The following is a 144,179-nucleotide window of genomic DNA, read 5'->3' as shown; positions in this document are numbered from 1 at the left end:
TGTCATACTCTCATGACAAGTTACCTTAGATGGCTCCCTTTCCTCTTGTTCACTGACTGTACAAGGAGGAAAATCGGTTTTAGAAGCACCTGAATAGCCAGTAATCTTTTCCCTCTTTCTTTCTTCTTTCTTGAACTATATAATGGGTTATCAGCAATACTTTGGTATGTCTAAAAAAATCTTTCAGCCTCTGACTAAACATCCACACCTCAAGATTACTATTTTTTGTTTTATTATAAAACAGATATGTTAATCAGTCTTGACAAAACAATATTTAGATAAGAACAAAGTTAAATGAAACTGAGGATTTTTTTTTTTTGTTTTTGTTTTTGTTTACGGATTGGATAGGTTTGTTGTTTGTGGGTAATCTTAATATTACAGTGCCAGTCTATATTTTATCTGTTCATCAAGGGGACATAAAAACACAGGAACTTCCAGAGCATATGAAACCAGTGGTCCTTCCAGTTCACTCTTCCCTTGAAAACAGCTGCTTTAGAAATCAAGTAAATTGCAAAGATTCATATACAGGACTGCAGTAGAAGTCTTGTTTACTCTGTCAGTCTGGATAAATACATTTTCACCTTCCACTTCAGTGATGTTGACTACTTAACTTACCACTTTCAAGAATGATGTAGAATAATAATTTCCAACAACCAAAAGACAAACAAACACACAAACAAAACAAAATAGAACTCCTCCACACTTCTGTCCTGAAAGAGACTGATCAGAGACTTGTGTCCAGAGGACATGTAATGTAAAATAAGGGCTAGCAGTTCAGCACAAGACACAGCACTGTGAGAAATAGAGAGAAATTCAGGTCTAAATAAAAGCGTCTAGAGCCATTTTTGAGGCCTTATGTTGCTTGACAGAGATATGACACAGGAGCTAATTGGAGACCTATATATTTTTGGAACATCTTTTGGAGACTAAGCAGGACATCCTGGGGCACCAACGAAATGTCTTCTGTTAACTACACTTAGGTAGCTGTATGTCTCTTTTATTGTCAGAAGCACATTACTGGCTGAGATGAGTTAGTATTCTTGTTCTTATACTAAATGTCATTTGGATTAGGCACCAATGACTCCACACCTCATTCCAGCACAAATATGCTTTTGTTCTTGTAAACTAGCTATAGTTTTGGCACTACAAGGGCATTCAGTCCCCTCTCTAGCACAGAGCTTAAGCATTTGCTTAATCATAAACACAAAGTGTTACAAACATGTAAATCTCAGGTTTACAGACTGTAATTAAGCCTGATTTTAAGAAACTGCTGAAGTGCTCTGCTGAATTATTATGATAATGTCTTTGATTTTATATGTTCAAGTCTACTATCTATCTGCAAAAAATGATCTTTTTTAGAATGGTAGACACATATTTCCTACATTTCAGTTTTATACATGAGTCTCTAGAGATTATAATTTAGTTATGAGAAAATATTCCAAGAGAAGATTACAGTCAATGTAAATTTTTATGCTGAGAGCATTAAACATTTGTGTTTTCAATGGAAAAACAGTGAAACCCAGTAGTTATGCCTTGATCTTGGGTTTTGAGGTCAATCCTGGTCACAAGCAATTTTTTAGTGGTCTTGGGGTCAAATGAAGGTCAGTTTAACATTCCTGTCAAATTGAACCTCACAAAAACAAAACTTTCAGAGGGAAGGGTGTAAATCCACAAAAAATGAAACCAAGGAAAATGTTTGCAATAACCTTTGCAGGAGTGAAACTGTCCAGCTTTGGGAACAGTTCTGCATATTTTGCTATCATCACAGCAAGTCAGCAGAAAAATAAATGGCTGAAGTACTGATTTTCATGTACTTTTTGTACAGAGTTATAGATTTACATGTTTTTAAAGGTTCATCCTATTTTATTGACAGCAGGCTAAATCATTTTGGAGCTAAAGAAACTATTTTTCAGTTGTTCTAGTGGGTTTTATCTTTGAGAATGCCCCTTGAACTAAACATCTGACAATTTTCTCATTGTCAAGGTAACATTCCCATTATCAAATGAACATATACTTGAGTCAACAAAAGAACAAACAAGGAGGAGTTTGGAAAGTGTGAAAACTGAGAGTAGCTAATGGAATCCACTGGGCAAAAGGACCAGTCTTCCTGAGAGGACTGTTTATCATTTGGCTTTGGATTAAACAGATGCCCCAGGAAGTGTTTTTGCAATGAAGTATGAAGTTCATGTTACTCCATCATATTTGTATATCAGGATAACGACCGTCTGCGTTTGAATTTATGTAAATTAACCTGGTCTGACCTTACTGTCTTGCAAATAAAGTCACTTTCAGCAGGTATATAATAAAGCAAAGCAACTTTATTGCTCTCTACAAGTACCTGAAAGGAAGTTGTTGGGAGCTGGGGGTCGGCCTCTTCTCGCAGATAACTAGCAATAGGACTAGAGGGAATGGCCTCAAGTTGCACCAGGGGATGTTTAGGTTGGAAATTAGGAGACATTTCTTCTCAGAAGAGTAGTCAGGTATTGGAATGGGTTGCCCAGGGAGGTGGTGGAGTCACCGCCCTTGAGGGTGTTTAAGGAAAGGTTGGATCTGGCACTTAGAAACATGGTTTAGTGGGTGACATTGGCCAGATGTCTTGAAGATCTTTTCTAACTTTAATGATTCTATGATTCTTTTTTTCATCTTTACTTAAACAAACCTTGTCAGGAAAGGATTGATAGCAAATAACATGCATATGTGTGAATGCTTAAAAGTTAATGGAAAATGAATTTAAGAGTCCCTCTGTAACACTACTAATGCAATGGAGAATTTAAGAGCAAAATTTTAATTTTAAAGACATGGATCCAATGCTTGTATGAACTGATTTATATGACATAATTGTATCCATATATATGTATAGGGGAAACAATCTACAACATATGTAGATACACAAACTATGATTTTATTTTTATGTGTTTAAATACATGGTCACAGTATTGCATCCAATTTTTCCATTTGCAAACTCCAAAAAAATACAGAACAAAGCAAACTGTGGTGTTTGATTGCATATATCAATAATCATTCGATATGTCATAAGATATCCAAACAGCTCATTATTTAAAATCTAAATATCCACAGTGGCTGGAAAGGCATTCATTCTTACTGAGAGCTAAGCCCCTACAATTTCAAAAATCAAGCATTTCCTAAGTAATTTGAGTACCTCACAAAGCATTTAAAACATATCTTAATACCATATTTTCATTCTGGAATAATTAAAAGCAGTCAAATTGGCACTTACCAAATTTATGCCGCAAAAAACATCTCTCTTTACATACAGAGAAGTATGAAAAATGTCAATCTCAGGAATAACTTTTGGGGGCAGAAATAACTTAAGTACAACAAGAATGAGAGGATTAGATCATAGTCCCAGCTTTATGTTAAAACAAGCAGACAAAACACACTATTGAACAAATTTGAGGACCATGGATGTATTATGGAGTGCAAGTGATGTAAGTGTATTAATTATTTCAGAAGCTTTGGAGAATAAACTATATGCTATAAAATTTTACCTAAGGTCCCAAGTCTCATCCTTTTCAATCATTTTTCACACCTTCTGTGACTCTGATATCATGGTAGCAGCTGATATTATCCTGAATACAGTAGGTAAGAGGAAGTATACTATTCATGAAAGAAAAATTCTGAGCTCAGCTCTGCAAAAGATTAAAGTTTGAGTTCAACAAGGATTTTTATACAAAGATAAAGACTTACCCATGAATACTTAAATTGTTGGATGAGAGCCTGTGTTCTTAGTTCTTAACATTAAGATTTCCCTGTGACTTTGAGATGTGTACAAGGTTATTCACAGAGTCTGTGCTTGTTATTATTATTTTTTACTCTAATGGTACTTCAATGGCTTTGCAAAACTTAAAGGAAACTCTCCTAGATGAACATGATTATTTACAGCCTGGTGACACTCTTAATCCTCTTTTTGTCTCTGAAAATTTAACATTTCCCATGGCAAGCTGGTAATTATATTTATTACTTTACATATCAAAATAAGATTAACCATTCTTATGTTTGAATTGTGAAGGGTTTCTCCTCCCTCTTTGTCCTTGTTATGTTCTTGGCAAGAAAAAAACAAAACAAAACAAAACCAACAACAACCACTCCCTTTGACCTTGTAGAACTTTTAAATCTCTCTTAACACTTACTTGCTAGATTATTGTATCTCAAGCTTTCAAGTACCTTTTATTTAAAAATAATAATTAAAAAAAAAAAGAGAAAGATTCTGTTTACCTTAAACACAGTGGACAAATTCTTCCTTTTCTACCTCATTTTACCCCAACTAAGTTATGCTGTGGAATATGTCTGCCTTATAAAGGAATATGTATTAAGTCAGATTACATTCAGTACATCTCCTTAACCACAGAAGAACTACATAGAATGATATGGCATCTTTTACTAACAAAAACTTTACCTGCATTCTATGCAAAATATCTAGGTTAAGTTTTTTCCCCTACTAGGGAGCTCAAAAGTGATGGGATCAAAGTCATGAACCTAACTGAGAAAACAGAATCCAACATAAAAGCCTCAGAAAGACTAATTAAAACTTCCATGCTCTCCTAGAGTGAGCAAGGACATGACCCAAATGCTGCTAAAGCATGTGGGATTTTTTTTTCCGTGATATGAATGCTGGCTAGATCACATCTAAATCCAAGCTCTACAGAACATATAATTTTCCAGGCACTAATTCTGTACTGTATGTCCAAATTGTTATGATAAGCTATCAGATATATGAAACGGACTGTTCCATCCTTACATTTGCAAAAGCCTAACAGAAATTTAAATTTATGAGTGTGATGCCTTTTTTTTTTTTTATAGTTTTCAGGAGTTTAAAATTGGACACCTATGAAGTTTTCAAAGCAGGAACACGCACGCACAACAATCATAAACAGTAGTACAGTAGTATCATCATGAAAATGTCTCCCATTTAAAATCTCTAAAACCCATTTTTAGGCTCAGAACCTGTTCTGAAATATGCAATCCACAATTTGTGTTATCTTTCTTTCTTTTCTTTTCTTTTTTTCTTTTTTCTTTCCTTTCCTTTCCTTTCCTTTCCTTTCCTTTCCTTTCCTTTCCTTTCCTTTCCTTTCCTTTCCTTTCCTTTCCTTTCCTTTCCTTTTCATTGCATGCATATCTGCAAGGGTAGAAGCTGTATTGTAACTACGTTGTCTTAACATAGAAATTGGGAACAGATGATGTAGAACAACATAAATCATACTTAATGTAGACATAATAAACATATTTGGTCCAAATATCTTTTATGTTTAGAGTCTCAATTTCCAAATGGCGGAACCTTCTAGAGCTTGCTAGATCTTCTAATGTCCCCAAAATTTTTATATCTTTATATGTGTGTGTGTTTGTGAGTGTGTATAAGGATTAAAATATGTCCTGTCATATGCCTAAACAAAGAATTGTTTTTGACATTCTCAGACGTGTTGCTTTGTAAATGGTTGTCACCATAAGATGATAGGGGTAATAATAATTTTTCTTTTCACCTTGGCATCAACAAAAGTTGGATTTTTCTCACAGTGTATTTCTTTGGATGGTTTAAGAAGATGTTGTTTCATTGAAAAGCCTTTCTGCTAAGCAGATATGAGAAAAATGTAAGTGCTGCTGTTCAGCAGCACAATGGCTTTTGCCAGCTGTGCAGTTGTGTACCCACAGAAGGAGCCTGGGAACACCCAGGAGATTGAAGTGGGCAGGACATGGAGGGCTTCTTTTCCAGTCAATTCTTTGTACTCCTGAATTTGGGCAGTGTCTAAGGGAATAAAGAGCTGAAAGATTTATATGTCTTCTTGAAGAACCAGAGGACTGGCACATCTACTTAATGTGAACAAAAGCAGTAACATGAACCCTGCTCTCTTCCCTACTCTTATGTTATTAGATTTTTAAATTATATTTTCATTAAAAGTATGTCTATATCATAAAGAACTGAGACAACCAAATCCAGCAATGGGCTAAACTGAAAATTAACAGTTTCAAGAAATATCCCATGAAAAATACACCACTCTCCAAAGTAAAATCTGCAGTCAAGGGAATGGTTGAAAATTTTCTTGGAGGTCTTCCGTGAAGAATTAGGAGTGTGTTGAGAGCACGGACCCTAAGTCATCTGATCCCTCGCATACCATAATCCCATAGTGAAAACAAACTCAGGACCACATGATAGGATTTAGCATGAAGAAAAGCTCAAAGCTATTGAAAATCCTTGAGGAAGTTCCTAGAAACAGGTCAGTATCATTAAGAGGTTTTGAACTTTCAATAAAGTTTTGGTACCAGATATTAAGGACCCTGTCACTCTTGGAATCTGCAAGTGATTAGCCAAGACCTGTGAACAAAACAATGAAAGTTTATTTTTGCATTTCATTTGTAATTTAGCTGCTTTGTTTTGGAAAAAAAAAATAAAATTTCTCTTAAAATTAGTTAATAGTGGAAAAACTATCGTTCTCAGCTTCTTACAGAGTGAAAGGGAGGAAGACGAGTGAAATCTGCAGAATTAGGTAACAGTAGGAAGACAAAAGGAAATGGAAGACCTTGGTATCAGAGAGGAACTGTTAAAGCCAGGAAAGTGGAGCAGTAAAGACATGATACATAGCTGGACTTCTGTCAATTGAGCTAGAGATGCCCAGAAATCTTCCAACAAATTATCACATCATTTTCTATGGAGACACATATGTAGTTTTGGTGAGGATGGGTTTTCTGTTCAGAGACAGATGTCTGAGAAGGTCTAATATACAGCTATTAAGGTGTTCACTGAGATATAACAAATGGAAGTCAAGATTTTAGTAGGGGTGGATTTGGAGCAAAGATTTGGCTCTCAGTCACTCACACCAAATGTTCTCAAGTGTCTGTGCTGGGTGGGCTCTTTCACTGACCCCTCCTGTAGTTATTCTGCTTTACATACTGGAACAGCATCAGCCTTGCACGCCCTAATGAGGGCTATCATCTGTTGCTGGGCTTTTGCACGTTGGCTAAGTAAATATTGGATGAATGAGCAACTTTGACGCTGTGGCTTGCTAACAACAGCAATTTTCATTCCCTCTAATAATGAATGATCAATTATATATACAGGTTGGGAGAAATCAGAAAGACATTGCAGGCTTCTTCCCTCTCCCCTCCTCTGAAATACCTATCTGAGATATTGGTACATTTATTTTCCTGAAGCAAGCTGAATAAAGAGTTTGTCTGTGGTATTTCAGCTAAGTGTCCTAAGGATATTTGGGTTACTACTACTACTACTACTACTACTACTACTACTACTAGGAAAATCTTGGGTTTGTTTTGAGAAAGAATGTGAAAAAAATTCTTGACTCTTGAGAATTTTGGTAGGACAAGTAAACTAGTTCTCTGGCCAGGTCTATTCAATTCTGTGGTTTGATCTGTCCGTTTAAATAACTGAACTCCATGAGCAAACACAAGAGTCAATTAAAAACAGAAAATACAAAAAATGCTCTGTGAAGAAATATCTTGCCATTTGCCATGCACTTAAGAATATTAGGCATCTGCACACATAATAACTGTCATGACTGTTCAAAATTCCACTGTGCTCTACTTTGAAAATCTGTTCTTAAACATGTGCTTAACAAACATATCAGAAGGTTGATGCCCTGGAAAAAAGGTTTCTCAAGCACTTTTTAAAACTCACTTGAAATAACCAAGTCTGTGAAATGAAGCTGGCAGTCTCACAAGATTGGACTTTTTGGTTTGAAATCTCCTCTTTTGTCTGCTTAGGCAGGCAGTAAAAGACAGACCATCAAACCATTTAGCAGTAGTAACTTGCTTAACCTGATAGCTATCAGCTATTTTTCATCTTGAAGGGAAAATTAATTGGCTGGACGTGATAGTTTATTGGGTTTCCCTGTATCCAAGCCTTTATTCCAGACTGAAGATAACCTGTGCAAAAAAGATAAATTCCCCAATTTTTTCCATTAGGGAAGGACCAAGTATGAGAACCATGATATGGTTGTCATTGAAGTCAAGTTTTAGAGTTGACAGGGAACTCTTCTAATGTCTTTAGCAAGGTCCATGGAGGAATGTAGCGTAGCAGAATATCTCATCTTCTCACAGAAGCACATGAACTCATTTTGTTGTTGAATTCATTTTTTCAGAGTTTAGTAGATGCTTAGTGCAGAAAATAATTTGGCAGTAGGTACCACTCCATAATCAACTGGAACTGGAAGTCAAGCTATGAAAAAGTAACTCCAGTACACCAGCTAAAGAAGTACTAATCAGAAGATATGAGTATAATGTTTTCTGCCTTGTATCTCTAGAGAGGAATTAGGCCCTAAAGATAGCCACGCTTGTTCTAGAGATAGTTATTTTTTTCTTTATATCATTATACCTGTAAGAATTGCATAGCTGATAAAACAACAGTTACAGTTGCTGACACAGCTTTGCTCATGTACTCAAGTGTTGCTTATTTTTCATCTTCACATCTGATCTTTTGCTAACCTTATTAATCATCAGCTAACATTTGTTGAACAAAATCTCTCTTAATCAGATATAAAGGAAAGGTCTTGGTAATGTGTTGAGTGTTCCTGGAAAGTGGATGTTGCTGCCTAAAGTTATTATACAAACAGTTCTTGGATCGATGGAGGTTTTTCATCCCTCCCTTCAAAAGTAAACATGCAAAAGGTTCCGGTCATATTTCCATTTCTCTTTCTACCCAGTAGGAGTGTAAGAAAGCAGTATTTCTATGTGGGATGCTTGACTTAAGCCAAGTATTCAAGTTGGCTTGAGAGGAGATCACATAACACATGCCAGAGGGACGCCTCAAGTTAAACACATCATCTGGTTGGATACAGAGTCAGTTTCACACAGGCTGGGGTCTAAACTAGTACTGGGGTCTTGCTTTTATCATCTCCCTTATACACTTTCTCTAAGGGAGAGGAGAATGCAAGTTACCTTTCAGGGCAAATTGCACAAATAATGTAACAGCTTGTCAGGAGAGGTTGAGAGCCCTGCAAAAGGTAGTGTCAGGCCTGGTTTGGACTAGCAGAAGTTCGTCTTACTGTTTTCCGTACCACAGCACCAGGATGGCTCCAGATCCCCTCCCCACTCAGCTATCCCCCCACTGCAGTTCAAACCCTCTTCTCCGCCTTTACAGATCTAGCACTAACTTGTTATACAAGAGCTCTTTGTTTTACTCCAACTTCCAACACCAACATGCAGAATCTTGCTTTTATTAAAAATGTGCTTTTATTTCTATTTTCTGTACAAAACAAGCTTTTTGGCATGAAGAGCAAAATCTGTCTCATCAAAGGAGAGCAGAGTATAATACAATCCATTCTCATAACAATGAGGGGAGGCAGAAGGTGGTGTTTAGATATGCTTATAACTTATTTGCTTTGTGTGCCACAAATTCCTGTGGTTGATGGGATGCCAGCAGTAGAAATAATACTTACTACCTATGAAATGAGGGGCTGCCTTTCATCTGGAGATCAGAAAAGTAGGGCTTTTGCACTCTAGGCAGTTTTCAAAAGGCTTTTATTTTGTGCATGAAGTGCAATCATATACCAGTTCTACCATGGTGATAAGAAACTTCTGACCAATATGGGAAAGGACTGGGACTTAAGAAAGAATTTGTAGGAATACATGAAGAACTACTTGAATGTGTTCCAGAAGAACATTTTTTTTCCACCAAAAATATCTATCTGTCAAAACCTGTTCAATATGGGAAGTAACATTGATTTTAACAAGTTATTTCATAAGTAAAGATGAAAAACAGTTTTATAATAAGGTTGAAATGCTGATTTAGGACTTATTGGAATAGAGATTTTTTATTTATTTATTTATTTATTTATTTATTTTCAGATTTCAACCTGCTTATTCCACCACTAAAATATACAATTAAACATACAGAAACCACAGTCCATACTTTTCATTTGCAGAAAGTTTCCTATTTATTTAAATTTATTTAAGCCACTGCCAGACTTTCCCCAAAATGTTAACTTGGACTTCTCCTAAATTCTTATAACAAGTAAGGTCCAGTCTATAAATGTCTGACATTAGTTTAATGATCTCAAAGTAAAGGCTCCTTCTGGTATGTGTGGTATTTTGACCATGCACAATCATAAAATGGGATAGTCCATCTATTGTCTCCTGATAAACCCAAGTGATGGAAATCTGATATCAACTAGGAATGTATTTCTGTATCAAACGTAAGGAAAGCTATGTAAGAGAATATGATGAGAACTGGTAGATGATGATAGGAAGCTGGTTTAAGTAGAACTTCTAAATCCAGGTATATCTATTTAAAATTATTTTCAAAGATTCATGTTTCAGAAATGTCAAAAAGCTCTGGAAATAGGACTACCATGATGAACATAGCTATCTCAACAATAGGTTTTGCATAGCCCTTATTAGGCACGTAAATTGTATCAGTTGTGGATAAAAAAATATATTTATTTATTTTTTTTAAAAAGGGAAGACTGAAGTGAGAGGTATTAACTTGGAAATCTCCAGCATCTTAGAAAATAGCTTGAACTCTCTATTTCAAGGAGTTATCACAGTTTCCTGTAGGACAGGAAGCACATGGCTGAACTCTGAATAATTGTAAGGGGAAATTATTTGCTGAACAGAAATAATTGCAGAGTGGAAACAAGCAGGTGCACAGACATTACTTTGTCATTCTCTGATCCACTGAACACAAGGTGATGGTAGGATAAAGCAGGAGGCTTCTTTGTGCAGATATCTTGATCAGGCCACAGACTCTTATATTCTGGTCTATAAATGAAGGAGAGAGGAAAAGGAGGACACATTCTTAGACTGCTTTTGTACTCAGTAAAGAGTAAAAAAGGTCCCTCTTAAAGGAAATCAAGTAGAAGCCCTGGATTTCACTCCAGAGGAGTCTGTCATTTTCCACTGAGACACTTTACCTGGACTATACTCCTTGTGCAAAAACTGAACTTTGGGACTGGTTGCTAACTAATCAGTAAAGTAAACTCTTTTAGTACTAGCCAGCTACTAGCTCTAATACATCGCTCTATTTTTAAACTATTAATCTGAAGATATTCCTTCTTTTTCTACATTTAAAATTTGTCAGCAGTTTAACAGAAAATATTCTGGATATTCTCACAGGCACATCATACATTTTTTCCTACATTTTTCCCCAAGTACCCAGGCCATTCAGTTTAAATTTAGTGCTCTAAATTATAGCAGTAGCGTGTATCTATGGCATGGGCTCTGTTGAAGGCTTTGATAATGCGGATCTTAAGCCCACCCTTTTGAAACCATCTTTGGTAGTGATCAAAGGCATTTTGACATAATATTAACTCAAATGCCTTGGATCTTTGTCTTCAGTAAACATAAAACCATCCAAAAGTTAGTGTTATCAGTATATACAGCACCAGTGAATTTTCTTACTCCCTGACTAAATGCCAAGGAAGGAATCACAACTCAATGGAGTTTGCAGAATTCGGAATGGTTTTATTTGACACAAGAGAAAAAGTGGGCTCATAGAGGATAGAGTGGTTCCTTGCTCTTCTACCTTGAAAATTCATGCAACATGTCTCCTTGTTTTCTTTAGCTCAAGACTACAGTTTCACAGCTCATCTTCTATAAACCAGATTCATGATGTTATTTGGAGAAGGAAGTTGTTTTTCTCATATACTGTCTCACACAGTGTGCTAACATCTGACTATGGCAATCAGGATCTTTCTTTTTAATTTCCGGTGGGAACTGCAAGACAAATGAAATATTGTTGACATCAGCAAGAAAAGGTGTATGGTATTTCAATGTACTGTTTTCTGAACAATTATGGGAAAATACTTGGTGGAAAATGTTTCTGCCCTCCTGAGAGTTCAAAGATGGGACTTGAAGTTCCTGAAATCTGTATTGAGAAATTATATTAATTACCATTTTAGATTTGGTACAAATGACTTAGAACAGTTTTCATTCAGTTTGTGTATTGTCTACTATTTATGGTAAGAAGTTGAACAGAAACTACTACTAAGAATACAAGATGTTGGCCAGAGGTATAACATCTTGTGAAAAAGTTTGATTATGGGTGGAAATGGATTTTGGATGGATAAAACACTACATATATTCATTTTTATCTAATATTTTTATCAAGTGTTCTTGGAAACAGCATTTTTTTAATTCTTTTTTTCTGGTGTTTCACCAGTTTATGTCACTGTGAAGTCCTTGCCAGATGACACCTTCATCTTTGCAGGAAATGCATCATGCAGATGACTAATAGGTTCCAGAACCACTTACAACTGAGTATCAGGCACACTGCAAGACATGTAGCTGTGCAATCACTCATGAGAGTAAAAAAAAAAAAAAAAAAAGGAATTCTAATTCTAAAGATGAAAAAAGCATCCTTATTTCCTTATTTTTACTATTTCAGTTGTTTTAAATCTGTAATTTCCACATGTAGATTGGTACATTTTAATATATTCTATTATAAAATACTTCACTGTAAATCATAGATCAGCAAGACTAAGATAGTAGTCTGCAAAGTCTTTTATTTAAATAAAATACAACATTTATGCTAAATGCAACTATAATGAAGAACGGCAATCAACAAGTAATATGAATTAATTTGGTAATATTATGCAAAGGTTTGCATGGAGACTACTGCAGTCAATAAGCAATTGGACGAGACAAAAAGAGTCACTGCAACCTATTTCTTTAATTGACTATTTATATGGAAAACTCTATTTTAAATTTTGCTTTATAACTAAAGCTTTTCATATGGATAAACTTTTTCTTATCCAGGAATGCTGTTCTTACACATGGAACATTAATGTTCTTATATGAAGGGTGGTTGTTTTATGCTTTTTGTATTCATAAGATAGTGAGTATTGTATAAAACCATCCAAGCTGGAGTTTATCCGAAACACCTTCTTGGGAGGAACGATGATGTTTCCATACCATTCCCCCCCAGAATTCAAACTTGTTCAGAGACAGATTTTGCATCATTAAGTGGTGATTCCTCATGTGTTGAGTTCATGATTGATTGCCAGGCACATACATGGGAGATTTGCTCAGTTAGGAGACATATCATTTGATCCTGGCTCCTTCAGATTTTTTTTTTTAAGGCTATGAAAGACTCATTTACTTTCGCCTTGGTTCTTAAAGAAGTTACATTTCTTTGGCTCAGGTTATCTTTGGAAGGAAACCATTGTCATAGCTGTTAATCACCAGTCTGCCAGATATTAAGGCTGTAATACATTGACATATTTTTAAAGTATTAATCTGAAGATATTCCATCATTTTCTACATTTAAAATTTGTCAGCAGTTTAACAGAAAATATTCTGGATACTCTCACAGGCACATCATACATTTTTTCCTACATTTTTCCCCAAGTACCCAGGCCATCCAGTTTAAATTTCCCAAACTCTTCCTTTTCCGTTTGTGATTCTCCAACAGAACTCCAATTCAACATTCAGATTATGCTTTTTGTGGTTCAAAAAAGTCTAGTGATGAAACAGTCTGATTTCAGACTAATAACTCTTCTCTCCCAGGAACCTTTGTATTGCTCTCTAGAGTTATCATTTCATTAATATCTAGCTCACAGCAGGTGAAAACAAAGAACAATAAATAATGCAACGGTTGGAATATGTGCATACACTGTTGAGATGTGTGTAAAAGAACAAAAGTTAAGGGAAGAAATTGCATTTTATAGTGTTTTTTTTTTTCTATCTTCTAGTATTCTCTGTTCAACATCTGTGTAATTTTCTCTCTGTAAATTCTTTTTCTTCTTCTGTATTGGTATTCAAAAGTATGTCGCTTGGCCCTCCAAAAGCTGGCAAATTGGGTTCAGAAAAGCATGTGAAAGTTCAAAGCTATTCTCTATATATTCTCATCTCTCTGCTCTGATATTTCTGTAAGTACAAGCTTTCCCAGAGACCTTACTTTCCTTCCTGGGAGCTGCCTGGAAAATATGGTGAGAATCCCCTTCTGCACTTTATTTCTAAGCTTTCACTTCTAGTTCTGTCTTGAATTAGTAAGTGAAAATATGTGTGAAAAAAAATGTATCTGTGAGCATTTGTGAATGTTTTTTAGAGATTGGAAAATATTTTCCTTTCAATTTATTTAATTTTTCTCCTATGAAGAAAAGCTGAGAGAGCTGGGGCTGTTCAATCTGAAGAAAAGGCTCCGGGGTGATCTTATTACCATTTTCAATACTTAAAGGGGGCTTATAAAATAGCTGGAGCAAAAACTTTTTGCTCAATCAGATAATGACAGGACAACAGGGAATGGTTTTAAACTAAAAGAGGGTAGGCTTAGATTAGAGGTTAGGAAGAAAGCCTTCGCTCAGAGGGTGGTGAGGCACTGGAACAGGTTGCCCAGAGAACTAGTGGATGCCCCATCCCTGGAGGTGTTCAAGACCACATTGGATGAGGTCCGGGGCAACCACATGTAGTGGGTGGCTTCTCTGCCCATGGCAGAGTGGTTGGAACTAGACGATCTTTAAGGTCCCTTCCAACCTGAGCCATTCTATGATTCTATGGTTCTATGATTTTTCACTTGCACTCAATCCATGCTTACAATCATTCCTATTTTCCAAACTATTTTGTTAGATATCTGAACAACTCTCCTCCTTTTCTCCTGCAACATCTAAATTCCCAGCAGTTTCCCAGTCCTTTTTTCTGCCTCCGTTTTTTACCTTCCATCTCTCTCCTTGTTCATAAAATTCCTTCTTCTCCTCTTTCCTTGTCTTGCCTCAGTGCTAGATCCCTTTCTGATAGAGTTTCAATTAGTGTTTTTTGGCACCTCTTTATCCCCTTCTTTTATGTTTTGCTTGTATGCATGCCGGACCATGCACAGATTTACCCATACAGAAAGTTTAAAAAGTTTGTTCCCATACCTCCTTGTTCAGATAACAGACACAAGGCAGGATACACATGCCTTATCATGTAGTGGAGCAGCCTCTGTGCTGTACATCCTGCAGTTGCCCAGAGAACCAATACATCAAGAGTGCTACTTGTAAACCAGAATGAAATACATATTTTTTTTTTTTTTTTACTTATCCCTCATCTTATGTAGCTTCTAATACAATTTTTGCTCCCAAGTTACACGGGTAAAACAATGACTGCTTTCATCAAAGACAGACCTGTACAACAAACACAATTTTTTCATACAGACCCTAGTAAGAAACCAGCCAGGTGTTCTATATCACAAAATCACAGATCTGTAACCTCTGTGTTGTAGCTCTAGGCATTAAAAAGTAGCACAAGGAAATCCAGGCAAAGAGAGAGAGAGGCTAAGGTGAAAATGGAGAAAAGCACAAGACAAGTAGAGAAACAATGAGATTAATGAGGGAATACTGCTTTTGCAATTAAGGTGCCTGTGTGGGACTCAAGCTTTGGAATAAAATTACCAGATAATCTATAGACTATGTAAATAGGATGAGGCTATTCGCTCATTAGCCACAGAGATTTGACACTGCAGAGACTATGTGCTTCTATTATACATCAGCTGATGCAGAAAGCACTCCAGGCCCTGTGGCAGAGAGATTCTCTACTTTTCTGTACAGCCCTTTCTCCTCTTCCCTCTCTACTTCTTCCTTGACACTGTAGTCAATTCTGGCCTCAATCACCAGCCTATGTGAAAGAATAGAATAATGTTTACTTGCTATATTGTAAACCCTTTGGGGCAGAGATCTGGAAATGTCTGATGGCTAATTTGCTAACCTGTTGTTTGCTACTTATATCTCTTCTTATATATAGTATAGAAATTCTATAGAACATTAATATGTAGAGTAGATATAATAACATATAGTAATAGTATATATAATGTAGCCTTTGGTACACCTTAGACTGGAGAAAAAAAAAGTGTTGTATAGTATGTAGCATATTACAGTAACACGTAGCATCTGGTTGGTTAGTGATGATATGTTGATATATTTTGCATGGTAATAATCAGAGGAATGCTACACTGATGAGTTTGTTTTCCCCAGCTCTTCGGAAGATATGGAATTCCAGACACTTTTGCAGAAATAACCTCCTCCTCTGAAAATTTTCCCTTCAATTCTTTATTGCTACTTACCATTCTTTAACACTTGAACTCAGCATCAGCTAAAGCCCATGTTCCTATTTGTTAACTCCATTTCCTCTTACTTTCATTAATTTCAAACAATTATGATGTTTGTTTAATCACATAGCACTGCAAATTATGCTAATCAATTGAGTTTGCACCCAGCTGGGATTCCTCATGCTGTGTGGATATCTGTGGTTGCTGAAATGAAGAGAGGCAGGTATGATGAATTTAATTAAATAATTTATCATCCTATAAGCATGCCCAGACCCAAACTTCTTCTGCAGACTCCTTTCAAACCTGAAAAGCTTGGATCTGAGAGCTCATCTGAAACCCTTCCCCTAGAGAGGCTTCTGAACTATTGAAAAGGTCTCTAGAGGGGCTGAGTTCTTTAGAAATAGTTGATTAGTTGATGGTTTATGTTTCTATTTCCCTTTAGGTGCTCTGAAAACTGAGTTGTTCTGGTAGTTAGTGGACAGTTATATAACCACACACAGTTCACTTCTGCTGAAAAAAAAAAAAAAAAAAGAGTTACAGTAGTGGGAAAGGTAAGATCCGCAGAAAAACAAATAGGAGAAAGATGTTTCTGTATCATGCTACCCCGTCCTTCAGCTCTCTACTTCTATTGTCCATGAACTCTCTGCATGAGGATCTACCTGTTTGTTTTCTACCATCCCTAGACATTGTTGTTAATCCTTCTGGAGACTCTTTGAAGCATACAGTAGGCTACAATCCAATATATAGCAACATAAAAAACACATTTCCAAACAGTCTTTAGTGATTACCAAAATATTATTGGTTCCTTATGTAAGTAAAAAAAATTCTGATCTTTGTATGTTAAAGTAATTTCTGTGGATTGACAGAAAGAATTGTGAATTCAACACTGCCTCTTAGCTGGGGTCTGATAAAAACACACAAATTAAAATTTGTGCTTAAGTGATATATGGAGCAATTCACACTGGAATCTCACTCTGGAAAGGTATTTCATTTAACATTTTTCATATTGTGATTCACCTGACAATTGCATTTACTCCCAGATCCTTCCATACCATTACAATAGGTGAAGCAACATCATTGCATATGCAATTTCCAATGCAAACTTGAAACATTTTCAAAATCTGAAGAGAGGGAGGACACTTTTTAAAATATACTATGCATACATATAATTATTTTGAGATACAGGCTATTCCAAAAGAGCAAAAATGAAGCAACTGTTTTCAGGCACTTATTTTTCTTATGAACATTTTTCTGTTTGTCAGAAAAACATACCAGTAATTTCCAGACATGCTCACATATTTGTAATATTGGCAAAAGTACAGTATTGCCAAGGGGGCATATTTGGAGGTAAATTGATTTCACTCTTCTAATGGAAAGAATGCATGGCATTCCAGAGTCTTTTGAAAAACATCAAAGTGAAGCAGCATCCTTTTACATATGCATTGGAGTCATTCCTAGCTGCATAAAGATGCTTAGGTGATTTTTAGTCAGACCAAAAAGTTATATCCAGATGCGAATAAATGGTTAGGTGGACTGCTTTTCTATTTGAAAAATGATCTATGTACCACAAAATAATAAATAACACATAGCAGACTAGTCTCCTGGTGTCATCTTTGTGATGAATGAACATTATGGGGGATGAGGAAACTTGCCTTCTTCCTATTTTTCCTTCCATACTTTTAGATTTATATTGAGATGAAAAATGAGGATGGTGCATTTGCTGTTAAGTTAGCTTTTGAGAGATGCAGCCTATTTGCTAGCACTGCTCACAGAAATCTGCAGCTTATGGAAGGGGCTTGTGATGACATCTAGCCAGCAACTGATGGAGATAGAAGGAAGGATGGGGCTGTCTTACCTGCCTACCTTCCTGTTGTACACCTGTTCTGCAGACAGCCAAGAGAGTATCAGTATAAAGGAGTGTGCTTAAATGTGCAGAGGCCTGGGTGTTCCAGGGAGTACTACCCAGACTGCCCATGCAGGACAACTGTCTGCATGTTTGCTTGGAAATTTGACTTTGAGGGCATCTATAAAGCCAAGAGTAGTCAGCCTGGGCATGTGAGAAGCTTCACAGCAGCTAAGAAAGCTCCATTTTCTCTCCAGCTTCTTTAAAATCTTTACAAATACCTTCCAAAAACATCTTCATTTAAAAGACAGAGAGGTAGGTCAACCAAAGCAAATGGAAATCCTTAAAAGCAAGACAATGTTGTCTTACTTTATTCAAATGCCTGTGCAGGAAATCTCCACTGAACTGGCTGACATACTGTTACAATTTATTTTTTTTTCCCCATTGCCCATCTTATTTCATGTTCTTAAGAAGTCCCTTTTACCAGCATGTACAAAGGAAAAATTCTACAGCACTGCTACAGTCATCCAATTAATCTCTGACTCCTTAACTTCAAACTCAGCAATGATAACGGTTCTTCTGACCCAGACAAGTGTGGATGGGGATGTGTGTTTTTCACTTTCCTTGTCATTAACATATCAGAAAAGGGGGCCAATATTACCCTAAGAATATACTTTTCTCTATGTGCATCGCAACTGATGTAAGACACTTTTTTACATACCTTTAAACAGAATAGTGATGTTTCTAAGGGGGAATAAACAGCCATCAAACCAGAGGAAAAGACCATAGCTTTTTTCTTCTCTCTACTATCTTGATAGTCAAGACATGATACACCTGATTTTGTTTTAAAAAGAAAACTATGCATCTGGATATAAGACATCATGTTTGTGAGACCAAATTAAGTCAGAAGAAAAAAAAAAGGGACTGACTGAATGAGGAAAACTGATGTAGGACTTATTCCATTTCAGTTCCTACAGGTAAAAAAAAACTTGTAGCTAAAAACATCCTTCATCATTTGAATCTGAGAAATATTTGTGACTTGTGCTGATGTAACCAGGGCACCCTTAAAAAAGGACAACATCAGCAAAGCGTTACAAGTGCATTTACAAACTCTAACCTCTAACTGAATACTACAGAGAGAACTTCACAGGCCTTTGGCTTCCAGATAATGCAGATGATTTTGTTTCCTTTCTGGCAGTCTCAAAAAAGACAGGAGAGGAAGTGCTACAATGTCGGCTGAGCTGAACATGTCCATCTGCACAGGAGTCTCTGGTGAGAAAATATCATGAAATAGCCAAAGCGAGGATTTCCTTTTTCTTACCCCTCCCCTTCCCCCCAAAACATAATATTATGGTAGACTTTGAATACTGCTTTGTTTGTTTGTTTGTTTGTTTAATGGGTGTCCTTAAAACCCTTACAAATTACAGATCTGAAAGAAAACGTATGCAACTCCCTGCAGCAGGTATATTTAGTACACCTCCCACACTTAATCTCTAGAAGATTCCAGATCTTCCAAATATTTTGGGGAATAATCTCAAGCAACTCCAAGAATAGCAAGCCAATGACAGGATAGAAAACAGATGCCTGGACTCTGAAGGCACTTTCAGAATGATAACTGGTCCTGTCAGCTATCTCAACATTTACCAAAGTGGGAAGGAGATCATTTTGGCTGTCATTGAAAATAAGAATCATTTGATGAAAAAAAAGTATTTTAAATCAGCACTTCAACACAGCTCCCTTATTCCCAGCACTAAAATAATTGGTGTGATACATTTATCACACACACAAGACCTGAGAAAGACTCCCCTAACTTAATTTTCCCTGTAGCTTTGGTGTATACCAGTTACATAGCATTCTTTCTCTTAACAGGTCTAGCTGAAGAAGACCTGTGGGCCAGACTAGTAATCAAAACCCTTTGGTGGATTGCCCAGTTCACCTCACTCAGCCAAGATGTACTCCTTTACATCCAAGGTATCAGGCCAAGGTCATTTTCTAGTGTATTTAGTGGCTGATATCAACAGCATTACTGAGACACCTTGTGGGAGAGATTGGGGTCCCTGGAGTTCACCAAAAATTTCAGTAGGCAAAAGCCCAAAGAAGGTGTTTTCCCCATTTGGGGAAAGGAAGTGAAGAATCTCATAGAACCACTTTCTTTTGCTCCTGACCCAAATCAGAAAGTGCTCCTGCAGCCTGAAGTGCCCTGTAAATGACCTGAAGCAAGTCATTTAATCCATCTGTGCTTTGCTTCCACATCTGTAAAATGGAGATAATCCTTCTCTGCTTCTCCAGGCAGTTTGGAAGACAAATTCATTAATTCTTGGGAGTTGCTCAGTGCTTTGACAAATTGGGTTCTATGCATGCAAACACACACCAAAAAAAAAAAAAAAAAAAAAAAATCCTACTCCTGAAGCAACCCCTCTTCTCTCTGACAGCAGAAAGTTATAGGTTTGAACATACTAATCCACTGGGCCTTAAGACTCTAATCCTCCAAAGTTACCCTCATGATTATTTTGCCTGGTTGAGCATCAGAACTGAACAAACAAATGCTGAAAGGTCAGCCTTGCAAAAGATTTAATTTCGGACATTTTGGTTTTGTTGAGGTTCCTTACCTCAAGCTCTCTGAAGTAAAAGAAAACAAGCTGATTGAATATTGAGACAGCTGCCAGACTTGGGTTTTGCCACAAAGACCATGGAATAGCAGCCATGGAACACAAAACCCAAATGTCTCACTGTGGCTGGGGAGGCAGGATAATGACCAAGAACAAAGAGAAGGAATGAAGAACATTTAAGGACAGAGAAAACTGTGATAAATTTTGTCCTGGTGGGCCTTGATCAGGTCCATTGAAGTTTTGTGCATCTTCACAGGCAGCAAGCTCTAGGGCAAAGGCTGGCACGTGGGTAGCATTAAAGTGTTGCCACTGTGGACATACGATACTACTGTGCAACACAGTAGTCACCAGAACTCTTCACTTGCTTTAAACTTGGAAGTATCACTTCTACGATCAATACTAACTTAGAATTTGTGGATAGATCTAAGATTTACAAGTTTGGTGTGATTCTAATCAGCAGCATACTGTTCAAGCACTATTTATGAGAACATGTTGATATGGAAAACGGGGCTGGAAATTTTGTAGAAACATTTTCAGTCTGGTATGGAAACAACTTCCAAGAAGCTATTTTTGAGCAATTTCCACTTCTTGTCTTGTCCTTAAACAGGAAGCAGTAAGAATCATAACAATAACTATGTTTATGTTCCAAAACCTTGCAAACAAGTTAAAGTCACCGGTATAAGTACTGGGAAGTTTTTATTAAATTCAGATAAATTTTACCCTACTCATTTTATGCTTTCCTGACCAAGAATGCCTGTAAATGCAAAGGTATTTTAATCAGAAATGCTTTTTGAAAACCAAAGACTATGTCCCTGTCTGTGGCAATCCTTTGACAACAAAGAACTTCTACAAGTTTTTCTCAGTTGGAGAACTAGGCTGAGAGGTCCTTGCCTAATGGTTTCTTCAACATATAACTACATGAATCATTATGTTTTCCATTATCCTGAAGCTGCAAATAAATGCTTAGCAAATTAATCTCCTCATTTTTAAGTGCTCAGGAGTCTACTTCAGAATTTGATGGATGTTTATTCAGATTAATAGAAAGGTCTCTTCATAGTGCTTCAAACATACAGTTAGTCCAAGTGAGTGCCAGTAACACTGTGGGTGTAATGTGTTTGTCCTAGCTGTCCTCAGCTGCTAGTAAAGGAACTGACAACTAGTGAGCAGAATAGTTGTTACAGGGGAAAAAAAAATTAAAAAATTATCTTACACCTGAAATTACTGCTAGCAGGGAGAAAAATAAAAAGTAAGAAAAGGCACTTGTTTCATATCTATATATCTCCATTCACTCAGCACGTTCTACTTGTTTTACTGGAGAAATCATTTTGTCAGCTAATTGTGTTTGTAACAATCCTCTTCCCTACAGAGAGGATTTCTGTCAGTGACCTTCATGTTGAGCTATTTTTGTTGGTGGGGTTAACTTAGAATGTAAACCAGAAAGGAACTTGTTACCATGAGGAAGGAAAAACACCACATAACCTTTGTGGAAGTTTTATCTGTGGTCCATATCTCAAAGTCATAAAAACACTTTGAGTTATCTGACTGGTACCTGTGAGAATTGAACTAGGATCTTAAAACAACTTTTAAGATTTAGAGCAAACCACCTACTCTCTGTTTTTTGTCCTTTCTTTTTCTTCTCTTGCAAGTTAATTCAGTATTTATATTTCCTCTGAGTTCCTCTAAATTTCTTCTCCTTACTCCCCTCTTACTTAGTTGGAGCAGATTTGTGTTTTATTTAGGATATAATATTTTATTTAGGTGATGGACTTCATCAGAAAAGAAAAAAAAATCTAACAATCTTTTTAAAACTTCAAGGAATTATTAAGAAACACTGTACAAAATATGATTGTATGATAACTCAATGAGTTAAGATGTTCAATGCCTGCATAGATTTACAAAAGGAGAAACTTAATAAAGATATCTTGTTGAAAAGGATCTCAGAAAAGTTGGCTGAGAAAGGAGCTGAGGAATTGAAGTAAATGCTTGTTTCCTTTCTCTGTTTTTAAATCTTTATCCTGAGACACTGTGGGTAGAATACAGTGGTGAAACAATATATGCCTCACAGCGCCATTACTTCAGTTAACTGAAGAACATGCAAGGATGGAAAGTAACGCGTACTGTTTTCTGTTTGCTACAAGAAACATACACAGACACACACATATGTATATATATGTGTGTATATACATACATGGAATTTTTTTTTTTTTGATGTTAAAACAAGATGTTTTAATCCTCCAGGAAAGGACACTTCCTCCAGATGTGCGCCCTTTTCCAGACAGAAGTCTAGATGGTGGTGCAGAGCAGGAATAGGAGGAATGCTGTTTGGCACCTGCTTTCTGTTCAGATGAATGACAGGATTTCTGAATGCCATGGCATTGTAGCACACTGCAGAAACAGTGAAAATCTTCAATGATGATATTTCTGCTGGAATTTGAGAACTTCTCACAGACATGTGACAAGACTTTGGGCAATCTGGGACTGAAATAAGCCTTTAATTAGAGTTTTTCAGAACCTCTGTTCCAGTTTAAAATTAGTCCTGCTGAGATGAATGCAAATGGAAAACTGTCTCCTCACTATTTTAAAGTGATCTGATCTGTATGTTTCATAACATCTCTGTCACACTAGCAGCCCTCTCTTAAGGAAAACCAGCAATGAGGAATCTGCCACGTCTCCAATAAACTGGCTTAAAACAAACGGTGCCTGGTTAACCTGACAAAAATGTTATGCTGTTACTGAGTTTCGTTTTGTGTTTTCCCACTGTTTAATCTTCCTCATTGTTTTTCAGTGAATCTGAGGAAGTCATATTTTATTCTGGATAAATTAAAAGGAAAAAACAAACAAACAAAAACAATAAAACCAAACCAAAACAACAACAAAAATCTTACATAATTCTATTTGTTTCCCAGTAATATAAGCATCCCTATTTTGCTTGTTTGTTTGTTTTGTTTTTCATTTTGAGTTTCCTTTTTGAAGTAAGGGTAAGTAAATTTTACTGTTTTTGTGTAAGGGTGAAACAGATCACAATAGTGATCTCATTAATACCTTTTTAAGAGACAGTATTACTGGTTACTTTTTCAATGTATTCATTTGTTTATACATCCAAGACTGATGTTTAATCTCTAAGTGTTTCTGTCTCTGTAGGAGTTCATGTCTAATATTACCTACCAAGGAACATGAAATCCATCTCAGCATCACTGCTTCCCAGGATGTAATCCCTCTTCTTATAAATATGGCTATACATGTTATTCCTGGATGAATGATCGTGCATTTTGCTGTGCTAAACTGCTTGTTGTACAACTGCACCTAATTTATCAAGTTAGTTTGATTGCTAAGTACCACTGATATGATGAAATGTGAACTCTCCAAAGTCATTCAGGGTAGAATTCATCTTGTCAAACTTAGCCTATTTAAAAACTGGCCATCCAGGCTGCAGTAGCCATCTAGGCTAAAAAGATAGAGTATCTCTTGAGAGATAACAATAAATTCATATTTATAATGAACAGAATGAACCACAATCTGCAAATGCCTGGTTTTCCTCCATTGTACGTGAAGGCAGATGTGATTTGGTTGGACTTCACTCCTAACTTATAAAGGGATGAAACACATCAGATGATCCCCAGTTTAAAAGTTCTACCCTTGTCCATTACAATACTATTGACAGTTTGTCCTTCTGAACCATGCCAAGAACTTCTTCTGTCTCTCTCCTCTCCTGCAGGTAATAATACTGAAGGAGTAGTAATTTTTGATATTTTAACAAGATCAGTAATACTGTATTGCACTGCCAAGACCAATATTCACGCGGAGATATGTTTTCTCTTCTGGTATCATGCTCACTGGGTTTCTCTTTGTGGTTTCTCAGAATATGTTTTTTTTTCCTGTATTTTTATAAAACGTAAAGTGAAGTTTATGTTTATGAAGAGAGTTTTGGAAACCTGAAATATCTCAGAAGTCCAGTAAGGGTACCAAGAGGTCAAGTGTGCATTGTTCTGAGTGTAACCCTGAAGGCTCACGCACTCTGGAAAGAGTGGGCAGTTCTGAGCTTTGCAGTGGTTGACCTCGAGGTGGCTCACATGCAAGGTACAGCTCAGAGTTTTCTCCACCTGGAATTCAGCTGACACTGTGTTTCTCTCTCATAAATTTCAACAGATATCGGAAGATATAAATGATTTTTAATCAGTGGTAACCTGGGCCAAATTTGAAGCCATGACCAAAAGTAGAGAGGCTTCCTTTCCCACAGGATATGTTTTTTGGATCCTGAAGGTTTCAACCAAAAAAATCAGATTACACACAAAAAAACAAAATCTAGGCCAAAATCTTCCCACGTACATCTATGCAAACCTCATGGATTTCCTGGCCAAAGCCTGATGTTGTGAGACCCAAACCCTAAGACTCTAGCAGCAAAGAAAATAGAAATGTCGTGTATTTATCCACAGACCACTGATTTCCTAATTTTATGCTCATTATCCTAGATTATGAGACATCAGCAATGCTGTCCAATCTTCTTTGGTTGTGAATGTATTATCAACTTCATTGCACACATATACTTTAGATCTGTCATAGGGAAAAAACATCTTTTAAAATTGCCTAAATTACACGCTGAGAAAGTTTCTGTAGATTTAGAAATGAAGTGAGTCTTAATTTGATCAAGATTGGGGATTTTTTTTCAAGGAAAAGCAATACTGTGATTAAAGCACTGGACTGGTATTCTCTCACAAAATTCCTACTTTCTTCTAACAGTGCTTTCTGAAGAAGCATTGAATTGCAAAGGTAAGCCTTTAATAAAGGGAGGTAGGGCACAGTAACAATACAGCAAAACTTAAAATGCAGACTCTCAGCTCCAGGAATAGTATCAATTATGCTGAAAAAGATCTCTCTGTTAGGTAGCTACGTGACAAATCTTCTTCATTGGAAGGAGTTAGTCTTCTTCACCGGAATGCTCAGCAACCATGTCTGGGAATTGGGACGTTTCAGAGAGCCAGTAGAAAAAAGAACCAAGAGAGATGCAAATTTGAAATTCCCTCTCTTCATTGAGTTGGGTGCATGTTTCAGTACTGTAGTTAAGCAGATTTATAAGGATTTGTCATCCACAGTCTGAAATGACTTTAGTTTATCTGTCTCCACTACAGTTTTCTGTATGGATTTCTTGAGTATTGTACATCAGACTGCTGCTGAAAATATCAAATCTATTCTGCAGAGCAGAATCTCCCTTTCCTCTCTGTATGTTGTCTAAGAAATACTGCTTTTCTGGTTTCACATGGGCCTGACTTCCTTGGAGATACAAGCAGTGATTTCACACAGAAAATCTCATAGCCTTTTACCACAGTCACTGCCTTGGTATCTCATACTGGTGACTCAAACCGCATAAGGATAAGAAGGATTCAGAGGCCAAGGGAGCAGCTACCATCGTGACCACTACCATCTCTGAGTGGAGGTAGCCATCTAGGTAGTCAGTTGCTGATCTTTTCAGTAGGCAGAACATTAGGTAGAGATTTTTCGTCCCTGAAGTTTTCGGTAAGGTTATCCTAAACCTCTTTGCTGGATCTGGGATCTCACAGTAAGGACACTTAGGCACACAAGTCACATGCTGAACCACAGAGTCCTAGTTCTCTGAAGTAGACAGTCTGTGGACACCTAGGTCTCTGGCTGCCCAAGGCAGTGGTGAACTGACCTTAGTAACTGAGCTGGTCCCTTCCAATCCTATGTTCTTAAAATAGCACATGAGCATAGGAACAGGATTTCCTTTCTTCTGTACCTTCTTTGTGGAACCCTCTTACTTTTTTTTTTTTTTTTTCCTCCTCGTCACAGACACTCTTTGCATGTTTGCATCATTTCCTGGTGAGGCTTCAGTCATAGCTGGGGCCTGAGGCATTACCGTAATGTAAATTAAAAAATGATCCTGAAAGTTCCTGGAGATGTCTCCAACACCTAGGTGCACAACTAACACACAATTCACTTCATAGCACATAGTCAGATTCATACACATCTCGACAAGTTCAGTTACTGCAGTGGGACCTGTATCATTGAACAGACCTCCAGACTTCACCCACACATTAGCCAGCCTCTAAGAAACATATTACACACCATTAAAGGCTTAGTGAAAATAACAAACTGTCATGCACCAGACCTTGTCTTGTGGACATCAGCAACTGAAGGCAGAAGTTCCCACCCAGCTTTAGGCAACCTTCTCCATGTGGGAGGATGCGATTGGCAAGATGGGGTCACCAGATCAGCACACACACAGCTACAGGAAAGGAATACAGCAAGTGCCACACTCCTGGCCCAGCCAAGCATGGAAAACACAATCCTTGGATCAAGATACCAGTCAACACTGCCTCCCTTTGATGTCATGCAAGATGGGAGGCATCAGCCACAGGTATGCAAACATGAAACCTGAATGCCATCAATCACAAGGGAGCAGCTGCCTCAGCAAACCAGACAGAGCATGGTTTTCCATTTGGCTAAAACAAATAAAATCCAGGAGAGAAAAGAAATAACTGCAAACATAACTAAGTCACAGCTGAACTCTTCGCTGCCAAATAAAGGACAGAAAACATAGGAAAATGACAGCTTTCAGATGCACATTTTATTAAGATTAGTTATTACAACAAAGGGGTGGGTTAGGAACGGAAGGATATTCGCTTTTCTACTTAGAAAAGAATGTGGACTTCATGCTACACAAACAGTTGCCTTTCTGTGAGTTTCTTTGAGACTTCATTCATCATAGCAAGCAACATGCTTTCTGAAAAGCTCCACACATTTGCTCCACAGATGTAGCTTCCATTTCTTATTATCACTTCAGATCAGTTTGTCTGAATCCCTTTGTTATAAGCATTAAGACCTAGATCACGTCATTCCCCAGAGCTAGCTTTAAGGGAAATGTGGATCCCTCACATTTGATGACTGCCCTGGGACTTCCTGGATCTGCAGTTTAGATGTGGAGGGCTGCACGTGTGCTACAAGAGAGCTCAGGAGTGGATGGAAACCTGCTTGATATTTTCCAGTCCTTCTGTCTCAGCTGGCAGAGCCAGTACTCTGTACTATGCTACACTTTAAATAGAAATGCCACAAAGCCAACACTAGCTTAGCTGACGTCTTTTCTTTTCCCTAGTCAGGACCTGATCCAGGAAAACTCTTCAGTTCAGGCTTACCTTTAATAGCTAAATGGTCCATGGAACTTCTTACAGCTCAGCATGTGCTTCAAAACATCTGTGAGAGGCAATTCCACTGGGCACATGTTTATACAGTTGTGTTTTTCTGACAATGTTCATAGACCGTGGTATAGTTAAGAAGGACAGTGACTTCAATGAGTTGGCAGGTCAGGCCCTGACAGTGAGCCTGTTTGGCTCCTTATTTCAGTGGATGGACTAAGACAAGTCAGAGTGAATAATTAAGATGCCCTGTCCTCTATTTATTTAGTTTCATCTCAGAAGCATAATGTTGTAATTAAAATTTTACTTTAATTCTGAATTATTCTGAGTGGAAAATGCAGTCAGTAAAACAGTAACTGGGATAATAAATATCATTTAGTGATACACAATATATACTTGTAGCACTAAATATCAATACTGTGTTTTCTCAGAAAAAGAACTTTCACAGACAGAAAAATATTTGCTCCATACCAATTTTTATAATCTGCCTTCATGAGAAACCTAAAAATCCCAAGATACACATCAGTGTGGTCAACTGAGGTTTGGACCCCTCCTCCTGTGTTCACTGGTGTCCTGGGATTCCTTCCCTGCTCCGCACAACCTACCTTTGATCTAGGACTGCAGAGAGAAGTCAGCCAGAGACTGAAGCACTCCAATCAAAGACTTCCACAGTACTCAGATCACTTTTGCAGCTGTTTCAAATCACAGCAGCCTGTCTACCCAATGACACAGACCACAGAGAGCACACAAGTCTGCGTTCTTTCTCTTCGCTGGTGCCCCATTGACAAGTGGGTCGAATGCAAGGCTTCGCACTTCCTTTCAAAAGCCCTAAACAGGACTGGCTTAAATTACTGAGTACACTTCATACTGCGTGACTCTCACATCACTTACGCTCTGCTGGAAGGACGGACTTGTCAACTTCAAGCAAATATCGTGGGGCAGGAAACAAAAGCTTCCCAAAGGGCAGCCCATGACCCTGGAGCTCACTCCTCGAAAGTCAGAAGTGACGAGGAACAAGCATACTAGGGCAAAAGACAGAGAGTTTTTCTTTCACTTGCTCTGTCCCATAGCTGCAGCAGGGGATCAAGGAGAGAAGCAGCTGCTCAAGCAACAAATAAACGATGTACTGCAGGGTGGGGAGCTGTATGCTAGAGTGAGCAGTTAATATAGTTTGTCCTTCGTTGATAGCGGCTAGTCACATGCATAAAACAAAAGGCAGGGTTTTGTTGGATCCTGGAAGTGTTCAGCATTTCATAAGACTGCAGAGTTTATGTATTTTCAGTTCATCTGAGGTCAGAAGCACATGCCTGCCTTCACTTTTTGCTTGCCCTGCTCACTTACTCCAGATAATGACTTTTCCTGCTCCTTTAATTCTCAGTAGTAGCATAAAGTAGATGAGATTCAGGTGTTATAATTTAATCATTTTAGTTTGTAAAACAAGTGAATCCCCTTTTAAAATGTACTTTTTAATATTGTGAGTTTTTTTAAAATATTTCTGATTTTTGTGTGTGTGTGTGTGCTTTGTGGTTTTTTTTTTCATTATACTCAGTCTGTTAAGCATGTACTGATGAATTACCCTAATGGAGCATTAATGTTATTTATGTTCTTGAAACTGGTTTGTAGTCCAAAATTCTTTATTTTAGAAAGAAAACAAACTATTATTTAGGATGTTGTAGGCTGTTGTTTTAATACTTCACATTTCATCTGCTGTTGTAAAGAATAAGTCTATTTACATTTTTTTTCTGTGTTTAAGGAAAACAAATCTGTCTTTCAAGCTGTGTGCTTTTAATGATAAAATTCTCTTTTGTGCACACGTAAAAAAAGACCTCAAAACAGAAGAGACTGTTCTGTCTGTAGGATAGCACAGTTCTACAGCTGGTTACATTTTAGGATGAAGTGGAACAAGTACTTTCACAGCTATGCAGACCATTTAACAGTAATCAGTAGAGAAGAGAATGGGTTACTGTGAAAGCTGTCTGGAGAATGATGCCCTCTCCACACAATGCTTGCTAGTGTGAGGGGGACAGTTTTCCTCGGCTTTTGTGACAGACACCTGGGAAAAGCTCATTGTTTGACTTTTTAATTAGGGATTGAAAAAAGTGCTGCTACTACCCATTCTCCAACATTAGTTCATGGTAAACTACATAGTAAATACTATGCCAGAAAATTCTATTTGCAGGGTTTGTTTTTTTTTAGTGAAAACATAAAATATTTCAACACAGAAAAACAAATGTATCCTTTTTTTTTTTTTTTTTTTTTTTTTCTCCTCTTCAAATCATGTCTTCTGGGGCCCCTTTGTTAGTGACACAGTAAATATTACGTATGACACTAAACATCTTTGGAACAGTATTCAAAATATAGCTGTGTTGTACCCAGGTATAGAGAAACTTCACTACGTACTTAACCTTGTTTGCATACTTAAATACTAGACAAAGCTTGGTTGAGAGATCAGTGATACATTGCAACCTAGGTAAGCATCTGCTATCACTGGTGAGCCAAATTCTCTTTATATTTTACTTCTTTTTGGAACACTGGGCTTTTTTTGGTAGAAATATCTGGGACTCATTAATAAAGGTTATACAAGAACACATAAATCCGGCTTCCTTTAACCACACACAGAGGCAAATGGTTTTGTTAAATAGCAATTGTCATTTCAGAATGAATGATGATTTAAGATGCATTATGTCATTTTTTTTCATGTTGTGCCATTTGGTCTCTGATCAGTGAGGAGGCCCAGCACTTTCTATGGAATCAATTAACCCTGAGGACTGGTCATAGTTCTAACCTCATGCTTTAATGGAAACCACTGGACTCCTTCTTTAGCCACCTCTAACGTAATGTGCAACTTGAGCCATATATGTGAGCCAGCTGGCCAGGAGAGCAGGATTCCCTCCATTTCTCCATTTGCATTGCTGTGTGAGATACCTGGGAAGCTGAAGCATTGTTTGTGACAGTAATTAAAATACATAGGAGGTGGCCTGCCGGACAGTTAGGTGATCCTTGGCTTCATTACCTTTAACACAATCTAAGAACAGTATGCAAGGTGCTACAGTGAGAAGAAACAGTGCAGTTCTCCAGCCCAGGGTAAATTGGTAGCTGAAAACACTTGGTGACCATCAAAGCCACCCAGTGAAATTCTAACTAAGGGATTTGGCTAAATACACGGAAAGACATAAACATATGAAGAAATAATTTTGCCAATATATACCTGCATAACATTATTTCCATAGTGTCAGGTAAATGTTTTAACTGTTTTTTTGTGGGTTTCTTTTGTTCCGTTTGTTTGTTTTTGTTTTCTATAGTTCTCTTTGTTCCTCCCTTAAATGTGCAATTTTTTTCTAACGTGGTTATGTTTCCCATCTTGGCAAACAGCATGTAATGTGTAATTGTTATGTGTGTAATTTCTGTCTTTATTTGATTTTATTCAAAATAAGTGTTCCAATAGAGCTTCTTAAGTTTTGGAAAGCATTACATTAAAAAAAAAAAATCCAACCAAAAAATTTCCATAATTTGTTGCAAAACACATTCAAGAAAATAATAATAATAATAATAAAAAGCTAAAAAATCACCATTGCCTCACCACACATCACCCCCTAAAACCAGGGGAAAAGTTAAGAGTTTTGCAATATTCTTGAGAGAGACAGTAAATGTGGTTGCCTTCAGACCAAAGACAAAATACATTCCAAAGATGAGCATCCATACTAGCCAGTGACTTCCCAGCAGCCTGGTATTTCTAAGCTAAGCAGGTTCCAGCCTATGAGCCTCACCTAATTGCTGTGATGACAGATTCACACTGGGAAAAAAAAGAGGTGGTCTCTCCAGTAGATGGTTCCATGCCACTCAGTCAAAGCCAAAAAACCTCCCCCACAAACCAGCAGACCAGTGACTTTTAATCTTATGGTTCAGGGCCATTGTAACTCTATAGCCCTGCTCACATCCAGAGGAAATGAGAGTCTGTTGTGGAGAGGAAAGCACGGTGCTACCTACAGCTCACAGCGTGCTCAGCTGATGAGTCGGCAGCAGCTGGGGACTGTGGCAACCTCATTGCCTCTGTCTGCATGCTCACGGGAAGATCTGCCCTCAGCAGATCTGGGTGTCTACTTCTTGTACCTCACTCACTTTAGCCAAATTTTGAAGCCAAATTATTGTTTATTTGTTTTACTGTTAGGGAGCGGTCTTTCTTACCATTTATTTTGGAGATTTTAAAAATATACATCAGTTTAAATATCATATAAGAATGTTTATCTTCTAGATCTCCTACATGTCTTGTATCCTGGAGTTCATTCTCACAGCCACTGAATGAGGTTAAAGCTGACAATGAGAGCAACGTTTCAGAGGATCAAAATTAGCTGTAATATCATAAATATAAATCAGGGTGAAACAGCAGGAAAAGGATGCCAACATACTCATGAGTAGGTTGAACCAGAGACAGGTCAGTGCAGGTGTGACTTAAATCCTTTCTGTCCTGAACATGTCAGCTGTGTATCACGAAAATGAATTTGACTCTCAGTTCACAAGGAAAGGGAAACTGAAAGTGAGGAATGTAACAAGTGACTGCTTAAAATTACCTACAAGCCTGGAGTCCAGAAGGCCTTTCTAGTAATGTTTGGCACTTATAGGTTTAAGCATAGTTGGAATTAAAAATATATATATATATATATATATACTATAAAAATATATACATAATATATATTTTTGATAAGAAATCATATTTCCATTTAATTTGGATCCCATTATAAATGTTAAATAAATCCTTTGTGTTTCAGTAATCTAAATAATCCTTTTTCCTCTTAACCTAGGCTTTTATTGTTGTTCCTGAAAGTATTTAAATTCAGAATATTTTATGGTTCCAAGATCACTGGTTTTATTGACATTTATTCCCTTTATATGAGAATATTATTTTATTTATAAGTGTTTTATTTGATCAAAACCTTTTTTTTTTTTCTTCCCTAGAAGAAAAAGCTAAATAGAGGCAAAAAGCAGGGAAGAGAATATGTCATAATCCCTCTTTGATGAGGTCTACTTCATGTTAACAACGGTGTCAACAACAGAATGCTATAAGCATACTTCTAAAAGTCACAAGCCAATTCTTTATGGCCTTGTTCTTCTCCTCCAAGATACTGTATGAAATGTGGTCTATACTGGACACAGATAAAAGACACAGTTCTTTTGATTCAAGTATGAAAAAGAAACTACTGAAGAGAGTGCTACCTGACAGCAGGGATGGGATCCAGTTCACCTAACTATAGAACACTATAGAAGTTTCAGGTGAGGTGAACTGTGCTCTAGAATCCTTCCCTAAAAAAAGGAACCTAAATGATCAGGTTAGATCACAAGCATCTGTTTGCTCAGATTAAATTTTACCAAAGATATTTGCACTTAAAAGTCTAGTGACACAATGCAAATCTCTCATAGTTGACTTAAACTGGATGGTTAAGTTATAATACTTTTGGTAGAAAAGTCTTTGTTTGTTTGTTTTTAAACAATATAAATAATTACCATCCAAACAGGTAAACAGGTTAACTCTAGAAGAATAAGTTTCACTAAAATTCTTTGTTTATCTATTTATTTTTATTTTTATTTATTTATTTATTTATTTTCAGTTCTGATGGCTTAAAGATTTTTCTACTTTTGAACAGTTACATTCTCCCACAGGTTTGACATTGAGTCTGGCTGTGGACAGGGCACCAGGTTCTTGAGTTGAAAGCTGAAAGCTTTAAGTGATTTGTATCAGGGAGGAACTAGCCCCAACACTGTCAGGTCTATGTTCTCCTTCAGGCTTTTTTTTTGCCTCTTCGTATCATAATTTTTTTAAAGCAGGAGCAATTTACCTAGCACAGATCTTAGTATTAACCAGCTCCTGCTCTGATGCTACAAGTAATAAAAAGTATATCCACAAAAAGTTTTTCAGCCCTTATTGCTCCACTTTTCCTGCAATCCCCCTGGCCAGCACAATGTATTTGAATACCCATTTTGTTATTGCAGGTTGCATAGAGGCCAGTGGCAGAACAGGAAACAGGGAGTGGGTCTCCTGCTATTAAAGCCGCTCCTCTGTCCACCGTGTTGCATTGTCCGCACAGAAGCTTTTCTGTACTAAAGTAAAAAGAAAGAAGATGGTAACTTCTCATTTGTGTGGTCATAAGACTTTTCCAAATTCCTCCACCCTGTTTTTGTTCTCATGGGACGACATATTCAAACCCAGAGCACATTAATGTCAAGCAAAGCAAGGAAAGAGTTAAACGTTTGTGATAGGAAGAGTCAGAGGCAACTGTTGGTGGAGCCACCTGGTACCCATTAAGGAGTAGTTATGACAGAGGAGTGAGAGATAAAGTAGGAAAGTTTTATAGCGTAGGAGAGAATGTGTAAGAGGCAGTGCTGGGTTAGTTGTAGAGGTAGTAAGCAAAGCCAGGTGTTTGAAGCTATTAAGAGAGAAAAGATTTATAGGCCTCTTCAACAGACAAAAAGCTACTTTCTTCTTCTGCCTGTAGATAATGAAATACTGGTTGGGCCTAAACCAGCTACGTGCTGATGTGGAGAAGATACCAAAGTAGTTAGTGTGAAGGTGACTGGATCTTTGCTTAAGACTGTAACAATGATCCTAAGTCAACCTTCCATGGAGGGGCTTACAGGTGTTCCAGGACATGCCCTTCTCTGTCTTTCTTGTTAACCTTTGAGCATTTAAATTTTACAAGAATCTGAAGAATACCCTTGTCTGACCAGTAAGCTGGTATTTTTTAGGTAATAAAGCTGGCTAAAAAGACTGTCTGCTAACTTCTCCTTTTGCAAGATATGTCTTGCCCTGAAAAAAATGTTTCTCAGTTTCTATTAGAGCAGGTTGGATTTTATTAATCTTTATTCTCAGTTGCTAGGTTGTCTGATACTTCTTTCTTCTGTTTTCCTGTTTGTGAAATCAAAATCTATGGTAAGCAGTACATAAATCATAATGGATAATTAATTCATTAAAAAAAAAAAAAAGACCTTTTGAATTTGGATGTTAATTTTCCCTTCTAAATAAGGTATTTTTAGTTGTGACACATGGCTTAAAATAAGACTGCTGAGTTGTCCTTCAATGATCCTACTGCAGGACATCAATTGTAACAAGTTGGGGTAGCAAAAATGGCTCTGGGTGTCCACTTCTGCCATGCAGTCTCCATGACAGGTAGCAGTGTTGGAGCTTCAAGAGGAAGGACAAACCATTACTTCTTGCCTTGCTCTAACCTGCATACCAGGATCCTCTTCCTTGAGTCAGCCTTGCAGATGTGGTAACAAGTAAGTGGCCAGCTGGGGGAAAATTTGTTTGCCTTAGAGGGTTAAAATGCACAGTGACTGCATTGAATTTAAATAATACAACCTAGATTTACATTTCTTGAGTTCTGATAGGGAAATGTACATGTGCATTGTCTTTGTGGTAAAAATGATCAAAATGCAAACTCCTAAATTTATGTGTTTTCCTCTACTCATTTCTTCTGTGGCATAAGTATTGTTGTCAGAGATGCTGTTTTGTTCAGTGGTCATTTGGCAACTGTGAGTGCTGAAAACACAAAGCACAATAGCAGACGTGCTGGAGCACTTATCTGTTCCCATGATCCTCTGATGAGCTATTAAGCCCATACATCTTAATGCCAGCAGAACTGGAATAATTTTAGGAATAGGTTTTGTAACACGATTTCTGGGGAAGAGGGAGGAGCAGAGCTGAGAAGATTGAATCTGTCCGGGGTGAGTATACTAGCTGTTCTTTGCACAGCCAAAATGCATTGGGCAAGTGACTTTCATTTGTGTGTGTGGACTGCCAGCAGTTTCTAAACAGGTATGCTGGAGCCTTGTAGGGACCCTGTTCCTTCCTCTTCCCTGTGCAGTTTTCCTGCTGTTGGTCAAACTTTTTTATGTTAGGGGCTAGCTGAAATGATTTGGTCTCTAATTAACTAACAGTAAAGTGGTTCAATGAAATACTGGCAGTAGTTCTGCATAATACTGGTTTAACAACTCACTGGTAACTTAGGTGTTTTTCTGAGTGGAAAGTCTGAAGAAAGCCTGCATTTGCTATTAGAGTATCTCTGACATGCCCTGGGTTTCAGAATGTGTAGGGTTTTTTTTTTTTTTTTTTTTTTTTTTTTTTTTCCCTAGTGGTTTAAAAATACAAGTGTGAGAGCTGGCCCGACCGACCAGCAATGACAAGGTTAAACTATGGATGTTTAGGAAATTCGAGCAGGCTGCCTGTGCCATAACAAAGCAATGCTGGCTGTGGCTACCTGTTTCAGCAGACTTCTCCTGTTCTCCACGGGGCTCAGGGACTCAGCTGTGCCCTGCAAAGCTTCCTGTTTACGATCGCGCATCCTCCGAAAACAGCGCACGCTCTGCTTCCCACATCTCTGAAGCCATACAAGGATCCAATAACATCCTGTGACTTGCCGTCACTGCAGTCCTTGTTTTTCTGAGAACTGACGGGAGAAGGCTCTCACAGGATTGTTAACAATTGGTCATCACCTTTTGGATGTGTCAGACTGCTGAGGACTCCAGGCTTAACTGACAAGGAAACAATATCAGCAAAATGTTTGGCCTTTGTTCCTGACATATATTGGTTCACAGTTTATTGCGGCAGTTAGTGCGCTTCCTATGTGGAGGAAACATTTTGATTTGAGGCTGGATGTTACGTAGCCTCCAGAGCACTGGCTGAACTGGGACAGTAGCATGGTTCAGTACTGAATGGTCTTGGCAGTTGCACAGCTTGCCTGTCCTGGTCATCTCCTCATGGTTACAGCCAAGGTATGTGCACCATCTGGATCCTGACAGCACCACAGCCTCCTTGAGGAGAAAAAAAATCTGGTCTCCAGCTCCCTCCAAAGAGGAGCCCGGATTAAAATTTCGTTCCTCCCATTTCTTCCTCTGCTCTCTGCCCTACAAAGCATGCCTGTTGTCCTCAGTGGTTACTTAATAGCACTCAGGAGGGAATGAACTGGCAATGATGAACTGGAATTTAAAGAGTGAAATCCTCCCTAGTATTAAAAAAAAAAATAAAAATATAAAAATTGAGCTATCTGGTACTGCAAGTAATAACCCTTTTCTTCTGGGAGCTGCCTTTGTGTCATCAACAAACAAACAAACAAACAAAGCCGAGCACGCTCTTTTTTCAAACGCTCCTGATTATGTAACCCAAACCCTACCCCAGGCTTGCACCCAGTTTTCAAGGGAAGAAGGCTGGTGCAGCAGGCAGCACCACCTCCTGCGGCTCCCTGTGGCTGGGCAGGGAGCTTCACTGCCTCTGCCCCTAGTCCCGAAAGTGGTGGAGTGCTGGTGTCTCCATGTTTGTGATATGTATCATGTGGAGAGAAAAAAAAAAAAAAGAAAAAGGCGGAATTTGGCCTTAATGAACAAATCTAGCTTTGCCATGTACCATTGAGATTGCATGAGGTTTGGAATTCGTATGGCTCTTGTTTAAAGGTTACGTCTAATTAAGGCTCTCCAAACATTTGGGATTGTAGATTCCTCATAACCTTTCCATTGTTCTTGAAATCAAAATAGCAGCAGCCTCAACCACGCATACCATATCATTAACAGGACTGCAGTTTAAAAGAAAGACTATAATTTGCACACCACTAGATAAAATGTATACTCTAAAAATTCTTTCCAACATATGAAAAGATTCAATAAGAGGTAGAACTTAACAAAAATAAAGTTGCTATAAGTCTCAAAGACCAATCTCTTATGAAGAAAAAAATATTTTCAAATACAAAAAATCTGAAGGTAATACTCTTAAAAGAAGATTGAATTCATACAAAAGCCAAATCTACTGCTAAAGGAGAGTAAATTCTTCTTCAACGTACAGTTAAAATTAATACAACAGAAAATGAACTGTAAGTTATGGATAAATTAATTTCCTTATTCCCCAAGTAAAATCAGTAATAAAATCAAATAATAAACCAATCCTTTTTTCCCATACATATTCTCAAAAATAGACAACGGACAGAATTTGTGTGAAAAAAGGGCTTTGGGAAAAGCAATGAGATGTTGCCAGAATTCATTAACTCTACCAACTTAATTTTTTCCCCGTCCATCTGGAATACACATACACACTGGCCTTCTCACTGAAAAATTGTTTCCACACGTGCACATACACACACATAAAGTCAAACAAAAAGAAACCCAAAGGGGCAATGCAATTACCTGGCACATGCCTTGGAATTTTAATGTATCTTTCTTGTCTGTCTTTGTGTACGTATGCAGTATGTTTGTAGGACCAGAAATATAAACTTTCTTCTTAAAAACTTTACTTAGTCCATTGCTGGAATGCTGGCGCATTATCAAGCAATAGATTTAGTGTCATGTTGCTTTGTTGACACTGGGTTTTTGATACTACCACTGGCAAGGTAGGACTTAATTTGCTAGAGTGATCTTGCATGGGAAGCTTTCTTTTTGCTTGGAGGGAATTTTAGACACCAGCGTAGTGTTTTGTCTCACAAAGATGTATTTCACAAACTGTGTGACTGAGGTATATATATTTATTTCTGTGGGACTGCTATGAAAGCAGTTATCCTGTTGCCAGATCACAGTAAGGACAAAGGTGACTCAAGTTCCCTGTGAATTTTGCTGTGACTGAGCACCCTAGGTAATTCAGGAAAAGTCCTGCCCAACAGCATCCCACGGCTATTGTGTGATTGTGATTGAGTCAACAAAAGGCTCTGACCCTGAGTGAATTTACACAGGGCCAAAATAAACTTATCAGTCTCAATAACCTTCACACTTCTTTCTTCCTTCCTTCTATTTCAAAGCATGCTTGTTGCACTCTGTGGTAGCACAGATGCTTTCTGAGCCTCAGTGACCTTCCTTTCCCTTTCTAAATCTCATTATCATATTTCTTCCTCAATCCAAAATTTTATTTACTCTGTGGATCTTGCTTCCACAAGCTCTTGAATAGGGCCTTAGCTCTTACATCTTTAGGATGGAACAACTACCTGTAAAGGGATGCAGACTGGCGCTCATAGGGCTTGCTCATCTCAGAAAAAAAAAAGCTTGGAAGAGACCTACAGCTTCACATTTACAGGCATCGGTCAGCCTCTAGTTTAAAGCAGATTCATTTATATTTGTCACCCCAGATCTTAGGCACTGTCCTCTGAAGTATAAAGGAAAACATACCTGCTCTAACTGCTGGTCTGCCCATTTCCACGATCCTCTTTTTCTTGTGAGCCATCAGGTTACTTCAAAGACTGAAACATTGCCATTGACTTCGGTTATTTCCAAGCTTCAGTGATTACTTAATTTTACAATAAAGCCAAAAGGAAATGTATGCAATCCCTAACTAAAAATTAATAATAACCCTCGTAATTTTACCAACTCAACCTGATATTAGGGCTATAAATAAACTTAGCTGTATTTATTCGTGCTCAGTACACTGCACTATGGACACTGGTCTTCCTAAATCTCATTGGTATCCGTTGCCTGACTCCTTCACTGAAGCTACAAGCACTTCAGCAGGTAAATTTAGCATCAGCTGTAAAACTCAGACTGTCTAGATTTGAATGATCCGTGGACTTTAGCACAGGCTTCAGACAGATGTTCATTTGTGTTCACTGTATTCACTACATGGAGAAAACAAATGCCACAAAGTGAACCAGTGAGTTATGCAGTGTTCAGTAACAAATATTATGTTAAAGAAAACCTTTAACAACAACAAAATAATGTAGAAATGAAGTTATGGAGGTCTCTACCAATCCTTTTCCCTTTCAGCTGACAGTTCAAACTCCATACCAGGAAGTAGGTGTATTCTCAGTGCTAAATTTGCTCTGCAATGCTAATTAAACACTCTCTGGAAGAGATGTCATCCTTGGGGAATAGCTGTTAAACTGAGGTCATGTCTGCACATCGCTGTTATTTGCCTATGCTTCACTTTTATTTAAAGAATATGGAAATAAATGATGACATCCTGGTCAATATTTCCTGCCCCTGCTAAGCATTTTCTTCCATTTAGGACTGTATCAGTGAGTTTTCTGACTGCTACATTTGCCACAGTAACATGCTACTCTACAGTATTTTACACAATGTTTTGTTGAAAGTTTTGTACATCTAAGACACAACATCTGTGGTATCTGAGCACAACGTGATCAAATAGTACTCACTAGCATGTAGGTAACCCCACTGACTCTTATCTGAATATGGGCTTCTCTTTTAGCACAGTCCTTTCTCTCATACTGCATCGCAGATAGTGGCAATGTTTCCAGAAACTATTCCTCTTTTTCTGATAATAATAATGCTACTACTATCTACATTGTGGTTTTTTTTGTTTGTTTGTTTGTTTTAATTTTCTCTCTTTAGATACCAGTGGGACCTGCATTTAAAGTCCACGTCTACTAACATTTATTTTATTTTTTTTAGGAATTTAGGCCTTGCATTTAAGAAAGCATTATTGCAGACTCTAAGCAATGTAGGATCTGGTTTTATTTGTGATATCCAGCAGCTCCTCAGTTCCTCTCCAAATATATGCAGTATTTATAAGCCTTGTGTTTTACTGGGGTAAATTATATCCTACTGACAGCCTATTGTCCCTGCTACTTGTCAATGGACTCCCTTTGGTAATTAGTTCATTCTCTCTCTTTCTGTTCCTGAGGCAAGTTTAGCTGAGGATTATGCTAGATTTATCATAAAAATTTCTTTACAGCTTCTCCCAAGGTGAAGGAGTCTTGGTGGGGCATTTGTCATAGGAGTTTCCAGAAGTCCAGAGACTGTGCCTATACAGACAAAAAAAAAATAATAAAAATAAATAAATAAATAAAATGTCCCCAGTGAAAAAAGATGAATCAAAAATATTGCCCTGACCATTTCCTGCCATGCAAGCAAACACCAGCCAGACTAATCTAGAGGATTATCAAGTGGGAGCAAGTGTCAGCTCCACAGCAGCCTAGCAGAGGAAAGGAATTCACCCAGATTAGCTCCTCTGGCCATTTACTTTGTAATATGGGGCAATGGCGAGCACTCTACAGCTATCATGAAGAGATGTTGTTTTAGCGTATTTAAGAATAAGGAATGGAAGTGGGAAGTCAAGGAGTAAGAATGCTCAGGTAGACTGAGTGCTCAAAATTTCTCTCTGTCATCTGCAGTATGAATTTGATTATGTAAAGCTTAGCCATCCAGCTGATTGAGGTTACTTTCTCAGCTTAAGTTGATATTCCAGAGATAAAGACATCCCAGAAGTATAAAGATTCCACTGAATTTTTATTGTTTTCCCCATGATCTATGAATGAAAATCTCATCAAAATTAGTGGGAGTTGCATGTATCCAAATCACTAAGAAGGAAGCCCTTCCAGCCCCTCATGTTACTGACAACATTAAAAATGTAAATTCTTAATTCTTAACTATTTTCTGGTCTGTTGATTTCCAGACTCATAACCTGTGACAGATAATTCTGTCACAAGAAGTGTCAGCAACACTGAGGGAACACTTCCAGCTTCTGCTTATATTATTCTTTTACTTTTCTCCAATTTGTTTTCAAACTTTTAACACGGATGGATACTCTTAGAGAAAGAAACTTGGAATTTGACTTTTTTTTTTTTCTTTCTTTAACATTTTAACCCCCAGTGAAAGATCTAAGTGGACAGACACTTGAGAAATGATAAATCAGGCTATAGCAATTACAAAACAATATCTTAAACTTATATGACTCAACTCTACGAAGGCATCATAAACCCATCCAGCAGAGAAATTTCTCCCCAAGAACATGACAAACGATTAATTGGGATTCCAGATCTCTAGTTTTCAACCTGCACATTTTTGCATTGTGACTTGTTTATGCTTCAGGCTCAGTCTTTCCAGTCGTAATTCCATGCTGTGATGACTGGACCCAATTAAAAAAAAAAAAAAAATCTTCTGTGGTGAGAGTTAACAACCCGGTATCTTCCCAGCTGCTGAAGGTTAAGTTGCCTCTTCCTTTCTTACTCTAATTTAGTGCCACTGAGACAAGTCTGTGAGTTCTGTAAAGGAAGAGAGATTTATAACACGTGGTAAAAAATTAGTTGTTACTCCATTCAATTACATATTTTTTTGAGATTGATCTACTCCCCACTGAAGTCAGTGGGTGGTTTTTCCTCTGAATTCAATAGCTTTTCGACTGAGCCAAAATGAAGGAATGAAGCACTAGGACACTACAGCACTAGTAAAGGGCAGAACAGTACATTAATAGCATGTGTTTTTTCATCATGATTGGTGTTTCAGACTGCTAAAGCACTGCCTCTCCCCATATCATAACAATATGGTGATATTGGTGATACAAATAACAATAACTGGAAAAATATAAATTATTTCAGTGTTTTTTCTTCTGTTGATTTTTGCTAGATGTATCCCAATAGTGCATGCCAAATTGTGACTCAGTTTCAATGTTTAAGTAAATTCATAGAAGGCCTGTTCTGTAAAAAACAGAACAACGCAAAACAAAACAAAACACATCTTTAGTACTTTTTTTGAAAATAATCACCTAGCTTTTCCAAAGTATCTGTGTACTTACAACAAGTGTTTTTTAAATTCTGATAGTTATATGCCAGCACGGACACATATTCAAACCCAAACAAATGTCATAAGAATTTCCCTTGATAGTAGCTCATATATCTTAATATCTGTTAATATTAGTCATCTGCACATTTAAGTTTTGTTAAATGTACAAACTCTGTGGAACTCCACCCTTATTACAACATCAGTTTGTAGTCTCAACAATTTTTTGTGTTTTGAGGACATACTATTAGGCTAGTGGCCTATAGAAAATATTATTTGCATAATGGGAAAAAGTGAAGAGAAAAAGAATCATAAAATTTTTCAGACACTGAGGTAGCTTAGTCAATGCATAGGTATTTATTTGTTTAATTGAATTTACTGGGAAAAAGTCAAACCTTGAAAAGTTAGAAACTAATCACGCTAAGGTCATCTTCGCAATGTAAATTTATACTTCATAGTAAAGCCTTACAGATATGATCAAATAACACTCTCTTGTAATAAAACCATTCAATTCAGAAGATGTATAGTGCTCCAGGGATGAAAGAAAGTTGTACAATTATGGCTATAAGACAAGTGGTGACATCAGACTGGTTGCTCCAACTAAATAAAGTATACACCAAACAGTGGTAGGTCAGTGCCAATGACAGGAAGGAGCCAGAAAGTGGGACAAGATGTTACTTGATGCCTGCTGAAATCTCTCACTGAAAAGGGACTAAAGTTCCTACATGATGGTATGCAAGAAAGAGATACTTTTTGACCCTGAAGTTTGGATAGTTTTAGTACACTTGAGATTGCAGAGGAAAAAAACTTAGTTCCCTGGTTAGCTTTCCCATTTCCACATCCTGGTTATCCATACTCCATGATGTTTAGTGTTTCTGTGGATTTTTTTTTTTTAACAAACAAACAAAAACACTAATTCTTCTCAAGAGAAAATCCTGGTGTAGTTTATAAAGGGACTGCTGCTTATATGAAATACGGATAATATTTCACTTAAGATTGCTGCTTTCTGTACAGTTTCATTTTCCATCACTACTCCCAGGAGCACTGTGCCCTCCAATACCCACACAAGACACCAAGATATACTTCAACATACCTGCAACTTACAACATGAAAACTCTACCTGTATTTCCATATGGAGCCCATGGAGTCCAGAAGACACTTCAAATTTCATGTCCTGTGACCATGGTAGATGGGACTAGCTCTGAGTAATTTGAATTTGAACAATTTTGCACTACTTGGTCTAGGGATGAATGGCCTTGAACCAGAGGTACAAGTTCTGGAGTAGACTGGAAAGCTAAAGAAATCGAATTAATCTGAATATATTTTAGAGAAAGAATCATCTGGATTTAGCAAAAATCTTTGTGGAAAAGGCAAAAACTGACAGTAGGAGGCAACAGGGTTTGTCTACCCTTCAAAATACATCGATTTAACCATTCATGCAAATGAACAGGGCTAAAACCTCACTGGTATGTATGAAATGAGAAAGAACTTCTTGTGTGATATCAGCATAAAAATATTTCCTGCATCAGAAAAAGCAGAACAGAATTAACATAACTGGAAAAAAACTGTGGAAAGAAGAGAGGAAAACCAAGATGTATCTCTGTGGAGCTGGAACTGGGCCTCCCAAGCCTTTACTTTGTTATGAGTAGCTGAGATATATTCCACCTCACTTCACTTCTAGAGGAAATTACAAATCCTTACAAACCCCACAATAGTCATGCAGCATCAAATATTGAAAATCTGAGAAATCTCGATGCCTCCTGGGGTATTTCTAGATCTCACTTAATGCCTGACTCATGATGGCAATTATCCTTTCTATGCTAGGGGTATGGTAACTAATTAAGTGGGCTCATGAAAGCACATTCAGAATCTGGAAGGAAAGCATAACTGATGTGATTATATTCCTGACATATTCCTCAGTCCAATGCAAGCTTAAAGCAGTTCAAGTCAGGAGTCTGAATGACTGAATCTGAATGACTCCTGAAATCGAGTGCCAGGGATTGAAAGTACCGTAGTTTAACGTACCGTTTATTTTAAAATATATGGTTCTTTGGAGGAGTCGTTCTTTGTATTTTATGATGTTTGGAGGCAGAGTTGTCTAATGACTGCAACTAAAAGCTATCTGGGTTATAAGTACAAGTGATCTACTTAAACATTGTTCAGTATGATGGAAGACTGATGGCTACCTTGATTCATAGTCTGCCGAGTTAAAAGAAGGGCAGTGGACTGGACCTCCTGGAAACCAAATAAGCTGCACATCCTGAGCAGACCCAAAGGCCAATGCTAGCAAAAGTTCTGCTTGCACCCTCTGTTGAACTCTGAGTCCCTGAGAAGGAGGATAGTCAAAGCACCTGTGCTCCTGATACTAACTTAACTTCAACTTCTTATCATACCTTTACATTTTTCCTATGTTCTTTTTCCTAACAAAAAGGGAAGGGAAGGGAAGGGAAGGGAAGGGAAGGGAAGGGAAGGGAAGGGAAGGATTGCCATTTGTGTGTATATGGCATAAATACTTACATCGTATATAAACTTCTTGTTCTCTGAGCATATATTTGTGTATGTTCACCAAAATTTGTAGCTCTTTGAAGCTTTCTGATTTTTTTCCTTTAACTTTACACTTCTTTTATCTTTTCTATTTATATATATAAATATAAAAGTAATATTCCTACCCCACCCCTACACACACTCACTCTCACACACACATACACGAACACACACACTCAAAATATAACAAGTTACATTTAAAATGGAAGAATGCTACAACTCATCTGAATCCTTTCAGAAGCAGAAATCTCTCTTGTCCAAGTATTCAGATCATGGGATCACACTGTCACATGCAGTTTATGTGGCCGATTGTACCTGGATAACTTCACAGCCTTTTGCCAAAGACCTTAAACTTTTTTAATACTATCATTAGAAGTTTTCCTCAGCACATAGGTGTCAAACACTTCAGAGTTTCAAGTACTTTCATTACTCATCTCTTACAGTATGTTCTACTCTGATGCACCCTTCTGAGGACAAAATTATATAAACAAATAAAGCCCACATGTAACAACATGTATTGAGAGACTCAAGACTATAAAAATATGCTTTAGCTACTTATGTTAATAGATTTTTAGCCAGTCCTTAAATGTGTCTGCAATTGCTACTGTCCTCTCTGAAATTATAGCCCTCTATTTGACTCAACTATTTAGTCTTTTGGAAGTTTGACACCAATTTCTCAATTCAATTATTTGGTTCCATGGCACTCCTACAAATTACTCAAATTCTAAAGCACAGAAGCACATTCACCTGCTTGAAATACTACATTGGCTGAAAATATAGAAAGCTTTCTTTTCAATAAAACTGTCACCTTTGGGAAGATGACAAGCCATTCCTTTTCCTTCTCTTCTTACAGACATAATTCTTCTTTTCATTCATTTCATACTGTATGTTATCCTCTTGTGTTCTAACTGAACATTTTAAAATGTTATTGCATAACTACATTCAGAAAAAGTTTTGCCTCTTGTAACAGAACAAAAGTAGATTTCGAAGTAAAGAAGGAGTTGCCTACTATTATGGTCCTTACTGCAAGTGTCATTTATTTTACATGAAAGAATATTTCAGTCTTCTGAAATCAGGATAATGATTTTAATCCACGTCTTTTGGTAATGGAGGCTGAGCTATTCAGAGCTATCTAGGGTATTTAGCTACAAAACAGCAATTAAATTAATGGGAATTACATGGCTAAACCTTCTGTTTGATACTCAGTCATAGCATCTGCTGCAAGATCCTAAACACTGGAAAAGCTGCAGTCAGCTTTGGAACTGGCTGGATTGCTTAGCCTTTCCACTCACCTCAAGCCTTGCTGGGCAAATGGTGACAAAAGCCTTGACATAATTGCTGTGTTTTCCATTTGGCAATAAAGTGTGTAAATAATTTCATGTTGTTACTAGGGCTTCGTGCTTATAAATCTTGCCTGTCTTTACAACTGGAGAATTAAGGTAGTAACCAGGTGGAAGACTGTGAATTTCCTACTGTTCTGAAATTAAGAAGAAATATTCATACAGGTATAAAAGAAATCGGAAAAAAATGTTGAAGAGAGAGCTCTGAATCACAGTACAGTGCGTTTGAATGTAGAAAATTGAGAGCTGCAGATCATTAGTATCTCTAAAAGCTCTGTCCTTCTTTTTGTCTGTTTCCTCACATTTGAGGATTATGGCTTTGTCTTTCTGGAATGGAATAATCCAGTGCAGGCAGGTCAGATACCGCCCTCCTATTTTCAGTTATTGTTATAGGCCTGAAAGTGAGCCCAGAAGGAAAACAGAAGGGAGTTAGAAAACATCCAGCCAAAATAATAATATTCTTTCACATTTGTCTAAATACTTTCAAATGTTACAGCATTCACTGCTTTGCTGCTAGAACATGCTGATACACAATGGACACTGATACAACAGGGCCAGGATTTCATTCAGACTCACTGGGGTTCTCCTTGTTTTGGGTATGAGCCAGTTCCCAATAGAAATGTAAGAAACACTTCCACCCCACAGGAATCAGGGGGAGGTGGTCAAGGGCCTCCAAGGAAGGGATCACAGGGAGAAATCAGTGCAAATTCTTTCATTTCCCTATGGGTTGGCACAACCATGCAGTGCCCTGAGGAGTATTGTTGCAATCTATTGGATGAATGAATCAATGCCAAAAGTTTTGGCTTTTGTTATTCTTAAGCTAGAAGGCAATATAAGGACAATTTTCCTTGTGATGAAAATTGAATATTTTAGGAGAGAGCGTATGATGCTTACAGTTTCAAGAGCCCTTTCAGCTTAAAAAAGGAAAGTGAAATGTGAAGTGCTATTAACATGAAACATCTTTAAATTCTAACGGATAAAGTAATTTAAAACCTATTTACAGTACACTTAAGAAAGGGGAAACTACTACTTTTCTGGAGACAAGTGTTTATTGGGAACTATATAGCCCCCTATGCACTCTGCAGCTGCACATGGTCTTACAGTACCAGAAGGGCAAGAGGCAACTGCTGGGGCTCCACCAGATACAAAGAGACTCTGAAAGCATTGGGAACCACAGGGAATGGAAGCCAGGGAGTTTGATAATGCCACAGTTCTTTAGGACAGCTGAAAACAAAAACAAAAACGAACATAACACAGAATCAGCAAGAATCACTCTTTAAGGAGAGAACTGGAAGAAAAACTCATCATAAATTCTATTTAATAAAGAGAGCAAAAAGAGGTATTACTGGGAGCAGCAAAGATACTAAAACCAATGTTTTTAATTGCTTTTATGGAGCAAAATCTGCCTTATTTGAGATCATGTTGGATACTTGCAAAACTGCTATTGTTTCTGTTCCTTAGTTTCAAGACCTGGAAATACAGATCTATCAGCTGGTCACACGATTCGTACGATCTCCTAAATAAAAAATTTAAATGGCACAGTGAAGAAAATGTTTCAGTTAAAATAAGAAAGAGATATTATAGAAATTATTGACAGTAAGGTATTTGCTATGACTTATTTCCCATCTTTGCCTAGCACCAGTGCAGTAACAAGTTATTTTCATGGATAAAGTTGTTCTATACAAATATTCCCTTTCTTGGTACATACAACAGAATTATATTAAACAATTTAAAGTTTTGTAGTAGGAAAGAATCTTTCATTTTAAAATACTAGGGGAAAAAAAATACTTTATCTTCCTGCCAATTTTTGATTCCCTAAGTATGAAAGTTCATTTATACAGTGATCATGAAATGTAAAAAATGTTTCCTTTTTGATCTTCAGGATTTTTTCTGCCTCTTTAAACCACACACCCCACCATCTTTGTCAAAACATTGAAACAAAGAGATTTTCAAGTTGCAGGAGCAGGTCTCAAGGGAAAATGTAAATCCTTCATCATCCAAAAATCGTTCTCTCTGTCTTTTTATTTTTAAATACACCATAGACCATAGACACCATAGACATAGATTATGTCAACATTTTTTCAAAAATTCTCTGACCACCTATCAGCATTGTAAAAGATATAGACACATATATGCATGTGCTCATGCAAATATAGGGTATAAAACAGAACTATTTGGAGAATTTTTTTGTTACCTCCATTAAATGAATAATAAAGTTGGTAAAAAAATTTGCACAAAGAAAAGAGGAAACAATTCTAAATTCCTTTATAGCCACCAGACAGTTTTGCGAATATGCTTTTAAATTGCATATTATTCCATCTCTTTACTATAATAACTCAGGCACCTAAATTAAAGACAAACAAAACTTGAAAGTCTTGGTGATTCATTTTGTTTGTATACATACCCTGTTCACCTGAATCCTTTCATGTCTTCTTTTCCTACTTTTTTCTCCACATTCCATTTACCCTCCTTGTGATCTTTCAGTGTTCTGACCATTTCCCCAGAAAACAGACACAAGAAGATCCTTCTGAAGTGATATTCTTCCTTCCAGTTCCACTTTAGGAAGCAATCTACCATCACTTGGATTATAACCATAAGCGCAAATAAACATGTTCACTTTAATCATATGAAGATACTGAAATCTAAATTTATTCAGGTCTTTTGAACAAGAAATCACCATTGCAATAGACTGATCTTCAAGTAACACCCAACCTTCTACCTCCAGTCTTCACAAGTTTTCTCTTTGGTATCAGGCACTAAGATCTTGAAAAAAATCGATCACTGAGAAAGAGGATTATGTCAGGTAATTCACACCCATCCTTACTCTTCAGAAAGGAATTGCTCATAATGAATATCAAACCCCAAAGCTGAACTGAGTTTTTTATAAGGATGGAGGCAGAACACTGTGCCGAGAAGCAGCTGTGAATCTTGTTCTTTCTAATGTTGCTAGTCAGGTAGATTTGCGTATTTGTCTTTCATCTCCTACTGAATTAACTTTGTAAAGAGTCTTCAGCAAATAGTTAGGGACAGTGTGGCAAGGGGGAGAAAACGCATAAAACCTTTGGTAGTGATGAGTAGGGGAAAACACTTCCTGTATACGTGTTTCACTGGGTGCACAGTAACAGAAGGCTCATTAGAAAAACTGGTTTTGGATCTTAAATTTTCCTAGAGTGAATCTAAACAATGCTTTGTTATACTTGTATGGCATTATTTCATGGAAGGTAAGATTCCTCTCACCTAGATTTAGCCATTGGAAACAGAGGCCTGCAGTCTGAGCTAATCCTTGAGTCTTGCATTATGGACAGTTCTAAGAAAGAGGACCTTCCTGTGAGTAAATCAGTTATTTGTCTTAGAGCAGGAAGAAGAGTCCTCCAGAAATGCCTGTCTTCCTCCACTGACTGTGGAGGGAGCTTAGGTGGTTTGTTCAGACCGGATGAATAACCTTCAGGAGGCTAGCGTCAGGCCAGTCTCAGCTTGTAGGATAACGCCCAAGATAAGGAATGGCAGAGCGGAATACAGCTTCATCCATTCTTCCCTTCTTCTAACCTATTTTCAGTGTGCTCCTTCTGAGCACCAAGCCCCTTCTGTATGTTCTGGGAATCAGGGCATATATATTGGTGAGGAATAGAAATGTACTCTGCATCCTTTCTTCAGTCAGAAAAATATGAAGTTCCAGTACAAACTTTACAGAGCAAACTTTTAGGGAACAGGCTGAAGAAAGAGAAACGATCATCAGACAATACTGTAGGAAATACTATCTCTGCATTAAATGCTCAAACAATTCACAAAATAGAAAAAGGTCAAATTATGTGAGAATACTTTTCCTTTTGAATTTAATAGCTAATTGTAAACGCACATACCACTGCCACAGCATAGACTGTTGTGACAGCCATATCTTAGTGAAGTGGAAGTTATGGGAATTACTATTTTTATTATGTTAACAACTTGTAGGGAAAAAAAATATCTAAAATAGTTGTATGTGAAGTCAGACCATCCTTACTATAGGCTCTTAGCTCCATTCAGATAACTCTATGGAACACAACATGAAAGCCAATGAAAATAAAGCATGGAACATTCAAAACTATCCTAAATTTAGATGTCTGGTATTTTATGGCATTACTAGTTATTCTATCCTTATTTTAATCCTCCACCCATATCATTTCTATTTTCATCTAGGCTAACCATGTAGTTATTCTTATAACATTGTCATTCTTCCAAATAAAATCACCATTTCTACTAAGACAGGATATTGAACATTGAGAAACCATTCTAACTTGCAAGCAGCTTCAAAAGTGTTTAAAATACATCTAAAATGTTTACTTTTTTACATATAATTTCACATAGTAAAATGCCCCACCATACTTTACATATTAAACAGTTGATTCCAAGGAAACATTTGCAATTATTTCAGGTACAACAGAATCAAATCAATTAAACTAATTTAAAATAGTATACTCTCAGCTCTCACTTACATGATGTAATATACTTAATACACAACTTCAACTGCATGAGTTATTCACAAGGTGTAGAATCAAAGAGGAAAAAAATCTTTTTAACAATCACCTTTTGCTCTGAATGGTTATTTAAACTTGTGTCTTTTTTTCACTGTGTGTTTAAAGACACCTCTCCTGTGATGGTAAGGACAAGCATCAGGACTCCTTCGTTTTATGCTGAACTATTTATTTCAACACCACAGTAGTGGGATAATTTATAGCAGGCATGTTGACTAATGTATATGTTTACACCTCCTAAACGTGACAAGCTGCAGGTATGAAAACTGGGTGGTGTCTTAAAAGGATACAGCATTGTTAGATCCCCATTCAATTCATTTTATCTAAAAATCTTGGAAGAGTTACTGAATTTAAAACACTAATAGGTGTTTTTATTATTATTTCTTAATGTTTAGCATATATTAAATACACTGATAGTAGTTGATTTTTGATTTCTTCTCTGGATTTTGCACCAAGTAAATTCAACTAGTTAGCAGAATATCAAAATTCCTCTTATTCAAAAAAAAAAAAAAAAAAAAAAAGAAAAAAGAAATCAACTTACTGTTTCTGAATATATAATTATAATTTCTGTTCTACAATGTGTTTTGACCTCTTGTCTCAATCTGGAAAGTAAACAGGTGATGAAATGTATAAATGTGACAGAAACTCCATTCCCATTGAGCTGTATCTATTTCTATATGTAATGCAAATGTAAATTCTAGAGGGTCTTTTGCAGAATTCTGCACTCCTGTAAGAAGAACCAGGAGAAGATTTGGGAGCACTCTCTATTTCCAGCTAGGGCTGTCTACTATAAGACAAAGTAAATGGCCCTTACAGAGTTCTGAACTAATAATATATACAAAACTGATTGCCACATATCAGAATACATTTCAGCTGAACAGTTTCAGTTTTAATTTGGAAATGGCAATTAAAAGTAACAAATCTAAAAGTCTTTTTAAGATCCAATGCATTCTCCTTTGCTTTGACATTTCCTGGCCCATCTCTTTCCTCATTCTTCCTGTTAATTCTATCCCATAGACAAGCCATTTTTTGGTATTGCTTTAAAGAGAATGTAATACATATTATCTGTCTCTGAAATAGTTGCACAGGGGAGAGGGAAGTGGTGACGTCCAGATTTTTTTGATAGTTTGTTTGCAAGCTCAGTACAGAGTTAGGTTTAAGCTAAAAACTTGCACTGGAGTTGATGTAAAGTTTAGCAATGATGGTGCTGTTGATGGACAAAAATGAACTTTCTGAAAGCTCTGTAGTGCTTCTCTTCCTACTCTGCAACCAGAAGTACTGCAGGGCTGCACAGCACAAAGGGAAAGGGCATGTCGGTACAAGCAAGTTTGAGCATTTATAACAATAGGTCCTGGCTATGGGAAGCCAATATTGGTTTTGAAAACAATCTTTGGAAGCAGAGTACATTTCTCAGGAAACTCTGCAGGTGGCCCTAGCGCTGAGCTTTTAGAAGCACAAAGCTTTTAAACGTCATCACACAGATTTGCTGTATACTTAAGACTGTTCATAGAATGGATGTAAGGTGCCCTAAATACAAGGTTGTTATAATAATAATTAATTATAATAGCACTATTAACAACAGCTGTGGACTCACTACCTAAGTGCTCAAAACATAGATCCTTAAAAGGGAAGCTCAAAAGCTATAGTGTAGAAACAGCTTTTTATTGGTTCCTCCTTTCTATGACATTTATGAGTCACATGTCTATTAAGAAAAAAAAAAAGAAAAAAAAGAAAAAAAGAAGCTTAGAAGCTTAGATCTGCTTCTTTTTAATAGTTTAGCTGCACTTGGAGAAAGATGATGCAAGCTATTTCACTCACTGCTGACCGAGCTTCTTGCTCAGGACGCGATAGAACTTGACTGTAATATCAAGAATCCCTGCAAGAGGCAGAATGGAAAAGGGGTATCCCTGGAGGCTGCTCTGTCTTTCATTGCCAGCCTCTGTAATTACACACCACCTTTCAAAGCAGCTTGTGAAAGCTGTCTTTGCAGTCTGTTTCTTTTCCCAGGCCCTGGGGAAAGTGCATCATAGCCGTTCCCTGCCAAATCCAAACACCTTACGATCAAGCATTTCTAAATATGGCTCTGCAGTAGAGCTGCTGGGACTAATAATAATAAAAGTAAATTAAAAAAAAAAAAGACACTTTTTGTTTTCACTGAAAAATTACATTTTCTTCAATCCATCAAGCTTTATGTAAATATCCAGATTGTGATGAATGTCTCACCTGGAAAGTTTTTCTGATCCAGAATAACATTACTGAAGAGAGAGGAGTCAAAAAGCTCTATGGTAGTCAATAGCCCTAACTCTCTGATATTTTTTGTTCAATTTCCAGGTCACTGGCTACAACAAATTTTGTTTGCTTTGGGATTTGAAAGATTTGGGAAAATCTTTGAAAACCTTAAAGATCTTCATAAAGTGGTAGTCGTCTCAGTCTAGCCCTAGTGTCAAAGCAGCTGTCAAAACCATGAATAAAAAAAGTCTTTTTGCTATTACTAATAAATGCATGCTTACTGCACAGATAACAAAGGATCAACACATATCCTCCTGAATGCTTACAGGCAGGGAAGAATAGCAATTTTTCTCTCCATGGCCTCATGTGGTAAGGAGCCAGATCATTCCAGCTCATGTTATTGCATTCCTTGAGAACATTCCTGTACAATACTGCGTTGCTTCCCCAGTGCTAAGTGATAAGGATTGTAACTCCTTGACTCAGTCTGGCGAACATTTGTGTGAGTAGGTTCAATTTCTTAAGTGAGTAAATGCTCACTGACATAAAAGTGGACTACAGAGGTTACCCCTGGATAGGGGAAAACAAAGGCAAGCATAGATGTGTCCATCAGTTGCTCTTTTCTCAGCTGATTCAGGTTCCAAGGGTAAACTTGTGTTATCCTTTCCAGTGACTGTGCACTTTGGAAGGATAAAGAACTATTTTAAGTTCTCATTTATATGGTGTGCTATAATATAAGGCCCAAGATGGATGAACAGGGGCTCTGTTTTTTAACAACAGTGACTTAGAGATTTGCACATCAGCCATCTCTTCTGTAGAGTCAGACAGATTTACAGTGCCTGGAAATGTTTGCCAACAAAGATGTTATTGTAACTCCAGTGCCTGTTCAGGGAAGTTTATGAGGTAGAGTTAGAAACTGTTCATATTGTCTTCCTGCACTTGATGTATACGATAGACAATATGCCAAATGCATTGCTGAGTTAAAAGCAAAGCTACTGCGAAGTTGGGATTCTATCTTCCACCAAGTATCTCACTCTCTGGTTTGCTGCCTCCACCCTTCACCTAGAAAATAACAGCCATATTTAACCTTCCTTGTGTGACTGTGGGTAACTCAATTATACTTTCTGTGTTTCTTCTTGCACAGTGATAAATAGAGGTAATGTTCACTATCTGACTCAAATTATTTACATCTGCTCAGCTCTTTATGAGAAAGTCGTCTGGTCTTATATATGATTAGTTCTAGTTTACAATACTAATAATCAACTTTTCTCCCTCAGATGCCATCAAAGATGTGTCATTAAATGATGCGTCATTTCTATAAGTTGCCATAATTCCATCGGGGTTCACAGCAACTGAACTATTGTCTGGATATTCTTTTCCTTTCTCAAATACTCTAATGCTTCTTTTTTTTTTTTTTTTTTCTCATACTGACCTTTCGGGTTGCCATTTTTGCTTATTCTAAACACCCATTGACTGCAAATAGAATTACTCAAGACAGCTCATAAATCTTTATCAGAAGACAGTTCCATTGACTAGTGGAGAACAGAAGGTAGCTCTGCTTCTTCTGCTTGTAAGTTTTAGAAGGTGTTTCATAGGTGTTTATATGTCTAAAATGCACCTTTACTAAATCCCTCCTGTGGCTCTCATACCAAGTATTAACTGCCTTTTTCATTAGTGAGATTTTAAATAGTTTTGGTCTGTTTTATATTCTCCTGGAGCTCTGTAGGCTCTGAAGGCTCTGTAGTAAATGGGTACCTTGCTCAGGGATGATCCCCTGCCTCATTTCTTCTACACTTTTCACTGTTTGTGTTAAGGTTATGCTCAAGAACCAATGCTTTTCTGTAAATACATCACTGACATTAGCTGCACATTCCTTGGATAGCAGCAAAGGATTCGGCTGTCTAGACACAACCAAATAAGAACACAAAGCTTACTTTGAGCAAATCACTAACAACTTCTGTTGGCCAACAATGGGCAGAAAGGTTCTCTGATCCCTTTAGCTGTGGTGCATGGGAGTAAGTCCAGGCTCTACATGAAGTAAGTCACTGCAACAGTTTCTTCTTCATCATTTCCATTCTGGGAAGAGAAATATGATCCAGAGAGGCTATAAAGAAATGTGGGAACGCAGCCAGAGTAGTTGCTGCTAAATCTCTCATGTTGGTGTGGTCATTTTTTAATAGCCCAGGTGTAGTATAATGTTGGAGGGATATACAACAGGCAGATGGTACCTGGCCAATCGTTCTGTTATTGGAACAGTACAGTTTCCCTCATATTACTGTCCAATTCTATGTTTGGAACATTACTTTGTTTAGGCTGAAAATTTAACATTGATTATTTTTTTCTACTTGTGGTGAAAGCAGATTTTGTCTTTGTGATCCATTTGGATATAAAAGTAAAGTTTTGAGAGGAGTTGTTTTTTGCCTACATCCTTAGTTTTAGGAAATGCCCAGAAAAATTTACTCTTGGAAAATAAAGTACCCAAAAGCCAGATTTAAGCATATGCTCCATTAGAAATAAAGAAAAAAAAACCTGTACACACTTCAGGATAGATGATAAAAAAGACATGGTAAGAAGAGCTTCAGTCAATGACTCAAGAGATCTTTAGGCCTGAATGAAAATTCGATTAACAGAATTACCATTTTCTATGATTTTATTTGGTATCATTTCAATCCTACTTGATCAAAGATTCAAACTGATATATGGGTCATTTTTCAGTGTTGTGTAAAGTAGATTAGAAGTAACACTCTTGGCAGAAATTGATCATTCTGAATAACATGAAAATATACATCATCATAGTACTTGCCATTAATGACAACTAGCGAAGCTGACCTTGTGAAGAATGTAGATTTTCCATCCATTTTGATTATACATTTTTCTAATTTTTTAATGATCTTCATACCAAGAATAAGCCTTGAGATTACCAGTAATGATATTCCAAAGAAAATCTGTCTTTTATTCTCCATTGTCATTAAAGTCTCTGCATCGTTCTAATTACATTGCAACCCACAATAAAGACATATGTGTTTGGATCTTTAGAGTTATGTCAAAAAACAAACACAGGAGGTCTTTTGAACTGCATGTTTGGTAGAAATAGGGCATGTAATGCTTCAGTCCATTCAAGGATTTCAAACCCATGAAAGCTTGTGGAGAAATGACAGATAATAAATTATTTACATGAATATATGTTAAGCAAGCAGGAACTGTAGACAACAAAATGAGTGCATTCATCCTGCTTCATGGACCTTTCTCTGCTTCTCATATTGGGAATACCCAAGAACATTTGTTGCTTCACTGCTAGTTTACCATTACAACATACAATGCTGTAGAGCATAATAGAGTGGTGCAGGAAAAAAAAAAAAAAAACAACAAGGTGACAAAACAGCTTTGACTTTTTTTTTTTCTCCCACTTTCTCTCCATTCAAAATACTATTTTTAGCTCACCAAATATATCTAACAGAAGGTCTTCTGGTTGTCAGCTGTCCACAGCCAAGCTGTAGATTTACCAGCAGGGGAAAAACTTTGTTTTCTAATATTATTTCAACTATTATTTCAGGATAATGATAAAGGATCTGTGATATAGCAACAGACAATATAGTGACTTTTCCTATCCTTTAAAATCTATAGCGAAATGTCTCAGATACATGTAAAGATTTAATTTCCTTGCATACACACTAGAGTTACCTGAAAAGAATTGTTGGCTTTTAAATAATCAGTTTTCCAAACTGCCGTAAGCACATTGATGTCCCTTTCATCCACTTGAAGCAGCAGTTGTTTATCTAGAAGCAGAGGTTAATCGAGAAGCAGGTGTCAAAGAAAGTCTATGAACATGCTCTTCACACTTTTGCAATTTCATTTGGCCTTGCAAGGAGTGAAGTTCAAGGTCATCAGCAAGGAATGTTCCAGAAAGTTGTCACATTTAGCACAAAAATACCATACTCCTCGATCCTCTCTGTGAAGCAAACAGGATCCTGACAAATAGCGTGTTTGTATAAAGTGCCTGGAACTATTGCTATTTTAGGAGGCCTTGCTCTATTGTGAAAGTAGCCTAAGCTATTTCACTTCTTCATGCAGTAAAATCACCTGTTGGACCACCTGTTGCTCTGCTGTAATACATGGCACAGATCTTCCTCAACAACAAGGGATTGGAGTGAGTAGGGTACCTCTGTCCACTTCAGTTGGCTGGAAGGCAGAGTCGTATTTTCCAAAGGCTGTACAGACATTGCTTGCTGGCAGTATGATAAGAGACCTCTGCCCTCTGTCCTACTTGGGGCTGAAGAACCATGTCCCTCAACCATCCTCTTTATCAGCTTGTTTTCTCTTCTTTTTTCTCCTTCCTCTTTGGTATGTTAAATGGCCATCTGATTTTCCTAAACAGTCTTCTGCCATTTTCTTACAAAGTCTTTTTTGCCTTAGCTGGTGCAATGTCCTTCAGCAGTACCTGTGGGTAGATAACTTCGGAGGTGGAAGATCAGATCATGAAGATGAGATTAAGGAAGATTTTGTCCAGACAACCTCAGTCTGTCAGCTGTAAATTCACAAGATGTTGTCATAAGTAGGAGACACAAAAGAGGAGCCTCAATGTGATAAATTAATACACGGACAGTGGCCTTTGTCTTCTTAATATGCCTTCACTTCTGACAGCATGCAGAGCATTTTCATTTTAGAATCTTCTCTGTTTTCTCCTTCAGGAACTGTGAGGGTGTCAAAACCAACAAAAACAGATTAAATGTTAACACCAGCTAAAAAAGTACCTGTGTTTTCTGTGTTCTGTAATTCTAGTTTGTTTGGTTTTTTGAAATTTGTCATGAATACTTGTCTGTTGGGGTGGGATTTTTTGTTCGTTTGTTTCAATTTGCTGTAAATAGTGTTTCATTAATATATTTGTTTTGTTTATGGGTGGGTTTCAATAGTGTTATTACTGTTATCCAAGTTGTATAGTGCTTTCAAAGAACTCCTATAATTGCAGTCTGACAAACAGTATATTTTGTATCCCAAAGACCTTCAGTAGTACCAGTGTGTGTATAAGCAACAAAAATTATCTCTGAGCTCTTTATCAGAGTTTTCCCTCTATCTTACTCATCTTGCAAATTAAAGCAAAGAGATCAGTCTCAGCCCAACACCACCCATAGGTATACACACCTTTGACTCTCCACTGCATCTCAACCCACAACTCTAGTGTTTTTAGAATGTTACATTTTCCATTCACTTTGTAAGCCTATGGAATATTTGAAAACATCTGATTACAGGGAATTCCTAAGGATTCCTTTATTTTTGTTAACATGGGAAATATACTGGTCCAAACAAAATCATACATGTTTCTTTGTTTTGGCTTTCGTACATTTTTGAGTAGCCAGGGGACATCCTTCATCATCCATGTTGCTCTTTATCTGTCTTTATTCTTTTATCTGTCCAAATACCTGATTCCTTCTCTGGTTCTTCAGTCATAAAGAATTTGAAAAAAGCATTTCCCTCGTGGAAAAGTACCACTTCTTTTTTCTACATAATGTCCGTATTTCCTGTGCCCGTGTGTCCTTGCATTCCCCTCTTCAGCTTTTCTGTTTTCAAAGGGATCTGCCAGCACTCTTTTCTTTAGCTCCTTCTCTGAAGAAATGTTGATGATGTAGACCCCAACGCGTCACAGAGAAGCTTTCCCCTAAGCATCAGCTATCCTATTGTTTTGTCTAACCAAGTCTATTCACAAGATAATAACACTTAATGAGTCCCTCTCTCTCTCTCCTTCCCACAGACAGACTTGTAGACGCCACTCTTCTGCTTTTTAGCGTGTGGAGTAGGAAGCAGTCACTACAAAGGCATGTCTACATTGCAGACAGAGCTATGACTGCATCACGTTCAGACAGACCTGAGTTACCTTTACGGTTCTCCCACTACCTTGCTCAGTTACTGGGAGCCATTTTGTCAGCCCCACAAAACTGTGCTTGCCAGTGCCCCTAACCTTGTTCAGAGCTGCAGCCTCCTGCAAATTCATTTCCATGTGCAGCTAGGTTTCCCCAAGTATATTCCCACAGGTATCTCACCAGTAGATCTCCTGATGTATTGAAAATATTTTGAAAGGCTGTAAGATATCCAAGTAATACCAACAGTTCATAAAAACAAGCTGGTTATTGAAGAGGTTTCTGTGTAGACTCATGAAAAAAACAGGCTTTATGCAGTGCCTGGTAGAAGGTATTATGTTACAGGAAAAAATTATTTTCTGAAAAGGTTACTTTGGCCAAGTTTATGCTATTAGTATCATCCCAACACAGGAACTAAAATGGTCTTAGAAGGCTTACAGCTATACTCCCACTGGGCCTTTTGATATCAGGGTAGTATCGCCAGGTTATATTTACCGAGTGGAGAAGGAGACTGGAGCACTTTACTGCACTCCAGTCACTCTCAGGTACTGCAGGGCATCCTCCAGTAAAAGGACTCTCCTGACACAACTCATACATATAAAATGTACTAAGCAGCTAGTGATCCATTTCCACTAAGATCTGTCTGTCTGGAGTCTCCCTGTTGCACCTTCTCCCTACCTGCATAATGGACATAAATGTGCTGGCAGAAAGGCAAGAGTGTCCTGGCTGGACACTTGAATGTCTTCTCCCAGGAGAGCCCTCATTTTCAGCTCATGTCATGGGTTTCTCACCTCAGCTGCTAAATGGTGAGCAGCTGCTTTCCCCTATCTTTTCTTCCTTGTTTTTCTACATCTGGCCAAGATTCCTGAGGAGCACTTCCTTCCTGGTTGTAGAGACAAGAGGGCTTTTGCAGACAGCTGTTCCCCCACAGATTCCAGACAAATGATGAACCTTCCCCATCCTGAAATTTTGCTCTGTATTTAAGTCCCATTTTGCCATTCTCCTTCTGTATTTCCTAATAAATGTTAAATCATTTGGATTTTTTTTAATCCCTTTCCTTTCTTTGTGAGCAATCACTGTTGCATTAGTCATTGCTCCTATCTGCTTTGTCTGATGCCGTATATGCGGATTAGTGAGATCCATAACTTGAAAATTATATCCATAAAAAATAAAGGAACATGAAAGCAGTGGCATGTTCTTGCAAGCATGAGGATGATCTGCAGGTGTGAGCTGCAGTTTGGGAAATTTAGCCCTGAATCTTGAAGGCTGAATGTTAAGTTTGTTATGGCTTGCTTTTACAGCCTGTATTACCAAATTGCACCAAAAGTGCCAGTTGATTAACTTTTCCATATCAACCAAATTCAGTGATGTCATATTTTCTTATATATCAGAACTGCATAGCAGTTTTAATTAAGATTTTTTTAAGTATCTATCAGAAATTATTTTAGATCAAGATCTTAGCTGGTAAATTAAAGTAACAGTTGTTAAGTTTTCACTAAGAGTTCTTTGATACTATTCATAATATTAACACTGAGCTGCTGAAGTTGCTGCCTTGCTGAACACTAGGTCTTTTGTTGTATTTTATGATCCTTAATTTCCTTACTAATAAGCTATGGGTCCTAAGCGTATTTAACACATTAGCTGCAACCTCTGCAAACACCGATCCATCTGTTCTTTGAGTATGATGCAAAAAAGGCTGACAATGCACAAAGGGTGCCTAAAGCAACTTGTTCTGCAACAAATTCAGCTGCACAAATGTGACTCAGTGCCTGTCCCTCTCTTTAAAAGTAATTGTCCAGAACAGCTGACTCAACCAGCATATAAAACTCTGCCTATACAAAGAACTTACCTACATAATTTCATTTGTTGTAGTTCATGCTACTTTGTGCCAACCATTCTCAAACTATTACTGCAGGGTGAACCCCTGCCCATAGGACAACATCAACCTCCTCACTGAGCCTTTGTTGTTGGCTTCAGTGGTATGGGGAGTGTGTGATCATCCTCATACAGTTATTAGTCTCCAAGAACAGTCCTCCAACCATTATTTTATTTGCCAGACACCTTCCTCTCCCACTTCATTTTCAGGGGTGGACCTCCCAGCACTCCATCATCTGACTCCCAAACTCTATGGCAATAACTTTAGGGATGGATGGGTTGAAAGCTCTAAGGGATTCTCAAGGGGAGTGCCAGGGGACACAAAATACCTGTGATCGTATGAAAGTGAAGTAGCTTGTGACTGCATGGTCCTCCATCTACACATCCAGCATGGACTATCTCCTCTCCTATTAAAGAAATAGTGGAAATAGTATTAAGCATAACATGAACACCATTTTCTGATGTGATCTATTTGTACGCAAGAGATATGAAATCAGGGAACAAGCTTTATTCTTAGAAAAAAAAAAAAAAAGCTTGAAAATGTCACATTTTTTTCAAAACAGGGAACAGGGAATGTATTGGATCATTCAAAATGGTGGAGGATTTTCTGCAGTATTTGCATTCATTAATGATAACAAAGTTGGAGATAGTTGCTTTGGTTTACAATAAATAAAAACTTTAAAATCATGACATCAACTGCAAAAGTCCTTCCTCTATACTGCTTTAAATGAAATAGATTGTAATTTATAGTACACCACCACATTACTTTCAAAAGTCCAGAAAAAAAAAAAAAGTGGGAATATTTGGGACAATTCTGTTTCACAGCTATTCTAGATGGATGGCTAGCATCTTGCCAGAACAATCTAATTTTCTTACAGGTAAGAGCATGTCAACTGCCCAGTCCAATATTTTTGTGAAGAGTTGTTTCCAATTTTTGATTGCAAATATAGAAAAACCTCATGATTTAAAATGCTTCCAACTCAAAGCAATCATGTTCTAAATGTTCTTTCTTAGCATGCCAAGTTTATATACTCTTGAAAATTCTTTACTTGTATGTACTATCATCAAAGGATAATACAAAATTATATGTAATGTCTGCCTTGAAAAACATGTCAGTATTGCATTTTAAATACAAAAATACAACTTGATTCCACTGTGAGTGTTATTAAAATCTTCTACATAAATATGAAATTGTACCTTATTTTAAGATGTATTCCAACCCATTTCTGTAAAAACTGAAAATAGGCCTGTGTGAATTCTTCAACAAATGAATTCTTTCCCAAGTAAAGCTAAAATTACAGAATCAGGCTATATTTCAGTAAAAGAAAAGTGTTTTGATGTTATGGGCCACAGTTTTCAGGAAAAGAGAGAAGTTATTATCTCTTCCATGACACATTTGTGTAGTCACTTCTAAGTGGTTCCAGCTTTGATATCTAAGGAATTTCCAACTAGGAAAAGCAAATACATTGCACTTCTGTTCCTCCTGTCACCTATAACTGTGCACTAGTGGAAACAAAGTCTTCTCCCAGAAACTACTGAATACTGAATTTTTAAAAAATAGATGTTTGATATTCTATATGATACAAACAAGCAACGAATCATTGGAATTTACCAAATACAGCCTAACTTCTCTGATTTTTGGAAATGTTTCAAGTTAGATTTTTCTACTAGAGTTCTCTGCAGCAATTATGCACAGGTGTTCACATTCCTCAGATATTATTCTTCTCATCTAATGGCAATTCTTTTACTAATTCAGTAGATTAGTAAACCATATTGTGAGCTAGTATATCATGCCCATGCAAAACTGTGGAGTTCTACCTAAAATAATACAAAATAAAACAAAACAAAAACAACTCATGCATTTAAAAGAGTTGATTACACATTCTATGAGGTTAACATACTGACAACAGAGAAAAAAAAATCTAAATCTAAATCTACTGTAAGAATAAATTACACAGATGAGCAAATCACGTACTAATCTCATTACTGTCAAAGAAGAATCAAAGAGTGGAGCATTGTATGTAAGGCTGATACTTTCCTTAACCACTTCAAAAAGTGATACGGGATAAAAAGTTGGGATAATGCAGGCCCACTTGAACAAACTACATTCAGATGTGTACCGTGGGCCTGCTCCAAGCTGACCTAGACTGACAGGAAGACCCTCACAGATTTCAGTGCTATTTGAATCTGGTTTGCGGAAAAGTGGCTTGTCAGCCAAATGCCACAACACCAGGTCATTCCTGCACTGCAGTGCCAAACGCTCCTCTTCCTGTAGCAAACTGCCTTTAGTCTCTTGTGCAATGTTTCTGGTAGTTCAGTTGTAGCACTCCTAGGAAGAAATTGAAAAGCAGATGGAAAACTAAGAACAAAATAGGCAGAAGAAAATTCATTGGGGGAGGGAGGGTGAGGGGGGAAGGGGAGGGTAGACTGAGAGAGAGTGATGGAGAGAAAGTGAGGGAGGGAAAACAACTGCAAGAGATCAGACAGAACTTTTTGCCAGGAGGTGTGAGTAAATGACATCAGGCATTTGTGGAGGTTAAAGCAGTAACAGCCAAATTTCTCTCAACCTTGAGAGAACCCACTAAAGGCTCTGAAGCAGAGTGAAAGGAAGGGCAATCTGTCTACTATGCCTGCTTGACGTATGTGTGTGTCCTGAATATCGTCTGTGCATAAGCTTCCAAAACCAGAGTGCTTTAGTACACAGACTGTTCTTGCACTACAGAATCAATGTATGTATCTCTTGGATCGTCTTGGAGGAGACCATTAGCTGTTTTTCCAAAGATTTCTGAAAAAGTTTTATACCTTCACTGGTCTGGAGAGAAATTATCCATGCCAATGAAAGGAGGACATGGTTTCCTGCTCAGTCACTCAACTTCTATTGAAATCTAAATTAGAAACTAACCACAAAGTTGTGGCCAGACTGTGTCTTGGTGTAAAATAGCCAAACTCTATTGAAATTCATTGTTGAACCTCACAACACAGCATGTATTTTTTTCCCAACAGTTCTATGCATTATATATATATATAATATATATAAACATATGTTATATATATATATGTTTGTTTCTTATGCCCACCTCAACACTTCTACACTAATCTCTAACTCTTCAATTTCCCAGGACAGATCACTGTATATACATTTTACTTAAGGTGAGATGCCTTTTTGTTGGTGGTGGCAGCAGATGACTGTGGACTGGCCAGTAGAGGGTGCTATTTGAATTACGGAATAAAACACATCAATAAACTTTAGGAATAATCAGGTTTCCATGAAATTGTGCAAGTCACAGGAGCAGTGACCTCGTTCTGCCATTGGTGCTAAAGAAACCAAGTCTCAGCAATTTTTTTTCTGGAAATGCTTGCTTCAACTGATAGTACAAAATGCTGAGGAGTAATCTAAGAGAAACTTTACATTTATGCTGTGAGAGCAGTCTAAATGGCGCTAGAAACTACAATTCAGAAATTGCATACACAGCTCAATACTCTTAGTTCACTTTGGTATACTTCTTATTTCACATTCTCTCCCTGGATAAATTGGAAGTTGTGTTTCCACTACAGGTCAGGTTTTTTACCTCTTTCACCAGACCAAACCAATATGCCTGAAATTTCATAAGTATGTTAGTCTGCCAAAATAGAATTTTAATGGAAAGTCTGAGGTAAATTCAACAAGATGTTTGGGAGACATGAGGGTTCAGAAAAGGAAGCAGTTTCACCTCTTGAAAATTTTCCTAACATTTCTTTTGGCTTATAGTAGCTGCAAAATGGCTTGGCTGGGAAAATAGAAATTTGTTTTAATATTTTGTAGATGGTAATTTCTGTTTCCTTTGGCTTCTTTTGGGGTGCTTCAGGGGACAATTATTTAGTTGCTAAAAGACATTTATGCAAACATTTAAAGTTCCTAAATCTGCATGTCAGCTTTTATAGGTCTTATGAAATCCACGACAGTGGAATGCTGCCTTCCAGAATTTTTGTAATTATCTTCCAAATCTACTGAATTTTTCACAGCATAACTCTTGTGGAGCAGGGCAAACTTTGCTTCATAGAAGACTTTAGTAGATTTCTATTGACCTGTGAGATATTCCAAAAGGTACCACCCACAGTACTGTCAGGTCCTCCAAGACCAGCTTGAGGCAAAGGCCATTGCCATTAAAACATTTTGCTTCCTTTTTGTCTCTACATCTGCTCAGAGCTCTCCACTCATCTCTGTTACCTGCATGTGTGTCATTTGGTAGAATTTGAGGGAGAAGATATTCTTAACAACAAATCTAAACTGATTCTGTAAGCTATGCCATTCACAGAGCACTTCCAGGGACAGGCCTGTATGTAAGGATTTACCCCAATGACAATCAGGAAAAAAAATCAGCTTTAACATTCTTCTCACTGGTTGATAAAATGCCCCGTATTGGCTCTGAGGACAACATCTTTAGTGTATTTAACAGTATTTTAGGAGTTAACAAAACTTTCCATGGCGAGGTTTGAAGGTGATCTGAAATTTCACAGTGTGTGATTTGTTACTCCTATTGGCCAAAAGTCTAAGGAGTGAAGCAATTTACTGGCAGCATTTTCTGTAGAATAATATTAAGCAAAAGCTGAGGTTCCCTAATGATTTATGAACAGAATATGGTCAGAATTAGCACCAACCTGTTGAAAATACTGTTCAATTTCTGAGATTTTTGTGCTGCTCCCAACTTCTTGGATTTACCACGAATTATATCTTTTTCAATCCAAAACTACAAAAGTAAAGAAGTAAGATCCAGAAATATAACTCAGAAAGAATCCATGGAAGTTTGGGAAACTTGAAACCAGGCTGTCAGAAAGGAATGAGAGAGGTATGCAAAAAGTATAAAAATGAATATTCCACCTGCAGGCAGAATTATATTCCAAAATACAGAACATTTTCTGAGAATAATCTAGCGTTATTGAAAAGTGTTACTAGAAGGAACAATGTCTCAAGTCAGTCCTGAGACAGCCATTGCTTTATGAGTGAGACTTGCTTCTGTCACCAAATTTTCCTTTTTCCTGTTTCCTCTTTTCTCCTATCTCTGCCAACCCAACTTTACTGTAAAGAAAGGAAAAATATATTTTGAACAAAGACGTTCTTGCTTATAGTCATGTAACAGTCTGGTATGTATGCAGTTACTGGCCCATATTTTCACGTGTCAGTAAGAGGGCTAGAAGTGCCACAGAAGTCAAAAAGTGATACCTTAAAAAATAATGTTCCAAATTTACATTGGTTAAACTAATTAAATTCTGGTGAGTTCAAAGAGAGATGGACACAGTAGAGAGCAAGACATGATGACCAAATGAAGAATGAAGCAGAAGTGGCAGCTATGTCAAAAGCAGGTGAGAAAAAAAAAAGAAAAAAAAAAAAGACTAAAACAATGGAGAAAAGGTGTTCTCAAAGGTTTATTTCTGGGTGGCTGTTTAGGGTAAAGGAAAACAAGAATAATATTCTTTTTAATGTAAAACCTCTTTCACAAAATGGTCACAGTTTATAAGCATGCAGCCTGTTTACAAAAACTGTGGGCTTCACTTCGTTAACCTCTTCTAAAGAAGGAGGGTCTGCACTGAATGACTTTCAACCCATATGTTCTATCTCTTCCACAAATAAATAAATACATAAATAAATAAAATACAAAACAACAACAACAACAAAACAGTATTGAGAAGTACTGATGAACAGAAGGCCATAAAGAAAGGACATAAGGAAAGAACAGATCAGAAAAGATCAACACTAGGATACCTCTAGGACTAACCTGAATCTTGTTTTTCTTTAAATGCTTGCTCAGGAAGAGATATTTTTTATCCTGCAAGTAATTATAAGGACCAGTCATCACCTAAAGGAAATTTCTTCATACAAATCCATTTATCTTGTAATTTCTCTGTTTGCAAATATGTTTGTTGAGGGTTTTCTCTCTCTCTGTCTCTCTCTTTTTTAAATATCAAACAAGTCCATCACCTTTCCCATACATGAAAGGGAAACTAGCAAATACTGCTTGCAAGTTCATTATTTGGCTCAATTATTTGCCAGATGTGAGTGAGGCTGTGTTTTGGCTAGCCTGTATGCTCTAATGCAATAGTAATCCAAATAAAAAATTAAATGGGGTCCAAGTGCAGACCTGCAGCTAAGAGAAATATTGAATGAAAAAGAGAGAATTCATGGAATTCTCTTTTCTCTCTTAAATTAATCTGAATTATATGTGCCAAAGACATATACTGAGTTCAATATTCTGTTAGAAATATGATTTTTTTTTTTCAATCAAATTAATTTCCAGGAGCACCCATCCTATTTTACTCTCAAGATAACCTTGCAATGCCTGGAAGGATTGCTTTTAAGGGATTCTGACCTGTTTCCAATGTTCCTTCTGAGAACTTCAGGCTATCTGAAGACCTGGTTTCCATGTGTCTCAATTTATTAACGTATCAAGAAATTTATTCCAACAAACAACCTTAAGTGCCAAAATTGCTGTTTCTGGCTGGTAGGTCACAAGAGCGTTTGAATTATTAACTCATCCACAAGTGCTAAAAGGGAGGTTAGCTGATTGTACAGTTACAGCCTGATTGCAAAACTGCTTAAAACGAAAAATACTGTATGAAAACATTTGGTAATTTATTTTTCTACCATGTGTCAAAGGATGATTTTAGAAGGTTGATACCATGTTTATCATTGTGACTTAGTAAGTTTGCAAGATTAATTGATCACTCTCTATTGTTGATATATTTATGAAAATGTATTTTACATATTTTTGAGTTTATGTATTCAGCTGTTATATAGAATAATTATCATAAAACACTACTTTAAACGAAAAAGAAATCATTAAATATATATTTAAGCCAACACATCCTCCATGAGGAAGCTCAAAAAAAAATCTAATTGCTGGTGTTACCTGATCCAGAGATTTCTGAGGCAAAGTCTGTTCCTTACTAGAGGTTGTGCTATTTGTATCAAACTGCAACTAATGTAAAAGTTTAAAAGTCGTAAGATTTATTTATTTATTTTTTATTTATGTACTGTTTATAGCTCTGGTTTCACATAGTTCAAAAAAAAAAAACTTTTTTTTTTTTTTTGGCGGGGGGGGGGCGGGGGACTGGTGGGCTGGAACACCTCTCAGAGGGCTGGAGCACCTCTCCTATGAAAATAGGCTGGGGGAGTTGGGGCTGTTTAGCCTGGAGAAAATGAAGGCTCTGGGGAGATCCTATTGAAGTCACCTTTAAAAAGACGGACAGAGACTTTTTACAAGGGCACGTACTGATAGGACGAGGGGTAATGTTTTTAAACTGAAAGAGGGTAGATTTATATTAGATACAAAGAAGAAAGTTTTGACTATGAGGGTGGTGAGGCACTGGAACAAGTTACCAAGTGTTGTTGTGGATGCCCCATCCCTGGAAGTGTTCAAGTCTGGGCTGGATGGAGCTTGATCTGGAGCTGTCTTTGCCCATGGCAGCGGGCTTGGACTAGATGATCTTTAAGGGTTCTGTTTGCAGAAACTGAAGTCCAGGAGGCTCTGATACACAGCTACAGGGCATGATAATGTGGCACATGGGTCAGGACATGGCCAGAGGGCCAGGACTATACCAGAGAATCTGGAAGACTGCTCAGACAATGTTGCCTATTAGCAACTTTTGGAGACATCATTTCAAAGTCCTTGATTCTCCACATTTATTATAGATGAGGCCTGAGCACTTAGGCTAAACTGAGAATTCTGTTGGGAGGATCAGGAATCTAACATGCACTGCAACACACATAGCATCAGTCCCTTAATCCCCATGGAGCACGTGTAGGTCTGCTACTAAGAGGGACCTCTATTAGGATCCAGAAACTTTTTTGAATGTTGAGGTGCATAGATGCACATGAAAATTGTTTCTGTCTTGTCTGTTGGAAGGATGTAAAAACTACCCTTGTGATTGTTTGAAAATTCTCTAAGCTATCCTTCAACTAAGATTTGTTTAGCCTCTTGGAACTGCTCTGCAATGATATATATTCTGCACTTGCAAACCATCATCCATGACCGATCACCCACTTGTGAGTATCACAACCATATTCAGCTAATTCTGGTAGAAATTTGAAACTACATCACAGCATGACAACATCAGTTTGTTTCTTTTTCTTTTTGTATATGTATTGGCATTAATAAATAGGCAAATAAATGTGATGGTAACAAGGAATTCATCTGTACATGTGCATACATGCACAAATATATATAAGTACATAACAAAAGAAACAAAAAAGACAGATATATTCATGCCCTGGAAAATAAAAGAATGAGTAAAGAAACATATTTTGATGTGAAAGAAAAACAGGTACAATTTATATAAGCAAAATTCCATGTACCTGTGTCAGTCCTCAGCCATATATTTGTGCATGACTATACAGATAAATGAATGTCAGGACTTAAGGAGAGGAACAAAATGGTGTAAACTAACATATATTCAAAGTGAAGTAATATTCAAATCTCTTCTTAGTGAAAACTAACAGGAATGGAATGATGTTGAGACAAGCCTTTTGTTTAAAAGGTTTTTTTAGCTGTCTGAAACTCAGGCAAGAGAAGGCTTAGGCCTGTCTGGTTTTGTAGCACTTTGCCTCAGCACCTCCATCGTTAATGAGTGTAGCAAAGCATTGTGAAAGCTGTGGTTAAAATAGCTGTTCTTAGCAGAAATAAAATGTAAAAAAGTTATAACTTACATTTCAAAGCAGCTGTGATTAGCCATAAAAAATAATCTTAGCAATTATTACGAACATGAATGTCATAAATACCCTTAGAAAGAACTAAACTAAACTGATCACATTAAGGCCATTTGATACAAACTTCCAATTTGGCAACAAACTGTTTGCTTGAAATCAAGTTATAGTAGCTGTAAATTACTACAGGTTTAAGAAAACATTGCTTGGAGTTTAAGCTTCCATTCATTGTGGTTAACCTTTATTTGTCTTCCTCAGGGAAACACAGGTTGTCATGTCATTATTAGTTCTCCTGCCTCTGCCTCCATCCCTCTTCCCTCATGTTGCTTCTATTTAAATGGTACCAGTCTTGGGGAAAAACAAAGACCATCCTCAACTTACTTGAAGTAACAATTTGAGTAGTCTTTCAAAACATATGCTCTAAAGAGGAAATTATTATTTTCATATAAAAAGTATCCAACAAAGAAAGGTTTTGTTTCTATTTATGTTTTTCCTTGAGCTAAGTGTAAAGAGGTATACAGAAGACATTTAGAGACTTTCCATATATCCACAAGGCCTTGGAGATACAAGAGTTTGCTGTCTAGACTTCTGTTTACATTCACTCTTCCTGCTTGTCAATGAAGTTTCCCAAGTGGGATGGGAGTGAAATTGGCACCCCTGATTACTCTAACTACTTTGCTAGTGACATCTTCCTCCTGGTTCTCCCTGTCTGCTTGAGTTTATGCTCCTGGGATTACATCTTTCAGCTCAAAGGAAAAAAAAAATGCTTTTAGCTTTTGTCTCTGAATACCCTACACAACATGGAACTCCTAATCAAAACTATCATGATCTTTTTTTTTTTTTTTTGGGGGGGGAGGGGGAGATGAGGGGAGGGACGGATGGGGTTGGAAATGATGTTGTCTAAGCTGGTGGACCTCAACTAAAATCCAGGTGTCCTGGTCCCTGGGTGTAGTCTAATCTTTAGGCTATTGTACAAAAATTGGATATCAAACAGTTTCTTTAGGGAAGGTGCATATAGCTAATAAAATGAAACCCACCAGGAAGTGTTACATGCTCTCTGAGCAAATAGGGAACTAAGGATACTTTATTAATAGTTCCCAGATGGAGCTAGGTGGAAAATAGTTACTTATATCAGGTGAACAGATGTGTTTCTGGACATGTAAACTTCCAGAGAGCTAGATGTCCTGTGTGGCTTTCATCAGAAAAGTTATGCACATATTCTATCTCAGATATTTTGATGCGTAAGAATATAAGAGCAGGCTGGCCAGGACATATCATAGGTCCATCCAGCTCACTGACTTGTTCTCAAAAAAGTCCAAAAGAGGGTGCCTAGGGAAAGGTGTAAGCGATGCTACTCAAGAATATTCATCCACCATTCAACCATTTGTGTCTTATTAACTTCTTGAACCACGTCTTACCTACAATAATTCTCAGTGAATTTTTCTTGCATGAATTTGCCTAGCTGCCTTGTAAAATCATGTAAATTTTCAGCATCCAAAACACCCTGTGATAAGGCATTCCACAGCTTAACTGCATACTCACACAGATGGATTAGGGTTGGCTTGTTTGACTCTCTCACCTGAACCTAAATTACACTCTAGGCATGTCTATGTTATTTAGAGTTCACTCTTAGACCCTCTACACCGGTGAACAAAATCTAAAGCCAAATATCTTCCAGTCCCACTGAAGCACAAAACGTTGTCATTAAATTCAATGTATTTCTCCGAGGTGACATTGCATTGTCATGCCAGGACTGAAGTACTAAAACTGGGCTACTTATAAAACCAGTTCACCCCTGTCTTTTGCAGACTGTTCTATGTGTTCCTCTACGTTAAGTGCATTACTCTTTGCCAATGATTGTAGTTTTTTTATCATTATTATTACTATTTTTTTTCATCAATAGAAATAGCATGTGTTAATGATAAACACAATAGGATGAATAAGAAATTTTACATTTAAAAATCCAATCACACTAAGCTGGGGAAAGGTTCTAGGATGCTGAAATCCAATTTTCCTTCTTAGTGTGAAATAAAAATTCTGTTCATATCTTGGACAAGAAATGACAAAGAAAGGCATTAAGTACCACATAATGTTTTGATGGAGAAATGGAAGCAGAAGTACTGCTGGTAGTTTGGATCTTTAACTCACATTGAACAATGAAAAGTCAAAAGACAGAAAGAAAACAACACTGATTTGTATTGCAAATATTTTGGTTTTGTCTTTTTTTATCTGTCTTTTTAATCTGTGTGCCAACCATCCATCTGTGTGACTATAACCCACAGGTCATTTTGTTGCCATTGTGAATGCCATTCCCACTGCAGTATTACAGATAGGCAATGAAGATAAACAGAAGAAGCAAATAAACAGTCTTCAGTGTGATGAATGCAATTTATAATTAACATGGACAGGGAAAAGATTCTAAGCAGAGGCTTAAAAAAATACATGTCCTGATGTTCAACTTGTTTCTAAATTTGGATGTGAACCACTGATAAAATAGAATGAGAAAAGCCTTTGTAAAGTAAATTATATATTATTACACAAAATAATAGGAACATGCAGTGCTGTAAGTATGAATTAGGCAACCTGTGGTTGACTTCTGCATCATATAAACATACTTGTCAGTCCAAAGCTGAAAACAGAGCCAGGAATTCCACAGTGTCCCTTGTCCAGCTATTAGTGACTCCCAAAGTGCCTTTAGTATAAAAGACCCATATGGAGCTACTCATGTGAGTAAGGCAAACTGCCAGAGTGAGCTATATCTGGTGAGTAATATTTTAGCTATAAATTGAGAGTATAAATATATGAAGCACAATTAAAGCTCACTGAATTCAGTTTGATTCTTCTATTGGATTTGTTGGCTTTCAGTCACTATGGGGAAGAAAGAATTGCTAATGTATGTCTAAAATGATACATGCAAGTACATCATTATTAGTCATGCTACCACTACCTTGCATGTGTGAGCAAAGGCCTAGCAGACTTCAGATATTGAATTTGGTAATTTTTGAGATGGGAAATTTTCCTCTAAAAACTTCATGAAATTTCGAGAATGCTTGAGTATTGACAATACACCAGTGTTGTTTCTTCCCCCTGCATAGTATGGATACATGCTCAGGGAGACAGTCATGCAGTTTACCAGTTTAGTTTTGTTGTCAGCAAAAGACATTGCACTTTCTTCATTAGAACACGAATCCATGAAGATTCAGTATAATTTATTTGCGAGTTATTGCTGAGCCAGAAACAAGTAACACCATTTTGATGGAGTGTCATTAATTTTCTCCAGTTGCTCAGCCAGCTCCTTTCTGCATTAAGTTCTACAGCTATGATATTAACATACAAGTCATGAACATCTCTCCAAATTTCATTAGTACAAAGTAAGTCAAATTAAGCCCATAAAATGAGCAGTTTTCATTTCTCTTGTTTATTGCACTGGATCCTAGTATAGACAGATAATTAAAGGCATTTCTCTTCTTCTTGCTCCTTGGTGCCTAGATTAAGGCTGTTCTTGACAGTCTGACATTCTGCTAAGTGCATGTCCTCTATCTGGATATTTTCCCATTTTGCTGTAAACTTAACTGTCTTCCAATTAGTGAAGACAGGGACCATTTACCTTGTATATCTACTTTTCTGCTTAGAAGGTGGATGATATTGCCTCCCACAAATGACAGCTTCTGCAAAAGAAATCTTTCTCTTTAGCATACTTGTCTTCCTGGTATCTCTGTCTGCTACGGAAGGGCAGCGACAGGAGGTGCACTCCAGCAACTGGGAGATAGCATTAAGCTTATTAGTAGGATTCCTAGTAGTGTTGCAGTTGAAAGGTAACTCAAGGAATCTACCATTATCTATAGAGATCCTTTATTGTTTAAGTTAGACCAGGGATCTTTCCTGCTCCTGGAGAATCCAGTTGTCAGAATGGCCGGATTTCCATTAATCTTCCCCCAGGCAAGTAATCTTCCCCCAGGCAAATAATTCTGCATTCTTAGAAATTTAGAAGATAATATGATAATCTTTGATCTCTAATACATTATGATACTTGGCATCTGTGTGGAGTACAGAGTTTCTCACTGTCTTTTGTAGTACTGACATGCTATAAAAGCATAGTATGCAGCAGATCCAATGCTTCAAATTCATGTACAGACTGTTATTTTGTGTATATTTTAAAGGTCATTCCAAGAAAAAGTCATGTGAATGTAATGAGTAGTTGACCTCCCAACAAATTTAGATTGCTCTGAGGCAAAGCACAGGGTATAATTTCAGAACAGAGAACTTTTCATTTATAAATGTTCAGCAAATCAAGTAAATTGGCAAATGAATCAAACCAATGAAATGGCCTGTGTTATACCCTTGTGAAGTGGTATGCAAGAGTTCTTCAGGTACAAAGGTGGCTGAGTATACAGTCACTACGTGCAGCTACCTCAGTGATACTTTGCACTGCAATACATTTTGTGTTTAAGAACCCAGGATTTATACCAAATGTTTTTAGGGAAACTATTGGGCACCAGCAGCATAAATAACCAAAATGAAACTACTTTCATATACATTATACGTTGACTAATTCTTTAGTCTCAATAACGTAACTTTAATTATTTTATGATAGCATTAAAAATAACATCTACTCACTCTCAATAGTTTGCTGAATCATCTAAATTTGATGAACATGGCTAACCAGACTGACATGTATTAAGTCAACCAGAACTAAAAATTATTTAAATATAGTTTTGTTGCTGTCCCAAAATTCCAGAAGAAAACTTCTGCCCACCGGCAAGCATGCACATGGAAAAAAATGCTTCTGAAATCCTAAACCTAACATTTTCCTTTTAGCAAGCAATGTCCTTCATGAAAAAATATGATTCTTTAATAAATTAGAGACTACATAAACTCTGCAATGTGCTTTATATAGGCAAGACTAGTCCTGAGGAAAATCTTCTGTGACTAAGTTTACTTGTATCTGTATCTTTTCCTCAGTCAGATATTTTACCCTTGTGAAGATCAGTCTGGGAAGGAGTCCTTGGCACCATCATTGAAAAGTCAGAATTAAGGAGCCTGGTAAACTTAAGAGACATTTGTTTTTAAAATTATGGTTTATGTGTGCTGTCTCATCCAGTCCAAGCTTGTTTCAGTATGATTAGCAACTGTGTATTTTCCAGTGAGTTGGAGTAGGCAAGGATTTTACATTTGCTAATCAATGTATAGTCAACCTTGCTGTGGTAAAGAGATTAGCCTCAGATGAACGCGGACAAACAACTTCTGGGAAAAATGATACCAGTGCTCTCTTAGGACTACTTTGACTTGGTCTCAGACTCCCTGCATTAGATAGTAAAATAATTCAGGTGTAGAATACTTGTACAGCCTAGTTTTTCAATTCTTTGCTATGTTTTTTTTTTTATTCATAGAAGCCATCTCATCGGGAGCACTAATGGGACTATTCTTTTGATTAAAGCCTTGTGTCACTTCTGATAGATGAAAATTCAATTTGCCTTCAAATCTGGCCAACTCAAAGAGATGAACAAAAAATCTGATTACAACTGAGACTGTATTAACATCATAAGCCCAAAGACAGAAATGAGTTTCCTCTGTCTGCACTTGAGGTATACAAGAACTTGTGTCACTCCACGATAAACTGAAAAGAAATTGTGTGAACACAGCTAAATACCATAGTGACCCTGAGCTAATAATCCTTGCTAAGCAAGAAAATACATTACCTGAGAACTACAGCTGCCCTACACAGCTTCTGTGCAGATTTATCCTGTGTGGTTGAGCTTCAGTCTTTTGAGATTTCCACTTTCTCCTTTTTTTTTTTTTTATATATATAGGAGGAAAGACAAGCTACAGAGAACAGGGGACTGTACCATCCAAAAGGGGATACAGTATAAATAACACTGGAGCAGGCAGCCTGTTCAACTTAGTGCCTGAGTGTTGCAAACACAGCTTTAATTTTTCAGGGTTCCAGGTGGCTTTTGCAGTGCTTCTGAAGCAGGATCCATATACTGGGTCTGGAATAACTGTGAGCGTAGTCTGATCATGTCTGTCATTTTGCAGTGACAGAAACACCTCCAGAGGTGTCTGTCTGGTCCCAAACAGAGACTTGAGTAGCCCCAGGTTATCTTTACGTTGTCTCAGCCATGCAGCATACCTAAAGTCATACATAGCCGGGCATGGAGTGATACCCACTGGGCAGGCAAAGGATCTGGATAAACTGGTTTCTATCTAATTTGCATTGCTTCAAATCTATTTCTACATCTGCATTCACTGCCTTAATGTCTCCTCATATTGAGTTCCCATCCTGAAGTTCAAGGAGCTTTATCTGGATGTTAAACAGGCTAAGAAATCACTGCAAACAGAATTTGCAAAAGTAATCAGAAAAAAAAAAATGACTGCTTACATCCTCTTCTGTTCAAGCAAACAATTTTACTGTCAGATACTTTCAAACAGACAAGCTGAATTACAGGCTGGTAGTCATTAACTGTGTGCAGAATAAGAGTTCCAAAACAGGCACCTAGATCTGAACACAGACCCCATCCAGTCAGAATGGAAGTGTTCTGTACGACCTATTTCTCCCACCTCACATAATCAAAAAAACTCAAACTTCTCTCTTTGAATGCATAACAGTCACAACACACTAATTGCAACTAATCTGAAGGCCAGGAATTATTCAGAACAATTACAAAATAGAGTTTCCAAAATCCATGTATTTGTGAAAGTTCCCATTTGTAGCTTTTAAATTGGAAAAGTAGAGAGGTTAGAAAATGCATTGTGCTTCACAAACAACCTTCCAAAACTTGGACTTTTTTTTTTTTCTGTAAGAGAGACGTTCAATAAAACGTGCTGTCAGTGAGTACTCAAGAAAATGTGTTCAAATCCTTGCTCTTCCTCACAAAGACTATAGGCTCGATCCCAGATGTATTACTTTCAAGGTAAGTAACATATAGTGTGGATTCATTTTCATTTTTAATATAAATCCCAAACTATGGACCTGAAAAACATGTTTGTTCGGTTTTCTGTTTTGTTTTTGTGCGTTTTTTTTTTTTTTTTTAATAACATTGTCAAAAGTTCCTAGCCAGTTCTAATTATAAGCTTGTTTCTGGAAAGGGGAAAAATGAAAGGGAGGAAATTCAACCATATTTATTGGGCAAAGATAAATGTATCCTTCTAGTAGAATAAACAGGTATGGAATGACAGGCAGAGTGATCCAAAAAATCAGGCTCTGAGTTGAAAGAAGGAGATTTATGTTTTAGTCTGGCTCTGTCACCTGATTTGGTCTTTACTTTCCAGCTCTTTGCCGTTTTGTATCCCTTATGTGTCATGTTTATATAGATCATAACTTTAGCATAGCAGCTTTTCTTCAAATCTGTTCAGAGAAGCCCTGGCCAGTCTGTGGTAGCACTACTGTCACTTTAGCAATGACAAGTTCTTGGTGTGGGAACCTCTCAGCCTAGATCTGGGTAGGCAAAGGTAGGAAGAACTGCTGTAACAGTGGGAATAAGTTTCTCAGGAGTAGTTTTTAAGAGCCAGTTCCAGCAAACTGGGCTGAGCTGCTTCCAGAACAGCTCTGAGCCTCTAGTTGCAAGTGCAACCCTCCTATTCATCTCCATCATCCAGGGAGTTCTCTGTCTGCCTGCATAAATTTAGAGTTTTGACATGAAAAGATTGGGGCTTTTCTCATCTTCGGGAACTTTTCCAGTGTGGGTCTGATGCTGTTACTATTTACATCCAAAAGAACTTCTTTGATGACACAGCATAAGCCAAGGTCAATGTGATAAAATCAGAACCCAACACAAAATATCAAACCTTTGAAACACTCGTACTTGACAGATTGGCTTTTATTTTCCACTTGGCTGTATGGAGCTTAGCCATTAGGTCAAATTCTGTTCTCACAATGCAGTGGGAGTCTAGGAGAAGTGAAGTTAATAGCAAAGGTGGCTGACTGTAGCACTGCACTCATAACATTTATCAATAAACATGTTGCACATATGGCTAAATGTATAATTCATTGTCAGTGTTAAAATGACACATGGTAACTTTATAAAACTAGAAATAATTTCTCTTCAGTAATATATTAACAGCTATGCATGTGTTTTATGGAAGCTTCCTTTGAGGAAAAAGGGCTGTTAGATTCTGACACCAGGTTTTATTTCTTCCTCTCTTTTAATTTGATTTTTAGCAATTTAGGACGGTTTCTTTTCTTTCTTTCTTTCTTTCTTTCTTCCTTCCTTCCTTTCTTCCTTTCTTCCTTTCTTTCCTTTCTTTCTTTCTTTTCTTTTTTTTTTTCTCTTTCTATTTTTAGTTGCCTTGACTCATGCTTGAATTTACTAAATTACTCTTTCCAAATGCTCGCAGGGACAGTCTTTTGAATTAATGGATAAAGCTAAACTCACTCCCCTTCTGCAACTAAATTAGTATATTACATGTAATTATTTATGATTCATCCAGATTGGCTTCCCATGGCTGCATAAATCTTACAGAGTCAGAACATTGTGGCATCATCTCTGCTGAGAGTTTTCCTTCTTTTGCCAGACATAATACTCCTTGAACTGGGGAAAAACTGTTCCTCCTCAGGAAGGACCAGTTACAGGGCTGGCACTGGGAAGTTTAGGAAGCTGGGTTGAGCCGGACAGAAGGCAAGTATGTATTTCCAATGGCAAATGTAAGCCTAAAACTGCAGTTTTCCAAATTCCTCCTCATTTCTTGCCACACCCTGGAGGTGCCTAACCTCCACAGGCGCCAGCTTTTCACATTAAAATTCCCCAGACTCCTGAAATTCTGCAGTGGGCATGTCCAGAAACGCTTCTCACAGTGGCACAGAGTTAGCTCATGCCCAAGCACCGTCAGATCCAATGAAGGCAGCTTTTCCTGCACCTGCACCTATCTGGCCCAAGGGAAACAGCTGGTGAACATTCCCAAAACACCCCTCTCTGAGAAGCACAGAAGCAGCTCAACAGCTCCTTGGTCAGAACTTTTACCCTAGATGTGGGAAAGGTGGGGTTTAGGCCCTCCTGCACCCGAGGAGATCGAAACCCACGCCCTTGCCACAAGGCTGGGGCTGCTCTGGGTGAAAGTGCTCCCCACCCTGCCCTTTGAAGCTCTTCCACCCAACAGGCACAAACCACAGGAGCCACAGGGAACATGAGTGAGCATGAATCTCCAAGGGGTTACGGCCCTCATGGGAGCAGACTTAGTGAGGTTTCGGTGCTGTTTCCTTCCCCTAAGGAGTTTCTGGGTATTGTTTCCTGGGCCAAACACATAGATGGTCTTTTTGGACTACATCTGGGAACGGGCTTCCCCAGTACTGCTCCATAGGATGCCAAGGATGCTGGCAGCAGTGCATTTCACCTGGCACTGCAGTCACCCCTCCCCAGCTGAAACTGTTGTTGGAGCCTCTGGAGGCTGCGGCAGCCCCTTCTGGCTGGCTGGCTCTTCCCAGGGCCTCCTGAAGGCCAAGTTTCTGAGCAGTTCTCTCCCAGAGAAACAAACCAACTACAACACTGAACTGCCCACTGCCGCACTTCAAATGCATACAACATCAGTCACACTCCACCTGCGAGCTGCCCCACTGTCCCAGAGGTGGCTGCAGCCCTTCTGCCAGGTGGCACTGGTGCCATTTGTCCTCACTTCCCATGGCCCAGGTGCTCTGCACTTGCAGCTGCCAAAGCTGTTGTGCATTCAAAAAATGGCTGGGGGAAAATGGTGAACTCACTCCTCTTTCTTCTTTCATGGAGTTGGGAGGGCGAGTTGCATATTTCTCTCTAATGTGTATCTATCTGGGTATGCCTGCTCCCATTAGCGACCATTGTTTCCCAGGGTAATTTTCATGGAGTGGTAGCAGCCTCTGGCAACCCAATTCACACCGAGCTTTTTGCTTCGCCTTGATAGCTGGAAGTCTCCAGAGATTCTCCAGTTTCTAGCAGCAAAGTCACATGCAACATTTGAGAGCCGTCAGTCTGGGCCCTTTTTTATGCACAAGCTTGGATTCCTTGGCCCACAAAGGCAAACCGCTACCCCACTTCATAAGCTACAGTCCTTTGGCTTGCAAATTCAAAGTGCATTGTTCAAAGATTAACACTTGATCTACACTGTGCTTCTTTGACTTTGTTAGGCGTATTTCCAGTGTAAGTAAAACTTGTGACATCAGTCTGTCTGCCTATCTGTGCCATCCATGGGGTACTTTGCTTCCTTTGTCTGATGTGAACCGAAGCTGACAGTGGAATACAGGTTTGACAGGAGAGATGGGGCCTGAGTGTTCGCAAGTTCTCCCCAACTGGTATAGCCAGCTGATTTCTGTAGTGAAATATGTGTGTTTAAGATGCACGATACATAAATATCATTGCCAAAATGTTTTTCAGAAGCAGTTCAGAGATATACAAAGATAACACAAACTTTCATTAAAACCAGTGAACTGACAGACAGAAATAGGTAGGAAAGCAGCCCTCGTGATGTCTGTGTTCAGAGAAGTAATTATGGTAGGGTTAGTGACAGAACTGGGGCTTGTGTTTGGGAGGGCAGGCACTGTACAAACAGGTTTATGACTGCATCCTGTACAGCTTACCAGGCAAGGACAAGGGCTGGACCTGGCTGGAGGCAATCGTTTATGGCTACCTCAGGAGTGGTTAGGGTTATATTACTAATGCCAGGGATCCATACCCACCCTGTAAATAACTATGTAACATTGTTTGTGGAATTCATTTTGATCTAGCCTTTTATAAGGGATATGCTCATATAAATTTTAACTCTTTTACCTCCAAAGAAACTGCAAGAGTGCCTCTCCAACTTTGGTACTCTGTTTGAGTACAAGAGTCATACATGTTCTGTTTTTCCTGTGATTTGCAGTATTCTTGAAATTTTTTTGTTATAGAAGCTGATTACACTATAATCACTTCCAAATACTCCCCCTGACAAGGATAAATCAGCCTATGCTGAGCTTTGGGCTGCTATGGCCAGATTGCTGCCAATATGAAAGCCTGTTTAAAAGTAGCTGGGGGATCTCAGCTCTGCTCTGCAGATACAGATGTTTAACATTTCATTACCATAGCTTTATGCTAGCCTCCTTTACGTGACTGAACTGAACCCTTCTCAATATACCTAATGCTCTAGCATCAATGGTTGTTGAAATAAGGCTATCTTTTGTATATCTTCTGGGCTGGCAGGTCGTGCTGGCATGTACAGCGAATTATTGTTTGCCCCTCCTCCAGCAATCCCTCATACTTTTAGAGGATTTCAGGGCTTTTAGCAGCTCCAACACTCTACGCTTCCTCTCTGTTTTACTCCTAGTGCCCTATGTTGTTGAGTAGTTACTGAGTGCCAAGGATTGTGACCAGCCTGTTTCACTTTGGGCCTGATTTCTAGATGCTCTTCCCTGCAAAGCACTGTCCTTGCAGGGCTGCATCGGATGGAGAGGACGGCCTGAAAAAGACCAGGCCCTTTCAGTGCTGTGGCTGGCACAGGTCACAAAGCTGTCCCAGCTGCACTCCTTTATATAGTACACAGCTGTGCTTTTGCAATCTTGCTATCTTCAAGCACTAAACACCTGCACTTCTCAAGTTAGAGGGTCTTGTTGGTACTTACAGACAGTAATAAAAGTGCTAAGTGGCTTTTTCAATTGAAAGGCAATCTTCCCAGTTACATATGAGCAAAGAAAGTTCAGATGATCCCACTGTTTTCAAGTGTTTTACAGCCAGGGAAATACTGTTTGGAAGAAAATGAGCTAGCTGCACTGACAGGAAAGTAGTACCTTGTAAGGCTTTAAACTAGGTTTGTTGTTATTCTATTCGTTTGATGCTTAGCAGCTCTTGTAAAGCCGACTCACAAACTAGCTTTGGTAATGACTAATTAAAACCACTGCCTGCCTTCTTCCAGAAAGATTACAGACAAACGAATTTGGGTAACGTCCTTCATGATATCATACTGTGGGAGGTGAAATTTGATAAAAGGCAACATACAACTATAAATAAAAGAAACAGTGCTAAATAGATCAAAATGTCATCTGGAAGCTTTGTGAGGAGCTAACTAGCTGAACTGCTTGAATAAAGTTAGATTGTATGGTAGTGATATATCTTGTCCCTTTAATTGTAAGAAATATTTTGCATGAGAAAAAACATGTTGAGATGGTATCTGAAAAACTCAGAATTTCAGCTAAGGAAATATCATTATAGCTCTTCAATCCCCATAAAATTTAAATTTTCATGAAATTTCCATCAGAAAGGACAATGTTTTGTCCTTTAAACAGTACTGTTTTCCTTTCAGCACACTTCACAACATGCATCACTCTCTGTGACAGCAGATACTTCAGGGCAAGAACTTAGGCAAGCATAAATCAACAAGCCTCTACACCGAAACCAGTAGAGGTAAGATGGCTTAAATCAATTTAGGATATGGTCTAATGGTTGTATAAAAGTGCTCTTTTTAAATCAAAAGTGATAAAAGAAGAAGCTTTCTTTTATAAATTAATTAATCTGTGCTACTAGTGGAGACAAAAGTATCTTCAGGCAGAAGAAAATATAGAGCAGTTTTGGAATGTGATGAAAATTTATACAACAGCCTCTCCTAGAAGAACTGATTTTTTATGATTTTCAGGTGCAGACTCAGACCTTGCATCCATGTTACCCATACAAGTAGATAAATGAAGTGTTTTGTGACTGTTTTCACGAGAGGGATATTTACAGCAGAAGAGTGAATTTGTGGACTGTCCCAGTTTTATCCTGCAAGAATTCACAAATATTTTTAAAAAGGGAGGCCTGTTTAAGTGTCAGTTTTGATCCCCACTCCTTTCCCAGAAGGCAAGTAAAGGCTCGCTCCTGGAAAGTGCTGACCTGCAGTTGTTTAGGTCCCTGAATGATATCTGTACCACCATATAAGCACTCAGTATCTTCGAAGGACAGACAAGTCTTTCTGAATGAGATCCAAAACAGCCAGCATGCTAGCTTAGACCTGCCTAAAATCCATACACTCAGCAGGCAGCTGCCAAAAACTACTTATTAGGGAGTGGTAAGGGCAAGGGTCGGTCTAAAATCCTTGGCTGGCACAGAGCTGCAGGTAGTCACTTCTGCCTGCTTCTGCTGCCCAGCTTGGAAACAGCCTTAAGAAAGCAAAGAAATGAAACTCCTTCAAAGAACCAGACAGCTCTTCTTGTAGCCACCTTGAAGAAATCACAACCACAGTTGCTATTAAAAAAAAAAAAAAAAAAAAAAAAAAAAAAGTACACTATCCTAATGGTAAGAGAATAGAATTAATTTACGTTCTTAGCCTGAGGGGCTCAAACCCACTGCTCTCAGAAGAGCAGCCAGCATATCAGCCTGTGGGATAGGAATAAAACTTTCCACCCACCCACCCTGCTGAAACTGAGACACAGCGCAGAAAAAAACTCGGGAGTCACTGGCTCAGAATTGCTTGTTCCTGTCAAGACCTGGGCAGTTCTGGGCATGCACGGAGGAGCCCTGTGTGGTGTCTAAAGGGAGAAAGTTCACCCAGGATTTTGCTGCCGAAAGGATCACAGCCCAGTGCTTTTTTGCTTATGTTGGTTGCTAGTTCCACACTTCTCACCCACAGTGACCTCCAAGACCTCACCAGAACTTGCTGATATGCAACTTCTCGCTACTGTACAACTTGAGCACCAAAGTGCCTCTGTTAGCCCTTCTGCACAGTCCTTGCCTTCGTGACCTGTGAGAACCTGCCTTTGAGACAGGGATCCCCCATGACTATGCATTTTCTACCTCTGGGCTCTATTGTGTCTGCATAGTGCTACTATAACATGAATAATAAAATGAAATCCAGGCCTTGCTTGTGCTGCTGAGGTCAGTGAAGCTGAATCTATTTACAACAGCTGAGAAACTACACAAAACATATTTATTTTCCTTCTTTGCCCGAGAAATCTGAACCTTCCATTTTCTCTTGCATGAAAAGACTCCATGTAACGATTATTTTGGTGGATCATTTCCCATCTGCTTTGGGTTGTCCTTTTTCCTTTCCGATTTTTTACTGTAGTCTGAATAAAATCTTTTAAAAATGCTGTATTTGCTTGTGAGCTGCTTCTGAAAAAATGCAGAGGAAAACATCAAAACTTTTTATTTAACAAAAAAGTTCTTGGGTCTGTCTTGGAGAATAGTAGGAAACAGATTCCAGGACCATAATAACGGCATGTCTGTATAAACTTGTACAGGATATTTCATCGGTATTTGATAGCATTTTATTTTTAACCTGATGTCTAAACGAAACTACAATAAGCCTGCGATGATGGAAAACATTTTTGGATGTTTGAATCCCTTGGAAACAGAGGCATGCATGTTGAAATAAATCAGTTTCTAGCTTTGTTTTGCGTACCTTAAAGGATATTTTACTGCACGCAGTATATTAGAGATCTAAGTAGTCACTGCCCAATACAGTGATTCACAGATCTATCCCAGTTCAGAAAGTACTTAAGTGTGTGCTTCTATGAACCTAAATAAATTTTGTATTTTCCAAGCAAGGGGCCATATTTTCAAGAAAAGCGATGTGGTAACATCTTATACATAGTTTACACTACTGTAGAACAGCTATAAATCATAGCACAATAAAATATCAGACCCAGCAACTCAGAGGTCTGAACAGCCTGCCCTATTTATGCAGACTGGTGATAACACTGACATTTTAAATTGCCCCTTATAGTTGTCTCTGCTGATACCATAGTGCTCATTATTTTAGCAGTCACATTTGGCTACTGTGTTTAACTTAGAATCCAAAATCTTTCTCTTAAGCTTGCAATTCCCTGCTCCCCATTCCTCCGTTCCCAGTCTCTTATCAGTTAGGTACTTAATGCATTTGCAGTAATGTTTGGGGCATACCACAAATTTGATATGAAGCATTAATAATGTGGAAGCTCCTAAGCTCTTTGAAGAATATATCTTTCCCTTTAGAATTTATTTTAATTTTGTGTTAGGGACGAAAATTTATATATGGTCAACCTTCATTCTCCAGATACTCCTTTCAGTATTAAAATTAACATGGTACTTAACAAATATGTTTAACCATTTAAATCTACCGTTGAATGTCAGAAGCATGTAACTACTCCAATCTGCAACTATAAATTGCCGTCTCCCATATTTTTCTACCTGTTGTCTTATCCAATGTGAGGAAAAAAAAAAAAAGCTATTAACTACAGAAGGTACTGCAGAACATCAAGAAAATTAACAAGTCTGGGCCCTGAACAACTGAAGAAAACAAATATTAGAACCAGTTTTACCCATAAAATTGGTCTTCCAGCTGATTCACTTGTTATATACTAATTGTTAACATGATTACTTTGGATGTAATAAAGAGTGTCCAAGCTGAGCAGGACTAATTCAGGAACAATTTGAAATCATCAAATAAACCGTCTCAGTTTGAAAATTGAACATTAAAATAGTTCCCCTATTGTATTCAGGTACGGATTTTGCTGTTTCTAAAGAATAATCAAATCTGAAATCTTTTTATTTTCACTTAAAACAACACACTGTTTTTAAACAGGCGACTTTCAAAAAGTTATGAATAACTCTGCCTCACACAGATTTTTGGGAGAAAATATATCATTATGTCCATCAAGGGTCAACCACAGATTATAACCCTGTTTTTTTTTTTTTTTTTTTTTTTTTTTATGATGAATGGCTTTTCTGTGGAAAATGATAAGATATGGCAACAAATGTGTGAGAACAGAATCTTAAGCAGAATACATCACCTTGGGTCCAAGAACCTTTTTTACATTTCAGGCTCCTTGTTTATGTTACATAATGTTAGTTGGCTAATCCTAAATTACCACACTCCAAATTAGTTTGCTTTTACTCTTTTTTTTTTTTTAAAGGCAGTGAGGGAAGCTCTATGCACCAATTATAGGTGATGGATCCTGATTCTCAGCTTCTGTAACTTCCAGTACACTGAGAAAATGATCATCAAGAGGTGATTGTAATAAGAAATACCCATGGAAAAATAGACTGAGAAAACAGTATCTGAGAAGCAGACATATCAGTTTGGGGTTTGCAGGACCCAAATGTAAGCAGGGTTGCTGAAATGGAGGTAGGTTTAGAAATCAAATGTAAATGGTAGCATTGCTTAAGATAGAAGTCAATCTCTAGGCTAGATGCACACTACACAGCTGGAGCACAATCATGTGGCAAAAATTCAGAACATAAAATGATTTGTTCCCATTACCAAAGTACAAGGAAAGGCTCTGAGGAAAAAACAGACTGGACTACAACAGGGTAAAATGAAAGAAGCATAAGCCGAAGTACTCTGTGACCAGACTTTAGCTCATCACCTATAACAGCCAAGCATTGCCTCAGACAGCTTAACTCCCACTTCAGATTTTGTAACTTGTTTCTACAGAGCTACAAGACCCAGCTCACGTCCAGCAGGTAGTGGCCATATAATTGCATGTGCTAATGTGAAGTTGTGGATCAAGAAAGTGCAGGAACATTTAGGGTGGATCCACAGAAACAGAGATGCATAAATACATGCTTTGTTCTTCAGACTACTTAGTAGGGGCTCACTCTTTAGGTGGGCATTGGAGGGTTGTGTTAGGCTCCTGCAAGTTTTCTATTTTATTAGAACAGATATTATTGAACTGTCTAGGTTTTAAGAGCAGAATATTCATTTGATTAAAAATAAAATAAAATGCAATCTCTCTCATATATGTGACTATGTAATAAATGTACCAAATTATTAGGATTAGATTATTTTGCCAATGGGTTTTCTTCATTAATTTGTCCCTATTCATCAACATTTTTTCATGAAGGTAGCACACAAGTCACTAACACTCAGATCCATCTGTGCCTAAAATGTATTTTAATTTGATAAAATAAAAAGAAGAAAATAGACTGGTCTCAATTAGCTGAATCATACAACCAGTTCTTCTGACTTGTTATAATACGGCTCTTAAGTAGATGAAGAAAGAAATGCACAGCGCTTACACAGACAAATCTCCCCAGAACAATAGGGGAGATCTGGCAAAAAAACAAACAAGAAAAATCATTTTCCACTGAGTCAGCAGCAAAATCACTATTATGCAGCAGTCACTTAGTACTATAGACAAAAGCATGGTCTTGCTGCAGAACATGGCTTAAGGGGAGATTTTGACTTACTGACTTGAAAACAAATCCTGCAGTTTACTGCATTTCTCCTGCTTCATGTGATCTTGATACTCCACTACTATTATTGTATTGATTGTTTGATTGTCCTGTAGGAAGAATCCCAGCGCAGAGAGGAAAACACTTCTTAGTATTCAGTTTGTCTATGGCTATGGCGGTATGGGGGTACATGGAGAGGGGAAGAAGGCACTGTGGAGTGTCTTCACCTGCATTCATATTAGTAAGACCGATGCTGTTTCTCCCACTGAGAAGTAATGCATTCTTTAAAAATTTTTTTTTAAAAAAAAAGGTAACTTATTGGCTGGAGAGAGGCTGAGCCAGTTACAGTGCCATGGCGTGATTGATTTGTTTGTTCTAACACAGCCTGTGCAATATCAATGAGTTGAGAACACCCAGATGAAGGGAGGAGGATTAGGTAATACTGTTTGAATTTCTCCACATTCTTTTATTCCCCCAAAAAACATTTTCATTGGAATAAGACACATTTGTCAGATTACACTAAAGGGAATACATTTTCCTGGTAAAAGGGATGTTCTTGTGGTTAAAGTATGTGCTTGGTAATTTGGGTTTTCTATTCTCAGATATTTGTCATGTCAGGCCACATTCAGCTCTGGCTATCACAGCAGCTCCCATTGGCTCCAAGGGGAGCTATATCTGCTTAAGCCAGGTGTGCTGTTTCTGTCTAGGAAGGGTACGAATATTACTCAATGACTCTTTTTCCAAGTGTGTTTATGAAGATAACATTCCCTCACACTTTTGAGCACTCTGAGGTGCTGCTGTAACACCAAAACTGTTTATCGTTAAGTAACAATCATAGCAATCATGCAATTCTACCATCCAGAAAGTCCAGACATTTTAATATTTGATTTTATTCGGGGCCATCCTAATCATTCTTTAGGGAAGCGCACTTGTCCCATGACTGGGCTTCTTCTCCACTAAACTGAGAAGGGCACCATAGAGACATTGTTCCTATAGCCTTAAAAAGGAAAGATTAAATATGTTCTTACATCATGACATCACGAACAGCTTTCAGAAACTCTAAGCAGTTAAACACCTCTCTCTCTCTCTGTGAGAAGCTAGACCTGCCTGGTTCTGGGTCCCCATCAGAAGCAGCATCTCAGATTTTTCCAGTATGTCCATTTTCATCAGAGCTTCATTGAAAGAAGTTGAATTCATGCTACTGCTACTTCTCTTCTCAACCACCTGTTCTTCAGATTTAAAGGGATAAAAAAAAATCCATCATATTTTCCTTATAATCTTATTTTCATAGAGCCCTTTCTGAGTAGAGTGCATTGGTTGGTACATACATATGCGTGGCAAGGTAAAGTGTGTCAAGCGTGGGGGAATTGCTGTCAGCAACTTGCTAGACTCTACCTTTTTGGATTTCAAGATAACCTGCTACCCCAAGATATTTCTGTACTGATGATACACAGCTTTTAGTTTTTATTCTATCCCTCAATACCTCTACCACTCTTACTATTGATTCAAGGTAGTGGCTTAAACTCACTCTGAAACAGGTAACCTATTAATGGGGAGAAGAAGGGCTGAAGCTACTTAGTGCTCATTTTGAGGTGCTTTTACCATCATTCTCCAAGCCTCCATTCAAACCATTTGAACTTGTGTTGAATGCAGATTACCATCTGAGGGCAGTTCTGCTAATATTTTCCATCACATGACATTGCAAAGAAAATTGCAAATCCCATGAAAGACAGAAAAAAAAAAAGACATAACCACCATAGAAATCTGTGTTCAAGGACTTCGGTTTGTTTACTCCATTCTTCAAAGCATTATCTTGCTAGGAGAGTGAGAATTTGATAATGTGGACAAGGTTGTGGGAAACATAAGTCTTATTTTGGAGGTACTCACTCAACACTATTCTTATTCAGCAAAACACTTGTGCTTACCTCTGCTTATCATGTTCTTAAACAGGCAGGCTGGAAAAACATCCATGCCACAAAGATTTCCACTGCAGTTAGGAGCCATATATAATAGTCTGAACTGAGTTGAACTCAGAACTGGCCATTTTTATATTGTAGCAATTTCTTAAGAAGCTTTTATGTTACAGTTACATACATATAAATAACTCCATTCACCTAAAAGATGCTCAGAACCATCCTCACATTACACAAAATAAGAAAATAGACCATAACAAAGAACAATTCTAATTTTCTTTGCGCCCTGAGAGCCAGTTCCTACCTGGAGCAAACCCTAAGTCTGGGCATTCCCCAGTTTCTGGCCAAACCCAGATCACCCTAGAGCTACCAAACCCTCCCTGATGCAGCAGGTTCAACCTCTCTAATTAACAGTTCTGATGCTACCTTCAAAATTGCATGAGTTGGGCTGTATAACATAACAGCACACTCTCTATCCTTGAGAACGTTAAAGAAGCTTTCAGAAACAGAAATGTAATGCTACCTTAACAAAACGGCCTCCCTAACTTTGCCAATAACCTAATCTCCGATTAATTGCTCCAGATAAATCTTCAGTCAGAAAGAAATAAGCTGTAGCAGTGTGGTCAATTCAAAAAGAAAAATAAAAATAACCAAAGCATTGCAAATTAATCCTATAAAAACAAACAAACAACACAGATTAGCAAACACAAACTGATCCTAGCCTCTTCCTTACACTGATTCTATTCAGTCTTTACAGAGTACTTCCTTAAGAGCACTTAACTCTATTTTCACTGCAGACAGCAAATGCAAAAAATAACAACCGATGAAACAACAACAAAAAACTCTTTGCCTTAAATTCATGCCTGCACCCTGTAGCACTATCATAACACAGCACCTCAGCTGGGCCATATTATCATAGCAAAATCCATTTCAGTGATGACATTAATTCAGTCCAGCTGAAGACCTCAGTGAGGCTTGCTAGGTTCAATGGGGCTGTTAAATTCAACCTGGGTCCTCAAAATATCTGTAATCAGCAATGGTGTCCATTTTACACTTGAGTGCTCTTAAGAAAAGGGCGAGAGCCTTTATAATTATATAAGAAGACTCCCAAATTCAGCTCGGACTCCTCTGGTGGTAGTATGCTCTACCAAAATGCCTATTTCCTTTTCTAGCACATATTTATTCCAGAAATTTTTGAAATGGTCATGGCCATCTTTTATCATACATCACTGTATTTTGAGTCTTATCAGATCAACATTTCATTGTATGACCTAGTCTTGAAAGAAATTATATGTCTTATGAAATGTATTTTCCAGTAATGTAAAAATACAAGAAAAATAATCAGAAGATACATGTTTGTCAAAAAAGCATAGAACAATTACTTTGCAACTATGAATAATAATTCTGGTAGCAAAATTATATTTAGATAAGCTCTTACAAATGATTGAATGAGTTTTTCCTATCAACTGAATTTTAAAATTGACTTTCAAAATAATGTTTTGTAAATTATTGTTTTGTAAAATACTATGTACATTAAGCTGTTAGCATTGAGATTTTACTCTTTAGACTTATTGTGATTATTTAAATATATGCATATTTTTGTAAGAGAGCAGAGCCATGGGAATTCCAAACAAATGATATTTTTGAGTAAAGGGTTCTTTGCTGTAGTGTATATATATGTAGCTTTTAACATAAATATACTGCAATAAAAATCATAAGAAAACTTGGCATTCAAACTTCCCTTAAGTAGTTGAAAAATTCTTAGCTTGAAATTGTCATTTGTCTGCCATTTCTGAAAGGTCATTACATCCATAATATAAACCGCAATGTTAAAAATAAAGGCACTAAACATTCATAATAGAATATGCAGTCTCTCTTTACATTAATCATAGCATTCATGTGTGTTTTATATTGTATTTCTCTTTAACTTTGTTTATATTTTTTTCATCTTAATTGTTTCTATTAATTATTAAGATTACTGTTCTTACTATTCTTTTTAATATTTCTCTAATATTTTCTTGTGTAGTTGCTTTAAGGCATTCAAAATGAAGAGTTTTTCTTCTAAAAGAGCTCTGAAGGTTTTCTCTTGAAAAAGTAAACTTCTAAAATACACATTTCTAATTAGCTAATACCTTTATAGCCCGCATTCTTCTGCTCTTCTGTTCATTTAAAGAAATAAGAATAACAAGAGGCAAGTAGATGTTCTCTTTTAACGTTTCGCTCACTGATCAGAAGTGACTCTGAGTTTCAGGCTTACTCAGGCACTGGCCTCCCAGTGAAGGATGCTAGCAGAAAAGGTGCTTTGGAAAAATATGTACTTTTGTGAGCACTGGGGTAATGAGCAACAAATGTCTCCCACTAGGCAATACCAGATGGCAGGTAATGACTTAAGCAGTACCTGACATGGCGGAAATCATTGGTACAAAGCAGTTTTTAAAATACTGCCAGTACATTAAAAATCAGTATCTGTACTAAGCACAGAGTGCTGCTAGATCTGTAATGGTTCATTGAACTTTGTGGCAGGCTTTGAACAGCCCCAGATCTCCACATCTTTTCCTCCCCACCTCTGGAGGAGTTCCGCTTCCATTAACTCCTCTGTCCCAGCCTTCATGCCCAATATCATCCTTCTCAGCAAACTCAGAGGCAAATTACACAGTTATTTCAGGGACCAAACCAACTTTATCTGTACTGTGCTTACTAATTACTGCCACGTGTTTAATGAGAAGCTTCTTCTTTCCTTGAACCTTGTATCTGTCAAAAATATTTTTGCTATTGTTCCAGTTCTCTTTCCAAAGTTGAACTTACCTCAGCTTCTAACAATCCACCTTTCCCTTGACAACACCAGATTTTTTTGCTGATAAAAAGTGTTGTCACTTCCATCTCTAATTTCCTTCTGAAGCTGGTTCTTCAATCAGTTAGGTGAGGAACATTTCTATATAAGCCTTTTGCCCCTGTACCGACTATTGAATCAGCATTGTTCCTGGTCTACTTAACATAAAAAAATTCCAGCCTGCCCACGCATTGAAATCCTTGAACTCTTCAGTTCCACTGATGTCTTTAACCAATCCACAGTTTTGCAAAACTGGGGGTTTATTGGGAATTTCTACATATGCACAAAACGAGAAGCACTTCTCATATGGACAGACACATTACATAAGTTGTTGCTTGTTTACTATGTTTCTTATCCTTAACCTCTTTATTTTCTGGAAATTCTTATTGACTTGCTTACCTGTCTTATGCCTGATGCTTTTCTTTCATCCCTTTGTTTACATTTCTGTTTCTGATAGCTGCCTGATGTAGGGATATTGTTTTGAAAGTGTCAGGTCAGACAGTGAGTAGCTTTTTACCAACTCTTTTTGCAACTTAGATCTTACTCCTAGTTGGTTTTGATTCAAAAACCTGTTTTAAAATGCCTAAAGATGGCTTTTCCTCAGTAAAATAATTCTAGCTATCTTCTGGTCCTTTACAATTTTCTTCCGTTTCTTTATGAAGTAAAACATCAAGCGTTCATGCATTTTGTTGCTGTTGTTCTCTCTGTAATGATCTTCTGACTCTTTTGTTGCTTCTTTAGAGCCTTTATCCCCCTTTTAGTTACCCTGAGTATGAAATCTTCTGTGTCTGCCCAGTGATTCTGTACCAAACCACTATCCCAAATACTGCCATTTTTAGCTCACACTCACATCTGTGGATTTCCTGTACAGTTCAAATTGCTGTTTAAAACTTTTTCCAGGGCTGCAAATATAAGTTGAGACTGCTACCAGTTCATTTGTTTTCCACTAACTTTTACGCCAGTAAAACTTGATCACTGGAGTATTCATGAGAAGTGGTCTTGAAAAGGATGGTAGATGGGTCCTCTCATTTAATGAGCATATAGTGACTCTGTCTAAATAATTATAAGGGATTACTAATCTTATTTTCTTAAAACATCTCTCTGTTGGGTCAAGAGACTGGGCCTGGAGCTTTTGAGATCTCAAAATTGAGTCCAATTAACAACAAAATAGGCAAGCCTCTAAGTTAATCTTTTTAAATGACAAAATAATTGTAGATATAGTTTGTATTGCTTATGCAACACTAATGTTTGTTTTCTTTTTTTTCAGAGTTTGAGAACTTGATTGCTTTTAAGCACAAAGCAAAGGCATAAAAAATATATTATTTTCTCAACAAATGGTTTATATGCTACAATTATTTCTACAGAATGGCAAGATGATCAAGAGGCCAGAAGAAGCTAAATGCTAAATCCGGTCATTTGGGTTTAGACTTTTTACTCATTCAAGCTGTCTTTCAGACAGTGAAACTTGAGTGAGGGATTTTGGGAGTTTGGTAAAACCCAAAAAGTTCCAGAGTTTCATAATTTCAAGGCAATCCTTATGATTTCCAATGAAATCCAACCTTGTATATAGTAATGATAATTCTCATTTTCTGTCCTAGCCACAAGCTATGACTGTAACTCAACAAGTATGCTCTTCCCTGACTCTTTTTTTTTTTTTTTTTAATCTGTGTGCCATAGTGTTAAAGTGCCAGCTGTGGTTTCTGCCTGGCCTTCCTTTTCATTTGGCACTGCCTGTACATGTAGTTGTATTTTAATAAATGAAAAGACTTCTTACTAAGAACCCTTATTAATAGCTTGCATGCTGTGTTGCAGAGAGCAGGTTCATCTCAGCTGAGGATTCTTCATTCCAGCTGGAGACCTGAGACTTCAAAGCACATTGTCATATACCAGCCATCCAGCAAAACAAGCATAGCAATGAGATCTCCAGTCTTGCTACAGGCACAAATGCTGTTGTAGCGACTCTTTCCAGGGTGGATGAAACTTCCCAAGTACAGCATGGCTGCAGTAAATATGCTGAAAGTCACTGGAAAACCCAGCAGCAGGGAAGTCACTGCGACCAAGTTGCCAGACACGTAGCGCTAGCACTTCTGCCACTCACCAGCAAAACCAACATGCTTCTGCAAATCCATAAAGATGATAACTACAGCTGGCTATCTGACAGAGCTCCCCCCAGTGGGAAATGCTGTGGCTAGATCTGCAAAATATTTTCCATATTGCTTCTATTTGCCCACTGTGAGTTTTAGCTTGCTGACCTTTGTGAATGTACTTATTTCAGCCAGGCATTCAGGCCTCTGGATTGTCAGCATGGGGAATGAAGTAGATGCATGGCTGAGGGTATCTGCATACTGCTGACCTTCTAGATGTTTCATGATTTCCTCCAGGGTGTTCAAATAATAGTCAAACAAGATAAACATTAGTAAAAAGCACACTGGATTCATTTTAATTACAGGGTCATCATTTAAAGTAAAAAACAAACAAAAAACAGCACTAGCAGTCTGCAATGTGTTCTCTGTAGGTGAATAGAAATCTGGGAAACCCAGAACTCTGTTCCTGTGCTCATCATAGGATTTTTAAAGACACTGAAGGTCACCACAGACTCCAGTGAACTTCTCTGTGAAATAGGCGGGCAAATCATCCACTTAAAATATAATGTTCTTCAGGGTTAGTGTGAAACATTAATGACTGATATATGATTTATTGGGCTGAATAATGTTGACAATATATTTTAGACATGGAAAAATGACCAAGCTGAATGACCTTATTATTCAAGGATTATCTGTTGAAGAACAAAATAACCAGCACAGAATATAAAAAGAAAAATAGAAAGTCTTAGGCAGAGCTTAAAAGGCATAGATTTAGAATGACTGAACTGATAAGGAAATGAGAGCTGGATCTGCCAGCGTTAAAGGAAAATGAAGGGAAAAAAATGCCTAATGATCAGAATCCAAGTTTAGGAGTAATTCTGTTTGTTGTTATTAAAAATATGTATGCTGCAATGGAAAATAGAAGCCTCAAGATGCCAGTGATGACTACATGATTAGTCTGTGAGTTCCAGTCTTTGACCAAGACCCTGCTCTGCTGGATGGGGAAACAAATGGATGGTTCCCATCTCAATGAATGTATAACCTAAAAGAAAAAAAAAATAGGAGGGGGTAGAGGGAGGGGTGGGGAGAGGAGATTAATATGCACATATGCATAGTCAGTACAAAAGAGAGTAGAAGAATATTTTTAAAAGAATTATCAACAGTGCCAGCACACCAGCAGTCTACTTGCTGGGGTAGCAAAATTTGATTTTGCCTACTCTGCTGAGAAGCCTTGAGCTGGGAATGTGCAAGTACATGTCTGAAAATCTAAGTGGGTAAGTGGGTGGTGAAGGCTGGCCAACAGAGAGAAGAAATCTGGCTGCTAGGGAGGATGGCAGCAAGCCATGAGGTAGCCTCAGAGGAGGAAGGGTTTGTTCATTTGATGTGGCAGGGAAGGAGGAACCAGTGGAAGAGTAGAGAGGGGGAGAGGACCATACGAATAGGCAAATAAGCACTGCAGAAACCTCCCATAAAGATAAGAGTAGGGCAGCACTGCATTAGCAAAAGAAAGAAATGAATGTTTCAGTATAAAGGTTCATGGAACATCAGCAAAGATCCCAAACAATATCTCTGGATTGCCAGGAAATTTTCTTATAAAGCTGTTACAAAGAAGAGTTTAGCCACAGCCTGGCTTTGTAGAACTAAAGGAGACGGTGGATAATGCTTAGATTACAAATAGGAATAACAAGGGGGAAGGAGGGTGGTGTATGAGGCGCTGTACAGACATCAGGTAAACTCTGACCTGAAAAGTGCAATCTCAAACACAAAGCAGGTGTTTAAGGCAAGCAGTGGCCAGTTAAAGTGGAGGGGTGAAATGTGCTTGTAATGCTTAGTGGAGCTGTAGCAACAACCACAGCTCACAATTTACATAAGATGTTATTGCACAGCAGGTTCCTTTTATGCATTACAGCACAGATGTATGTTAAAGTGGCACTTGAAGTAAGATGAGTTGAGACACTGGCATGTCCAGACATGTGGAAAGCAGCTAACACTGCTTCTGTGCAAGTGCCTAGATCTTGAGCCAGGAAAGGACAGAAGGGAACTGAAACTTCTGGTTATACATCTGGTTTGGGGCTGTACAGCATTTCTTGACTACCCTGCTACTAAATAATCAGCTAATTATTTACTTGCTTGCATTATCACAACCAGACTATGTCAATATTTTCCTTTTAAACTGTTATCAGTATCATAGAATTATGGTTTGGGTTAGAAGGGACCTTAAAGACTATCCAGTTTCAACGTTACTACCATGGGCAGGGACACCTCCCACCAGACCAGGTTGCTCAAAGCCCCATCCAGCCTGGCCTTGAACACCTCCAGGGATGGGGAATCCACAGTTTCTCTGGGCAGCCTGTACCAGGGCCTCACCACCCTCTGAGTGAAGAATTTCATCCTTATACCAAATCTCCCCTCTTTTAGTTTAATGTCATTGCCCCTTTTCCTAACGCTACATTCTCTGCCAAAGAGCCCCTCCCCAGTTTTTCTGTGGGACCCCTTTAGGCACCGGAAGGCCACTATAAGGTCTCCCCAGAGCCCTCTCTTCTCCAGGCTGAAGAACCCAAACTCCCTCAGCTTGTCTTCATAGGAGAGGTGTTCCAGCCCCTTGATCATCTTTGTGGCCCTCCTCTGGACTCATTCCAATATGTCTATGTTTTTCTTGTGCTGGGGGCCTCAGAGCTGAACATAGTGCTCCAGGTGGGGTCTCATGACACAGAGCAGAAGGGGAGAATCACCTTCCTTGACCTGCTGGCCACACTTCTTTTGTTGCAGCCTGGGCTATGGTTGGCTTTCTGGGCTGCAAGCACACATTGCTGGCTTATGCTGAGCTTCTCATTATCCAGCATCCTCAAGTTCTTCTTCTCAGGGCTGTTCTCAATCCATTCTCCACCCAGACCGTCTGTGTGCTTGGGATTGCCCTGGCCCATATGCAGGACCTTGAACTTGGCCTTGTTGAACCTCACGAGGTTCGCACAGGCTCACTTCTTGAGCCTGTCCAGGTCCCTCCAGTGTGTCAATTGCACCACACAGCTTGGTGTCATCAGCAAACCTGCTGAGGGTGCACTCAATTTCACTGTCCATGTTACAGACAAAGATGTTGAACAGTGCCGGTCCCAATACTGACCCCCAAGGAACACCACTTGTCACTGATTTAAGAGTGTGTTGCATATTCCTAAAGGTGAAAATTTATGTATTTATTCTATTTATTTTATTTATATATTTATTTATCTTTAATTTTTTACATAAGATTGGAATGTGAGTTATAAAACCAAGTTAAGAGAATGATAGTAATGTACATGTTGTTATAAGTTTTGGGGCACAGTGTGGGCAAGAAGAGAGATCACTGAAATAATGGAAATTCGGTAAATAAATCCTCTGAAGATCAGGAAACTACTGGAAGGGCATAAAAACTATATGTCACAAGCTGAGATCCAGAAGGACTTTTTTTTTTTTTTTTTCTCATAAGGAAGCTGAATGACAGAACAACATATTGGAAGACAAATGTTCTCTCCCCCGCCTCTGCAGCAGCCTCAGTTCCTTGAACCATCCAGGAGGAATGTCCTCCCCCATCCCAAGGCTGTACTGGGCAGTGGATTCCACAAGCTTTGTTGGGAACATATTCCATCACATCACTGTCTTCCAACTTACAGGTTTTTTTTTTTTGTTTTGTTTTGTTTTTTGTTTTGTTTTGTTTTTTCAGTAGTGCAGCAATGACTTTTTGTTGCAAACTAAATCAATGACTTCTTGTCTACCTCCATGGACATGGAGAATAGCTAGCTCTGTACTCTGAAAGGCTGCTGCCATATTGTTCTCATCCTCTCTTTCTAGACTAAACAGAACCAATTTTCTTGGCCTTTCCTCATGCAGCATGTTTTTCATACCACTTATCATTCTTGTTCTTCTCCTCTGGACTCTCTCCAGTTTGTCTCTATCATTTTTAAAGTGTGGTGCCCAAAACAGGACAAAGTACTCAAGCTGAGACTGCCCAGTGCCAAGCAGATTAAAAGAGAATAGCCATCCACATCTTACGTAATACACTCTTGCTAATACATGCCTCAGTGAGATTCATCTTTATGCGGTAATACAATACAGTTCTTACCCTGATTCAGTTTATTGGCCACATTGTCTTCAGATTTCTTTCCTTTCCTTTATCCCATGTAAATATTTCCCATTTTGCATCCGTGCAGTTCTCTCTCCCTAGTGTAGCAAGTCTCACTTGTCTGTTTGTCTGAATTCATAGTACTTCAGATCATCTCTCCATGCTTTAATACAGTCCTCCAAAGTGCTAGCACTTCCTATCTGTGATCTGCTTGTATAACTTGAAGATGTACTGCTTCACCTCCCAACTTTCTTCTAGAAATATTGAGTAGAACTAGACCAAGAATTAACATCTATTCTGTATGTATGTCACAGTGAACTCATCTACAATGTATTTGCCCAGTTTACTTTTGAGAAAAGCATGTAGGACTGCATGAAAAGCCTTCTTAAAATCAAGATCTAGAAACTTTAATGCTCCATTCTTATCCTATAGGCCAATTACTCTGTCAAAAAGAAATTAGATGAACTTATTTTTTACAAATCTGTGCAACAGCTTTTTATCACCTTGGAATGCTTAAAGTGCTCATAAACTGATTATAGACTATAAAATTGTAGAATTTGTTTGGTAGCAGGATTATCTTTCTAGGCATCTACAGTTTAGGCCCCCATTTTTTTACAGATAGGTGCTACAACAGACATTTTCTTGGTATCTCACCCTGGTATCTTCCCTGGTAATCCTTATTTTCCTGAAAATACACATTAATTGTTCAGTGGTTGCTTTTGGCTAGTTCATTTAGTGTTGCAATATGCATGTGCCTGCCTGTTCCTGTTAACGAGTGTTTGTGTTCAATGACTATGGTTTGATACATCTCGCAAGAAGAAAGGTTTCTGCATCACAAACTGAAAACTGGAACTAACAAAGACTGGAGGTAATACAGTGACATGAGAAACAATCTGTATTTTCCAGTCCTTACTAATGATTCCCCTAGAAGAGGACAGATTATATTTACTCAGTCAATAGAAGGAAACTTGCAGCTGCAACATTGGAATGGTAAGGGGATTCCTGTTTCAAGGATTCAGTAGTCACTTTCATTATTTTGGGACCAATGCTAACAAATATCAGGATGAATTTTTAGGGTTGTGTATGATAACCACTAGTTAAGTATATCTGACAACAACGGTGTCTTAATATGTTTTCCTTTCCTTCCCTCGTATTTTGTTTGATCACTGCTTAGCGTAATATTACATCTAACGCTGTGATTACAGTTTATCTTGCTGGTTAGTTTTAGGATTAGCAATACTTTGTTTCTTTATGGTTTATCCCACCTCTGTCATTATAATATCATATTGCCATCTGTCTGAAACAGATTGAGAAGAGCAAAGTATTTAATAAATGCTATGCATTATCATTGCTCCCTCTTGGAGCAGCAAAATGTATTGCTCTGGGTTGAGTGTTCCTGCTCACTTGTCTTAAAGGCTATTTAATTAAAACATGAACAAAAGAAGAATGTACTTGCTCTGGCCAAACATAAAATGCCATCCTAAAAATAGCGCTAAAACCTTCACCTTGATGTGACAGTGCTCAGATCCAACTCACAAGTTAGTGAAAAATATTCCTACAGCATAGAGGAAACCTAACTCAGTGGCACATAAAATATATATCTGTTCACTACTCAGAAAGCCAGGGGTTTCTATAAAGTTGTCAGTAGCCATGGTATGCAGAAAGAATAGGTTTGTACAGGACAAAGGAGAAACTAAAGACTTGAGCAAGCAATAAAAATCATTAACTCTCTAGGGCGGATTCTCATCTATCTGACTATATCATAAGTAACACCACAGAGATAATCAGTATTATATCAGAGTGAAGGATATGATGTTGGAACAGGAATCAAGCATGAGGTAGTCAGTAAAAATGGCATGCTGTAAAACAGAGAAGTGTTACAAAAAATGATGTATAAGAGGGTTCTTCTTTTGTTGGCATTTCCATGTCAGACATACAGTGGGGCAAGGGGAGTATTGTTTTGAAGTACAAAGTCTATAAAACTAACTTTACTGTAACCCCAAAGCGTGGCTTAGTATCCGAGGATGTGTATAGCGTTAGTATCAAAATAAACTACTGGTGTTAACCTTCTGTATCTATTCAAAATGAAAATTTCGGGGAAATTTGCCAGCTATAAAAAAATAAACATTGCTGGTTAATGTCCCTGGACCAGAAAAAGCTCAGCATGAATAGATTTTATTTACATAAGTGCAGAAGCAGGTTCCATTTGCTATTAGATCTTCTAAGGTAAACTTTCTTATATAAACTATGGAATCTCCCACTAAAATAGTACCATGAAAGAAAGCCAAAATTTGAGGTTAAAACACAAAGGCTGTATTTATTCTCTGAAACACACACAAAAATTCATACTTTTGCTGCTTTGTTCATCCAAGGATTACAAGGCCACAACCAGTTATAATAATGTCAATGCCTACATTAGCATATATTGTCATAGAGTAGGAATGGACCCATAGGCCATAACTGGGGAGGATGAAGAAGTCCACTTCAGAGGCTTACCATGATCTGAAATAAAGCACCAGTACAAAAACACCCAGGGAATTAGGCCCTGACCAGCAGTAGTGTGTGAAGCAAACTGCATTAACACAATTTCATGGATGGTAGATGGAGACCCATCAGATTTACATAAAAAGGAAGTGGCAGAACTGTGATGAGACTGAGTAACTACTGTCCAGAGACAGTGGGCATTGCAGGGTACTACGTCTGCTGCAAATGGACAAAGCACAGTGGTGGAACTACTGCAGGTAACCAGTATCAGGAAAAACAAAGCAGAAACAGAAGTTAAGGGGTCTGGCTTGACCAAGTGATCTTTTTCAGTCAATAAGGATGATTACAGTTAGACTATCTGTAACAAACAGCAACTTAGAAACGGATTATGAGACACAAAATTAAGTGAGAAATATGAGGGCAAAAGAGACTGCACTTCTTGTCTCAGTATTGTCAGATTTAGCGCATGCCCCTTAGTCACTGGATGGAGAAAAGATCACCCCTCAGACAGCCCATCCACCTCCATCACAGCTACTTCCAGGAATAGCTGTATTGACACTAGAACTTCCAGGGGAATTCACAGAACCCAGTTATTTGGACTCCATTGCTATCACTATAGTGATTTCATCACCACAGAAGTGTGTATGTTATTTTAACCAGCAGTAAGATCTAATAATGTCTTATTTTGTATGATGCATTCTGTAGTTATCATGTAAAGTAGAGCCTGCCATTGATATTTTTATTTTTTTTCCTGTTATTAAATATCTGATAAAACAGCAACCCATATTGGTATGATATCAGCTAGATATTTAATTATTATGTAGCTGTTCTGGAAAGAGATATGAGAATATTTAGGTATCCCAGATGTGCTAGTGTTGGTTTTGGGTTTAGCCTGCATTTTTTGCCAATGAAGAACATTCATAAGTACATTAAATACATATTTCTGGAGGTCTCTAAACAAAAGAATTGCCACAAAAACACTGGGAACAGAGAATGACCCAATTCATTGGTAAGAGCATAAGAGAGAAAACAGCGCAATTAGAAAATGGTCCCAGATATCTTGTTTGTTGCAGAAGAAGGCAGCAGGGAGCATGTCATGAAATAGGGCCCAAACCACAGTCACTCCAAAACAGATATTTAGTAGATACAAAAATATCTGCTGTTTTTATAAATAAAGAGCCATGCCTTTCTGTCCTCTTCATGAATTCAAATGTACTTCACCTAGAGGAACAATGGCTTCAAGGATTCCATAAAAGATACATTTTTTTTCTCTTCCAAGTGATTTTAGAAGGAATAAGCTTTGAATGCTGTACCTCTATTTGCTCTTAAGTACACATTTGAGCTTGCTCATTATATTAGGACATTTGAATATGAGAGGTTTGTTTGTTTGTTTGTTTTTGTTTGTTTTTTTTTTGTTTGTTTTATTAATAAAAGGACAGTTGCCCTTTAAAAAAAAAAATCTGCATCTGATCCTTTCCAAAAATTTGGACTGCATTTGTTTCTGATCTCTACAAACAAAAACAACAACAAAACTACTCTCAGGTTCCTCTCTCAACCTCAACCATACCCATCAAAGTTCATTTACAATTACTGTCCAAAATTATTTACCAATTACCCTACTGTCCAAAAGGAGCATGAGAAGTAAGTGTTTCAAAAGTCACATAGTGTCTTCCCAAATGATTGACCAGGACATCCTGCCACCACAGTCGCAGGGACTGCAATTCCTCTGGAAATTCTGTTCCTTCCCTTCATCTCTATGTTTGAACTCCAGACTGTGATGCTTTCAAGTAATGAGCAAGTGAACAAAATATAAAGATTTAACAAGATGCTGCATTTCAGGGATTGGAGTAGGAGATCTTGGAGGTCTCTTCCAACCTAGATGATTCTGTGATTCTGTGATTCTGTAATTTATTTTGGTCTGACTATAGATTAGTCTTTCTTTCTATGATATTTCCCAAATTCTGTTTCATACCCCTTAGCACGTCCTTTGGGAGACACTTCATTTTAAAGACTTTGGTACATCATTAATGTGTAATAATAAATACAGACCAAATAGTACTGTTATGGACAGGAAGCAGGAAGCTAAGTTGATGAAGAGGCAGAAACTTGTCATGAAGACTAGGAATGCATCCTATGGCATTTTGGAAGATGGAAAGAAAATTGTTCGAGATTTCCACAATAATCTTAATTAGAAATATTTCACCAGTGAAATTTCCTTTTCCTCTGTTCTCTATCCATATTTACAGATCATTGAAAGAACTTGAGCTTATAGAAACCAGCAGCTTTCTGTAAGTTTCTAAATTATTCGTCTTCTCCAAACTCCCACCTATCTGTCCTCCTCTGGTAATTATGCAACCTATTCAGGAGTCATTTTGGCCCCATAGATAGTGTCACACTGCATGTACAGCCTTAACTGTGCCTTTGTAAATAACAATTATGTCTCCTTCCGGGAAAGTTTAAATTCAGATTTTTTTTTTTCTCATTAGCTCTACTTTGCAGCTAACAAAATCACAAAGTTGGTCACTCAAAACATTTATTCCTTTTGTTTTAATTTCTTATCTGGGAGAATTAGAACAGAAGATTAGTATTTATTTGCTTAAGTACAGAGTCTATTAGTTACTTTGAAGTTTAACATCACTAACATCCCTTAAGCTCTAAGCTGAGAAGCAACAATCGCAAGCTAAGGTTTTAAAAAGGCAGCCTACCAAAAAAAAAAAAAAAGGAATAATTTATTTTTTCAGAGTTGCAAAACCTTAAGAACAAAATGTTTATTTCTCCTAATTTCCCTGTTTGTTTTTATTTCTGGAGAATCAGATTTTTATGAGCTCTATATCAATTGGAGTACGAGTGTTTAAGAAATTTCTTCCTTAGCTGTTTTCTGACTAGATTCAAGACAATATTCGGAACTGGCACTACCTACAGACTCCCAAAGAATATCATATTGTCTTCCTACAGTATTTCTGTAAGGTTTAATATCTTTCAAAGCCATTTGTCTACTGTCAGACTTGCATAGCATCGCCGCACATTGCTAGGATACAGTAAATGTTTTTTAGAAGTGAAAGGCCTCCCCTTTTTCCTATTGCTATCTAGAATACAAGTCTAGATTTTACCCTCTGATATGTGAGTGCAACTCCCAGTGGATTTAATGGAGTCCTAGATGTGTGGAATGGTAGAATTTGGCCTTAAAGATTTATAGAGCTATAAAAATGCAAGTAGATAGCTTAGATGATATTTTCTGGAATTTAGGACTCAACCAGCACCCCTAACAAAAGTTTTGTCTTAAAATGGCATTAGTATCCCTTGGAATATGATTTTTGATTATTGTAATGTTCTTAAGGTCCTTGGATTCATTTGACCTTCAGTCTGATCTGTCAAAGGTAAAATTTACATTTGGCAAGTCAGCCTCGTTCACTTCCGTCTTCTTCCCTTTCCTATCATCTGGTTTCAAGGGTGGGGCAATATAGGAGAGAAGTCAGGAGCAGAAATACAGTACTGGCTAACTCAATATCTCCTGGAAGCTGCAATAGAAATTCTCCCACTGTCCAGGAGAAGGGAGGAGAGGAGGGAGTGGAGATGTGTGGTGTGGAACGACACCGGAGGCAGTGACCTAGAAGCCTTACGTAGGAGGGGAACAACACCGGCTGTGAGCTGCAATAGTAAATTACTCAGGCTTTGCGCAAGTGGGTGAATCTCATTCTTTTTCTGACCTGTCATGGTGTCCCACAAGATCCTTACCCTCTTCTTTATTTTTGAAAATAATTTTCCTATCTCCTAGGTGCTCACTTGGGAGCCTTCCACTGGCCCTTTGAGAACTGAGTAGCATAATGTATTTATTGCAGACCTCCTTTTTATTTACAGTCTGCTGTTTTTCCACTCTCAAAACAGAATTATCCCAAAATAAACACCAGACAATGAGAATCAAAAGCATGTGTAATAGCCATGCCATTTCGTAACTACTTGTTACATCTTTGTTTGGCACACTGGACTTTGTTTAGCAGAAACATGGTAGTATCACAAGGTCAGAGTCTCCACAACTTAATCCATCCCTAACAAAGACTGGAATTCAGACGACACAGACTTCTGTACAACAGAGTTTCAACTGAATTTTAAAATAAATCCCCTCAAAATGGTGAACAAAATGTAGTTAATTATAAAGAGGAAAAACTGTTGAAAAGAACCTCCTCCCCAAGGTCTCCTTTATTAGTTCACTTTTTTTTTTTTTTTTTTTTTTTTTTTTTTAATATAAAATGAACACCTTCATATATCCAAGATGCAGTTGCTTTCTTCTCTTGGCTAGGTGCCACATCACCTCAACTGTGATCATGCCAGATCTCAAAAACTAAGAAGGGCTAAGCCTGCTTAGCAAAATTACTCAATGGGGAGTTCTCCAAGACAAGCACAGGTGCTTACAGGGCTTGCAAGAAATATTTTAATAAGAGCGGAAGTAGCAACCTTCTCAGACTCACAGACCTATGATGGATGTTAGGAAGAATTGTGCTATTGGGTAAAATGACTGCAACTAGAGTCAAAAACCAGCAGTGGGGAAAGATGTTACTCTATAACTCTTAGGTGCAAGCATAGATATATGTGTAGATCAGCTGGAAGAATGAGAGCTTGGGAGAAAAATCACACTTTTGTTCATACATTGCTCATCTTGCTGTTTTGTGAAGAAGACTTATCTCTAACCTCTCCCCTATAGCTCAATGCCACCCAAAGGTCCCTTGACATTTATTCGAGTTTAATAATATGTGCTGAACTGAAGCATATGAGACATCATCTGCTTTATAAACTTCACTATGACCCAGGGCCATTCAGAACCTTTTTGCATCCTCTAGACTAATTCCACTGCTTTCATGCACTTACAGTACTCTCCAGCTGCACAAAATCCAACTGACTTGTGGCCAAAAGTATAAAAAGACACTATAAGTAGCACAAACATTCTCTTAAAGAGCCCTACAGAGGCTCTTCCTAGTTCTATGTCTCCTTCTTTGTCTACGTGTATTGGTGTTGCAAAACTGTTGTATTGGTTGTTGTTTTGGTGTTGTATTGATGTTGCAAAACTGCTGTTCTAATGAGAATTACATCTCATTACAGTGGAAACTCATACCCTAAATCTAGCCTAGTACGTGAAACCATTTGGGGGCCGTCCTCTGTTCTCAAGAATAAATGTTGAGCTCATGATTTGCATGCTTTCTGTTTGGGTTTCTCTGGCTCCGTGTCACTGCAGGACATGTTGGCCTCAACCATACAATTTACTGGCAGCAGCCTATCAGATCATTGGCCATGCTGCTTACCAGATTTTATCCTGGACATTGTAAAACAAGGGCCAAAGCCATTCCAGAAAGTAGGTTAGAAACTAAAAAAATGCCAGTAGTTATGGGAGAGTAATCAAGCCTGTGTCCTTCATATTATAATGAGGATGCAAGCTATAGTCTGCAAAATGGGCAGGTAGCAAGGTGACCTGCTGTGTGTCCTTTCCAATTAGAATATTTCTGATAGGGAAATAAGAGGTCTTATTAGTGTTTTTAATCACAATCCAATTGTCTTTTTAATTAGCTTAGTGCATACCAGCCACTAATGCTAAATTTGTAAAAATTGCCATATGCAATAGCAGCAGACTGTAACTTGATCAACAGTTTCTCTTATGTCCAAGTGATGCCAACGACTTGATACCTAGTAACCAGAAAAAGTAAAGTTTAATCTAATATATTCATCTCTTGTTTACAGCCACCACATCATGAAGTGGTTGCAATTATATTTTAAAGTTTTTTTTTTTTGTTGTTGTTGCTTCCTTCTTCTTTTGACTTGAGTAGTGTGAAATAGCTGACTTGTGCCTGTATAACACATATCTCAAAAATACTTCCTTTGGTCTGTTCCCAGCTAGAGTGATGCTGACATCTCTCCCCCTTGGAGGCTGAGAGTCAATGGATTGCCTCGAAGCCACCAGTCAGAAGATGTATTTCCTGGCTGGGCAAGCAACCAACAGTGTGACTGTGTGTACGCTTCTGGCTGAGCCTAGAAGACATGCATGCCATCCTGCTGGCTGCAGCCGAGAGCTCTAGACTGCTTTTCAAGATCTCAAGCAAGTTAAACAGGATGTACCTACTTCCCAGTGCAACTTGTTTGGTATTGTAATTAATATTGCTGGGGAGGAGGAAGAGAAAGCCAGGTATTTTTAATGGGAAGGGAGCTTGTAGGTGAGGTTATGACAGGAAAAGGAGAGAGGCATGGTTTAATGTTAGCAAAATGGAGTCTTTACTGGTTTATCCACTCATTTGTGTTGGTGGCATTTAATCCGCAAGGAATGAAACTGAGCTAGAAGTGAGTTACATCAAATAAATGAAGTCAGCTTCTGTTTTACCTATGCAAGTCTTTTTCAGCTGTAGTAATTTTAAGTGTTACTTGAAACCATTACAGGTAGTGACTCCAGGCAATTGGATACCTGACAGATATTTTTTATGACATTGACCAGGTCACTTCACACTAGGTATTAAGTGAATGTGCTGCACTCAGTGGCACAGATAACTTCATTTTCATTCAGACTTTGTGATAGCTGACTGCTCGTCAAGCCAGACTCACTAGATTTGCATGGAATTTTTGTTACAAAATTAATAGTTGTATTCCTCTGCACTTCAGGATACTTCTCTGATAATTATACAAAAATCTTTAACACAGGTCCCAGAGTAGCAGCCCGTAATAACACTCTCTACAAACAGCACTGAATGGGGAGATGGGAAGTGCAGATTAAGAGAATACGGGTATTTGCATTTCAATAATACTTGCTATTGAACCACTTTAAAGCATTGATATCCTGGTCCTACTTCCACTGAAAAGAATGGCAAAACTCTCACTGAGGTCAGTGGGAGGCTTGACCTGACCCTAATTCATGAAAGGCCAGATTCTGGTACCCCAATTCCTACTGAGAAAGCTGTTCAGGCTTGCAATTCCACTTAACTTCTTATTTTTTAAGTAAAGTACTACCTACTCTCAGTGTCTGTCATGAAATTCATAACACTTCTTTGAGTTTCATCAGTAAATGTGATGGTTTTATCCACAGGAAAGAAAACGTATTAGTAGTGCATACCATCTATCTGCTCTTTAAGTAATTATGAAACATTTCCGATAATATATTTGTAATTTTTATGGCTTTGTGACCTGATGGTTTTATGACTTTTCTTTGACTCTTCATTATTTATTTTGTGAGATTACTCAGCTTAATCACATGTAAAGTTTATATTTGCTGACTGGATACTAACATTTTAAACACATTTCCCAACGGATTATAAAGAACAAGTTTTTGGTATTACTTTTCATAACAGTGGCTAAAATTTGCATAATGGCATTTCTGAATAGCTGAGAATCATCAAAATTCTCTGAACAAGTCCAATAAGACCTTGTAAAAAGAATTCAAGGGGTTTCACATAAAAATAACCTTGCATTTGCTGTATTACTTTTGATCTTTAGGTGACATGGAGGAGAGTACTTAGAAAGCATAGAGACAAATTCATACTTGCCTACCAGTGGAGGCACTAAGAATTGAATGCAAAACATCATATTGCAAACTTGTCTCTTGGAAAAATCTCCATATTTTCATTTATATATTTACCTACATTCTACTTGTTATGGAACTGTCACACAGTGTTAAATATATTTTTTCACTGCTGGGATAATTTGCTGTAAATAAGTAATTGCTCTCCTTTCTCTAAACCATGTTTTGTGACCTCTTTGTTCTTTCTCACATAAAGAACACATATCTCTTTCCAGCACCATCTTGTCTATAGAAAAGACTAGGGAGCAGTGGCAAGAGCAAAGTTTCTAGAAAATTCAAAAATCCTTGATTAGGATGTTGCAACAGTCAGTCACAGAGAGAATGGAAGTGATGACTGAGATTGGATGCAATCACTCATCATGTGTGATGCTGCTAGAAGATTCACTGCCACAGCTCCTTTGGATAGCTATATATGCCTGACCTGGATCTTCATGAAGATTTTTAACAAAATAGCTGATTTTTGTTTTCTTATTTTCAGTATGAAGACAGAATGACAATGTCCGAAATACTGAGAAAAAAAGTTTGTTCTTATTATCATAATAAACAACAAATGTCACAGAAAGAGAATAAGATAACCCAGATTTACAATGTAATATATATATATATTCAAATAACTCAAAGAATCATGAGATAAAACAACTTTCAAGTATCATCTAATCATCTATCACTAGTATTAACAAAAGATGGTCATTAATCTTATCATTACAGGTGTAGGTCTATAATGTCATGGCAAACTGAAGAGACTAGAATAAACTAGAACTTTTTCCCTAACAGCTGTGAATACTTGGACAGTTAAGTAACTTTCTGGTTACAAACTCAGCAGGCATTACTTTACTTTCAGCAAATATTGATAATAAATACAGAATCAGCAGGGCCTGGAGAACAATCTGCTCCAACACTCCTTTCACAATCAATTTATTTTAATAAAACCAGTAAGATTTTTTCAATCTTGAAAGCAAATACAAAATCTGTTCAAGCTTAACAAATGTCAGATTTTATTCTTACTGTCAGCATTATAGTCATCACAATTGCACAGGACAGAATGTCAAATACCTCAAAATCAATGGAATTTAAAGTCCAAAGTCGCATCGATTCTGCATTAAGATTCTTGTTTTTTGTTTTTGTTTTCTGTTATATGTATATATATATATATATTTGGCCTGCTATAGTTTTAGAACTGTAGTAGTTATAGCAGTACAAATACTTATCCTTGTCTTCACTGGGATAAAGGCCTACTGTGATTAAATTGAATTATGAAGTTGTGATCACGTAGGGCCTACAGTCTGATAAAGCCTGTTCAAAACTCTCAATAACTTTTGGTCCACTGTTGATAATCTTGACTGATCATGGAGATTTGGAGAAGTGCCCAAAGACTAAAGCAAATGCCACTCCTATTTCTAAGAAGGGCAAGAATCTAGGGAACTGCAGGTCAGTCAGCCTCACCTTGATCCTTGGGAAGGTGGTAGAGTGCTAATTCTGGAAACCATTTCCAGACACATGAAGAACAGGACAGGGATCAGGGAAAGTCATGCTTGACCAACCCAATAACCTTCTACAATGAAATGAATAACCTAGTAGACAAGTGGATAGCAATGAATATTGTCTACCTAGACTTTAGTAACACTTTCAACACCCTCTCCCATCAGATCCTTGTAGAGAAGTTGATGAAATATGGGCTGGAGGAGCAGGCAGTGAGGTGGATTGAAGCTTGGCTGAATGGTTGCATCCAGAGCACAGTAACTAGTGGCACAAAATCTAGTTGGAGGCCAGAAACTAGGGGTACCTCAGGGGTCAAAATTGTTCAAAATTTAAACAATCATGTTTAAAAATCTTCATTAGTGATCTGGATGATGGTGCTGAGTGTATTCTCAGAAAGTTTGTTGTTGACAAAACTGGGAAGTGTGGCTGACACACCAGAAGGTCATACAGCTATTTAGGAGGACCTCAACAGGCTGGAGAAATGGTCTGACAGGAACACCATAAAGTAAAATAAGGACGATTGTAATGTCCAGCACCTGGGGAGGAAGAACCCCAGGCACCAGTACATGCTGGGGACCACCCAGCTGGAAAGAAAAGGACCTGGGGATACTGTTTGACACCAAGTTGAACATGAGTCAGCAATGTGCCCTTGTTGCTAAGAAAGCAAACAGTACCCAGGACTGCACTAGGCAAAGTGTTGTTTCCAGGTCAAGGGAGGTGATTCTTCCCCTCTATTCAGTGCTGGTGAGGCGGTATCTGGAGCACTGTGTCTAGTTCTTGTCTCCCCAGTACAAAAGAGACATGAAGCTACTGGAGAGAATCCAACAAAGGGCCACAGAAATGATAAATGGACTGAAGCATCTCTCCTATGTGGAAAAGCTGAGAGAACTGGGACTCTTCAGCCTAGAGAAGTCTGAGGGGATCTTATCAATGTACATAAACACCTGAAGAGAGGGTGCAAAGAAGATGGAGCCAGGCTCTTTTCAGTGGTGCCCAGTGACAGGTCAAGAAGCAATGGGCACAAACTGGAACACAGGAGGTTCTGTCAGGAAAACACTTTTTCAGTGTGCAGGTGACAGAGCACTGGCACAGGTTGCCGAGTGGTTGTGGAGTATCCCACCTTGGAGACCTTCACTAGCTCTAGGTGGCCTTGTTTAAGAGAGGCTAGCCCAAGAGGATATCTTTCATCCCATGTCATAACTGCAGGCCGTAGCAGTACTCCGCCTTGCTCCTTGAGAGAAGTAGCTGGCAGGCTAGGTTCAGTTCAGGTTCTGGAATCTGCAAAACATGCGCAAAGCAGTCCAAACATAATGATCCTTGTAACATGCTATAAGGCTTCTTTGTGAGCTTTTTTTAAGCTTTTTTTTTTTTTTTTTTTTTTAATTTCCTAGATGATGAATAACTGGAAAATAGTTTGGGACATGGTGGCAGAGTTCCTGCTGAGAGGGATCATAGCATGGCTGTTGAGATATGACTGTAGGGTCAGTGGTTTGCTAGGACTGCTGCACCATGAATCGGTATGCTAGTTACTATTAAGATGCAAAAGCAGTGATACACGTTAGTGTTAGTGTGGTAACAATCACAAGATAAAATCCTCATCCATGCCTTCATGAAATGCAAATCCAGTTTTTTGGGTTCCTGGTACTTGCCGTGTGATCCAAAACACTGATCTGATCTGAATTCACAGTGCCAGACCAACCATGTTCAAAAATATTGACCAATCGACTTCATGCTGGCAGGTATTGTGCTGGCTTAATTATCATGTGCTGCCCTCCATGTGGTTCTCCACAGGCTTCTTTACCTGCTTTAATTTCTGTCCTTTATGTCGAAGGGTCATTGCTCTCAGATGTCCCTACAACACCTAACAGCTGCTGAGATGTGATTGCCCTCTTTTTATGCAGTTCCTTCATATGTTAAGTGTGAACTGCCTGTTTCTAACACATGGTAGAATTACTTCAAACTTCAAAGAGAAAAAAAAAACAACAAACTTTTACAACGGACAGTGGGTGCACACACATTCTACCTTATATCTATGGAATTTAGTTTTTATGCATGCACACACACACAAATCTATAATTTGTATCAAAACCTTTTAGATAAACAGACTTGATTCCAGAGAAAGGGGCTGATATTGATGAAAGGTCCTGTGTTACCTGTTTTGCACTAAGTAAATATTTGGCACATAAGCAGTAGTCTTGGGGTCTTTCCTCAGGATTAGAACTATCATAAAATGGAAATCCTGGACAAGCAGAACAAAAATATTCTTGAACAACATATATAGGTTGGAATAAGAGATGAATAAAACTATACACAGACTAACCCTGAATGTGAACATCATGACATCAGCAGAGTCCAGTTCTGATGTGGAGAACTCAGATACTATAGCAGAAGAAACCTTGCACTGAAGTACCAAGATAAGCTTTCAGGACTATTTTCTGTAGTATATTTTAAATGGGTTTTGGAACCTATTCTTGGAAATCAGTTATTTTTGTGAAGGAGGAATCTGCAACTCTTGTTAGAATCATAGAACAGCTTGGGTTGGAAGGGACCTTAAAGATCATCTAGTTTGACCTGCCCTGTGGCAGGATAATGGAAATACGGTACCATGAACTGGTATACCATTATCCAGCAATAACTACCACAAAACTCAGTTTTCAGGTACTTAGAATTTGATTTATATGTGCTTTGCTACAGACTTCAATTATACATTATCTCTATTCTTTCCCTTAAAGATGGCACTGGTCTCCTCTGGAGCTGCATCAATACTGTACAGTAAGGAAAACCTCAGTTGCACAATTCCTACCAATATCAGTCACCAAAGAGGCTGAAAATGGGTAATAAATGACACAATGGATTGCAGAATTAATTTCTTCTTCAAGGCAGACATTGACCTGGGGAACTGGGCTCTTCCCATAAGTTTCTAGAATGGATTTTTTTCAAAAGTTGACCAAATCATTCACTCTGAGAGAGAGAGCTGTCTTCCTCTTTTACTGAAGAATATCATGTGGTTTAGAAAAGTGCTGAGCTCTTTCAGCTGTAACCAAAGTATAGGGGAGCTGTGCTAGCATATGTTATGCTACACAATGCAAAACACTTAAAAATCAGGTCTTAGATACTTCAAATCAGGCACATCAAATTAGAGATTATTCTGTCCAGGCTCTGGTTCCTCATCTCTAAATGGAAATAAATCCAATTTATTTCACAGCAGTTTGACAAATATAAATATTAGTGTCTAAAGCTACCATAAGCACTGCAGCAAAGCCTGTGAGGAAATTAATATTCCTAATTTCAGAAGGGAATGCAGTAAATAAGGTACCCAGCCACATGTTGAACAAGGAGAATACAGCTGAACATTGCTTAGTATATTACATGAGCATAGCCCATCAAACTCACTAAATCAGGCATGGATCCTCTTAAAAAGATGATATGTAATAATGTAATCAAGAATAAAATAATAATGTATATATACAATAAATGCATTAACTCAGCCCTATTTCCTGGCATGAGTGTTTCATTTGGCAGCCTTAGTCATCTTCATCTACCTCCTTTAACATAGGTTTCATTTTTAAACACTGATGCTACTGAGTGAAAAAGGAGAAGGCTGAATCTGGCTCAGGGAGCACCCATTCATCTATCACTCAGTGAGTAATGAAAACCTCCTGATACTCCTTCCCACCTGTTTGGGGGGAGAATGGTATTCACTTTATCAGGACAGGTTTCACACAGTGTGTATTGGGTGGCTTTAATTCCTGTGTGGTGGGGGTGAAAAAGGTAAGGGATAATCATTTGTAGTCATTTATCACACACAACCAATAGAAGCTGAAGAAGGTTTCAAACTCCTTGCCCCATGTCTCAGCTTCCCCTCCTTGCACCACTCTGAGTCCCCACAGATGGGAATCTCCCAGTTACACTGTGTCTTACTCTTGCCATGCTCAATCAGAGGTAGCCTTTGGTCTTCTTAATTTAGTACTGAAGAACTTGATATAAATTGTGAACGTGACTTACTAGACTCCTTCCTGTGCGATAAGAAGGCTCAGGGGAGACCTTATTGCACTTTACAATTACTTTAAAGGAGGCTAGAGAGAGGCTCTTCTCCCAAGCACCAAGTGACAAGACAAGGGGAAATGGCCTCAAGTTTCAACAAGGGAGGTTTAGGTTGGATATTAGGAGAAATTTCTTCACTGAAAGGGTTGTGCAGCATTGGAAAAGGCTGCCCAGGGAAGTGTTTGAGTTACCATCCCTGGAGGTCTTCAAGAAATGTGCAGATGTAGAACTTCGTAGTATGGTTTAAAGGTTGGACTAGATGAACTTAGAGGTCTTTCCCAACCTGAATGAATCTATGATTCCATGATTTTTCATTTTGAAATAAAACATTTTACCATCAATTCAATGCTACTTTATTTGTATCCAGTTGAAAGTTGCCTCATATCTTGTAAATCCAAGGCAAGCCAAGAGAAAGCAGATGGAGCAGGCTTAGAATGATGAACACAGGATAGAGAACTGGACTTTGATTTAGAAGAATAGGGTTGACAGGCTGATAGGTATTGGAAAAATGTTCACCAGCCTTAAAAAAAAAAAAAAAAAAAGTCCATCTGAACATACATTTAATTTTTGTTCTGGATCTAATACTATTTTGCTGTTCTCTAACTGCTGCCCCAGCTGAACACCACCTTTGTAATCTCCACATGGGATTCCGTTTCAGTGTGAGAGTTTCTAGATCACAAAATTTATAAATAAACAGATTATTTTTAAAGAATCTGAATGGCCATGTGCTCCATTCCAAGGACCATTTCAACAAATACCTTTTGTACTTAACTTTAAACTCATTAATACTCTTATCATCCCAACTCCAACCTGAGATTAAAACACTTACTATAAATGAAAAGTTCTTTCTGTGACAGACATGAAACTAAAATGAAAAATAGAAATATAGAGATGACATACTAAGATAAAATGTCCATTCCATTTTCAGGGAAGGATTATCCCTCATTTTTTTAACAATGATTTTAATGGTTTTCTTACCTGCTTTAAAGTATGCCCAATGTTGATTAAAAAGAAAGATTATGTTTCTGGAAAAAAAAAAAAAAAAAAAAAAGACTAACATCCTTACTGAAGAATTAGACCTTGATAGTGTAGACTTTTCCACATTTTTCTGTGAAAATTAAAGTTCTACAAAAGAAGGAAAACTGTATCTGCTCCAGCACATTGCTGAATGTAGGAATTTTGTCTGCATAAGGAGTAGAATGGTTGACAAGGAAGAATTAAATCAGCTAAGATAATCATTCTGCTTTCTTCCTACCTCAACCATGACCATATCAGATAGTTTCTATAGGACAGTTCAACATTCTCTAGAGAGTGCAAAGCTCCACAAACATCATCCTTAACATTCATAAGAACCACACACTGTCACATGTGCTCCTGTTCCAGTGGTGCCTGCCATTACAGTGCTTCTAAGTTCCTTCCCATCTCTAAATCATTCAGTGTCAGCTAGGTGTAGATTGTCTCAGAACCTCTCAGTAGGTTTCCTGTCTGGATTCTGCAAGTCTCCATTGCTCTGGCCATGGTTGCTGGCCTTGTCATTCCAGTGACAGGGAGTAGTTAAGGGATGGTTTAATAAAGTCAGTAGGTAAGTTATCATTTTCTGTCTCTTTCCTTCTTTACCTCACAGACCCCGTAGTCTCCTCCATCCCTCTGGCCCTAGAATGGTGTAGAGGGTGAAAGAGTCTCTGGTCTCCTCCCAGAGACTTATACCCCTCCCCTTGGGACAGATAATGGTATTTCTACTGAATTGCTGCTGATACCTTACTATCCCCTTCCCTCTATCTATTGTCATCAAGCATCCTGGCCCTTCTGTTCAGGTCTGCTGGGGTGTGACTTGCTTTATCACAGAGAAGACTGTATAAGATCTTACTTATTAACACCAATAAAAACATTATTTGCTTATTTCAAAAACTTCTGAATTGTATTTGAAGCTTTTCATATACTTCAGTTGGTGTGTTTGGTGAGGATTGAAAACAGTGACCAATGAAAGTACAATATTGAAAAAAAAAAAAAGCAAAATCCAAACTGAAAATTTTCACAGACTTTTTTCACATCAACTTTGGATGTCGGTATTCATTCTCTTGAATATTGCATGTCCTCTGGAAAATATATTTTATTCCCATACCACTATAGGTGAAATATAGAGATAAAGAAGAAAGAAAAATATTTTAAATGGCTTCTTTTCTCGACATTAAATATAGACAGCAAACTTGAAGTAGAGAAGAATAATTAGTCAATAAGATCATGAAAACTGCACCAAAAATCCTCAATACCTGCCTGTCCCCAGAGGAGCATGGTGCTATCAAGTTTTCTGTCCTGTATAAGACAGAGGTTTTATTGTTTCTGATCTTCTCCTGTCTGCAGGGAACAATGTGATTAAGATATTACCCTTAACGGGCAGCTTTCCTAGTCACACTCCTCACCCTGGAAAAGTGCTCTGTGATACAAGGAGAGACAGTGAAGGGGTAAACCATTGTGTATTTCTGTTATTGTTCTTTCTTTTATTTTTATTTTTTATTTTTGATAATATATTTTAATTAGTTAGTTGGCTGATTGGGCTGAGTATCTGCCAAAGGAGATGCATGTCATCTATTATACAACACAGGGACTACCATCCTTCGCTATTAAACACATTGAAAAACATCATGTGCAATATAAATATCAACAGGCTAAATTAATAGGTTAAACTTATCTATTTTTTAACAGCTTCAGTACATAACATGTCATTGCACTAGAGCTTGGGAAGCCAAAATTCTATTCTATTGATTCCCCTGGGAATGGGGGGGGGGGGGGAAGACAATATTTTTTCCCAATCTAGGTTACCAGAAGGCTGCAGTACATGCTGTACTCTAGAGCTTGAGCACACACTAAATACCTTTCTTCCTATTCCATCACCTGGTTCCCTAACAACAGAAGAAGAAACAGGATTTTGAAAATGGAAAAGAAAGAAAACCAAACACACATCCAGTGCGCACACACATATATAAAAAATATCGTGCACATGTATACTTACAGCCAATATAAATTAATGTATTTGCATACTCATAAACATTTATGATACAAAGAAAGGTCAGATGAAGTTTCAAACAGTCAAACACATAATTCATTAACTTTATAAAATAGCCAAATATATAATTAATCAATTTACCTCACTAATATTAAAATGATGTATTTTCCATACAGTCTTCCACAAGCTCCCTTAAATGATATGCTGTTGATGCAACATCTGCCCTTACCACCTACTGTTTTTCCTACCATTTAGAGTTATATTTGGGGGCATTGCTGATAAGGATTTGTACAAAGAATGCACAGTAATAATCTGTGGTGATTGCCGCTTGACTTAAAACAAAGAGGAGCAGCCTTTTAAGGTCAACATCAGTCCCATGTTTGGATTGTTCCTACTATTTGGAAGGGGTTGACATGTTTTAAATTACTAAGTAATGTGAAAATACATTACTAGCACAAGACTGTTGTCTATGTAAATATTTTATGGGTAGAGTCACTCTCCATTGGTTAATAAGGTAACATAGATTCAAAGCTATTTATGTTGACTCATATTTTTAAGATGAGGAATTTAAAAACAAGAAAATGTGACAGAGTTGATCAGGACGTAAGACAGTGGCTCACAGACAGACTGTTTATGTCTTGCATGTCATGAAAAGCTCTTTCAAACTACTTCTTGAACAGAAATGTAACATTGTCCATGTGAAATATATTAAATGCATAACACAATGAGTCACCTAACGATCTTAACTTAAATAGCTAAGATGAGCAAAATGAGCAATTTTTGCAGAGATAAAAGAAAACGATCCTGATAGACTTAGCTTCTCCTGGGTCATGTTTTCTCATTAAAATGGAAACTACCATCTCCAATGTGTTCATGACAACAAATACAATAGCAAACATACATCAATTGGTGCATAAACATACATGAATGCCATCTTCCTGAGGTTAACTGTATGATTAGGGAGTGAGTGCAGCTCTCAGGCCCAACCTAGAACAGCCACCCCCTTGCTGCTCCCTGATCGCCTTCATTCACAGGGTCCATCAGGGTCTCCATGCTGACTTGCTCTGTTTGGACTTATTTGCTGCCTAGGCTTGTGCAGGTGGTCTTTCTTTCTGCTCTTGCCTGACCTTCATTGTGCAAGATCAAACAGAAGTGCAGCTACGGGAGCTGCTTGCACTGTTCCACTTCCACTACAGGAGGGTCCTACAGTCCATGAAACCGGAAGACAGGGGATGCAACAATGTCAGGCAGGGTCTACAACACAAGATCTTGCCTTGTAGAGAGCTCATCAGAGATATCCAGTGGCTGGCAGGCTTTGGGAAACCTTCTTCCTCCATATGCCTGCTTCAACAGAGAGAAATCCTGTACCACCCTTTCTTCTGGGCAACGCCTCACAAGCCTGCCTTGGTCTTTTGCAAGGGAATTGGGGGTAACAAAACATGTACAGGCATTGCAGCTGATTTTACGGAGCTGCCCAACAATGAACTCCTGTGTGTCATTACTATGCAGGACAGCCTTTCAAGTTTCCTGTTTTCCTGATTTCAATCAGCCGATCATGAATTTCATCAGGTCATGAAGGCTTTGTTCTAACGTCTGTCCCAAACACTCTGTACAAACATATATACCTTTGTTTAAATACTGGACCATATGGTCCAATTAATATGCATTTGAGTTGTCTATAACTTAGCTAGTTCCAGAGAGGTCCTCAGCTAGCATTTTAATTTCATTTTACAAGTCAGTCTCCTACAGTTTTACTGTGTTCCATTACTTTTTGGACCAAAAAAAAAAGTCTTATGTTCAACATCCATTGTGTGTACTAGGGAAGGATGACAGCTATTCAAGAAGAAGCTGCCTGGTAGTATTGGTTGATTCACAGTGGTAAGTATACAGGGGCAGAAAATATTCTTTTCTAGAAGTTTGAATAACCTGGTAACCTTATACACTAGGATTTAAGCCACAGGATATCAAGACACTGTCCAGACCTAGAGCTGGACTAGAAATTCCTGTTCTTCTACCACTGGGAGCTCATCTCTGAATGTCCTCACTTCGGTATAGTTTATACCAAGGTGATTTGCTAGTACCTGAAGGGGGCTCAAGTAGTTCATTCAGTCCTGGCGTACAGCCAGGAAAACATCTTTAGTATGTGCTGATGTTTCCAAAATCCTTACCACTCAAATTCAGCTGTCAGAACTCTGTCTTTAGATGACCCTTCTAGCAGGCTCCATTGTTCATCCACACTTACATACAGAGCCAAATTGTTACCCTGTTATTCTTAGAAGAACAGGAAGGTGTGAAGGACACTCTTCTTTTTGAAAGAAAATGGCTATAAAGCCACAATTCCACTCTGGAGAATACAACTAAGTAGGAGCTGTGGAGAGTTAAAAGTTTGGTAGCTATACAAGAGCAATTATAATGAAAGGGCTTCTAAACCTGTGCAGAGGGAGACTACATGTGTTTTCCTGAGAGGTCAGGGTAGGCCCTGGTAATGTCCTCACTGACCTGTTCCTAGGAAGAGAAATCAGACAGCAGGGAGAAGACATCTAGCTGTGCTGGGTGACACCATGTCAGGTCAGAGCTGCATAAACAATGAAATTATTTTCATTAAAGTTTAGGCAGATGGTTTAGCATTTATGATAGGCATACTCACACCCTTATACATGACTATCATACATGCACAAATTTCAAAGGCACAGACACACCCACCTACCCTGAATCATTTGAAGATGAAAACAAAATACCCCCCCCCCCCAAAAAAAAAAAACACCTTATGTTCACAGTTTGTTGCTGTGAAACCTCACATGGGAACAATCTGTTTCTGGCCTGCTAAAATAAAATCCCTGAGAAATGAAGTTTATGATGTGTGAAATAATGTACATGGACAACACCTCCTTCTCATCCCCCCCTCCCTCCTGATCCTCAAAATAACCCTATACACCCCATGCACAGCCAATCGATCTTTGCTTCTGAGGCCACAGCCCGGTGGAGCCTCATGTCTTCTACCCCTCATTCCCCCTTTGGTGTATTCAATAGATTATATGCAATGCGTGATATTTGGAAGCCACATCCTGCTGTAGGCAGGGCTGGCTGTACTCCTTAACACAACACTTGGGGATGACTCTGCTTCCAGCAAGTAGAGTCAATGTGCTGGACGTGGTTTAATTGGTGCCAGCTTTGTCCTGTTAACAAGTGTCGGCTTTCTTCACTTGATGCATCAAACAGTGATGTTCTGCAGGTTATAGCGCCCTTATGCATTAAAGCCCTTTGTATACATTGCTGCCTGATTAGACAGGAAATAGTGCATGGCACCAGGGGATAATTCACGTGAGTAAAGTTACTTGCATGCATATGTATGTGCAAAACTGGGGCTCCAGATGCAAAATACATCTTTTTCTAATCCCTGAGCTATTCACTCTGAGTATGTCTATATACACATTGCATGCTTATTCCTTTTTATTACTTTTAAAACTTAAAAATAAAATTGGCATGAATTTAGTAGGAGGACTGGCAACAATCCAGGGCAATTCTTGTTTTAACTAAAGCAGTTTGCCCACTGCTAATTTTGACACAAGCAATTTATTTTATTAACATGGATGCAAATGGTAAGCGCTCTCTCCCTTCCTACCAGGCTGTAGCACAAGGCCCTGGAAACAATGGCAACACAGATCAGGGGAGATGCTCTCTTTGTCTGGAAAAAAAAAAAAAATGGGGGGGGTTTAAAACGCCTTATTTTCATACCTGTTTTTGCTATCTGAGCAGGAAAGTAGGAGCTAAAAGCCTCACTCTCCAGACGGCCCCAAGGAAATAACTGAGTGAGACACCGGGTGTAATTATCCCAAGCTTTTCATTCCCTTTAACTTCAGTGTAGATGTAAAAGCCCTGGCTCCATTATGGTAGATGATGAGACTGCAAGCACTACAACTTCAACTAGGAGAGGGAGAAAGCCATGGGTAATTGCTATGTATAGACACTGCAACTAGTGAGAGACCTTTCACCTGTTTATCTTTTCTTAATAAAGTTTTTGCAGTCTATGAAAGAATGACTCTGTTATTCCTCACCAAGCTTCACCACATGACCCAGCTTTTTCTACCATTCAAGGAATGCAATTTAAAATAGATTTAGACTCCTCTGCGTAGCCGAGCGTGATGCCTACTGGAATGTTCAGCTTATGCCGAACTGTTTGCTTCAGTTTAAATAAATAAATAGCATTAAAATCTAATAATGGAAAGTGTAGCTCTTAAAAATAGATTGAGGTAGCGCTCACCCAAAGCTTCAAAGAAAGGTATGTGCAGGAGGGAATCTGAAAACCAATTCATCAAGCACAGGAGCAACCAGACAACCAAAGCTGGCGAAGTTTCAGACACGTAAGCATCACCGCGGAGTCTCCCCACCCCACTGCAGGAGTTCCCAGCAGGAGTTAGACCTGTTTCCCTTTTTTGGCACTTCAGCCACCTGCTTTCCCGTCAATCAGATTCTTCAGGGGACACAAGAACCTCATCAAGCTATCTGTGGTGAGCCTGGCATCCAGGATGAAAATTACGACATGTTATATTTCTCCACCTGTGAGGCAGCTGTTTAAAAATGCAGCAATAATAGAAAGAATTTTAGGCTTTTTGTTTGTTTGTTTATAACTTTTGATGCTGAGTTTTGTTTGTTTGTCACCATTAAACATCAGTATGCAAAAGATCTAGTGAATCCAGATGGCAAAGACAGTTTCTGTCTGAAACTGTTTCACCTCATGCCTCTTTCTGCTTTCTTTCAGTCATTATCCTTGAACATAAAACTATAATTTTTGATCAGGACATATAAGTTAATTATGACTCTTAATGAAAAACAAAACAAAACAAAACAAAACAAAAACACAACCAAACAACCTTACAGATGTTTTACATATCAAGTTACTTGATCAAGTTGAGTTTTAAATAATTGTGAATATTCATAAATAGAAAAGAATATTCCCTCCAGTGCAACATTTTTGGATTTTCCAAAATGCACCATGGGACACATAATGGCTGACCATGATGCTTCATGGAACTTTTAAAATAGCTTGGAACCCATCCAGGAGAGCCTAGTCCAAACAACAGCTGCTACGAAGACCTGAGGTAACTTTTCCAAATGAGCATGCTGGAATTCCACTGAATTCCACTTGCCTTTTTGCTCCTGTAAAATTAAATGCATGTGGGAAACAGAAAATTTCTGATCAACTGTACTCAATTGCACTTTTTTTTTTTTTTTTAGTTGAATTTCCATCTATATGCTTTTGGCAGACAAATGATGGTGCTGCCTGTTGGCATGGCAGACAAGGTGCCCCACCACCTGTTCCACCTGCTCTGCAGAGAGGACAGACCTATTCATGCATCTGCTCCTTTTAGACTTTAGAAAATGTATGTCAAATTTAAGATTTTCAGGAGTGAATAAAGGAATTAAAATATCTATAGGAATGGGAAGTAAAAGATGTACATTCATGATGAACATATCCCACAGAAAGCAACATAAAAATTCCATCTCTTTCTCTTGTAAATTTATTAAAGTGCCCAGGAGCATGCAGGTGACATAAGAATGATTTCTCAGATACTCTGGTTCTAAAAACCTACACAATGAATCTTCCTCCTTTGCCCAAAACATCTAACAGCAGATCAGTTACTTAATTTGCATGCTTCTACAAATGGCCTATTTACATTTGATAGGGACTTCCTGAAAAGCTTACAGTTTGAAAAGCTTGTCTGGGTATGGCCCAGAGCAATGGAAAACAGAACAAAGAGAAGAGCTAGTGGTATTTAGAGGTGGGATGACACAGAGTGCAGGTGGGATACAAAAACCTAAGAGAAGGAGCAGCATGAAGGAAGATGCAGGACAGCCTGGTGCAGTTCTCTGAGATCTGCCCGTCTCTGAGCCAGCAGCAGCCTGGGCCAGTGTCTCCTGGTGACTCACTGCAGCAGGGTGTGACAAACCCAGAAGCAGTGCAAGCCACACTGTTGTGGCTCTCAACCCCAGCTACTAATAGCACCTTCTCTTGGTTGGGCTCAATGAGTCAGTCACAACGCTGATAGGATGTGGAAATATCATTTCCAGTCCTAGGGCTGGCTGTGCCTCTGGATAGTTTTATCATCTCTGTACCATATCTGACCACTGAGTGAAGTGAAAAAATGCAAGCAAAGACAGATAAATAGCAAGCAAATCTGGGCCAAACAGGGATCCAACAGGGAGCAGCAATGCGAAAATACAGCTGTTCAAATGGTTTTGAAAAATAGAAATCTGAATCTGGGGGAGGGGGGGGGGGAGTAGCAAAAAAAGTTTCCTCCTCACACCTTTGTACTGGACAGTGTGCCTCAAGCATGGCTGTATACTGCTCAGCAGTACTGTGAAGTAACCCGTATTTATCTGCTGAGATATGTATTCATCATTTGTTTCAAAAGAGTGCACTGTTGGGCCCAAACAAAATCCATGACTTTTTGGAGACTCTTAAGACCTGAGTTTCTCACCTCCAATGCTTTCAACACCCTCATCTCAGATTTGAAGTTCCATTTTTGTTATACATGTGAAGATCACAGAACACTTTCTACAGAGCCACTCTTTCTTTTCAAACATCCGTTTCCCGGTTGTCAACTTTTTTCCGACACCACCTTTCATATAGCTGTGACTAGTCACTCCCTTTCCTTCCTCCTTCTCTGAGACCTGCAGCTCTACCACTGTAAAAATAGCTGGCATGGAATGCTAACTTCTCTTGCTGGACAACTGAGACAGCCGTGGTTGCTCAAAATGTGGAAGGACTGCCCAAATGATTCATCTTGCTGTTCTTCCCCAGCTCTATTCTTGCTTTGCTGCTTTTTCAGAACATTATTTCTTATTTGCAGATGACTGTTTGTTGTGGCCCTACCGATGAAACTGCCCTGATGCACCATGAGAAAATGAAAAGGAATCTTTAGGATGTACCTCTGATATGCTTGAGGTCATCTGTAGACTCTTCCTTAAATATTACAGGAGTAGCTAAAAATATGCTGAATATTACGTTTAGAGAGAATATATCTCACCTAAAGCAAATGGAATGAGCAGTAAAAATAAAAGCAAAGAAACTGAGTCCAAACCATCACTTGTCGCTAAAAACCTCATTCAGACATATGGTTATGTTTATGATTTTGTGTGATATTTAAATATAAGAGGGAAGAGCATCATTTTAAAAATAAAACACACACATATCTTAAAATGGAGCAAAAATCACAGCATGTGGACGCATGTGTTCATTGACTGCATGGGAAGCAAATTATTTCCGCATGATCACACCTTTTGAAATCTAGGCTCAAGATTATTCTTCAGATGACTGTTCGTATATATTATGGTTTTAAAAGGGCATCCACTTGCCCTATTAAATCTCTATCAGAAAAGTTTATTTGAAAAAACAAACAAACAAACAAACAAACAAAACCACCAACAACAAATAAAGCACATTAGCCCTTCTGCTGAGAAAATAGAGGATAATTACTGTATGAGTCTGGGGAAGATGGAAATGATAAAAGTTCAGAAGTGTTCCATATTTACTTTATCCAAAATATTCTGTTCCTCTGTGGTGTTATATTCCCCAGACTGAATGGGCTACTATTGCTCTTTCTTCTTCTCCTTTGTTAACGGTGCAGTTTTGAGAAGACTGTTTGCAAACGCATGTTGGGATGATAAACTCCAGCAAATACTCAGCTTGCTTTAAGAGTGAGTGAACTTCTCAATATTCACAAGCAGCTGTTGTAGACATGCTGAAAATGCTTGGAAAATTCTACAATTAGATTATGCTCAGTTGGATTGTCAATTTCCGATGGTATACTATGGATAAGTTGTTCCCTGGGAGTCTCACTAAAGTCTGTAGAAACATCTATAATTTTCTGTTTATGATGTCTGCACCCCTTTTGACTTCTTCATATTAAAGCTTTTTTAATAAAAGAAGGATGGATATATTCAAGTCACATGAAGATGAAGACTCCCTGTAATGAGATAATCTACCTGTGATCTGTTGCCAGCTTGACTGAGACAAAGTTCAAGGTAAAATGTGTTTAGAGATCTGAAGTAGTAGATTACCAGCAAAGAAAACTTTCCTGTTTCCTTATCTTAGGGAGACTGGCTTCCTCCTAGTTGTGGATACTCCTCCTTCATGGAGTACTGAAATATCCTTGTTCAGCATTTTCTATTTAATCTTTTAGTGATAATGGAGGTTATGTATAATTTCTGTGGCTGTTCAGATTCCCTTTTTGGCTCCCACAGTGGGTAGAACTGGAGTTTGTGCAGTATCATACAAGATGACTCTGTAGCACGCTAATTACACAAGGTTTTCAAAGTTCTTTGAAGATGAAAAGTGCTGTATCAGTGCAATTCCAGGTATTATTATTATTATTTATACAGTGTTCACAATCATTACAGTAAGCCTAGCTTTAAGTTCCTTTGGGACTGAGGTTGGAGGAAGATTTGGAGAAACTCCATGTCCTTGCACTTTCACTGCATCTGTGCAGCTGGGTAAGGTAAGTAAGTAGCGCCCTCAGCTCCTCTACTGTCTTCCTTAATTATAAAATAATATCAAAAAGAAAGTGATTGAAGCAAGTGTGGACTGCTATAAGGGAAGATATAAAATGACTTTTTAAGCTGTCAGCCAAAACTTAGTTATAGTTGTTAACACCTGTGAGATTCATTCTGAACAAAATGTTGTGAAATAAGAGAAACACAAATTTGTAAATTAATTAATATTTAATTAAGCAGGGTGTTCTAAGACATTGGAGTGCTCATTACCACATGATGCAAGAGGAAAATAATCACTACAGAGAGCATTTTCAGTACAAAACACTAAATACCTGTTGCATAAGTGATATGCAAATAGGATGTGGGTGGTGGGAGAAGATGGCTGCATGGGAGGAGTGTAGAAGACAAAGGAAATTAACAGGATATTACAGTTCCCAGCTGAAGCCACAGCTAAAATGGAAGATGGATGAATTTCTATAGTTTTCACTAGCATTCATGTAGAAATCCCTTCACACTTTTACAGCTATTCACGGCAAGGAACAGTGGTTGACTATTTTGCTTTGATTCTTTCAAATCCTACAGGAAATAATCCAGACTCACACTGCCAACATGCACACACTTTGATAGCACTGATTGAATATCCAACCTCAAACTCAAGGATGGAGCTCTATAGCCAGGTCAAAAGCCACAGAATTGGTGGGTGCCAACAACCAAAATGGAAGCTGCAGAAATTCCTGAGATCGTTTTAGACCTCAGCAATTTGCACAAGGCCCATGGATTCATGTTTGGATCTTCTGTCTGCTCCTGAAATAAAACTACAAGGACTTCAATAAAAGAAGGTATAAAGTAAAGCTCAGAGCAGGGTTTTCACCTCATGTCACTCAACAGAACCTCCTTGGCCTCAACAGAAGTATGCCAGGTTGGACCAGGTAGGATTCTCGCCTGAGTAATACCTCTTTGCCTACACACACAAAAGCCAGGTGACAATCTCACAGGTGGCTAAATACTCAGGTTTCAAACAACCACGATGTGTCTCCCAAATATATGGCAGAGTACTTGCAGCAAAACACTTTGAAGTAATGATGCACAGATAAAAACTGGGAAAATTCAAAGTGTAAGCAGAGCCTGTGTTTTGAAGAGGCCTCCCTGTGGAGGGTGGCCTATTATATGTAAATGCCACTGAGAATAGCATGCAAATATGGTCATTAGCAAAGGTTTGAACTTTTCCAGAACAACTTCAGTTTTGAGCCAAGATACTTCAGTCTTCAAAGGCAGTGAACTTTATGACTCAGCAAAAGCTGAGACTGAAAATGGCTGGCTCAACAAGGACTGGTGGTTTTAAGATGCCAAAGTATCCAAAGGCTTTTCTAATCCCCTAAGAAATTTTCTGTTCTGTTTTCCTACTCAGTTAGTTGTAGATGTGTAAAAGAGAATCAAACATTCCATGTTTGCACTGTTTTGGTATTGGTTATCATTATATTTCTTTACATATTTGGGGTTGCTCATGCTTTCCCCTACACAGCTGGATGGAAAAAGACGGAAAAAGAGGAGGATACAAAGACTCCCATCCAAGCAAAGCTCACAGAAGAGCTAGTGAGAACAGAGGCACACTCAGCAGCATGGAAAAACTGCTCAGGTGTCTGGAATATGAAAACCTTTCCAAAAAGGATGAGAGGCAAAGTGAAGATTTCATTCCTCAGCCCAAATGGGTTAGACACGTTATACAATACTCTACACTCCCTTATGAATTTCATTACATTTGCAGAATTTGTCTGCTTGTTAAAAAAAGGAAACCCTTAGATTATTTTTTCATAAACTTGCCTCTACACTGAGTTACAGTAAAAAGAAAGTTGTGAGGAAATAGTATGATTGCACACATTCAAGTGGTCATTCATTCAAGACATAATAGCTTATACCTATATGCTTTCCCTTAACAGCTATATTAATGAAAATTAGAAGTCATAATTACATCTTTATGGATCCAATCTGTTTATTTCTGAAATTGAAATGAACTTTTACATTGATTTAAATGAGCGAAACACAGTAACTCGTGAATATTTTCTTAGGTTTCATGTCAATTCTAATGGGAAGTATGCAACTGTGGTCTAGGCTTGCTTCAAGGAGCAATTTAAACGTCTGAACATTTTCCCTTTTATATGAGTCTAAGCTCACGTCTCATTTTATTGTTCACATCTTTTCAACATAGTAGCAGAGACTTAGTCTTTTGAAATGACAGGAGAGTCCACAGTCACGAGAAAGCCTTTACTTGTGATTGATTGACTCCACTTACTGTCTATTACTAACCCAGTACAGCCTGTCCCGGAATCTCTGCCTCTAGCTTCTAGCATTATGCTTCTTCAGCACTTAAAAGGAACCCTGTGAAAACATGTCTGTCTTTGCCCAGGGTGTCTTTGCATTGCAAATTCCAGCATGCCAGTAAACTGGATGCAGCATTTTGGCTACCATGAGAAAAGAGTGAGGGCAGCCATTTTGGAGGCTGTTAATCTTACCAGATCACTGAGCAGCTGCGTCTATTTAAATAACTTCTAGACATAGTACACATAGATAATGCCTAGGGTGCATACATGCAGAGTGTTTGTATGGCTTCACAGAGTCTCCTCATAGTGCTATATGTTAGGAAGCATTTAAGACAAGTTTAAAACAAGCATTCTTTTTTTTGTGTCTACCAAAATACCTTTGAAATAAGTAGATGGACCAATGAGTTCTTCCTGTTTTAATCTAGTGATGCACTAGCATCATGTAATTTTCATCTGACACACTTTCCAGGATGGACAGAGTCTGGGTGTGAATATGTCCTTGGGCATAGTCAAAAGCATGTGGTTTAAGTCAGAGAAAGGCGGTCATGCCTTCGTAGAGCTAATCCTGTAGTCCTCTCTTTCTGGAGCTATTATGTGCAAAACTAGTCTTGCTCATAAATTACTATAAAATAGAGGACCCTCAAATAGTTCAAGGGACGGAGACAGAGAATACGTCTAGGTAGTGGTTTCTCAGGTGTGGCTTACGCTTCCGATCTTATTGCCTATGTTGGCAGTAGAAATGAAAGTAATAAAGGAGTAGCTTCAACAACTCTGTGCTGTCTGAGCATTTTGTTTTGTTTGTTTGTTTGCTTGTTTGGCAGAGAAATCCTCAAGGGCCATTCATCCCACCTCGGTCATCTGAATCCTTTGGTAGATTCAGTTGCAAATATCTGGAGTTAATAGTATGAGAAGGAAAGGAAGACATCTTCAAGGAGATTATGGTCAATATGACTAATAGTATAATACACCGCATTTTAAAAATACTGTATATTAGAGGGGTTCATGAGCTCAGTAGAAAGCCAGGTACTGCCAGGTCTGGATTAGCAGTTAACAGAGAAAAGAAAATTATACAGAAGACAGGTAAATCCTATTCCCTGCTTTATTTTGTTTTAATTCTGGAAAATGGAGCAGTAGTAATCACTGAGGAATTACAAGAAGAGTTAAAAGAAGCCCTGACCTAGTGAGTTAGAAACAGCCATAATCAATACTGGAAGAGGTTTTGACCTGACATACTCAGAACTCCACACGAACCAGTCAGGGTAAGTTCAGATATGGATCAACTGCCAGATCCGAGTTCCAAGAGTCAAATATTTACATCACGATTACTATTATTATTATTAGTCTATTGGATCAATACCAAGTTACAGAGAAAGTTGGAGGGAAATGCCAGCATGATGGCAATACGCAAGGGAGCTGGTCATCCTGTGTAACATAGCAGCATTGCTAACAGCCTTATGTCTGAAACAGTAAGATGACTACATCATTTAAAAATGACTGGTTTCAGAGGGTGTGACAGGTACACTCAGAAAGTTTGTCCTGGTTCTCAAACTACTACTGCAGGCCATAATAGTTTCCACTTTAAATATGGAAATTTCATTTCTAAAATAGGAAAGAACCTCCAGTGTGTGCTCACTGTATTTAAAACATCTTGAAATTACATGATCTGCATATAGATTTCAGGCTGTCTTTAACTTTTATCCTTCTAACTTTACTCTTTACAGACTTTTCAAATTACTGGGGCAGGGTGGAGGCCTTAGGGTAAATTTGCCTTTTTTTCAAAATACTTCTACACAAAACATCAACCCAAGCTTTTAGTACTTAACAGGTTTTGAATTTTGTTTTTCTTGCTGTTTATTTGTTCATAATCCTTTTTTTTTTTTTATATTTTCTGAAATGTGTATTTTTACAACACCTTTTCCAGTCTGAATTCAGTATCTAACATATCCTTCTAGAGAGGTTTAGCAATATGCGCTAGAATCATATCACACAATATTTTACGTCATTTGCAGAGAGAATGCAACTGCTGCTACACAGATGCACTGGGAGAAAGTTTATAAAGAATTGGACCAGTGGCACACAACATTATATCTCTGTGATGACTTTTAAGTGTACAAGAAATATACTCCACAAAAATAAACCTAGGTGGGAGAATTGGCCCTAAGCACACTTACCACCAAAAATGACTCAGAGAGCCTTGGCACTGCAGTGGTAATTTATATCAGCTGTCCAAGATGCCTGAAGGAACTGAGTCCATAGTTTGGGATGTACCTGACAATCAGCCTGTCTAAGAGACACTAGATTTTGTCTCAGGGTGAGCCCTTCTCTGGATGTTTCTGAACCCACCTTCCCAAGGGGATGATCCTCACAAAATGCTTGGAATGTTCTTCCCTTTGTACAGAAGAACTAGGACAAGCCAGCTTAAAATGACTCATTGTTAGTATTTAAGAAACACTTCAAGGAGTCATTCCTTGTGTTTGTGCTTGTATAGTATCTCTCCTAGCTGTGAATCCACTAGCATTGTCCTGCTTATTTTCCCCCTCTTTACTAGTAGGAAATTTGGACTTAAAACACCAAACAAATTTTAAAGTTTAAAACTGCGTGATAACTGCATGACCATTATATTTTGATTTTTCACATAAAAAATGAGTTGAACCATCTTTCTTTCAGAGTCCAATGCAGGAAAGCAAAGCACTGGGCATCTTCATTAGTGACAGGGACCAAAAAGGTGAGGCAGTAACCATTACACGAAATCCCGGCCTTATCAAAATCAGTACCTTGCTCCCACTGAGTCTGAAAGGCTGAGGATTTTATTCCAGAAATTCAAACTGACTGTCAGTCAAACAGTCTGATTGCATGCAGAAATGTAAATCTGGGGCAATGATTTCATAATCTACAATCTAGGCTGCATAAGAAAAATGCTTTAAAAATTGTGTGACAGTGTCTTACTGTTATATTTTTTATAATAGTTTGGAAATAATTATGTATATTCTGAAGCTCATGGCAAGACTTGCATTACAGTAGTTCATGCTGAGCCTGACTTTTTTCCAGGAGTGTCACAAACAATGCTTATTTTTCCAGTGTTGTGAGGGTATCTGAATTTGTTCCTGTGAAATTTCAATGCAAAGTAAATCCAGATGGATTAAATCAAGACTACTGCTGAAAGGCAGGGGGAAAATGAAGAGGGAAGGAAGGAGTTTGGATTATAATACTGAAACGAAAGATATATGGACATATAAAACAGTAAAAGACAATTAGAAGATATATTTATACTAAATTAAAACTTTATTGACTAATGTTCTCCAGACAACATGATCTGATGGACTAAGGTTGCAAACATGCAATGAAGTTGAACACAACAGTAGTTTAACATGGAATGTCAAACAAATTAATATATTGTAGTAAATGAAACCACTTATCTGTGTTGCTGCAAAATGAAACCAAGCTATGTATTTCCTTGGTCAATCTGTGTTCAGCTAAGAGGCAACGCATTTGAAGAAACTGGTAGATTTCTTTAGCATATATTTCAAATAAATTAGCTAGAATTGTACTCTTTTAAAATCAACTTCTCTTGCATTTCAAACAAAACCTAAGTGTAAACACTAAAGTTGCTAGAGCCATCTAGAAAGACCTAACTGTCAAACTTAGAGTGGACATTACAGTTCAGTAAATGTGAATATTTAGTACAAGAAAAATACCAGTTACTGCAAAAGTCATGTAGGCATATTTTATTATTAATCCAGCACAAAGCATTTCTTCTAAGTTTCTCACATAAGACTAAAGCTTGCTTACAGTACTACAACTTCTATCATTCAAGCATCATTATTACCTATCAGGGAGATTGGCTAGATGACCTAATGGGTCTTTTCCATCCCTAACTTCTACAAAAGAAAATCATTCATGCCAGCAAGAACATGTTTTGCTACATCTTGGGCTTGATCCTGTAGACTTTGTTCAGGCAAAACTCCCACTGACTTAAAAGAGAGATTTTCCAGAGCAAGACATCCAGGATTAGGCCCTTTTTTATTTTTATTTTTTAAAAAGCATCCATTTAGGATACATGGAAAATATTATATAGAATTAAAAAAAATATATGACGTGCTTCACTTGCATTGAAGGAATCAGAGAATGTAAACACCATAGTGGCCCATATCTTCACAATATCCACGAGAAAGTGTCAACTGCAAGTAAAGTGTGTGCGTATGCTTCTCAACATATGCTTCTGAGCGTGTTTTGTGTATACCTTTACCTCCATGTCCACACACATGTACACCCTTAAAATACATAAAGCTGTGACAAAATTCACTAAAGTCAGTTACTTGCCTGTTTTAATGCTTAAATCTGCAAGTGGCAGCAAACTGGGTTTTTATATGATGCTAATTAGACTGTACGTGAGCAGCAGGACATGAATATTACTGTGGACAAGAGTGTGTGGTTGCTGGTTCTATGAGCGTGGAGCCAACCCACTTACGCACATCACAAAATCTACCTGCATGAAGGGCTGGAAAAGCAGGTGACTAAAGTACTTCCTGGCGGGCCATGTCTGAAATTTGAGTTGTAGACTGTCCTCACAGAAGCCTTTCAACAACCTGGAGGACCATGCAGGAAAGTTTACCTTCAAAGTGCACTTTTAAAGAATGGAATGTTCTTGACAGGGAAATGATCAGAGGCAATCCTGGATTTTTTGCTTGTTGAATAGGAAAAACGTTTTCATCTTCAGACAGCACTTCACCCTGACAAATGTGAGTTCAGTTATTATTGGGTTTTAGAAGATTCTTTAGAAACAAACACAATAGTACGCACATACACATACACTCAGATATTTACAGCCTTTCTAGAAAAACAACCCCCTACCTTAGTAATGACTAATTATCTTTTTCCTTTTTTTTTTCTTTTTTAGTATTTAAATTCTTTAAACCAGCTACATTAAATACCAATGTGTATTGTACCACCCCACACCAACCCCACATCCCCCCCAAAAAACAGCAAGAATTTTAAAAGTTTGTTTGCTTGTTTGTTTTTGTTGTTGTTGTTGTTGTTTTTTTCCTTTCTTTTTTTAAACAAGATTGTTAAAATCTCCTGCTTGAGACTGTTAAGTACCACTTCCACTGGAACAAGATCAGCACTGACTGCATCTTCCAATGCATGTCGTTTCATAGTCGAGCAAGTACTGCAGCAAGAAGCTTAGATCTCCAGGTCATCAGGTCGGGGCCTGCTGCTGGCTCGGCTGCTGGCTCTGCTGGGAGGCCTCTGGTCCACAATGGTGAGGGGTTGCAGCTCGTGTCCTGATGCCAGTTTTTTAGTGTTCTGGTGCTCATCGGGGAAGTCGAAGGGCTGGGCATGCGAGTTGGAGATGGTGCTGCCAGCCTGCCCCATCCTGTTCTGCTCCGCACTGTAGTTGGCCCAGTTTTGCTCACTAGCTTGCTTATTGTAGTTACGACAGGAGGAATTGTTCCTGTCTCCGGTAACCAGCTTGTACCCTGGGGGAGACATGGGAGACAAGGGGGCGGTCGGTGAGGAACACCCATTGTAATAAGCATATTTGGGGGAGCCACAGTCCTTGGAAGGGCTCATGGTGCCGCTATGGGAGTAGGGATCAGTTTTCCCTTTCACACGATCCTTGACACCCTTGAAGAACACGTAGAAAAGCTCAATGATGTTCAACGCAAGAGACACCAAAGACACTACCAGCATGAAGACGATGAAGATGGTTTTCTCAGTTGGACGGGAGAGGAAACAGTCCACTCTATGTGGGCATGGATCTCGCTCACAGGTGTAGATGGCGCTCAGGCTGAACCCATAAATGTACCACTGTATCAGCAAGAAAGCCACCTCGAAGACAGATTTAAAAAGGATGCTGATAATGTATGTACGGAGCAGTCCCCCACGCATCTTCACCTTGCCATGCTCTTCAATGCCATACTTGAATTTCTTAATTTCTATTTGTTTGAGGTGCATATCCACATTGACACCATCGTTCTGGACCACCTTGAGCTCTTCTTCTCTTTTGTTCAGCTTCTCTTCTTTCCTCATCACGTAGAACACATGTGCCAGGTACAAGAGTGTTGGTACAGACACAAATATGATCTGCAGAACCCAGAAGCGCACATGGGAGATAGGAAAGGACTTGTCATAGCAGACGTTCTCGCAACCAGGCTGTTGAGTGTTGCACCGAAAAGCAGACTGTTCATCTCCCCAAGCAGACTCGACTGCTGTCCCCAGTAGCAGGATTCGGAAAATAAAGAGGACAGACAGCCATACTTTCCCTCCTGCAGTAGAATAAGCTTGAACCTTGTCAAGAAGTTTTCCCAAGGCACTCCAATCACCCATCTTCACAGGATGCTGGCTAAAGAACGAAACAAAGAAAAAAAATAGTGATGGTTGAGACAGCTCTTTAATACTTTTGATGCACTGAATCACACAGATCAATGCTAACAGTGCAGTGGTGCAGTTTTGTTTTAATTCATGTGTTTTAGTCAAGTTGCTGGCGGAGTGGGAAGTAAGGGAAACTTCAAAGATAAATATTATATTATATCTCAGAACACAGTGAAAAAAGGTTTCTAATTTCACTTCAGTTTTCAAGAAGTCCATGAAAACCCTTGGCTGCCACTGTGGTTTGCTCAAACCAGCCTTCTTGGTGGCAGCCTCAGTTCAATGACCAGTACCTGCCTCAGGCAGAAAACAGCTGTGACACACTACTGAAGCAGGATGTGGAAATACTTAATGGCACTGCCTGAATATGTTAAGAATAAATGAAAGATTTCTCTTGCTCATGTGTAGCTCATTCATGGTGATTTTTATATTCACTCTTTAAGTGAATAGAAAAGCAAAACATAGTATAACCTAAATACAAAATGTACTAAGTCTATACTATGGTCAGATACCAAAAATTCAATCATTGCAAATGTGTGCTAAATTTCCTATGGCAACATTAAACTCAGCTATTGCACAAGTTACTGTGTCTGATACATTTACGAGTATAGCTCTTAATGATGCAAAGTTTTTACTATACTTAACTTCAGAAAAAAGCTATCTAAAGCTATCTAAACTAAATGTATGCATTAGTATTTGCAGCACAAAGATCAACATCAGTATTCTTTACCCATATTTTTATGAAGGAACCAAAAATATTAAATACATCAGGTGCAGATAAGCTCATGTCACTACATTGGAAGAACTGGTTTCCTAGCTATCTGTGTCTTGCTTAATTTATTGTCATTTCAGCTTTGTATTTGCATCATTTTACATTTAAATTCCTTCACTTTGCTTTGAAAGGAAAAAAGATCTAGCCAGAAAAAAAAAAAAAAAAAAAAAAGGTAAACGAGCACTTTCTGTTTTTAAGGCAACTCCTGGCGTGCAGTTTGCATTCCAAATGTTGAACACTGCAAGTTTAAACTGTCTCTCTCAACTTGAGTTTAAAGTGTGCATTCTGGGACATGCAGCTTCTTGGGCATATCTGGAAATACACAGGGTGACAAAACAAGTGAAGTATTCTAACTTGACGTTCTAGATTCCTAGGAAAAACAAAGTTCACTGCAGGGATTTTATGAACTTGAAAATGGTAATCTTTTCTGGACAAAAGCTTACATTATAGCTTGCCCCACATGAATAAGCATGTGAAATTGGGCACCTAAAAGGAAAAAAATAAGCAAAAAGCTTCCCTTTTAAAGTAAAGGTTGCTCGGCAGAGGTATTTGTTCAGTGCATGCTGAGTAATCTCTTCCCAGTATTAATAGTTTTGACAATGTTCAAATGATTTCCTTCCCATCACATCACGCATATATTCCCTAGTGAAGGTCATTTATAGAAGAAGAGAAAAAAAAAAAAGACAATAAAACCTTTTCTGGATAATTCATAAAATAGGAAATTTTAGCATCAAGGAGATTTTCTTTCAAGAAGTGGTGAGTCACTGGAAACACAAGATTATAAATTTGGCAAACTCAATCATAATAATCTATGCCAAATAAAAATAAATAAATAAATAAACATACACCGTCTTTTTTGCCATCGGAAAGAGTCTGAGAGAATAATGGGAGACAAGTGTTTAAAGTACTTGCTCCGAGAGCTCAGAGATGACAATTATCTTTGAACTCCTGCAAAATATCCCAGGGCCATTTCTCCATTTAGTCAGCTTGCTCTGAAGTGTAGAGGAAGTTTACCTACTGGGGTGTTCAGACCCTTCCTCACATAATTAGTTCTTCACATGACTGAAGTCCCATCAACAGATGAGGTCTTCTTCAGACTTTTAAATCTGGAAGCCTCACTGGGAGAGATATACAATGTGTTTCTCTCTGACATATTCTTTTAGTCTTTCCAAGGTTTAGTCATTCCCCGGAAAGATTAGTTTGTCTTTATTGGTTCAGGCTGGTAGGAAAGGAGTCAGCACATGAGCATGGAGGTCTCTGAAAAGGCTGGAATGCAATGTTACCACGTTCCTCCTCAAGCTGAGATTGTTAAAACAGAGAACAGTCTGTAACTATACAACATGTGAAGTTTGTTTTAAAGGCAAACTATTTTCTCCATGTCCTAGAAGTGGGAAGTGGACAGAAGGAGCCTTTTTCAAGTAACAGCTTCTTGATTTAATTAGTCAGCTTTCTGACGATTTGAAACTACTGCACTGACAGACTTTCCTCAGACTCTATGTATTTTTTTACTGCCTAAATGTTATTTCAGATTGAAAGTTTGATTAAGAAAACAGAGGACGTGTTATTTCTAGGCAGCTATATGTTGTTTGTTTTTTAATTATAATCCACTCTGGTCCATTAAAGTAACATGATTTACTTCAGTTTTGACCTACTTAATCCCACACCTGCGATATTTTGAGAATTTACTACCTATTTTTTAATTTGCTTCAGCATGCAAAATTGCTAAGCTTCATTTATATCCTCTGGCAATATAAACTCCAGGAGGAAACATACCATGCTTGAATTACTCATACATAGTTTTGAAAAAAAAAAAAACTTTTTTTCTTTTTTTTTAAGAGATCAATTACACACTAGCCTTGCCAGTGATAACCCACATCAATTCAAAACATTGTGCTGTTAGTCATATAACCTTGTGGTGGCACAAATATATTATTCCTCTGCTTAAATGGATTCTGTTGCTTTATGAAACACAGTACTTTATTTTGCTTTAGAGAAAACTCATTCATCGGATCTAACTTGTTCAATTTCAGAACACTGAAATACCATTTTTATTAACTGATTACAAAATATTTTTACTAGGTATAAAAAGATGTTCTTCATCAAACAAATATTTAAGTATTTTAGTTTTGTAAATAGTTTGAAATTGATGGAAGATTACCTTTAAAACTATTTATTCGGCCTTCAGGTCTCTTTTTAACAATTAAACTTCTTTTAACAGTTCCACTAAATAACACAGATTGACCCGATCTACTGGTACAATTTCGGCACTTCAGGAATTTAAGGATATGGGTGATGATGCGTACGTGCATTCCATGAGTTCTTACTGATTATTACTTACAGGATTATTTATTTATTTATTTATTTGAGTTGGACTAATGCAGGCCTATTAACCTTTTTAAAAGTGGATTTCTGCCAGCTTCTACTGTGTGTGGGTAAAGACAGGGAAAGAAAGGGAAAAAAACAAAACAAAAAAAAACCAACAGAGCAGCAGGAGATATGACAGCATTCATCTGTAAAGGGTTTTGGATGACCACATATATAAGAAATTTGATTTGTAAGCCACAATTAAGAAATTCTAGAACTATTTTTTGTGGACAACATTCATCATGCCATCTGGTTCATATTTTTCAGGAAGAATAATATAAACTCAGTGCTGTGGTAACACGTCCAGGTCTGCCTACAGTGTTAGAAGGTCACATGCTAGTGGACAGAAGAGCAGTAAGGGTTTAGAGTGGGATCTAAAACAGGATTGTGCAGCTGAAGCAGTCAGAAACAGAACAAAGTTTGTTTTCCTACAAAAATTCAAGCACGCTTAAAATTAAGTAGTCAGCAAAAGAGAAGCTTCTGGACCTTGAACATCAACCAACTTGAGCATTTCCCAAAAGTAACCAGCACTGGAGAGAAAGCAGCTGAGATGTACAACTGAAGGTGTTTAGATGGATTGGAATAGGGGAAGATAGTTTCCTGAAACCTCACAAAAATTAGCAAATGTCTTTTAAAGGAAAGGTGCTGTTCATTTAATCTTCTGGACAAAGATTACGCTCTAAATGGCTGCAGTAAGTAGAATTTCAAGTGTCTCAGCTGTCTGCTTTTTTCATTGTCTGTTGGTATTGTTGGTGGTCAGACACCAGTGGATCTTCCCCATAGACTCTGCCTCTCCCATGTAGTATTCTCTACAGCCAATTCACTTCTAAAACATAGTTTCAAAAGGACCCAAAGCAGCCAGAAGCAGTTTCTTGAAAACTCTCTAATGGTACAGCTCATGTCTACCCTCTACGTTATTGCCCAAATTCATCCCTCTTCTGACTCACGCTGGAACTAAAAGAAATGCCGAATTCCTTGAGGGGGCCTCGGGCCCTCTGACGTTCATACTTGCAGATTTTGAAATTTGGAACTCTAACAAGTACGTGTATAGAATAAGCAACAGACCAGATGCCTCCACGAGAGATATATTCTGTGGGTAACATCTGGGGGGGATGGGAGGGGGGGGATGGGGTGTACCAGAGACTGGGGAAGGAGAGAAATGTATCTGATGAAACAGATATTGCTCAATGTCATCTAACCTTCCCCATACCCACAAGAATCCTTGGTCTAAACTGGCGTTCATTTCAGAGACAAATAAAACTAATCTTGTAGGCTTGCATTATGTGGAAGCTGAGATAACTTTACAATGTTGAATCTGTTTGCACTCCTGAGCGTATAAGCATTCAGATTTATGTCACAAATCAAATCCCTTGTGTCCCTCTCTTCCTCCTCCTGAACTCAGCCTGCCGCTCACCCTTCTCCCATTTGTATGCTTGTTAGGTATCATGGGTCAGCGCCAATGTTTGGCTTTGAAGTTTTTGAAGGAAACACTTCAGTAAACATCTCAAAGACTAGAGGCTTAAATTCTCCAGTGTAGTGTGCTGTCCAGATGTTAAAATGGCAGGATGAAAGCTTCACACCAGTCCTCCAACTTGCTCCCTATATGCTAACGCACATGCAAGCACACACAGAAGTCAGGCACAAGGTGTTCGTAGGACATTTTTATCCCCATTACCATACGCTTTCAGGAATTTCATGTACAAAAGTTTAAAGGAGTTCCTCAGACAAAATATGCCCCTACACATGGCTTGCTGGTTATCATGAGGCAAAACGTAAGGACGGACATAAGCACACAATATTCTTGTTTAAAGAGTAGAGCGTGCTACTTGATAAGATAGATCCCGCGCTTTGTATTTCAGCTGAAGGTCCTTTCTCCTGCTGTTTCCTTTTTCATGTTGTTCTTTCACTGCTAGCAAGCAGCAAGCAACAACTGCAATATGAAATCACTCCAAGTCTTGCAATTTAAAAAGCTTGTGAGTTCTCCAAGAGATGCTGCTCAAGCATTCCTCTTCCCCATGTTTTGAAAGTATTTAAGCCTTCAAGGTAATATAAAAGGAATGTGTCATATTGGGATTATGACACATATTGTGTATATTCTTTCACAGCTCTTCCTAGACAACTTTCATTTATATCCACCCAAGACTTTCACAGACATTGCCAACGTGGTAAGGCATATCATGATATCTCACATTCCTTCTCTAAAATCCCTTTACTGAGGTTGCTAAAACAGAGTAACTATATACAAACTAGGTTAAAACTCCGTAACCCACGTCTGGCTTTTATCACATCTGTTTTCAAAGAAAAGGAGAAAAATCATCAGAAAGACCACGTGAAAGTCACCACGTTTGGTAGCTGCAGCATTTAACAAAGCACCTAATTAAGAACCTTGCTCTGCACAAGCAAGTCGGCATCAGTCGGGGCTGCCATAGGGAAGCCAAATGTGTTGGGCGTAAGTGGGGCGCACTGGGGACAAGGTCTCACTGCTACAAACTTCTGGTGGGATTTCAGTGCAACGGAAGAGAGTGAAGAGCACCTAAGTTTTTTTTTTCTTTTTTCTTTTTTTTTCCTTCCCCTTTAAAGGAGCTCATTTAGGCAGAGACAAGTACACAGCAGCGATTTCACTGAAACATGAGCAACAAGTCTGCGTCCCAGCTGTGCAGGCATAACTTCACCGCAGTTCCTCTCTCAATGGAGCATGGTTAGAAGTTGCAGTCGGGTCGTATTTTCAGAGGTGTATAAAAATATGACAAAAGGAAGCAAAGAATAATCCCTGTAAGTTTAAACCTTTAGGAGAACGCACGCTTTGTTTTGTTTTGTTCTGTATTCCCCAAGAAGTTCAACCATCAGCGAAATAACACGAAGTTCTTAGAGTGGAAAGAAAGTTTTTAGAAAAAAAAAGGTATACATAAAAACATGAGAAAGGAAAACTTTCAACTTACCCTTGCTGATCAGCAGTGAAGCTGGATCAGGATACTTCTCTGGAGGGTTAAAGTAAAATGGAAGAGCACGTTCAGGCACTCAGACCTGTCTATTTAAACTTTAAAAGTCTACTGCTGTTTTGTATTTTTCATCCTTCCTTCCCCACTAGTGAAAGAAAAGTGCTGATACCTCGTAAAAGTTTTTTCTAACTTGGAACACTGGGAGAGCTTTTAACAAGTTTTCAAGCCTCTGACTGTGAAAGAGGAGGGGAAAAGGAAGGGTAGCAGCCCAGGAGGAGGGGCACTCTGCAAATGGAGAGGAGGAAGGTGGGGGAGGAGGGCGAGAACTGACGGCACAGCAAAAACGAGGACGGCCAGAAGGAGAGCGTGAGCTCCTTCAGGTCGGCTCCTGCTGATGCAACAAAACCGCGGCCAGGGCAGGCCCCCGGCCCCCAGCCCCCAGCCTCCGGTCCCCGGCCCGCCCTGGCCCAAACCTGGCCCTGAGAGGGAAGATGCTGCGGGTGGGGGACCGGCGTCAACCTCCCGGGTGCTAGGGCTGGGCTGCCCGGCTGCTGTCGCCGTCTCCTGATCACTGTGTAGAGAGAAAGCCCTGTCAAGTCCCCTTACGTTTTGTTGTTAGTATCGCTTTGTTTACGCGGGTCCATTTCCTTTACGTGCACACATGAAAGTACATGCAAGGACCGGTGTGTTTGTTTCAACAGGATATATCCATCACACATTTTTTAACTGTTGCTTGTGTGTCTGTGTGTGCATGCATCCCATGGGAGAAATGAAGAAATGATCTCACATTCCAGGAAACTCTTTCCAGGAAATTTCAGAAAATAAAGCACAGTTCAGAAATTCAGAGTTAAACAGTGAGAAGAAATGCTCCTGATAATTTTTCAACTCATTTTTACAGAATAAAAGCATTCTCCAAAGCTGATCTATTCAGTCAGAATGAAGCTGGTTTGGCTTTGCTCCTGACCAGTCCATGATTAAATGCTCCCTGCAAAATGCCTCTTCTGCAGAAGAGAGATTAATTTATTTTGGTGTGTGTGCTAAGTTCCTCGCACATGGAGTCCAAACTACGTTAGGAATTGGTCTTGTACTTTGTGTGTCATGGGGCATTAGCTCCTCTGCAGGGTTGCTTAAGAGCTTCTCTAGACGCGGTCAGTGGTTTGATAGTTCTTAATGAAGTTTTGCATTTCGGATCATACCAGCCTTGTCTGAGTTTCAGTTCCTCTTATTCTAATGGGATATTTCTGGGATCATCCATGTTAACTAGTATGGAAGAGTGTTTTTTGTTTTCTTTTTAAAGGTTATAAGAAAGATGAGAAGTCCAGTAGTGGCCATTGAGAGGTTCCCAAGTAAAGCTCCTCATTTACAATTTATTCTTGAGGTAAAGAACACTACACTCTGTAACACAACATAGATATTCCTGCTCATTTTTTGCAGCTTGTGCCTAATCTTTTTCCACCCTGAACTCACTAGATGAGAGAACTAAGACAAGACCTTTGTAGAAAGGCACTCAGCAGGGAGCTTTGAAGCTGCGAAAGACGCACACAATCATTATTCTTGCTCTGGAGTCGTTTGCAGCAGACCACACTGCCTCCTGTTTGAGAAGAAGAGCCAGTACACTAGAAGTGTCCACCCTCCGTTCTCCTTCCTCCAGCTACAGACAAAGGTGGTTGTTTCCCCAGCTTGCTCCCTTTTACTTTGATTCTGGCTGTTAGTTTCGACAGCTTTTTTTTCCTTTTTACATAAAAAAAAAGTGTAAAAGTTTATGGCTTGGCCAAGCCATATGGCAGAAAAACTTTTTCTTCATCTTCTCTGAGTGTTGTTTTAAGGTTGCTTTTTCTCTTTACAGCTCGAGGAAAAGGAAAGCGGAAAGGAAGAAATTGAGCTCTGTTCTTAAAAGGTGGTGGGACCTTCTTCAGAATTAAAACGTTGTAATATACAAACCATAGTGCCACACTGTCTTCATGACTGTGGAATAGGTAGTGAGTGGAGTACACATAATGCTCCTGCTACTGCTCCCTAAAACTCTGGTTATTCTAGTGCAAAGTATAAAGTGCCAACGACATGGAAACATGCATGCTAATGCAGAGACGAGATTTGAGGTGTCCAATGTGTTTGTGCTGAAAAAGCCGCCCCTTAGGAAAGCAGTGCTTTTTCGGGGGGTGGGGGGTGGGAACCACACACTAAAAACAGAAAAACCAGCAGAACAAAACACTCCCTTCCCCCCCAACCCTGTAAATTATAGCATGCAACCACACAATGCTATCATTCCCTCTCAAAGATCACAGGGTCCAGCTTGCCTGATCTTGCATTTTTCCCTGCACGTTCCTGTATTGGCTTTGCAATTATTCAAGCATTCTGTTTTTAAAAGAAACACCTAGAAGTATTTCTCCACTTAAATAAACAAACAGTATTAGCAAGAAGCCCAACACTCACAAAGTCCACTTTAAAAAAGTAAAACACGTATGTTAGGGATGAATAATTTTGCAGCAATAATAAACATAATACTTGGCTCTGATACAGCATTATCCACATGAAAAGAGAAAGTATTTCAAGCCTCCACTGTGATACAGTGAAGAATTAGGAAGAATTATGAGTCCTGACAAAAATGCCTTGAAGATGTCTTTAAGAGTTTGGAAGTATGTCTCCATGATCACGTTTCACAGCGTTTTATCAGAACATATTCAGCTTCAGAAACAGCAGTGATCCACAATTTCACAAGTTGACCAAAAAGTCTTGCACTCATTTGCATCGCAAATGGAAAGAAGCTTTTCAGACTGAACAAATGCTTTCTCACACAAACCCCTCTTCAGCTGAAACTGTGTTCAAGAGAAAAGCATGGAGGTGTCAGACCTGAGACATTTGCAAGTCTGTTTTTAATTAAGAGACGGGTAAAATAATTGCACTTTGATTTGAAGCCTTATATTTCAGAATACAGACTCTTTAGACACCACAGAACTGAAGATTTGGGAGCCCAGAGCTCTCTGGGGCCAGTAATGCCCTCCATTGACATTCTGCCTTTTGGAGCAAATGGCACCGTCTTGTGAAGCAATCTTTTAGCGTGGCAATGCTAGGACTGCAGAACCTGTTTGTGTTTGGTTTGGCAGGCTACGGCAATGTCAGTAAGGGCACGTTCGCACTGCGACCCAGAGGCTGCACCAGAGCCCAGGTTCCTTCCCGTGCCCCCCGTGACTAAACCTTCGAGGGGACTTTCACAGGATTTCTGTCCACTCCATCACAAATCCCCAGCTCAATCAATGAAACAGTTCAGAGCCCATAGTACTGCTGCTGCTTTTCTACACAGACTTATCAGAAGGGACTATAAATTCCAGTGGATTATTTAGTATTTACAGCCTTTGACACAGATTCATGGTTAATTCACAACTTGGTCCATTGTTTTCTATCTATTACCTGAACATAAATACAGAATTCTATACAGAAACATTTTTCCTTGTCTTTCCTCCAAATATTTGCTCAGAAATATTTCAGTAACCTGGATAACCCAGAAAGCCCTAGTGAATGTTTCATTTGGAAGACTCTCCAGTCCTTTGACCATTACAAAATTTCCCACCAATACCACTGGGTTCAAAATCTACTCCCAGTTAATGATGTCTGTGACTTACGGAGCTCTTAATACATACAGCATGTCTTCACTTGTTTGCAATTTGTTTGCAAAATTTACTTCCCAGCACTCCCATGCACGTCACTGTCCTCATCATGTGCAATTTCAGAGATGAGTCCATGAACTGTACGGTAAACTGAAATGAACATACACATGCAATACAGATTTTCTTGTGTGCCTTTCAAGGCAGCTGTGCAGTCACCCACGTCCCTGGATGGCACATAAGCTTCAGCACGTTTTCACCGATATCCCTTCTCACACATTTGGCTTTCAAGACAGGCTTGTAAATAATGCGTGGCCCTGTTTCATGTCTTATTGAGGTAAAGCTTCTCGGAATGTCCAAGGAACAATAATGTGGTATTTCTTGATTACATAAGCATATAAATGTGCAGACTAATGATGTTTTTTAAAGCAGACAGTGGTTTTCGCTTGTTTAAGAAACTTACATCACATAGAAATATAATATAGCTTGGAAGTTGCTGGCCACAGCACTTGCATCTCCTGTCAGCTCGAGAGGCTGGGCTGGAGCCCGCTGGAAGCTGCTATGCCCAGCGCTGCTGACTCTGCAAAACAGTTTCAAAGGGTCATCGGTTCTTCAAAGCAAAGGCAACTGTCACCCATGAAGGCAGTAGCTACTTCCACGTTGTGGCACAGCCCATGATATATAAGATGATGTTTTCTGACAATAGTAAGGATATTAGTAATAAAAAGTAGGATAATCACAGGATTTTCTCTTGGTGAGCACGCTTGCCATTCCTTGTTGAAACCGGTCTCTCAGATTCATTGGCTATGGGGCTATTTCCCCAGGGAAAAAGGAGGCTTAGTCAGCACAAGACAGATCCTGCTCTTACCAGTCTGCTTGCAAAAGAAAGAAAGAAAGAAAGAAAGAAAGAGAAAGAAAAAAAGAAAGAAAGAAAGAAAGAAAGAAAGAAAGAAAGAAAGAAAGAAAGAAAGAAAGAAAAGAAAGAAAGAAAAGGAAGGAAGGAAGGAAGGAAGAAGGAAGAGAGAGAGAGAAAGAAAGAAAGAAAGAGAAAGAAAGAAGGAAAGAAAGAGAGAAAGAAAGAAAGAAAGAAAAAGAGAGAAAGAAAAAAGAGAAAGAGGAAGGAAGGAAGGAAGGAAGGAAGGAAGGAAGGAAGGAAAGAAAAAGAGAAAAAGGAAGGAAGGAAGGAAGGAAGGAAGGAAGGAAGGAAGGAAGAAAGAAAGAAAGAGAGAGAGAAAGAGAAAGAGAGAGAGAAAGAAAGAGAAAGAGAGAGAGAAAGAAAAAGAAAGAAAGAAAGAAAGAGAAAGAAAGAAAGAAAGAAAGAAAGAAAGAAAGAAAGAAGAAAGAAAGAAAGAAAAAGGAAGGAAGGAAGGAAGGAAAAGGAAGGAAGGAAGGAAGGAAGGAAGGAAGGAAGGAAGGAAGGAAAGAGAAAGAAAGAAAGAAAGAAAAAGAAAGAAAGAAAGAAAGAAAAAGAAAGAAAGAGAAAGAGAGAAAGAGAGAAAGAGAGAGAGAGAGAGAGAAAGAAAGAAAGAAAGAAAGAAAGAAAGAAAGAAAGAAAGAAAGAAAAAGAAAAAGAAAGAAAGAAAGAAAGAAAGAAAGAAGGAAAAGGAAAAGGAAAAGAAAGAAAGAAAGTGCTATTTTAAGAGACCATGCTGGAAACACATCAAGACTGAAGCACCTCAGATGAAATTGTGGAGAAGTAA

General features: G+C 38.2%; 1 protein-coding gene and 2 long non-coding RNA genes across 4 annotated transcripts; 1 reads left to right on the top strand and 2 right to left on the bottom strand.

The window, feature by feature from the left end:
* Positions 1–41,157: 41,157 nt before the first annotated feature.
* On the bottom strand, positions 41,158–117,989 carry LOC118243968 (uncharacterized). The gene is made up of 4 exons (XR_004777405.2): positions 115,764–117,989; positions 60,732–60,809; positions 56,357–57,366; positions 41,158–41,540 (listed from the first exon to the last, which is right to left on the bottom strand). It is a non-coding gene; the product is annotated as an uncharacterized LOC118243968 (long non-coding RNA).
* An 11,703-nt stretch (positions 117,990–129,692) lies between these two features.
* On the bottom strand, positions 129,693–139,123 carry GJA1 (gap junction protein alpha 1). The gene is made up of 2 exons (XM_035538515.2): positions 138,878–139,123; positions 129,693–132,776 (listed from the first exon to the last, which is right to left on the bottom strand). Exon 2 carries the CDS (start codon positions 132,758–132,760, stop codon positions 131,615–131,617), a length of 1,146 nt encoding a protein of 381 aa, XP_035394408.1. The 5' UTR covers positions 132,761–132,776; positions 138,878–139,123; the 3' UTR covers positions 129,693–131,614.
* On the top strand, positions 135,431–143,282 carry LOC126913238 (uncharacterized). 2 transcript variants are annotated; one of them, XR_007707985.1, is made up of 5 exons: positions 135,431–136,630; positions 138,044–138,103; positions 140,175–140,255; positions 140,348–140,540; positions 140,724–143,282. It is a non-coding gene; the product is annotated as an uncharacterized LOC126913238 (long non-coding RNA). The 2 variants fall into 2 exon arrangements; XR_007707984.1 differs by having other exon boundaries at positions 138,044–138,710.
* Positions 143,283–144,179: the final 897 nt, after the last annotated feature.

The sequence above is a fragment of the Cygnus atratus genome, chromosome 3 (assembly GCF_013377495.2).
Source record: "Cygnus atratus isolate AKBS03 ecotype Queensland, Australia chromosome 3, CAtr_DNAZoo_HiC_assembly, whole genome shotgun sequence".
NCBI lineage: Eukaryota > Metazoa > Chordata > Aves > Anseriformes > Anatidae > Cygnus > Cygnus atratus.
The sequence above is the reverse complement of the archived record's forward strand: the minus strand, read 5'-3'. Positions and strand labels throughout refer to the sequence as shown.

Bases quoted from the DNA above. Each gene is read 5' to 3' on its own strand.
- GJA1 (XM_035538515.2), bottom strand. From the start codon at position 132,760: ATGGGTGATTGGAGTGCCTTGGGAAAACTTCTTGACAAGGTTCAAGCT.